Source organism: Tetranychus urticae, chromosome 1, assembly GCF_039701765.1.
Source record: "Tetranychus urticae isolate SD_2017Ah chromosome 1, NJAU_TeUrti_SD_1.0, whole genome shotgun sequence".
Lineage (NCBI taxonomy): Eukaryota > Metazoa > Arthropoda > Arachnida > Trombidiformes > Tetranychidae > Tetranychus > Tetranychus urticae.
In genome coordinates, this window is record NC_142958.1 from 4274514 (window position 1) to 4418692 (window position 144179).

The following is a 144179-nucleotide window of genomic DNA, read 5'->3' on the forward strand; positions in this document are numbered from 1 at the left end:
CAACTTTGACCTCAATTTTATCGAAAACTGGCGACTCAAACAAATTTTCAATAGCACTGACAGACTCAGTTTTTATGCCCCTAAAAACTCACAAAGTCCCAACTCTTAACGGTGAAATCAAAGTTTTTGGACATTGTCCTTTATCGCAGTTGAATAAGGTTTAGTAATGCAGCATAAGCGAAAATTTTAAAACAGTTGACAAAAGACAAGTTTAAGACAAAACTGTTGAAGAGAAGCGCTAACAAAGATTTGTGATTTAAATTAACCGTCATCAATTGAATATCTGAAAGTGCAATAAAATTCGTTGGATAGAATCAATTTTTTAACAGAACGATATTTCAGTCCTTAATTTCAAGATCGAGTTTGAAAAAAATGAAAATCAATAATTTTTCATCATTTGCAAATAGTTTTAAGTCAAAGCAACTATTGAAAAACAGTGTTGAATAATTAAGCTTACAAGCTGAGCCACGATCATGACTGATCGTAAATTTCTTTTAACTGAATACAATAAATCCAATCCACATCTAAAGACTAAAATTATTGATGAAAAACCATTGTCAATGAGAAAAAATAAAATAAAATTTGGTTCAACAGTTGAGGCAACATATTTTTTACCTAACTCTTTACTCGAAAAATGATTTTACTTATCCTTCTAATTTAACAATAAACCAGCAATCAACCTAAACCAAAAAAATTTTTCCCCCAAGTCAATGCTAAAAGATACGGATTCTGCATTTTTTCCCCTACCCTGTTTAAACGCTAATTTCTCAGGTACCTGAATTGCGATGAAGTTCAGACTATTTTTCGTGGATGTAGTTTAATCATGACTTTCAGGCTGTGAAAAAATTTTCTTTAGAATCCTTTTAGTTTGGCCACAATCTTTACGCAAAAATTTCATGTTTTGACTTTATATATGGTATAGATATAGATAGTTTCCATCTTATAAATCCATCATGTAACTAATGAACCATTTTCACAATTGATATTTAAACAGTGAGACGAATCTAATGTTGATAAAATTGAAAAGATATCAATATCGAAAGATCGATCGTAGTTGAAGAAATTGAAGGAAAAAAAAGTTTAGTTGAAAGTTGGAAGCTACAGTGACACAAAATGACGGAAACCACTGACATTAAACGCTTCTTTTTTGTCTATATGAAGGAAAATGTATCGAAGTTGATTGATCTACCAAACAGTTTTGTAATTGAAACAGCCGAAGCAATACACACGTTTGACAAAGTGTTTGGACTTTGGTTGAGCCGTCGAGGTGGGTTACAGCAAACCTTGGATAAGCCAATAAAAGTTAAATTTCATATTTATAATTGGTTCTACCGGTTTTTAATTACAATTTTGATCATTCGTTTGACTGTAGTCATCCTAGTTGACAACTATTATTGTGATTTATATTTGGCAAATCCTTTCAGTGGAAGCAAAGAGGCCAAGAAAAATGCCATGATGCTTTACTTGGCTCTTTTAACGATGCTTCTTTATTGTGTTCGTGAGTACACTTTACGGTTAGAAGAAACTGGTCGAATGAAAATAACAAGATTGCTTTACATCTGTGAGAGACGAGGTTTCAATGCTAAAGTGTTGAATGTCAACAATTATCGTTGTAAGCAGTTTCAAAAACGGTGTCATGCAATCCTGATTAGCATCTTTATGTTTATGATCGGTTTGAATATCATATCATTATTTAGCATTACATATTTACGAACCTCTCAGTTACCTGTATATCCAACTTTAATACACTTGATATTCCATATAATCTTCATGATTACAGAATTCATTACCTTTGCATTGCTGATAATTAATTGTATGTGCACAAGTGCTTACATTTTAATCTTTCTAACTTTTTACATTAAACGTTTCAATACTCAAATTGATTGGATACAAAAACTCAGTTCAAAAAGCTCCTTAAACAACTCAATTTTATCTGATTTAAATTATAGACTAATAGAAGTTTTAAACGACTTTGGTCAATGGAACGATGATACAAAGTATTTGTTTCAATACTGTATTATAGCTCCCTCTGCGTTTGCTAATTTCTGTTGTTTCGTCGGTTTTGTGTATGGCTTTGAACCCGATGGCTTAACAATGACCATGTCTATTATTGGTATCTTTGTACACATACTAGTGACCATTGGTTGCTATTTAGGATCAGAATTTCATTATGAGGTAAGTACAACGTTTGATGCAATCTTTTCACTGAAATTTTCTTTCCATCACAAGTCCACTAAGATGCGTAACCTTCTTTGCAACCTCTACTGCAAACTGACAGCAAATGCATCCACTGAAGTTAGACTGAAAGTAAGTGTTGTACCCATGCAGTTGGATTTAAATATAAAGTTATAATCTTCTCCCAAATTTTATTGAATAGTCGATGGAAATATTGGACAGACTTGCTAGTCGAGTCATTGGAGCTCACGCGGGAGATTTCGGTATATTTTATCGATCTACTTGCGTCATTGTAAGTATTAATTGCGATTGTCATTATTGTGATACACTCCACGATTAACAAAAGTTTTGCACATGAATCTCATGAATTTTTAACCAAACTAATTAAGCTGAGAAAATTATGACAAGTTCAAATATAGCAATGCAAAGAATCAATAATAAATATGGCTAAATAGTCCCTTTTCCTTGATTCTGTATTTTATCCATTGAAAATCAATGCTTAAAATGATTGTTGTGATCTTTTATTTACAGGTATTTTTGGAAAATGCGAGTTTCATAATGCTTTTGTCGTGTAATGCACGGTCATTCATTTGATCTTTTCTCATCTAAAACGAATAAAAAGCTTCTCTTGTAAATTCCTAAATTTCAGCTGAATTCTTAATAATGCAATCATAGTACGGGGAAGAAAATGTTATTTCATGTCAAAGTCATGATACGAGTTCACCTAGTGCAAGAAAAATAAGATTTAATAATTAAACATATGTATTTCTCTCAATTGAGCATGAAAACAATAAAAAAAATTAATCATGTGCACAATTGTTGTGAAAATTGAGACGAATCAAATGTTGACAATATTTTGACGATAATGCTTCAAATTTTATGCAGATCGATTTTTTGTAAAATTGAAAGATTGAATGCAAAAAAGATTTTATGCAGAAGTTAAAATCCAAAGTTGACACAATGGTGGAGAGGATACGCTTTTTTATTGTGAATATAGAGGAAAACCTATTTAGGCTGGTTGGTCGACGAAATAGCTCAGAAATTGTAACCGCTAAAGCCATAAATTTGTATGACAAACTGTTTGGTCTTTTCGTGAGCCGTCGAGGTGGACTACAGCAAACCTTGGATCAGCCAATCAAGATTAAATTTCATGCGATGAATTGGTTCACACGATTTCTTATCTTATTTTTCATTGTTCGTCTGTGTTTAGGCATCTTTGTTCGCAATGATTATGTTGGGTTATTAATGGCAAATCCTTTTAGCAACAAAGACGACAAGAAAAATGCCATTCTCTTGTTCATCCTTTTCCTAATTACTTACATTTATGGTATTCGTGAGTTCACTTTACGGCTAGAAGAAACTGGTCGAATTAAAATGATAAGAATGTTTTCGATGTTAGAGAAACAAGGTTTCAATACTAAAGCATTGAATATGAACTTTAATCGCTGTAAACAGTTTCAAAAATGGTGCCATTTAATCTTTGTCAACAACTTGATGAATATAATCTGTTTGAATAGCATGTCATTATTTTTAATAATATATTTACGAGCTTCACAGCGAACTTCATCGCTCTTTATGATCCATATAATTCACATGGTTATCGAATGGATAACAGTTTGCTTGCTTATTATCAATGTGATGTGTTCAACTAGCTACATTATAGTTATGGTAACTTTTTTCATTGGACAACTCAATACACTTACTGATTCCATAAAAAATCTCGCTCTTAATAGCTCATTAAGCAACTCAATTTCGTTCAAACTCAATTATCGACTAATAGAGCTTTTGAACCATATTGGTCAATGGAACGACGATTGGAAATATTTGTTTCAATATTGTATCTTAGCCGCCTCGTTTCTTGGTAATTTTACTTGTTTTGCTGGTTTTCTACATGGCTTTCAACCTGATGCTACAACAAGAACCATGACTGTCGTTGGTATTTTTGTACACATATTAATTTACATTGGTAGCTATTTAGGATCACTGATCCATTCTGAGGTGAGTTCAACTTTCGATAAATTTTTATCTTGTAAAATCTTTTACTGTATCTTAAGGCCATCAAGATTCGAAGATGCTATTGCAAACTGATGTCGACAACAAAAAATCATGAGATGCACTTTCGTTTAAAAGTAAGTGATGCATAAATTGATGCTTCCATGTTAGAACTAATCAAATGTTCCCTCCCAAATGTCTCCTTGATTCCCTGACTAGTCAATGGAAATCCTGGACCGACTTGATAGTCATTTAATTGGAGCTCACTTGGGTGATTTTGGTATTATTAAACAATCTACCTGCATCATTGTAAGTGCAAATTGCCTTCTCCGTGTGTGTGACGCTACTTTTATTATAGTAATGCTGTGATCAATAAGAGCCACTTTCTTACATTTAGTTGCTAATCAACTTAGAAATAATTGCGAAGTTTTCAGAGAGAATTTCTTGTGAAAATTTGAAAATTTATGATCCACTTCCAGAAAATTGCTACTGGAACTGTAGTATTAAACCTTTTCCTACTGGCAATTGGCAAGTGGCGATTCGACTATATAAAAGCATTCTCAATTAATTCATAATTTTATTATGTTTATTTGATTCGTAACGTATATAATAATTATGATCTTTTCTTTACAGTTATTATTAGAAAATGCAAGCTTCATCATGCTTCTATCATGCAATATACGTTCATTCATTTGATGAATTTACGATAAACTACTCATCTCTTCACTTTTAATTATCAGTTTTCACATCTGTTTATCTGTAAAGTTCAATCATCAAGTGTGAGAATCAATGATGATCGCATGAATTGGAAAAATTTTTAAATAAAGCCACTATTACAAAACAATATTGAATAATTCAGCTGATGATTGGTATTAAATCTTATGGAACTAGCATGAAACCAATAAGCACTCTGCAGCATTCAAAAAATTTGAATCTTCGACATCGAGACGAACCAAGTGTTGATAAAATTGAAAAAATAATGTGCATCAATTTCCATCTTGATGATTCCCAATAAAATGAGAAAATTGTATCATAAAGTTCAAGCGAAGATTAAAAGCATAAAAAAATATCAAACGTTTTTTAAATGTAATTGATAGCATATTACTTGATAAATAGTCATAATATTCTGAATCAAAATCTTTCTAGCTTAACGATTGATTAAACATTTTACTCAAGTTTTGCTAATTTTATGAAGTTCAAAATATTTTATCTTCTCAACTAGGAATGGAATCAGATTGGTCTCATGAAATGGCATGAGACATTTTTTGAAACACACATAATTTGCAGGCATTGATCCATCCAAAAAGAGAACTCCTGGAAGTTCGCTCAAGCTGAAATCTCTTTTAAATTTTTTTAAGCATATGCGAAATTGACTCACTTTTAGAGAATCGTTGCTTTTATTCAACTTGTTTCTATCAACCGTTCGAAGAAACTCTCCAAGTGAACATAAATGATAGCCTTACGATACTAAAGAACGACCTGTTAGTAAAGTCTTCATGTAGATTTGGCAAGTTGAGGATGTCGTAGAGAGACAAATAATGCAACATTTTGCCCCCTTGTCCATTTAAGGCCATAGCTTGGCAATTTTTGATGGGAATTGGTTTATTTTTGTACAACATATTTAAAAAAAAGCACATTCATTTCAATAAATGGCGCCTGTAAGTCTGGTCCATCTGTCTCAATTCGATGGATAAAAATTTGCCAAAACTTTACCAATCATACCTTATTAATTATCGAAGAACTCAAAGTGACTGTAAAAATAACTCATGAGGTCGTAAGATGCAGCGAAAGTGTTCTCATTCTCAGGCGTTATAAAAATTCTATGTTAATCCACATCTGATACGTTTATTCGATGCGAAATGTTCATGATTGTTATGTCTTTTACGATTGGAAAACGCATGCTTCCACCATGCAACATATGCTCATTATTTGATTCAGTCGACATTCTCGAAGCATAGAATAGGACATACTGCAAAAACTTTAACTTTTGAGTTAAGAGCAGTGACTTTAAGGGTATGTAGAGGCACAAAAATTGAGCCTATTAGTGCTATTGAAAATTTTCTCAGATCGACCGTTTTCGAGAAAATCGAGGTCAAATGAAACTTGGATCGCCTTTTGTACAGTTGTTTGGCCAGATTTTTTCCTGCAGCTCATTTTTCGTTGTCACAAATCACTGAACATTGGTAAAAATCTAAATCAACTTCTGTGTATGAGACTCGCCGTACAATTTCCTGTTACTGTAAATGTTTTTGAGAGATTTTGGCTGCAAAAAACTGTGATCTAATATCAGGAGTCAAGATCAAAATAGAGCCAGCGCAATCTGAAAATTACCTTTATTCCGCTCCGTTCTCTTTCTTTCTCAGTTGATTTCGAAGCTTACGACATTTCTTGAAATTTTATTGTAATTCTGAAAAGTTATACATTTGCTTATACATGTACTTTCTGACTCATGAAAATTATTATGAAAGTTAAAGTTTCTGGTTTACCTATAACAGGCGAAAATTGAATTGATGGTGGAATTTGTTTCATGGTGATCTATCATGACAACGATGAGAAAATTAAGAAAATCATGTGCAAAATTTTTGTGCAGAGTTGAGACGAATCAAATATCTATGATATTGACGCAATAAAGATCAATTTCAATTTATGGATTGAATGCGAAAGATTTTGATTAGAGGTTACGACAGTTGAATTTGACACAATGGCTGAAAGAGTTCGCTTTTTTACTGTGAATTTAAAGAAAAATCTATTATGGTTAATGGATCCAGAAAGCACTTCAGGAATCGGAACAATTAAAGTTATTCATTTGTATGACAAACTGTTTAGTCTTTTTGTGAGCCGTCGAGGCGGACTACAGCAAACCTTGGATCAGCCGATCAAGATTAAATTTCATGTGATAAATTGGCTGACACGATTCCTTATCTTATTTTTCATGGTTCGTTTGTGTCTAGTAATCTTAACTCACAACTATTATCTTGATTTAATCTTAGGAAATCCTTTTAGCAACAAGGATGGCAAGCAAACTGCCGTCCTACTTTACAGCTTTTTCATTTCTGCATACGTTTATGGTTTTCGTGAGTACGCTTTACGGCTAGAAGAAACTGGTCGATTAAAAATAATAAGAATAATTTTAATGTTGGAGGAACGGGGTTTCAATGCTGAAGAATTGAATATGAACTATCATCGTTGTAAACAGTTCCAAAAATGGTGTCATTATTTCTTTATTAACAACTTTATGAGTATTATATGTTCTTCTAATATGGTAATGCTTATTGACATATATTTACGAGGTTCACAAGCAACTCATCAGGTATCTCTCATCATGGTTCATATGATTTATGTGTTCGTTGAATGGATAACTCTTTTTTTATTGGCTATAAATGGAATTTGTTTAACTTCTTACGTTTACGTAATCTTTGCTTTTTTCATTAGACGTGTTGTATAACTAATGGCTCCAAGCCTGAAACACTAATGTCTCAGCTATTTTCCAAAGCCTCAGCTTTATAGCTCTAGAATCTCGATTCCTGACTCAACCCGGTTGAGTCAATTTACTCACAATTCAACTCGGTTGAACCTAAGTTCAGAACTTGAACCAATGTAGTTATCACAATATCACAAATTACGCGAATAGTCCAATGACTATTATAACAATGATTCACAATAGAATCTCCAACCAAGTTGGAACACTGAGTATTCCCGGAATACTCTTTACACGATGAGAAGGTTCCAGGAACCTAATGAAGCACTTTTGAAACACTTGATTAGTCAATTACACTATTTAATACTCGCAGTTCGATACTCGTTTTGAACACGAAGGTTGTTCATCATACCGTGAACTCGGTTCACGTTTCTCAATCTTTCGAGCTCCACTTGTAAAGCATCATTTGCCATCATCAAATCTATTATTTTGACGCCTTGATCTTCCACTTTACTTTGCAAATTTCGGGAAGACTCTGTAGCCTTTGCTTTCAATTCTTTTATGAATTCTTTACAGTTGTGATTCCGCTTAGGAACTTCACACAACTCGCATAAATCACAGCCATCGATGTGGTCCTTGTAATCACCATAACGAACAATCATACCACAAGCTGGAAATTTACACTTAACAAAAAGATTATCCATAAGAGCCTGGCTCTTCTTACCAGCAGGCGCTTCCAAAGGCAATGGAACTATGGCTCCAGGAGCAGTCATCAGTTCTTCCTCATTACACCTATAAGGACAGATAGGGCGATATGCCGCATCAGGATCACGAGACGCTCGAATATATTCTTCGATACATTTTCTGCAGAACAGTCCAGGGCAACCGGGTTGCGGCGACGTTCCATGTATCACAGGTTCCACACAAAGCTGAAGACAAATCCTACAACAATATTCATCAGATTCAGCTGAGTTGACCAATTGACTCTGATCGACAGCATACGGATTCACTTCTTCTGATTGTTGAACTGAAGCAGCTTCAGTCACAGGAGCACCAATCGGGACAGCTACACCTCCAGGTCCTATCATCGAATATGCACCAATTACTGTTCCTACCGGTCGTGGTTGTCCATTCGCATCAAAGAACTGCGATTCAAAGATGACTTCATCTTGAGGTCCTCTCGATCCACTAGCTACGTAGGGATTTGGGATGTATTGCACATCGTCATCAGAATCCATTCTTTTACCAAAGATGCTTGAACCCGGTTCAAGGAATCACCAAATAACACAAAAATATTAACACCAAAAAGATGTATTCTCAGAATACAAGAGTCAGGACTTTGCTTGAACTCAGTTCAAGATCTCAATCACAAGTCTTCTCAAAGACAATGTATTCTCGGAATACGATGAAATGTGTTCTCGGAACACGATGAGTTGAGTGTTTCGGAAACACTAACAATTAACAAAAATAAAAGAAATCACCAAAAACCAATATAAAACCCAATTAAAATGGAAGACTTAAAAGAATGAAGTTACTTCTAAAAAGAACTTTTCACATTACTTCCATTTCCTTGTAACGAGGGAAACAATACAAGGGTTACCAAGACACCCTTGACCAATTAATCGATTGGCTAAACAATATATCAAAAATTGATTTCTATTTACAAAAATGAATTAATGGAGCTTTTGCACTTAATTTAAACCCATTAATTCCATAATTTCATCATTTTCTTCATCTGCATGATTTTTCTCATTCCCGGAATGAGCCATATTTTCACCATGAAATGGTCTCAATCTCGAGACATGCACAATCTCCTTTTTAATCGGCCCTTTCAGGTTAATCAACTCGTAATTAACCGGGTTAATTCGCTTAACAATTCTGTATGGACCTCGAAATCTGTCCATAAATTTCTTGCTTTTGCCCTTTACCAATAAGGGTTGTTTCAGCAGCACCAACGAATGTAGAGGAAACTCGGTTTCCTTGTGCGACTTATCGTACAACTCTTTAGACTTTCCTTGAGACTTAGAAATATTTTCTTGAGCCATTTGCCTAGCTTTACTCAACGCTTCTTCTCGAGTCTGAACTTTATTCCACTCGATAGGCAATCCACTTCTCGATTCCCAAGGAAGCCGGGCTTCCACGCCATGCGCTAAATAGAATGGCGAAAACTTTGTAACTCTGTGCGGTGTTACATTATACGCAAAAACGACTTCTTGCAAAAACTTATCCCACTCATTAGGATTATTACCACAATAAATGCACAAACTTGTTCCAAGATAAGAGTTGAATCTTTCTGTCTGTCCATCACTTTGAGGATGGTACGCCGAGGTCGGCAAATGCTTGATGCCAAAACTTTTCAAGAAATTAGTAAATTCTTCAGACATCAGATTTGTCCCTCTATCCGTCAAAAGAGTTCCGGGAACTCCGAATCGTAGAATCCAATCATCATACAATGCACTGATAACTTTTTCACTTTCAGTTGAACTAACAGCAGAGGCTACTGCAAACTTTGTTAGCCTATCGTTGATTACAATGCAATATTTGAATTCATTCTTTGATCTCGGCAATTCCAATATATCCAAACTCAAATCAGAAAATGCATTTTTAGGAACTTTTATCGGTACCATTAAACCTTGACTTGTTGATGGGTAAGGTTTCCTCTTTTGGCACTTTGCACAACTCCTAATACAATCGCACAGATCTTGAGCCATACCAGGCCAGTATGCTCTACACTTCAATTTTTCGAGACATTTATTCATTCCAAGATGTCCCTCTTCATGAGCATCTTTTACTAAAGAAACTCTCATTTCTTTCGGGATAACAGGAACCAATTCCTTCCCTCTCTTGAAAAACAAAGTTTGATGTAAAACAACAAACTTTTTATTCAATCTGCTTCTAGCTCTTTTGCTCAACTCGGTTGAACACAGAAGATCCCGGATCTTCAAGCAATATTCATCTTTCTTTTGAAGATCTTTGAATCTCTCAACTGGTTCAATATAGCAAATCTTAAGCTTTTCATTTGAATTCAATCTTCCGGGAAGATTTATCTCTTCTTCCTCTTCTTCGTTAACTCTCAAAGGAAAACGAGAAATACAATCAGCATCACCATGCAACTTTCCACTTTTGTATTTCACAACGAAGTTGAATTCTTGCAATTTAATTGCCCATCTCATCAATCTCGGTGTCAATCTCTTTGACGATGTGAACCAACAAAGTCCACAATGATCAGTGACAACCAAAAATATTCTCCCAAATAAATAATGACGAAGCTTTTGCAAAGCCCAAACAATAGCTAAGCACTCTTTTTCAGTTACGCCATAATTTTTCTCTGCTGGATTCAGCGTTCGGGAAATATAACAAACAGGTTTCAGCTCTCCATTAGGCTGACTTTGATACATCACGGCACCAATGCCATAATCGCATGCATCAGTGTGTATCTCAATTTTTCCATCATTCTGGAAACATGCGAGAACAGGTTTGCAGGTAATAATTTTCTTGAGTCTCTCATAGACTTCTCTCTCTTTATTACTCCATACAAACTTCGCGTTCTTTCTCAGCATTAACATTAATGGTCTTGCTATTTCACTATATTTCGGAATAAACCTTCGAAAATAACTGCACAAACCAAGAAATTTCCTTATATCTTTGCACGAACAAGGTTCCGGGAACCTGAGAACAGTTTCAATGTTTGCTTGACTCGGGGAAATACCATTTCTCCCAACATGATATCCAAGATAATCTATGCTTTCACAATTGAACGAGCATTTCTCTTTTCGCAATTTAACGTTAAACTTTCTCAGTCGTTCCAATACTTTAACCAAATTAGAATCATGTTCTTCTTCTGACTTACCAAATATCAGAATATCATCAAAGTAGATATAACAGGAAATATAATTCAGCCCCGCGAGAACTCGGTTCATCGTCCGGACGGCTGTCGCAGGTGCGTTTTTCAATCCAAAAGGCATTCTAGTGAATTCAAACAAGCCTTGCGGGACCACAAATGCAGTTTTACATTGGTCCAGGGGGTTCATCTTGATGTGCCAATACATTGCTGCTACATCCAACGATGAAAACAAAACACATCCCTCCAACGAATCCAAAGCGTCTTCAACTTTCGGAATAGGATAGGGATCTAACGCCGTAATCTCATTTAATTTACGGTAGTCAACACAAAATCTTGTTTGACCATTCTTTTTGCCAACCAAAACGATAGGACTTGCCCAAGAACTTTCACTGGGTATGGCAATCCCATCTTTTAACATATCGGTCAAAAGTTTATCAACTGCAACTCTTTCAGCCATAGCAATTGGGTAATACTTTTGATAAATCGGTGGATGATCTCCAGTATCAATTGAATGTACTGCATCCGGGATGCATCCAACATCATTCGACTCTTTGCTGAATACATCTTCAAATTTGCTCAAATCAACAGTTGCGATTGAGAGTTCATTCATCTCTGCATTCGGAATGCTCTCGTCTCTCAATTTACTTTTATGCACAACTCTATTTGAAGCTGGATCGAATACAAATTCACTGTTAATTCGTCTCCTTGTTTTTATCACATCAGAATGTGGTTTACACAAGTTGATGACTTTCTTATCTCCAAACATTAGTGTTATGTGATGGCGGTTGCAAAAATCAGCGCCTAATAAAACGTCCATCGTTAATCTCTTCAAAACAATAAATCGAATTGGAATAATATGTTTATCAATAAACATTTTGCATTCAGTGTAACCATGCGGCATGCATGACCTTGTGTCTGCCATTGTCACCATACCGAAACTCCATGGCTTTAACTCCAATCCACACTGAATTCTGAATTCATCGCTCATTAATGATACTCTCGCACCGGTATCAATTAATGCATTTGTCCTTTCACCCTTAATCTCGACAAGTAAGGTCGGCAAGGACACTTCTCCAATGAAGTGATGTAAAGTTATCGGAGGACTATTCACATCATTAGAATGAATGGTTATCTCTCGAGAAATTGTTTCCCAATCATCCTTAAAAGACCTCAATACATCAACTTCTTCTTCTGGATTCTCAGAATCCTTTTCAACTGGTATTCTCGGAATACCTGATGTTCCCGGAACATCATCTCTTGATACTCCCGGAGTATCGGATGTTCTCTGAACATTCTCAACATTCGCTGTATTAACGACAGCGTTCCTTTGTCCTTTCAATTGCGATGCATTCGCCCTTGCTCTTGCAGCATCGTAGGTATCAGGACAATTTCGCTGGTAATGACCAGTCTTCATACAATTATAACAGGTTACATTTGTTGGATCACGTCTTCTGAAAAATGGCTTACGTTTCTCTTCAGGAGATTTCTTTTCAGACTGCGTTGGCGATTTCTGGTTTGATTTCGAATCAAACTTCTCAGTTTTCTTGGCTTTGGTAAATGAGACTAACTCAGGGTTCAGCCTCTCATTGACCGTATCATTAATATCAATGATTTCTTCGAGGGCTTCCAATGTCCTATTACCACGCAAGCCAGTTGCAATAATGTTTTTCATACCAGGTTCTAACCCTCTTAGTACACTATCGATGATCTCATCTTGTGACATATCAGGATCATAGTCCATACACAATGATAACATTTGAAAGTAATACAAAGATAATCTTTCATCCTTTTGTTGAACCCGGTTCATCATTCTCAAGAACGCCAAATGTCTATCTCCAGCTTTATGATAAGTTTTCAGAAATTGCTCTTTGAAGGTTGCCCATGTGAAACCTTTCTCAAAATATTTGGGGCCATACGAATGCCAATACCAAGTCGAAGCAGGACCTTTCATGCACGTACCAACTCCTCTAACTAATTCAGCTTCAGTCCAATAATTTAAAGCAGCAGCTTCTTCATAAGCTCTTAACCAGCTTCTAGCTTTTTCGTGTTCTCCATTGAACGGAGGCAAAGGTGCAGGCTTGATAATAGCGGGTCTTACTCTCTCACTTTCAGGGTTAGGTAGATTCTCAATAAAAGAATGAAATTGAATTCTTGACTTACGAGAATCGGATTCTCCCACTGTTGAGTTTGTTATATTGACCGTATTATCCATTAAATCTGCAACTGTCGGTTGTTCAGGAGTTAAGCCAGCTTCTTTTACTCTGATTCGATGAATTAAGGTTGCATGATCTCCCAAGGTCGTTCGAATTTCTTTTAAATCTTTAGACTGTTTATCAGCTGTAGCCGCGACTTGTTCTTTGAAATGTTTATAATCTTCAGTATGTTGCATAAACTTTTCGATCAGGAAATTCAATGATTCCTGGAGAGTTAGGGGTTTCTTTGGGTTATCGTCGCCAGCCATTGGGATCCACCAAGAGAGAATTCTCGGAATTCTAATTACGTTGGGTAATTCCGAATTACCAATCCACCAATTTCCCCCTCACTTAAATAAAGACACCAACAAATTAACAGGATAACTCGCTATTCACAAAAGAAAAACCAAAATCGAACATCATCTCCACCAAATGTTGTATAACTAATGGCTCCAAGCCTGAAACACTAATGTCTAAGCTATTTTCCAAAGCCTCAGCTTTATAGCTCTAGAATCTCGATTCCTGACTCAACCCGGTTGAGTCAATTTACTCACAATTCAACTCGGTTGAACCTAAGTTCAGAACTTGAACCAATGTAGTTATCACAATATCACAAATTACGCGAATAGTCCAATGACTATTATAACAATGATTCACAATAGAATCTCCAACCAAGTTGGAACACTGAGTATTCCCGGAATACTCTTTACACGATGAGAAGGTTCCAGGAACCTAATGAAGCACTTTTGACACACTTGATTAGTCAATTACACTATTTAATACTTAACCAAAGGTTCTCGTAAAGGCTTAGTGAATCACAATTAGTAGCAAGTATTTATACAATTTAGAAAGGATATTACAAAATAAGGAAATACTTTAGAATAAGGAAATACCAACTGTATTTCCATTGACAACAGTAAATGATGGCAACCGGGTTGCCATCCACACATTTGAGCGCGAACCTCAATTTATCCAACAGACGTTTCAACACATGCAATGATTCATTAGCGAAACTCAATTTAAGAAGCTCCATGAATGATTCAATTTTATCTAAACTAAATTATCAGCTGATAGAACTTTTAAACGATATTGGCCAATGGAATAACGATACAAAGTACTTGTTCCAATATTGTGTCATAACTAGCTCTTTTATTGGTAACTTTGCTTGTTTCGTTGGTTTTCTTTATGGCTTTTCACCTGACACCATAACAAGAACTGTGGCTATTTTTGGCATTTCGCAACACATGCTAGTTTTCATTTTGACCTATTTAGCCTCACTAATCCATTCTGAGGTGAGTTTATTTTTGTTATCAAATTGTTATCTTTCACGAGCTTTTGTTACTTTCTTTAGTCCATCAAGATTCGAAGATGCTATTGCAAGCTATTATTAAAAGGGAAACTTAATGAATTGAAATTTCAATTAAAAGTAAGTGCCACACGAATTGATATTTTCATGGAAAAACTAATCAAATGATTTCCTCACTAGTCAATAGAAATTTTGGATCGTCTTGACAGCAATTTCATTGGGGTTCACTTGGGTGATTTTGGTATTATTAAAAAATCTACTTGCATCATTGTAAGTGCGAATTGCCTTATCCTCAAGCAAGATGTCACGGCACTTTGCCCTATGTATTGATCGATGAGAGCACTTCTCTAAGTTATCAATCAACTCAGCAAAAGCATATAGCTGCGAATTATGTATAAATAACTCCCCAGAGTATGCAACTTTCGATTTTATTTCTGAATAAGCACACTCTGCTCATTATAAGCTTTCGATTGATATATGGTTCAATTGACTCTGAATTTGGGCTGAAAATCGCACATTTTGACTTTCCTCCTAAGAGCATTTCAAAAATTTTTGACTAAAAAGTCGAAAACATAAACAATAGTACTCATGAGATTCTAAGTGGGAAGCAAATATGTCGTTATTCAGTTAATATATTTGAAGTGCCATCAATTCATAAAAGCCATTCTCCATTAATCCGCGTCTCACACACTTTTTTGCTGTTCACTGGAATTCACTGTTGATGATGATTGTGGTCTTTTCTTTACAGTTACTATTGGAAAATGCAAGCTTCCTCATGCTTCTATCATGCAATGTACGCTCATTCAATTGATTCAGTTGACATACTCAAAGCACCAAAAATGGCTTCTTTCAAAACCGTATAATATTACATAGGTCCAATATATTTTCTGGCATCTTTTTACGTTTGCATGAGCATTGAAAAATTAAATGATGTTACAAAAATTTCAACTGACGCAAAACAAATCGCCTACCTCTTCTATGTCCGTTACCATTTATCGATTTGTGCTGAAAGATTTCGCCCATTGAAATGAATAGTTTTTTATCAAATACTTTTATTCGATCAATGTGTAAACAGACAATTACACAAACTAGATTAAAGTTATGGACTGGCTAGCATGAAACTAATATGATTTTTTAATCTAAATCAGAATAATCATTGTGATCTTTTCTTTGCAATTGAAATGCAAGTTTTATGCTTATATCATGCAATGTTAGTGCATTTATTTGACTCAGTTTGACTTGGAATAATCATTATTGATTATCATTATCCGATAATTGATAGCATATTACTTGTTAAATGATCAAATATTCTGAAATCTAGATCATTGATCAAATATTTTATTGGTTTAAATGAATTTTTACTCGATGACTCTATTCAAACATTTAATTTAAACATCAATTCAATTTGCTACATCAAGTAGAGATGCACAATACTTTCATGAAGTATTGATTGATATTGGTATTGGTCGACCGAGTATTGATTTATTGAAAGTATTGAAATATCAAAAATATTGTTTAAGTATTGGAAGTATTATTGTCGATCTATTATTAGTTTCTCAGAATATGAATGTAAAGTTCAAATAATACATTCAGATAGTGAATCTAACAAGGGAACTGTCAGAATTGTTAAGCACTGATTTTAGTAATTAATATCTCAAATTGTTGGTAATGATAAAGTTATAAAAAGTGAAGTTTATTTTTTCTGTCATCATAATAATTAAGCGCAAATCAACGAATTACCTTTTTGGCCCACTAAGCGTTATATATCAATGATCCCTTTGGGCCAACGCCTGTTTTCGGTTTCAACCCCGTTCTTTGTCCAGATATTTAAGCAACTTTATTTGAGTAGTTTTAAAAAGTCAATTTCGAATAAAAATTTTATTGTTTCAATTGGATTATTTCATCAAAAATCAAGGTAAGGCTAAATCCTATGTTTTGATTGTTTTTAAAAGTTTGCAATCGTTTTGAATATTATTTGCAGATGCATTTCTGTGCTTCAAATGTTATCCAATGCTTGACAAGACTATCCAGAGGTGAAGAGCCCGATGTTAATGGAGAAGAACTTGCTTTGGCGAAAACATTTCATTCAATTATGCTGGATGCTCAACTAAACAAAAACATTGAAATCCTCGATGAAGATGATTTGGAATTTGTTGAATCGGAGGAAGAAGAAGAATTTGTTATGACCAGTGACGAAGTGAGGGTTTACGATGGTTTTTCACTGGATTATATTACTTCAGTTTTAAATTGGATCGATTCAAGGAAAAATAGACCCTCAAATGAAACCATCATGAAAAGATATACCAGAATAAAAGCTCCAATCTACATTACACGCTTCCGAGAATATTATGCCCAAAATGGAACCAGGAATGAAAAGATGAAAAAAGTTACTTCAACAGTGTTTGACAAATTTAAGCAAGCTCGTGTAGCTGGTTTGGCTATCCATGATGTGACTATAAAGCTTTGGGCTATACAAGCATCAAGAGCTGTCAACTTGGAAGATTTTAGAGCAAGTGATAGTTGGATAGCTCGTTTTAAGCGTAATAACAAAATTGTTTCCCGACGAGTTACTAAATTTGTAACAAAAACCAATTTGTTAAACCATGAAGAAGTAGAAGCTAATGCTACAGCTGTTATTGTTGAATTGGGCGAATACAAAAGCCAGAATGGAATAAGTGATGACCAAGTGTATAATGCGGATCAATCAGGAATAGCCTACGAATTACATACGGCTCGAACCTTGTCCCACCAAGGAGAAAAGGACACCATCGGGTTAGTCCGAAATACAAATGCTAAAACTCACTCATACACTGTAATGCCTTTTGTTTCGATGAGTGGAAATATTGGTGAGAAAGCTTTGATTTGTCTGAAAGAAACAAATGGTGAATTTGGGCCTCAAGTTCAAGCTAGATTGTTCAAGCCGGATAATTTATATGTCACTTGTTCTGGATCAGGAAAAATGAACACAGCAATGATGCGGAAGTTCATTACTGAAGTCTATTCTCCATCAGTTGCTAACCATTCAGTTCTTGTAATCGACTCTTGGACTGGTCAAAAAAACGAAGATCTTTATAAAATTGACGGTAAAACAATCAAGACATTCACTATACCTGCTGGTGCAACTGGTTTTATGCAGCCACTCGACCTATACTGTTTCCGACAGTGGAAGACATTTATCAAAAAGTTTCAGGAGCGAGCATTGATGGATCAAAATCCAATCGTTTTACATGATAGAAATAATATCATCAGAATGAATTCTTTGGTTTTGAATCAGTTTCAATCTCCTCATTTTCGTAATATGTTTAAATACGCTTGGTCCAAGGGTGGATTTGATGTTCAAGTTGATGCTTTTCAAGGATTGAATGATATTTGCTTCGCATTCAATGATTACATTTGTGAAGCTTGCAAAGCAAGAATTACATTCGTAAAATGTTCATGGCCTGATTGCCGTAAATGTCTTTGTCAAAAATGTTTCTTTGAAGATTATCACTATCATAACGTTGCAGAACGTGAAGAAGGTGACTCCAGCCCAGAAAATATTGAATGGCAGTGAAAAAAAACTAATTTGAAAAATTTTGATACCTTAAAGCCAAGCCATCCATGATAAACTAATTACTCCAATTTCTCGTCTATCATTCAAATGACAGAAAAAATAAATTTCACTTTTTGTAACTTGATCACTGCCAACAATTTAAGATATTAATCAATAAAATCAATGCTTAACAATTCTGACAGTTCCCTTGTAAGAACTTTGATGCGTTAAATTCAAGTCAAAAGATTTAACTCAACCTTTCCTCATTGAAATCTTTTCAATTTAAGAAAAAATTCTGGGATTCTAATTGTACGATACTTGAGAAAGTGGAGATTTTTCAAGACAAAGGTTTAAATCAAGTCAAAAACTTGATTTAATTTGAATTTTCAACTAAAAAAAGTATCAAATTAGTATCGATACCATTTTTCAAAGTATCGATACGTATTGCTCAGTGAAATATCAATACTATTGCTCGTATCGATAGTATTAGTGCAACACTAACATCAAGTCAGTAAAACATTACTTCTTGTTAAATAACAAGGAACACAAAAAGAGACGCAAATGTTGCTTCCAGTGCAACTCACAAAACTGGACTAGCTATTGTTTATTTTTTATCATACTTACAAGAGTGAGAAAACGGTTATGAATGTCAATGTTTATTTAAAGGAAAATTTCCAAGAAATTATGAAAAGAGATGAAACAGAGAAAATGATCAAATTATCCTTGCAAAGTCAAAATTAATGATCATTGCATGGTTAAGTTAAAGTAAAGTTAAATGAGTTTAGCGTTGGTTCGAGTCAGAGACAATCTGTGTGGTTTTAATTGTTAAATTAAGGATCATGTTATGTTTTGGAAGACAGAAAGATGACTCTGATTTCATTGTTAATTGAGTCTTTTTTATGATGTTAGTATGTAGTTAGAAAGTGAATGAAATGCGCTTTCTAACAATGTCTTCATCGTATCTCTAGTTAGTTTGGTTGAGGAGGAATAAGTAGATCTTTGATTACTTATTTAATGATTGAAAAGATTGAGATTTTATATTTTAACCGTTTATAACATGAGAACGGATCAAGTTAAAGGAATGAACGATACACCATTAAAGAACTCTTCATTATTAATAGCTCTCACTAATTAGAACTCTCAGCAACGAAACATGAATCAAAGTTGCAATATGAGTAGTTCTGATTATGAACATGGTGTCTCAGAGTTCAGTTTTGGTGATGAAAAGTTAAATTTTGAAAAATTTTAGTAATCATGTCATATACTGAGGTAGTGACATGTTATTAATGAATGGTAAGTTAGATCTTGTTTATAATGAACTAACTGGTCTGTTTTAACCAACATATTCCACCCAAGTTGTGCTTATGTTATGAAGTTCAAACCACTTCTCAACTAGGGATAAAATTAGCGGAATCACCCTGTGCAGATAATCCAAAAGAGCAAATTGCGAGATAAATATTGATAGGATTGAGGAAAATCATTCTGCAAAAAATAAATCTCAGTTCAAGTCAAGAACCATAGGAAGCACTGAATAAGCAAAAACGGAAACACGCCTAATTACACTATCAATGAATTTCTGCGTCTAACAAAAAATCGTTCGCGTTTGGATTACGAAAAAAAGAGCACAGGCTCATCTACTTTATTGCGGTGAATTCAGAAAAATACTCTAAAAGGGGCTTTAACTATTTTCCAATGCAATCGTTAAGATATAACATATTTTTTCTGGGATGATGAAGCTTCACCACATTGTGCAGAGTCCCGTACAACACTATCTCCATGTGCATAAATTGGAAAACAGAAATCAGCCGTACCAACCTGAATTTAGACTGTTTTAGCATTTTTTCAGTCTTCAAAAGCTAAAGTTTATAGAGAACAATAACAAGCTACTAATTATCATCAATTGAACGAATGAATTACAAAGTAATGTAAGTTGTACCTTAGAGCATTCGACTCCGATTATTTTGAATATTTCATGAGCCGAACAAAGTCAGATAAGCTACTTAACATGGACATTTTCCTAGCAATCTAGTGAAGGGTAGATGCTTATCTGAACTGTTCGATGTATTGGTTTTCAATTCCTAAATTAGCTTTCATAAGCTCTAATTTATTCAATTTCTTTAACTTATTGTCACTTTTTTCAACTTTAATTATGCTTTTTCTATTGCTCTAGCAATCTTCAAATTTTACTATTTCTGATTTCTTTGTTTGTTTGCTTTAAAATTCCAGGTGAAGCTCTTATGAGCTCTAATACCTCAAATCTGACCACAATATGACCGCAAAATCTGGTCAAAACAAGTCTTAAATTTCAGCTCAAAATTAAGTGCACAAAAGAAAGAGTCTCCAGTTTTCCTTTCTTTTCTACATCTTATCTTGATTGTGACTGTTAATCCTTTTGCCTTAGCAAAGGCTACAGTTACAAATGGGGTAAAAGAGTTGTCTCGAGACAATACTGTCTAGAGTGACAAAGATGCCTAAAAAGTGGCGTCATAGCTTTCTTAGCTTTAATTATTAGATTTTGCCCAAAACACTAAAATAGACAAACAAAGACAGAGATTTCCTTTATCTTTCTAATTTTTCCCACCAAAATTAATCTCTTTGTGTTACATTTCATATAAAAAAGATATCTTTAGATATTTTCATTAGCTGTTTAAAATTTGCTCAAAGCAATCAGTTCAATTGCTGTTAAACTTAACCTTATTGTTCAAAGCTCTTTGAAGCTATTTCTTATTCTTGTAAAAGTTACAGTTTTCATATTCATAGATAAGTTAACCTCTATTTCTTTAACTAATTCAAGTCCAATTCAGCTCTCAAGAAGAATTCAAGTTTCCTTATTCTGTGAATCTAATACAAGATCTTAAACCTTCGCGGTACAAGGGTAAAGCTGCGAATAATCGTGTAACCATAGCTAAAGCTATCTAATTCATCTCTTTGAGATCTCTAACTTCCGTAGTGCAATTGCTGAACAATTGGTCTAACAGCGATTCGGTGTGAGTCCATGATGCGGACTTAAAACTTGTAGTGAAAGCAAGTTGTGCAGTCTTCTGGAAGTTCTGAACCTTTCCCGAGCATAACCCTCTCACTAGCATGACAACGATAAGAAAATTAATCATTTGCGCAATTTTGTACGAAATTGAGACGAATCAAATGTCTATGAAATTGGACCAATAAAGATCAATTTTTAAGATCAATTTAATATATGGATTTAATGAAAAGATTTTGTGTAGTGTGTGAGTGTGTTACTTAGAGGTTACGACAGTTAAATTTGACAAAATGGCTGAGAAAGTTCGCTTTTTTATTGAAAATATAAAGGAAAATCTATTATGGCTCATAGATCCAGAAAATATTTCAGAAATCGGAACAATTAAAGTTATTCATTTGTTTGAAAAATTGTTCAGTCTTTTTGTGAGTCGTCGAGGTGGACTACAGCAAACCTTGGAACAGCCAATCAAGATTAAATTTCATGTGATAAATTGGCTCACACGATTTCTCAGCTTATTCTTCATGGTTCGTTTGTGTCTCTTCATCTTTACCCACAATAGTTATCTTGATTTGTTCTTAGGAAATCCTTTTAGCAACAAGGATGGCAAGCAAAATGCTGTCCTACTGCACATCTTTTTCATGTGTGCATACGTTTATGGTTTGCGTGAGTACACTTTACGGCTAGAAGAAACTGGTCGACTAAAAATTATAAGAATAATTTTAATGTTGGAGGAACGGGGTTTCAATGCTGAAGAATTGAATATGAACTATCATCGTTGTAAACAGTTCCAAAAATGGTGTCATTATATCTTTACTTACAACTTTATGAGTATTATATGTTCTTCTAGTTTGGTTATATTAATTGACATATATTCACGATGTTCACAAGCCACTTATCAGTTATCTTTCATCATAGTTCAAGTGATACATGTGTTCGTTGAAGGAATAACTCTTTTTTTGATAGCTATAAATGGCATTTGTTCAACTACTTACGTTTTAGTAATCTTCATTTTTTTCATTAGACGCTTCAATACATTTAATGATTCATTAGCGAAACTCAATTTAAGAAGCTCTATGAATGATTCTATTTTAACTAAACTAAATTATCAGCTAACAGAACTTTTAAACAATATTGGCCAATGGAATAGCGATTTCAAGTACTTGTTTCAATATTGTGTTATAGCTAGCTCTTTTATCAGTAATTTTGCTTGTTTCGTTGGTTTTCTTTATGGCTTTTCACCGGGCGCTATGACAAGAACTGTGGCCATTTTTGGCATTTCGCATCACATGCTAGTTTTCATTGGGACCTATTTAGCCTCAACAATCCATTCTGAGGTGAGTTTAACTTTGTTATCAAATTGTTATCTTTCATGAACTTTCGTCACTTTCTTTAGTCCATCAAGATTCGAAGATGCTATTGCAAACTATTGTCAAAAGGGAAACTTAATGAAATGATATTTCAATTAAAAGTAAGTGCCACATAAATTGATATTTGGAAAAACTAATCAAATGATTTCCTCACTAGTCAATAGAAATTTTGGATCGTCTTGATAGCAATACAATTGGGATTCACTTGGGTGATTTCGGTATTGTTAAACGATCCAATTGTATCATTGTAAGTGTAAATCGCCTTATCTTCACGCAAAATGTTGCGGCGCTTTTAGCTATGTATTGATCGATGCGAGCACTTCTTTAAGTTATCAGTCAACTCAGCAAAAGCATATAGCTGCGAATTTTATATGAATAACTCCTCAGAAAATGCAAATTTCCATCTTATTTTTATATAGGAATACTTTAGATAAGCTTTCGATTGATAAATGGTTCAATTCTCGCCGAAAATCGGACATTTTGGCTATCCTCCTTTGCGGAGTTTGAAATAAATCAATTGCAAGAGAAATTTTAAAAATAAAATATTTGAAAAAAAGTCGAAAACATAAAAAATAGTACTCTGGAGGTTCTAAGTGTGAAGCAAATGTGTCGTTATTCAGTTAATATATTTGAAGTGCCATCAATTCATAAAAGCTATTCTCTATTAATCTGCGTCTCACACATTTATTTGCTTTTGAATTCACTGTTGATGATGATTATGATCTTTTCTTTACAGTTATTATTGGAAAATGCAAGCTTCCTCATGCTTTTATCATGCAATGTACGCTCATTCAATTGATTCAGTCGGCATGCTCAAATCACCAAAAATTGCTTCTTTCGATGTATTAATGTGTTATTACATTGGTCCAATATATTTTCTGGCATATTTGACGTTTGCATGAGAATTGAAAAATTAAATGATGTTTCGATAATTTAAATTATTACATTGATTCGACTACCTCTTCTATGTCCATCACCATTTATCGATTTGTGATTGAAATGAATAGTTTTGTATCAAATACTTCAATTTGATCAATCTGTAAACAGACAATTGTACAAACTAGATCAAAATAAAGAAATGGAGTGACTAGCATGAAACTAATATGATTTTTTAATTAAAATCAGAATAATTATTATCTTTTGCTTGCAATCGAAATGCAAATTTCATTATGCTTATATCATGCAATGTTCGTGCATTTGCTTTAGTTTGAGTTGGAATAAGGATTATTGATTATCATTACCCGATAATTGATAGCATATTACTTGTTAAATAATGAAATATTCTGAAATCTTTCCAGTTTAACGATTGATCAAATATTTTACCCAAGTTTTGCTCATGTTATAAAGTTCAAACTATTTTATCCTCTCAACTAGGCATGGAATTAGATTGGCGGAATGATGGAATGGAATCGAACCTTTCTTGAAAACAGATATCAATACTCGGAAAGGGAAGACTTTTTCTCAAGCCTAAATCCCTTTTTCACTGAAAACGCTATTGAAAGTTTTCTCAACCATATTTGAACTTGCTTAAAATTAATGAACATGGCTAATTGCTAACATTTAAAATTTAAAAATATTTTAATAGTAAAATATAATAATTGTCGGAAGAATAAGCTTGTAAATGGAAGCATTCTTGATAAATTTTGTAGTACAGCCTTAAGCCCGCTCATGTAAATCATGAAAACTGTTAATAAATTGGAAAAAAACATTAATTAGCCATGTTCATTAATTTAAAGCAAGTTAATTTCCAGAGACTTGATTGTCCACAGATGCCGCTCAACATTTTAGCTATTTAAGCTTCTTCTTAGGTCAAACAAGCTGCGGCTTAGCGTGAAAAAAGTGTGCTTGCAGACTTTCTTACAACCTTACCAGCAAGGTAAAATGAAGTCGTATTGTATTGTATGGTAATGTTTATTTCCCTTTAGGACAGAATTTGAATGATTTACATGATTGATCGTCGTCACAAATAGCTGAACATTGGTCCAAATCTAAATAAATTTCTGTGCATGAGACTTGCCATTCTGTTTCTGTATATTTTTTTGAGCTTTTGGTTGCGAAAAAACTGTGCTTCTATTGTGACTTGCCAGACACGCAAACATAGCAGGAGTCAAGATTAAAATCCGGTGCCGTTAATAAGAAGCTGTCGCAATCTGAAAATTTCCTTCCTTCCTCTCTGTTCTCTTTCATTCTCATTTGATTAGCTCATACTGACTACGCCATAAAAGCCACTATGAGAGTTAAAGTCTAGGTAGATAACTTTTATTACAGGGAAAATTGAATTGATAGCTGTATTTGTTTCTTGAAAATCTATCATGCAAACGATAAGAAAATTAAGAAAATCATGTGCAAAGTTTTTGTGCAAAATTGAGACGAATCAAATATCTATTATGATATTGACGTAATAAAGATCAATTTCAATTTATGGATTGAATACGAAAGATTTTGAGTAGAGGTTACGGCATTTGAATTTGACAAAATGGCTGGAAGAGTTCGCTTTAACACTGTGAATTTAAAGCAAAATCTATTATTGCTAATGGATCCAGAAAATACTTCAGGAATCGGAACAATTAAAGTTATTCATTTGTATGACAAACTGTTTAGTCTCTTCGTGAGTCGTCGAGGTGGACTACAGCAAACCTTGGATCAGCCAATCAAGACTAAATTTCATGTTATAAATTGGCTGACACGATTTCTTATCTTATTCTTATTGTTTCGTTTGTGTCTAGGCATCTTGACTAACAATTATTATCATGATTTATTCTTAGGAAACCCTTTTAGCAACAAGGATGGCAAGCAAACTGCCGTCCTAATGTACATATTTTTCATGTGTGCATTTGTTTATGGTTTTCGTGAGTACATTTTACGGCTAGAAGAAACTGGTCGATTAAAAATAATAAGAATACTTTTAATGGCGACAGAACGGGGTTTCAATGCTGAATTATTGAATATGAACTATCATCGTTGTAAACAGTTTCAAAAATGGTGTCATTATATTTTTATTAGCAGCTTTGTGACTATTGTCTGTTCTTCTAATATGGTAATATTTATTAGCATATATTTACGAGGTTCACAGGCAACTTATCAGGTATCTTTCATCATGGTTCATATGATTTATGTGTTCGTTGAATGGATAACTTTTTTGTTGATTGCTATAAGTGGCTTGTGTTTAACCTGTTACCTTTTAGTAATCTTCACATTTTTCATTAGACGTTTCAATACATTTAATGATTCGTTAGCGAAACTCGATTTAAGAAGCTCTATGAATGATTCAATTTTATCTAAACTAAATTATCAGCTAATAGAACTTTTAAACGATATTGGTCAATGGAATAACGATACAAAGTACTTGCTACAATATTGTATCATAGTCAGCTCTATTATTAGTAATTTTGCTTGTTACGTTGGATTTCTTTATGGCTTTTCACCTGGCACCATAACAAGAACTGTGACCACTTTTGGCCTTGTGCATCACATGCTAGTTTTCATTGTGGCCTATTTAACCTCACTAATCCATTCTGAGGTGAGTCCAACTTTTCATCAAACTGTTGTCTTATGCTAAATTTTGCTAAATCTTTAGTCCATCAAGAGTCAAAGATTCTATTGCAAACTATTGTCAAAAATGAAAGTTCATCGATTGAAATTTCAATTAAAAGTAAGTGCCATACAAATTGATACTCAGTATTTTCATGTAAAAAATAATCAAATGCTTGATTCTCTCAATAGTCAATGGAAATTTTGGATCGCCTTGACAGCAATTTAATTGGAATCCACTTCGGTAATTTCGGTATTATTAGACGATCTACTTGCATCATTGTAAGTACGAATCACCTTATCCTCACGCAAAATGTCACGGCGCGTAGTGATCGATGAGAGCACTTCTCTAAGTTATCTAAAAGAGAAATTTTAAGGGTACAGGGGTATAAGGGTTGAGTTAACAAAATAGGCCCAGAGTTAAGCTAATTATCAGGTGTAGCCATCTCGGTCATAATCGGTTTTCAGAGAAACTAGACAATAGAGAAATGGACAAAATTAAATTCGATCTTAAAGGTACTTTTATTTCTTGTTGGAGCCGACTATGAAAAAAATCTCGACTTTCGTTAACTTAAGTCTAATACCTACTGTATTTGACCATAAACAATAATTCTTATGAGTTTCCAAGTTGGAAGCAAATGTGTCGTTATTCAGCAAATATATTTGAAGGACCATGACTTTATAATAGCCATTCTCCATTAATCCGCGACTCACACACTTTTTTGCTTTTGAATTCACTGTAGAAGATGATTGCGATCTTTTCTTTGCAGATACTATTGGAAAATGCAAGCTTCCTCATGCTTCTATCTTGCAATGTACGCTCATTCAATTGATTCAGTTGGCATAATCAAAGCACCAAAAATTGCTTGCATAATATTACATGAGTCCAATATATAATACATGTATTTTCTGTTATCTTTTGACGTATGCATGAGCATTGAATAATTAAATGATGTTTCGATAATTTCAATTGGCGCAAATTAATTCGACTAACCTCTTCTATGTCCTTTACCATTTATCGATTTGTAATGAAAGATTTCGCACATTGAAATGAATAGTTTTGTATCAAATACTTCTATTTGATCGATTTGTAAACAGACAATTGTACAAACTAGATCAAATAAAGAAATGGACTGGCTAGCATGAAACTAATATGATTTTTTTAATATAAATCACAATAATCATTGTGATCTTTTCTTTGCAGTAAAAGCAAGTTTCATTATGCGTCTATCATGTAATGTTCGTGCATTTATTTGTTTCAGTTTGAGTTGGAATAATGATTATTGATTATCATTATCCGGACATTATAAACACTACCTTTTTCCTCGAATCGAATGACCCTTTCCCCTCTTCAACAGCTTGATTTGAGTAACAACATCGGTAACTTGAAAAGCAACAGGCTTGGTGGTAAATTCAAATTAAATCTATCAATCACAAAGAATATAAATTATAAACAAAATATATACCTTCATCAAAATTCATATTAAATGCTATGTGTCCAAAGTAACCTAGTACATAGTCATGTAAATCTAATGGCGATTTTTCTCGGCCTAATCTTTTCAGTCTTCTGTATCGGCATACATAAGACACGAAGTTCCTGTGTTATATTCCTTTACATCTTTCGCTTTGGAAGTGCTAAAACAAAGCTTCCCATCTTGACCATAGATAATAACATTGTTGAATAAAATAAAAAGAAACCAGAATGAGGTGTCAGTCAAAAGTAAACATTACTTGCAACAATACAACTTACGCTCCAAACAATGAGGATATTGAAGGCACTTTTCAATACTATCAGCAACAGTCAAAGCTTCGAGAAAAGTAACACCAACTTCATATCTAATAAACTAAAAGACTACTAAGTTGTATCAACAATTAACAATCAAACAATATTTAATTGATTCAATTTAAGACTTACTGCAGTTGATAATTGAACAATTGAACATCAGCTAAAGTATTATACATGTATGTTCATTGAAAAAATTTTTGGAAGTTTAATATATAAAAGTTATTAAAATCACGCACATTAAAATTTGACACTTTTCCGACTTTGACAATTTACCACTAAACACCCTGTTTTCAGAAATTTTTCAAAGTAGCTCCATATAAAACTTTGACATTTGTTCTATCGTATGGCATAAAAAAAGCCTCTCTAGCATCCGTAGTTGCTGAGTAATAAATGCGGTGATGAAGGGATAGTTCATCCGAACACCTAGAATTGCTAAGTTTTCTCAGTTCAACATGTAATGCATTATGTGGTATATCAAATCGATAATTGACAATCAATTGTATCAACTCAATAATGCATGAGACTGAGGTGATAATCGACAATTGATATAATTGACTGTGCTTGAATAAAATGAAGATTTCTTTTTTTGTAAGTTACTCAATCTAGCATGGAACAAATAATAAAATAAAATGATTAAATTGTCATTTCACCCTTGAGACGAGTTGAATGATGCGTAATGAAACAATATATCAATTTGAAGATGAATTTCATTTAGACTTGAATAATAGATCGAAAGCTAGCATTTACACAATGATGCGAAGCACCAATGATAAAAACTTTTTCAGTTTCAATATTAAGAAAAGTCTAACACGGCTGAAAGGATTGAAAAATGTTTCTGAAATCAAAACAGCTAAAGCTATACACTTGTATGACAAAATGTTTAGTCTTTTGGCGAGCCGTCGCGGTGGCCTACAACAAACCTTGGACCAGCCGATAAAGATCAAATTTCATATTCTAAATTGGCTGTTACGAATTCTTGTTTTAGTCTTAATGACCCGCTTGATCGTATTGATCGCTGTTGAGAAATATGATTGTGACTTATATTTGGCAAATCCTTTCAGTGGAAGCAAAGGCGCTAAGAAAAATGCTATGCTGCTGTTCATTCTTTTAGAATCTGTATACATTTATGGCCTTCGCGAATACACTTTACTTCTGGAAGAAACTGGCCGGATGAGAATAATAAGAATACTTTTCATGTTGGAAAAAAGGGGTTTTAATCCTGGCATGCTGAAGATGAACAATCATCGATCTAAACAGTTTCAAAAATATTGTTATTCAATTTTGATTAACATTTTGATCAATACAATTACCCTAACAATTGTCATGTTATTTATCATAATTTATTTACGAACTTTTCATCTAACTGTCCACTCGACTCTAATGCACTCAATGTTTCACATTATTTACATGTTCACTGAATTCATTACTTTTTTCGTGCTTATAATTAGTGCGATGTGTTCGGCTGCTTACCTTATGGTTATGATGAGTTTTTACATTGGACGTTTCAATACCATCACTGATACCATGCATCAACTCAATACTAACAATTCAGTAAGCTGCACAATCCTGTCTGAACTCAATTACAGACTGATAGATCTTCTCAACGATTTTGGTCAGTGGAACGACGATACAAAGTTTTTGTTTCAATATTGTGTTCTCTTCACATCTGCATATGCTGATTTTGATTTCTTCATTGGATTGCTCTACGGTCTTGAGCCTGATGGGTCAACCATGGCCGTGACTATCATTGCAATCTCTTCACACTTGCTTCTATTCATCTGTAGCTACTTTGCATCCCAATTCTATCATAAGGTAAGTTCAAACTTTGTTGTAATCATTTACACTAAAAATCTGTTGCTTCATCTCAAGTCCATCGAGATTCACAGATGCTATTGCATACTGATGTCAAAAACAAAACTTCATAAAGGACAAATTGGGTTGAAAGTAAGTCATGAACAAAAATAATTACATTTTTGTTTAAAAAATTAATAAAACTGATTGATATTGATTGGTATTAAATTAAATTGATTTTATCAACTAGTCAATGGAAATTTTGGATCGACTTGATAGCAAATCTATCGGAGTTCACATGGGTAACTTCGGGATTTTTCAACGATCTCTTAGCTTGACTGTAAGTACGAATAGTAAGCTTTACGTATTATTATGTACAATCTAAATATTTTGAGCGGAGTTTTTCATGCTATTTAGTTGATCGAAACAAAACCACCGATTTTTAAATGCCATTTTTGAATTGATTTGCAGACAGATTCTATAACTGGTCAATGTTGGCATCTAGAAGAAAAAGTTTTTTTTCTTATGTTTTGATCTGACTGTAAAAGCAAAACTTGACTCAAATTTCATATATTCGAAATGGTAGGAATTTTCGCATCCTAGAGAAAGTTAACGATTCCAATGTCAGAGAGGAATCGTGACCTAGGTTAATTTAAAAGTCTTCAAGCGTCAAAACCTAGGGCTTAAATGACAGAGATATAATGTTTGAATTTCAACAAAATATTTTTATTTTATTATCATGTTAAAACTCAATAATTATATTCACAAAAATAATTTATCCATTACAGTTGCTATTGGAAAATGCAAGCTTCATCATGCTTTTATCGTGCAATGTGCGTTTATTAATTTAGTTGAATTTGGACTACTTAAACTCGATCCTATTCTGCACCAACCACTTCTATTTTTAAATCTGTGTTTCTTAAATATAATAACAAGAAAAAGATTAATAAAGTAAATCATTATTATTAATATATTGCTTGGAATAAAGAATTCATTCTTATTAATTTTTTCGGGTGAGGTTGATGGAGATTGAAGCTGACATGTTTTTGGCCTTTTCATTCAAATATCATTACAATCAATTATGCAAACACGAGTTTATCCAAGAACCAAAGGGGTCATACAACCTTTTTAGATAACTTTGAATGAACTTAACCTTTTGCTATGTGATAATTCTCACAAGGGGGTACCCGAGGTCATCCGAACTGATTTCAATGATTAGTGTGTCATTAAATTCGTCTTATTGAAAAACAATATAGTTCGTCTTCTTTTGAGTAGCAAATGGACAGAAGGGTCGAAAAACGCCATTTATTGTCTATCGCTATGCATAGATCAATGTGAAAGCAATAATATGAAACCATTGCGATGAGCCTTTTTGTTTCTTTCATTTCATTTTGTATGCTCTTTAACATACTTTACATGTAAAAAATTGAATTTTAATTATGTTTTTTTCGTTAATCTTTAATTTGCTATCCGGGAGATTTCGAGACAATTAAATACTCATAAAACCTAATTGGTTTGTGATAAAATTATTAACTTTTATTCGGATGACCTCGGGTACTTCCCTCGTCAGTCTCATCGTCCTTACCACATCTGTATCGGATGTCAAGTTGAGAAGTTACAGACTTTCATTTTTATAATATACAACAAATACAATACGAAATAATAATTCAAAGTCTGTGTGATTGTGTCAATCGCAATTTTATCCTCACCATCACCAGAAATTTTCCGTTCCAATGGACTTTGCATACTCAAAGAAATGTAATATGAAATAATGAAACAAAGTATGGATTCTTTTATCAATGAGAATAGATGGAAATATAAATTTTATCCTCACCATCAGCATCCACATCATAATAATCATAATCTTCATCTTTTCTCCTTTCTTCATGTTCATCTTCTTCTATTCTCATCTTTTCATCGTTAAGTAATCCTTTAATATAAATAAATCTTGTGACCTTTTCACTTAACTCTACACTTTTCTTGTCTGTTAATTCATTGATCAGTAAAAGCTATTCCATCATGTCTTCATATCCTTTCTGATGAAACTCACAGACTCATCATCAGTTTCTTTGTCACTTACATTAGCTCATTCAAATGCGAACAGCAACTTGGAATATTGATTTTTCTATTTCAATATTAAATTCTCTTTACTCATTATTTGCCTTTCATAATTCATAACTAAACTTTACTCTTCAATTTACAATCAACTTGACTTGTGATAGTGAAACAGGTTATACTTGAACAATCCATTCACACACAGCTTCCCGATACTCAAGTATGATTGTCACTTCTTGGTCACATCAATAAATGGCTTTATCAATATAACACCTGAATTTACATAATTCATCAATTGATTTATTCATTTCCATTCCCATACTTTAATCATGGTTCAATGTGATTCAACATCAAAGTCTAACAAGTTTAACCAAACATAAAATATTCAATCAATAAAAATTTCATATTCCATGTAATTTCATTTCACTTCACACGATTCCCTGTAAAAGTTATCATCTAAAGAGGAAACACTCAAGTTGAATCATTTTCATTATCAATTCTATCTGCTGTCGCGAAACAAAAAATTTTTATGACTGACCAATTTACGAAGAAAAGGCACAAATTGCTCTTTTCTTGTCATACATTATCTATTATTTTCAGGGAATGAAAAATTTATTGAAACACTTTGCTCTTTTTGCTAACCTTTTTTGTCTTGAAAAGTTTTATGAAACAACTTTAAATATTAATATTATCACTTAAGGACATAATTTTTGTAACCCAAACAAATGATTTTTCATCAATATTTTATTCCAGTTTCATTTCGTCGTATCTCTCGTTTGATTCTAAGCGTGTCCAGAAGGATTTTATAGACTGATGGAATGTAAATTTTCACAAAAAAAGTATCCCATGTTTGTTGCTTGAATAAACTTTAAAGCATTTTCAGTTCTATTCAATTTTAAACTCTGATTTTAATCTTCACAAAATTCAATGAAATCTTTTTTAGTTTAAAATTTTCGTTAATTGCTTTGCAAAAATTGCATCAAAAAGCAAGTTGAAACTCTTTATAATTATTGTCTCAAGCCATTCACCCATTTAAAACACTTTGTTAATCATTATTTACTTGCGATTCAACCGTAAATTTACTTCATTAACATCACTAATTGACACTCATAACAAAACAAAAACAGCAAACTCGAATGAAAATGAAAATAAAGAACTTAATTTTCTCAAGAATGTTCATTGTTTCTAATGAATATTACCTCATTACCATAAATGATTTTATGCATAATGAATAGAAAACTGAATAGACTCAGTGAATAAGTAAACTTGAAAGAATTAGAATGCAAAATAATCTCAATTAATTATATTCAAATGTTTCACATTCACAATGATTACCTTTTAACCATCTTTTCTTCCCAATTATACTTTATCTTCCTTAACTTTCATCACATTAAAATAACCTCGCAATACTTTTTCAACATAAGCTCAACGACAATAAAAAGAGAAAGAAAAGAGTTTCATTCAAATATTTTTTTCTTTCAATTAAATTCTTACATAAACAAAGTAATCATGTTATCCCAACATTAAACCCTCTTTTTATTCCTATCACAATAACAACATTGGATACTAATTAAAGACCTTGCATTTGTTCACTTGCTCTACATAACCCAACCTACACTAAACTTTTCACCTTTTCATGGCTCATTGAGATTCTTCAAACTATTTCAATTTCATTTTACAGGAATAGAAACCAAAGAAACCAAAAAAGGTACTTTGAACTCCCAGGTGAGTTATTGAAATGAACAGCAGCATCAAATAAAAAGTTTAATGAATTGGTTTTACACTGAATTTGCAAATTTGTTGGAACATTAGTTGATTGATGAATTTATCGACAGATTCAATAACATGATATTTATCTCTTGTTTAGCATTATTATTGAAATTAATTGTCACTTAGTTGTGATTATTGAAAAACATGTTTACCAATTTACACTTTACTTTGAATAATCGGATTAACTATTTTTGTTTTCAATTAATTTAATCAAATGAATAGGTTTCGTTTGAATATCGCATTATGTAAATGTTGATTTCAGGTATAAAATCATTTCTTCCATGAAAAATTCTCATTCATAAATAAAGTGCTTTCATTTTTATTATTCTTATTCTAAATATTAATCCATTGGCTTGTTATGTTTATGAATTTTATTTGCTGATTCATATTAAAATATTCACTTTTCATTTGAATAAACTTGAAAAACTCAATTCAAGCCCCAATGCATGACAATCTAAATCCTCAAGAATAGAACAACGGAATGATGACATGAAAAATAAAAGTTCTGATTGATGGATTATTTGGTGTTGGAAAGGTAATAAATAGAGCATTAAACAATAAAATCAACAAGCAATAACAGTGATTGATATGTTTATGAATAAATAAGCACAAAATTATGATGAGCTTTGTCAAGCGATATTAACAGTGTTTGATCCCATGTTAAGAAAGAAAAAGTTTCTTCTTTTTTAAGTCATATATTTGACCTTTTCAGTCAAGAAACTTGATGCATCTTCATCTCACAAGTTGTCCATGTTCAAGCTGCGCCAAAAGTGATGTGCCAAGCAAACGCTCACAATAACGCTCACTAATTGCACCAAAAAATTTACTGAAGTACTTTTTATTTTAATGTTGTAAGAATATTAAAACCAAATGGTTGATTCGCCAATTTTCACTGAGAAAATGCTTAATCACTAAACTGGAAAACTCTGAGTCCTTTGTTCTTGGGAACGAACAACGAAATCTACGAAGAATGAGTTCTATCCACGAATGCATGGAACAAGTTTTTGCATATGCAGCAGTGTTGATGAATTTTCTTGTTAATTATTCGTTGAGTTTGAATTTTCGTGTTCAGTATTTGGGTGCAATATTGTATCAAACTCTTCATTAATAAGTCACTGAATGAATATTTATTAAAGAAAAAAAACATCTTTTTTTTACATTCAACTCTGCATGCATATCAAAGTACTTTGTATTGATAAACTAAATCCTTTTATGAAGCCTTGGTGATTTAACTGACTACACCTACTATTCACCACAAAAGAAAACAATAAAATGATGAAAATAATGAGCACCATAATGATCATTATTCAATGTTTCCATTCAATCTCTTTCACTCAACTCAGATTTTGTATACTTTAATCCAGATAAAATGATTACCCCAACCAAATAGCCATTACATTATGAGAGCACACAGTAAAACTCCTGTGAAGTAATTTCCAAATGATTTATGAACATTTCATTTGTTACCTAATAATCAATTTATAGCCAACATCTCATATTTAACCATTCATGGGTATTCATCTTCTCGCTCGCAACTTTATCTTGCCATACTTGAGGCCAATAAATTTTCATCAACCTTTCTAATCCAAAAGTTTCTCTTCATCAGCCCACATCATTAGAAGCAAAACAATAGCAATAGAAGCTCGTTTTTTGCTAAGAATTATTTTATTATTCATTGGAATTCTTTTCAATATATTAGATTGTATTGATTTTCCAACATAATGGGAGTAAGAATGCTGATAAAAAAGGTGGATTGATGAGAAAAAAAAGAGAGAATAACTGTTTTCATTCCATGATCATGAATAGATAATTATGAGCCACAATCTGACAGTTCAATCAAATGAACCTTTAAATGTTCATTAGCAAAACAATTTACTAATCATTTTACATTTTGTACACTTTCGCTTTATTCAAATCTTTTGTCGAATAGAAAAAAATGTTCAATTTAGCCAATTTTTCATTATCGATTATCTAATCAACTTGTGAAACAATAGTTAAATAACAATTAACAAACTCTAATGAGAATTAGTTTCTTTTTATTTACAACTTCGAGATAAATTATTCAATGAAACATTTGGCAAAATTCATTCTATCATATTCTGATGATATCATCAATAACATTTATGAATATCAACTTTCTTGTTTTACCCATTCCAGGTTTGAGATTTGCAATGCAAATGCTGAGAATTTTATCAATACGAAAAACTCTGAAATTGAAAATTACTGAGCAAACTGTGTGAAAATGAACAGAAATGATGAGATAGAAATAGCGAGAAATGGAAAAATTCAATTCCAGCAATTTTCTCTCATTAAATGCATAAATTATCGATTCAAGTTGAATTTCAGCCATTGATATCACTTCATTATCTCATATCACAATTTTAATCAGTTGTTTTCAAATTCAGCCGTCATTATCACTGGAATCATCTAAACAAAAAGAGTTGATGAAAATTGAAAATAAAATGAAAGAAAAGAAAAGTAATTTCCAAGGATTTCTCTTTATCTCGACCTTTTCTTTATCTTCTTTTGAATTTCAACTCAATTTCATTTTTTCTCTTTGATAAAACAAGAGATACTCATGGTGATTCCAATGAAAACACAAGAAAAGGGCACAAACTTGGAGTTTAAAATTTGCAACGTAAATAATACAAAAAATAAACTCTTCTCATAGAAAACTTTTTCCTCTTCACTAATACCTTGGTTGCTTCCCTGTAAGCTGGGAGTAAAATGTATCACTATCATGCGCAAAATTACCTTTTCAACAATTTTCCGTTTCAGTTTTTTCACTTCATTCAGAACATTTTCTCAGTCATTTTCTCTTTTCCCAAGTAAGTCTGGCTCAAGTCCTGATAAGTTAACCGATTCAACTGTTTACTGGGAGTGAAAATCGCTCATCACTTGATAAGTGCAAGTTTCTTGTTCTTCATCCTTTACTCTTCTTACCCAAGCATTGTAAGCGTAAAATTCAATAGTTTATCAGCCAAAAGAATGTTTTCATCCAATTATTATGGAGAAAAATTTAACCCAAATTTCCTGTTGATTTCATTTTGATGGATGATATTTCAATTGGATAAATTGTATCTTCGTTCACCTCAAATTGGATTACACGTAAAAATGTGTTAATTAACTATTCAACGATCAATTGTCAACACTTGGGAATGAAAAATTGCTTCACTTTACTTCATCAGATAGTTTCAAGTTTCATCATAAACCATCATCATTTTCATCACACAAATTTTCCAATAAAACATTGAAACATAAATTTAATAAAAATTTTTCTCTTTCCATGGATTAATTTGATTCAGTTGCTTCATATTAAACCTTTTGGATTGTTTCGTTATTGGAATTCATGAATCATCGAGTAAGTTAATCGCTACTTTTCATCACATAATCACTATTTGTTAAGCTTAAACTGAAATTTTGAACTTTACTTTTTAATGCTTTTACCAAAACTATGAACAAGCTTACAGTTTGTTTATTAATAATAAACAACTAGAAATTGAGTCAACATAATCCAACTGGTAATCATCGTTAGTGAAAAGCTTAATCCAGTCTTTTATTAAAAGCCATTGAACAAAACTAAATTCATTCTCAAAATTAATCTACAGTATAACAAAGTTTCAGTCTGTTCTGGTGGATTTAAATGTTTTCAAAATTTTCGTTTACCTTGTTGATGATTCACAAAAACACGAATCTTTATTCGTTTAATAGATTTTATATTTAACCTTTTCCATGTTATTTCCTTGTTTTTCAAACTTTTATCCATTAAAATGATTTCGACGAAAGTTGATCTCTCAAGAGTCTTTAGACTTGTTTATTCAATTCAATGTTTTTGTCTTTAACTGAGAAACAAATGATTCGCCATAAATGCATTGATTTTGTTCACCCAAAATAAACATGTAATATTTCAATAAAATAGTCCATTGAATAATTCATCTTTCATCTTATCAAATCTTTAAACTGCTGTAAAACTCTTTACTGATCATGTTCAACTCATTTCAATTTCTTGGTGTAAATGACGAAATGAAGAGAATGACAAACTTGGATTGCTTTTCATGCCAAACCATGTAATCTTATTCTTTTTCATTAGATAATAGAATTACTCTGAAAGTTGATAAACTCGCAGAAAAGGAAATGAATTGATAAGAGTTTTTTTGTGTAACCATGAAATGGGATGAGAGTAAAAATGGTTAAACCAAAGGATGATAATGATGAATGTAAGAATAGAGAAGCTGATGCTGTTAATCTGACGTTGAATTTGGGTTGGTTCGTTGTTGATCCATAAAATTAGTTGAAGTGAAAAGTTGCTCCTTATGGAGTTGAGTTAACCAAAACCATTGTAATAGGATTGAAAGTGCTACTAGAAGTGAGTTAACATGAAAAGATGAAACATTAATTGCCATTGTTTTTACTCAATCAAACCTGTTGCTCCAAATGAACATTTTATTTTCCTTTTACACCTGTCACTCCATATCCTTTAGTAGCTCATAATCTGTCTAGCCTTTAATCCAATCTTGATGTACGACTTTGGTTTTCGCACAAGGTAACGATATCGGTTGTGCAACACACTAGACTAATAAATTTTACGAATCTAGTTTCGAATGGGATTATTTCATTTTCATCTTTATAAATGAAATCCATTCGACAGCTTCAATAATAAATAGCTGTCTTCAGTCAATCAAAGAATTACTTTTGTTCAGTGTATTTCTAGATATTTATCAACGTTTCTCTCATTTTTCAGCTTGAATTATGGACTGGAGCATTTTTGTTCATTACAAAAACCTAAATTCCCCTTTTATTATTATTTTACAACAAGCAATCATTTATGTTTTATTAAAAAATATATTCTCGTCAGATAAAATGAAGAGTTCTAAAAGTGCGAAAGTTTTTATTTTTGTAAGTCCATTGATTAATTTTTCTGTTGATAGGTGAGTATATTCAAAACTTATTATGAAATGTTACATTAATCATTGTCATAATTTGTTTCACTTTCTCAATCAATGTCATTTTACTCTGTTTCAGTATTGTGTTGCGATTTTCATGATTTGTTTCATTTATAAAATCATTAATTGGGTTTTGTGAACCTAATTGTTTGGCATCATTCATTTTTTTCTTACTTGGCATTTGAAAAGTAACAGAAATTAATTCATAATGAAGACAATCAGAAAAGAACGAGTTGTTGAGATGATTAAAACTTGGCCTTTCCATCAGCTACATTGAAAAAAATGCAAAGTTCCTTTTTGGTTTGCTCGTTAAATTTTCACCAATATTCAGAGCAATTTTCAAACATTAAACGCAATGTAACGAGCTTTAATTAGTAGAAATCGAAAGAGAAAATGAAGATATTGAAATTTTTTCTCTGATTTTAAGATATATTTTGAACCAGTGGTCGTATGAAACGAAGAAATGACATGATTAAGCAAAGGAATATTGATATTCGTTGTTGAAACACTGAAATAACTCTTTATGTGCATAATGCAGTATTAAGCCTTAATCATCGTCTACGACCACACCAGACTGAAAACACCGGATCCCGTCCGATCTCCGAAGTTAAGCAGTTTCGGGCCGGGTTAGTACTTGGGAGGGAGACCACTTGGGAACCCCCGGTGTTGTAGACTTTTTGTTACATTTTGATATCAAAATACCGAAATTAACATAAACTAAATGGATATGGATAGACATTAAAAAACATTTAAGCTTCGAGTCATAATCCACATTGCATTATTAAATGTACAGCATATTTCTTGAATACGAAAATCTTTCAGATGACATTCATTGCAAACATAAAGATGAATGTTTGCTGTCTTCCATTCAGTTATAAGTTTTACAACTTCCATAATGTAGATTGATAAGAATAGATTTAAAAATTTCAAAAAAAACAAAATTTACAGTGAAGATTGTTTCTTAAACTTTTTGCATTCATGTACGCAATCTTAGAGTTTGAGACTTGCATATTTCCTCTTGATGTGAAGATTCAGATAATAAAATAATATAAACTACCTGAAAGATTTATAAATGTTTTAATAGAGAATAGACCGCTTAATGTCCTGAATGCTTATACCTATCCATATCCATTTAGTTTATGTTAATTTCGGTATTTTGATATCAAAATGAAACAAAAAGTCTACAACACCGGGGGTTCCCAAGTGGTCTCCCTCCCAAGTACTAACCCGGCCCGAAACTGCTTAACTTCGGAGATCGGACGGGATCCGGTGTTTTCAGTCTGGTGTGGTCGTAGACGATGAATATGGCTTAATACTGCATTATGAACATAAAGACTTATTTCGATAATCAATATCAATATTTTTTTTCTAATTTCTCATTCAAATTTTTAAGCTATTACATAATCAAGTGCTATTGATTGCAACAGCAATCTCATTAAAAAGACTCTTCAGTCAAAGTCACTAGAGTAGTCTACGTAATATGCATGAAGTCATCACTTGAATTATTTGATGGATTATGTGGGCTCCATTATAAAAAAGCTCATCTATTCTCACGTCCATACTTAGGTAACATTAGCTTTATAACCAAATAGTTATAAATCTTGCATTATAATGTCACATAATAATAGCAGTTAAATGTTAATAAATTTCACAATAAATTCTTCTATTTACTTTTCTCAATTCATTGTCAAAAATATGAATATTATCATGCAGTCAACATTCAATAATGACATTTCTACTTCAGCAAAGTTGAATCGAAGAACAAGAATTTGAGCAAGTTGAAATTAATTTCACAGTTTCATGGTATTACTTTTCCCATGTATAAATATATGAAAATCAGCTTCATTTCAGCTATTGTTATTATTTCCATTGAATGAACTCGAATTTATATGCTAATTATAGTTATTATCCATGAAATTGAAAAGATAGTTTGGAAACAATATAATTTTCATTTTTCGTGCAAATCCAGGCTATAAAATATATGTGAACACTGACAGTATCAATTAAATGTAAAATTATTACTCTTATAAATAAAGTTAATACCATGAATATAATTTTCCGTTAATCATGAATAAAAGAACTTTACATTTCTCATTCTTTTTTCTCTGTGCATTGACTAAGATCAACTTGAGCATTCCAGATATCATGACTACATCATGTATCATACCTCTATATCATTACAAACATGATGATATTTTGTGAACCATAAATGAAGATGAGTGCACAAACATTGTTGCTTTTACTGCAAATAAAAATCAAAATATATTATGATAAAAATAATCAAATCATTTCGTTATGATAACACTTGGAGTCAAGGGTGAGAATTTAACTTTTCTCATTTTCTTTATTATTATCATTAATATATAAGTGCAAATAGTAAATCATGAGCTGATGAGGGAAGAGTAGATCACTAGATGCAGCCAGACATCAACTTGAGGATAATAATAATGTTATCAAGTAATAAAGTTGAATATCTGTTGATGGTTAAAGTTATCTCAATAAAGTTTTGCTTCAAGTCAAAGAGTATCACCAATCGAAATAACAAAAAATCATTTCGTTTTGTGATTTTATTTATTACCAAAAAAATCAAATTTTCATCGGCATTTCATCTCATATTAACAGCATCAGGTAAAGAACTGAAAAAGTGGCTTAAACTTTACTTCTTATTGAAGCAATAATCAATCTCACTCTAGTTTCAATCCAATTCTCAGCATTGTCTTGTCATGTTGAACAAAAATCAAAACAATACAAGAAAATAATCAGATTGATTCAACTTCATTTTTCAATTTTTTTCTCATTTTCCATTTTCTAATATTTTTTCAATAAGATTCGAAAGGACTAAATGAATAAAATGTGACTGATAACAAGGCTTGCAATGAGATTGATTGTTTATCACCAGGCTCTTGAGATTCCGACATGATTACTGATTCAATGAGACAGAAAGAAAGTTGAACAGAAAGGGCTAAAAGTAGAAAGAAAGTGAAACGAAAAGGGAAAAGAAAATTATTATCATAAGTAAAGTAAATTGTCTGTCAGAATTATTGTCATGGTATAAAAATATTTCATCAGGATATTCTGTGAGAGAGAAAATGAAAAAAACAAAATAATAACAAAGATATTAGGAAGGAGAGACGAACAAGAAAAATCTCATCTTTTTGTTTTCTCCTGAAAAGAAAAGCCAAGGTACAAAATGATCTTGATGTGGAATGACAACGAAAAATATTTTCACCATGAAAGGTTCATGTTGCTTGATACAATATTTCATATAATCATGTGAACACTAAAAATTCATGCTGTCATTGTTATTTCATTTTCTCCTCTCAACATGTTTTACCTTTGAATAGCATCAAAATTTTAATGAATATCAGTGTTTCAAAATGAGAAAAGAAGAAGAAACAAGTTGAAACTTTTCAATCTTTCCTCGAGCTGAGACATTTTCCATGCTCATTATTTTCCTCATTCAATTGCAAGGTTGAAAAGGTGAAATAAGCATGAAATTGTACTCTTTAGATCATCATGAGGTTATCTATTAGCAATTCTGAAAACCTTTTTTGGACAGAAAGAAAAAAAGAAAAGTAAAAAGGAAAAAAAAAGAAAATGTTGAATTGAAAGTTAAAGATGAAACTTGGTTTACCTTTTATCCAATTTACTAGTCGACTGAAACATTCAATATTGAACTGTTTAACTGATTATCATTTCATGCTGTTTGACCTTCTTATTTACACATGAGCTTCATTGTCATGATAATCATTATTAACTAAATAAACAATTGCCTTTGTTTCCTTGCGTTTCTTGTTTTTACTTCTTTCTTTTTATTCTCACAGAGAATCATCATTTATATTAATTTCATTCATTATTTTCACCTTTAATTTTCTTTTCAGTTCTGGATTTTGTACAACAGCTTACCTGTGTACATATTATTATCTTAACCATTGATAAATAATGAGGCCAATTATTTACTCATGATTATATCACCAGTTTTGCCGTTTATAAAACAATTTATCTGCAAACAAATTTTCTTTTTATTCAACCTCAATTTATTCGTTTCAGGTGTACATGGTTAACTTGCAGCTATAAAAAGATTGAGTCATTTTGATATCAACTTTTCTTTTTACTCTATCCAATTGAGTTCTCAAATGTTAACATTGCAAGTCAAAACATTTGAATCTTGAATGACATTTAAACTAATATTTTATTTATCGCTATTGATATAAACTTTTTGACGAGAAAATTTCCTTTTCGATTTTTTCGATTCAATCAAACATGTTTCTGATTGGAGTTTTAGCTTTAACGGAAAAATTAATTGTCTTGAAATGTTTTGTTGTTTATCGTGAGTTTTACATAATTTAAAGAGGCAAGAACAGAAAAGTCAAGTTGAAAAATTGCATGTAAATTGAAAAATGAATAAATTAAAAGTTGAAAAGAGAACATCAAATGAGACAAGATTGTACTTTAGTGTTTGATTCATTCTCATTATTAATCTGGTTTTTCTGAATGGAATGTTAATTTTCTAGTTTGTACAGCCATGTGAATCGCTAAGTTTACATGAAAAGTATCTTTTCCTTCGAGTCTATCCCCAAGTTTCCATGTAAATTTACATGACAACATTTGCGTTTATTTGCATATTAATGGCTATTAAGTTTGGAGGAACATGAATTATGACAAAACTCAACAAAACTTTTAGTCAACCTAACAGTTTTATCGTGCTAATATTTAGCCGAGTTTAGTTGGTTTCGTTCGTAATTCTTTTTCTCTGTATAACAGTTGCATTATTTTATACTTTTTCCAAGTGAATAGAAAAATGATTCAACTGAAAGTTTTGGATTCAATAAAGGCAAAGTTATCATGATTTTAATAACGATAATCCATAAAGATAATGCCTTCAACATGCATCTTTATTATTACATTTTGTTATCCATATTAATCATGTTAAACTATTCTTGATTGTTGATTTTGTTTTTTATGCTCTATTTATTACCTTTTTAGCACCAGATAATCCATCAATCAGAACTTTTATATATCTTTTCATCATTTCAAGCAATATTATTCTTGATGCTTGAGATTGATGTGAGGAAAGCATGAACTTAGAAGTTTCAATTGAGTTATGTGAAGAATAAGAATAATAAAAATGAAAGCACTTTATCTATGAATGAGAATTTTTCATGAAATAAATGATTTTATACCTGAAATTATCATTTGCATAATGCGATATTCAATTGGAATATACTTTATTTTATTAAATTAATTGAAAACAAAAATATTTAATCCGATTATTCAAAGTAAAGTGTAAATTGATAAACATGTTTTTCAATAATCAAAACTAAGTGACAATTAATTTCAATAATAATGCTAAACAAGAGATAAATATCATGTTATTGAATCTGTCGATGAATTCATCAATCAACTAATGTTCCAACAAATTTGCAAATTCAGTGTAAAACCAATTCATTAAACTTTTTGTTTGATGCTGCTGTTCATTTCAATAACTCACCTGGGAGTTCAAAGTACCTTTTTTGGTTTCTTTTCCTGTAAAATGAAATTGAAATAGTTTGATGAATCTCAATGAGCCATGAAAAGGTGAAAAGTTTAGTGTAGGTTGGGTTATGTAGAGCAAGTGAACAAATGCAAGGTGTTTAATTAGTATCCAATGTTGTTATTGTGATAGGAATAAAAAACGGGTTTAATGTTGGGATAACATGATTACTTTGTTTATGTAAGAATTTAATTGAAAGAAAAAAATATTTGAATGAAACTCTTTTCTTTCTCTTTTTATTGTCGTTGAGCTTGTGTTGAAAAAGTATTGCGAGGTTATTTTAATGTGATGAAAGTTAAGGAAGATAAAGTATAATTGGGAAGAAAAGATGGTTAAAAGGTAATCATTGTGAATGTGAAACATTTGAATATAATTAATTGAGATTATTTTGCATTCTAATTCTTTCAAGTTTACTTATTCACTGAGTCTATTCAGTACTCTAATTCATCTGTCAACGCTAGAAATTCGTTCATTCAAGACATTTGATTGCAAAGTTTTCTATTCTCATTTTACTTGCTACGATTTAGTATTTGGACTTGCAAAAAATATTTATAATAATTGATTATTGAAATAAGTCTTCATGTTTCTATTGCAGTATTGAACCTTTCTTGTGTCTACGACCACACCAGACTGAAAACACCGGATCCCGTCCGATCTCCGAAGTTAAGCAGTTTCGGGCCGGGTTAGTACTTGGGAGGGAGACCACTTGGGAACCCCCGGTGTTGTAGACTTTTTGTCTCATTTTGATATCAAAATGCCGAAATTAATGTAAACTAAATAGATATGGATAGGCATTCTGAATATTTTTATTTTTTTCGTGCACGGTTAATGATATTCAGGCATTTAATCAAAGACAGCAACGCACTGAGAAGCATATTAAATAAATTTCTTATCACCGTTTCGTTTCAAATACAGTGCTTATTCGTTTTAATTGGTAAAGTTGATAGTTAAGAAGAGAATAAGTGAGACAGGCCAGAACGAGAAGTTTAGCTAATTCATTATTTTTATGATTTTCTCCAATTTATCCAAATAATATTTCTGTTTGACTCTACTAAAATGCATCTTCACTGATTAATGTTCTTAGTGAATTCGTAATTTCAACATTGAAGGAAGTTCGCCAACGCCAAAACGATAGTTAGCGATAGTGTCAAAAGTGAGGCTATGAAATTGGTGTTGATAAAAAAAAGTTTAGCGAAAGTGAAGCCAACATTATTCAATTGCATTCGATTGAAAAATATGTGAGTCTATTGAGACAGGAAAAGAGAAGACATAATGTATGCAGTTAAAAAATTCGGGCACATCTCATTCATTGGATTAGTAAATTTAGATCGAATTATAATGAAAAAAGTACTTTATCTAGATGATTCCCATCTAAGCACTTACCTCGAATTGCAGTTTAATCGAGTTTACATCATATGAAATTTCGTATAAATCTTCTAAACCATTGGCGGATAATTCACTTACAGCCACAAGTTTTATCGTCAAATAGCTCAAATTGATTGTATCCCAGATGAAGAAGCTGCCTGAGCGCCAATTATAACGATGTTTGTCTCCCAGAACTTCAACAAAATTCGCCATATTATACATAATGTACTGGAAATAATACCAAGAAATATAAAAGCAGAGAAACTTTTCTGCATGACGAGTCGCTCGAACCGCATGACTGTGCAATAAACGGCAATATCTCAATCTGTGCAACTTTGTAGAGTCCGGAGTGGATTTTGGGAAATCCTTTAGTTGAGAAGTGACAAGTTGAAAAGCAGCTTTCAAGCAAATACAAACATCAGAAATAATATTCAAGAAGAAAATGTGTGACATTTTTGTGAGGCAATCAGACAAATTCAACAAAAACATATTCACTTTGATTTCTCCCAAAAATAATTTATAACAAATTAAAACGGCATAAATTATTGCCGAAGACAAACAAAATAAAAGCTTGATTCGTCTTTCCTTGTTAATCTGGGCAACCGTTTTCTCATGCTTCTCTAGCTGTAATTTACTCATTTGCCTCAAGTAGTGAGTAAATGATGACCAATCCAAGGCAAATAATACGACTGCAATGTGAATAATTGCGTTTGAGTTATTGATAACCATACGTATGGTTCTGTATGTACCAGAATAAAAGCCAAGAGGTACATAATCTTCCTCTAGCTGCATAACACATCTGACCAGTCCAAATATTATAAGGCTTATCGCAATGAACCAACGAAAATGTGATGATAGGATGACTTTAAGTGGAACCAGAAAACCTTTAAATACGATGGATTCAACTACTTCAGTTTCCATTTTGCGTTCAAGTTGTTGTATCTCGATGTACTTTTCATCTGCCAAACTTTTGGTTTGCTTAGACTAATGTGAATAACTGAAATGGAAGCAAAACAACCTTCTTTGTAACACCACAAAGGAAACAAAAGTCAAAGAAATTATTAACTGACCGCACCTGAGTTCATCATTGTTACTAGAGGAGTTAATCAATCATGAAATTTACTTATATTTACCGATGTTTATTCATTCTATCAATACATATTATTCAGAAACCTCATATTGCTGTAGATAAAAAACTGCAGGCAAAAATTGAAATTGAAATGATTATTGATTGCGATGTTCTCATTTTTCCGGTCAACAAGTTCTCCCTTTGATGAATTTTCATCCACAATGTTCAAACTCTTTTTTACCCACCAAATAGAAATTCGAATGAAATTGGAGTAAAATATTTATGAAAATCATCTGTTTTGGTTACCAAAATTATGTCCTTAGGTGATAATAGTTGATATAGAAAGTTGTTTCATGACATTTTGCAAAAACAAAAAGGTTAGTAAAAAGAGCAAAATGTTTCTATAAATTTTTCATTTCCTGAAAAATGATATTGTATGAGAAGAAAAGTACAAATTGTTTTTTTCTTTTCCTAAATTGTTTCATAGGTCAGTCATGAAAATTGTTTGTTTCACGGCAGCAGATGGACATGATAACAAGAATGATTCAACTCGAGTGTTTCCTCTTTAGTTGAGAGTCAATAACTTTTACAGAGAATAGCGTGAACTGAAATGAAATAACATGGAATATTAAATGTTTATTGATCCAATATTTTATATTTGGTTAAACTTGTTGGACTTTGATGTTGAATCACATTGAATCATGATTAAAGTATGGGAATGTAAATGAATAAATCAATTGATGAATTATGTAAATTCAAGTCTTATATTGATAAAGCCATTCATTGATGTGACCAAAAAGTGACAATCATACTTGAATATCGGGAAGCTGTGTGTGTATGGATTGTTCAAGTATAACCTGTTTCACTATCACAAGTCAAGTTGATTGTAAATTGAAGAGTAAAGTTTAGTTATGAATTATGAAAGGCAAATAATGAGTAAAGAGAATTTAATATTGAAATAGAAAAATCAATATTCCAAGTTGCTGTTCGAATTTGAATGAGCTAATGTAAGTGACAAAGAAACTGATGATGAGTCTGTGAGTTTCATCAGTAAGGATAGGAAGACATGGTGGAATAGCTTTTACTGATCAATGAATTAACAGACAAGAAAAGTGTAGAGTTAAGTGAAAAGGTCACAAGATTTATTTATATTAAAGGATTACTTAACGATGAAACGATGAGAATAGAAGAAGAAGATGAAGAAAGAAGAAAAGATGAAGATTATGATTATTATGATGTGGAAGCTGATGGTGAGGATAAAATTTATATTTCCATCTATTCTTATTGATAAAAGAATCCATACTTTGTTTCATTATTTCATGTTACATTTCTTTGAGTATGCAAAGTCCATTGGAACGGAAAACACTTTTGACAGTTTTTATCAACAGAAAAAGATGAATCTGTTGGCTTTGCTGAGCAATAAATTCATTTATTTCTAATTATAATGAAACTATTGATTTACTATCAACTTATTGTTCTCATTGTAGCACAATATTATAGCTGATCTACAGCCCGATATTTATATTTCGTTTTTTATGGTTAATCTATTCATTAGATAATCAATTTTGTGTTTCATGAGAATTTCTTTCATTGCATGAATAAAATATTGGAATTGCTTCTTTGTGTCTGCTGTTGTTTCGCTCCAACCTTGTCTGTCTATTATTGCAAAAAAATAAGTAAAAAAGGTAATTTTTGTTATGTAAATCACCATGTTGATCACAAAATCATATCCTGATATGCTTTAATATTGTTTGACACAAAAGCTTGGAAAATTTGAATATTATTCATTCAGGTTGCTTCTTTTGTATGCTTACTGATGCAGCAATGGATTCTATCATTTTGTATCAATAATGTTTTGTAAAAGTTTTTTATCTGAAATTTCTAGACTTGGTTGAAAAACGCGAAATTTGATATCTCAATAAGACTGGATTTTGTTATTAAATTGAAAATTCCTTTTCGATGAAAACCTTCACGTAATTATTAATTGAATGAGACACTCGAAAGAGTTCATCAAAAAATCACGAAATAGTTTTACATTAGTTACCATTGAAAACACAATGCAACAGATTTCATTGTTTACCAAAATAAACGTGAAATTTGCAGTTGTAAATGAATAGTCATTCCAGCATCGACTTTATCAACTCAATACTAATAATGTCATGAATTTTCTATGAATTGAAACGTCATTCTGTTTAACTATCAGAATGCAGCTGAATTAGCTGTCCATTGTTTATTAAAGATTCAATTTCACTATTAATCGATATTTAAGTTTCAATTTTGTCATTACAGTCTTGTCGTTCAAACAGCTTAAAGCAACTCCTACAACTGCATGTGTGGAATGAGTTTGGTGAAACATTAATTCACTTCTATTACCATAAATATTAGTAAACTTTATAAAAAAATATCCGTAAGCATCTATTTTATGCTATTAATATTTGCATATTGTTACTGATACAGTGTAAATAGCGTATTGTTGAGGTAAAATTGTGTGATATCCGAGATTGAAATTGAGTTTAGTAAGAAAAGAAATGAATTTTTTCTTGTTTTTGGAAAAGTTCAGCGAGTTTAATGTCTATTATTTGATCCTTAATAAAATAATGGTAAATTAAATTCCAAAAACAAATGGAATGTCAAATTAAAACTGAAATGTTTTCCATTTTTTGCTTCAATTAGTTTAGATTTGTTAGCAGTTAAATTAAAAGGAATAACTGAAAATTTTAATTAACATGGCCAGAAATTTGAAGAAATTATGAAGATAACGATTATTCTGAAACTCAATTAACTTTACTTGAACCTGAAACTGCGAACAAAAGACAATTCCTGTTGTCGTAATTAGAAGTGAACAATGATTTTTGACAAATGAAATGAACTGAGCAATTAAACAATTTGAAAAGTGACCAAATTAAATGAAATTCTTGATTAGATTCCCAAGAAACTCAATCAGAATAATTACTTTATTGTAACTTTGATTTACTTGTTTATGTTCTGACAATCAACCGACTTCAACTTTTTCTCGCTGTAATTATTATCTCAGGAAATGGTGAATTGCTATTGGAAGCAACAAAATGATTTCAAGTTGAAACAGGAAACAGTCATTGATATTGTTCATTGGTTCATTTATGATGTTGTTACAAGTTATGACCAGAAAAAGACCAAAAGAACAGGGAAAAAGACAAAAAACTAAACACTCAGAGAAGGAAAATAACATTAGAATTTTTTTCGTTTCGAACCTCGATTATATTGTTTTGTTTTCTATCATTGTTGTTATTGTTATTGTTAGTCGAGATCAATATTATGGTGAAAATGGTAAGAGGAGAAGAAAAAAACTGAAAGAGCAAACATTTTCATCAATCATGATAATCATGGAAATGATGGGAAAGAATAAAGAAAAAGAAAAAAATCAGTTTGGAATGAAAATGAGGAGAAAATACATGATAAGAAGAAGCATGGATTGAGTTGAAGTTGAATGAGCATTAAGTTATTAACCATTTTGATAACAGCAATCATTTGTTTCACCTTAACATGTTGACATAAACACTGGTTGATATAACGGTTAGTTATTCAGCTCATGTCGATTCATGATCATCATGTTCAGGTTATGAGCAAAGTGTTGACACCAAGTCTAGTTGGCTCATCATTTTTCATGGCAAGATAAATTGATTAAAGTTTCTGCTGCAAGAAAATTCAATTTCAAAACATATCCAAAGATAATCATATAACATGAAAGATTTTATCACTTTTTCTGTAAACATTTCTATTGAGAAAACACTTGAAGTACAGGAAAAAAACAAAAGATATAGACCAAAAGCCATGAAGCATTTCATTGAATTCGCAGCATCACTTGAAAAAATGTTGAATGACTTTAATTTTGAATGATGAATATTTTCATGAGCAAAACACTTTTACAGAAAACAGCCTTTTATATCCATTGAAATCAGCATCAAATGTTGTATCTGGCAATGCCTTGAAAAGAATCCAATTTTGAAGAAGGATTCAATTTTCATTTGTGTGACAAAGTGATAAACCTTAGTCCATTCAAATGGTATTGAACATTTTGAAATTGGCTATCGATTTGACGAAATTGAAGAAGAAAGCCTTTTCTTCTCTTAAACAGATGTTTCCATCGACAATTTATTTTATATTTGCTAACATTTTATAATGTAAGTGGTCATGTTGCTGGACATTAATGGACAAATATTGCTCAAGCACAAATGAGTGAAAAACTCGCATCAAACAATCAACATTGTACGACTGTAGACATTGAATTTGAAGCAGAAAATCTCATGACATGAATTTGTTTATCTAAATGAGTTTTATCCTCGGTGAGATTTGGTGAATAATCAATTACAAACGAATTACAAAAAGCATAATTTCAACGAAAGTTGTGTTTTCCAATAAGCTTTACAAGTCAAAAAGTTGCTGCTAAAATGAATTGGAAATGAGCCAACAATCTGTTGAATAAATGTTTTTGGTTACAAAGTTTGCTAATTAGTGCATCCATTTGGATTATAATTGCAAATTCAGTTTGCTGTTAAATTGGATTTTGATTAAAACAATCCATTGAACCGAATGCTAATGGTTTGGCTAAATGCTTTTGGTCAACTTTCTGCAACGAGTTGTTCCTCTTTTCATTTAAAACTGATTGACGAAAAAAAATATTTTCGTATTTTCATTTGAATAAACACTAATTAAGGAATGATTAATTGCAATGAGCAAAGTTGACTTGTTGCTCGATTTGAGTAAAGAACCAAAAATGACTTTACCACTTATTATGCACCAAGTTGAGTCTAATTACGAATAAACTTTGACTTTTCTTCTGCTGGATCAATAAGAATGTTACAAAACACAAGTTGATTAAGAAACATTTCCAACAATTTTTTGACTGAAATCACTCGAGTCGACTGATTGAAACTTTTTTAGTTAATCATCAATTCCATGTAATTGATGCGATAAATGTCTTGTAACTAACATTGTAATTTACCTTTTTTTTCATTCTCGTTACTCAACAAGCACTTTTCTTTCAATGAACCAATTGATGTGATAATACATACAGTCAATACCTTAATTGGCCTTATTCAAGAGTCAAACTCAAAGGAATACTAATAGTTAAGACGAAGCCAACAGAGGTTGGAGCAAAGGAAAAAAATTTAATTTCAATTAATCTCTTTGCATTCATTCATTTCAAAAGCTAATTAGCTACTAAGAATTGATATGGTAACCTTAACTGATGAAATTGATTCTAATTTTGTTTCCAAAAATAAACTCAATTACGTCTATTCATTAAATTAAGAATCGTCTTTGAAAAGTTTTCAAAAAATTGTCATTTCTCTTTTCAATCAAACATTTTTACTCATCTTCAAATTAGCTCAAGACAGTTTCATTCCATACTGTAAATGGTTTCCAAGCAATGCTTTTAATAGTTACATTGTTGATATTCATTCCCAGACAGGGAGTGCAATAAGATATTTATGCTGGGAGGGAAACTTGAGTTTGAGAAAATACAACTTAATAGCAAAAGATATCACAAGGACAAGCAGACAAAAAATTGCACTCAAGCATATTTCATTGGCAGCAATTACATGATCAATTTTACGCACCTTCAAGCCAGAAATGCACCTAAAAGGGTTGAATTTGATAAACACTGAAAGTTTCTTCTTGTGCTGCAGTTTACCTTTGCTCTTTGTTTTATGTTGAGTTATGAACATTCACAAGTTTATACCAATTTCATTCAAGCTGCCAACTTGTTTAGGTTAACTTTTACCTGAACAAATATTAAAATATTGCTTCCTTTTGTAATCATAATCTACCTCTAAATCAGTAAAGATCAGAAAAGAAACAGATGGAAAAGGAAAAAATATGAATAAACCATTTTCGCCATTTCCATTTTTTCGTCTTTTAGTTGAACTTATTGTGTACGAACTTATTTTTCATTTCATTTTCCCATATTTTTCAATTTCAAAAACAATTGTCAATTGTTTCTTCTCTTGTTTTATTCATATCTTTGTTCGTTTACCATGTTTAAATGTAAACTCGAGATGTATAGATTTCATTCATGATTTCACTCTCAATTGATTCTTCTAACGCTAAACTCTGCTCTTCGTAGCTAATAATTTTCGGTAATTTTTCAGATCAAGATTTAATAATAGTGAAGCAAAGCGATTCATCTTTCTTCACCCATAATTCAGTTATGGCTAATGAATGGGTTTACAGGACAATCACTTTCAACACCTGTTTGGGGGTCACATTTCAAAAATATTTGGTAAACTATTCAAGGTAATTCAACACACAGCAAAAAAGAAAACAATAAAATGATGAACATAATGAGCACCATAATGATCATTATTCAATGTTTCATTCAATCTTTTTCACTCAACTTTTGTATACTTTAATCCAGATGAAATGATTACCAGAACCAAATAGCCAATACATTATGAGCTACTCCATTATGTGAAACTCCTGTCAAGTAATTTCCAAATGATTTATGAACACTTCATTTGTTAACTAATAATCAATTTACAGTGGACATCGCATATTTAACCATTCATCTTCTCACTCGAAATCAATTAATTTCCATCAACTTTTCTGATCAAAAAGTTTCATTGCTTCGTCAGCATACACTGTGATGCATAGCATTAAGGACACCGCGAATTTCGCGGAATCAATGAATTTAATCCAATTGAAGGGATTTTACTTATTGGTATATGTTTATTCACACATTTTAAGCCAGATTAGGCACTCAAAAGTCGGAAATTTTGCTAATTAGCCTCACTAATTGTTAATCTTCATATGTTGACCATATGGAGTTGATGCATGGTATTAAGGACACTTCATGTTTTGACTATAAATGGCCTTTTTTTCGAGCAATCTGACCATTCCAAGTTATCTATTCTTTGTAATAACATATTTTTCGAAGTTTTTGTTCAATTTTTGAAAGTTCATTGTTTTTAAATTAAGTTATATAATGGGTAGAGGTGCAGACATAAGTGATCGAGAAATTGGTCAAATTATGGCTTATCGTGACCAAGGTTTATCGATAAGAGTGATTGCTGATAAAATTGGAAGGTCGAAAAGTGCTGTTGAGAGAGTTATCAACCATCCGGACCAATACAATCAAAATAATCGAAGTGGACCTTCGTATAAATTGAGTGACCGTGATACTCGGCAAGCTTTGCGGCTATTATCTAATGATAAAATGTCATGTGCGGAGGTATCAAGAGTCATTGGTGTTGACTGTCATCGTTCAACAGTTTACAGAGCTGCAAAAAGAGCTGAACATATCGATTTCCGACAGCCAAACACCAAACCACCTTTGTCGCCTGAGCATAAGAAGGCAAGACTACAATTTGCAAAAGACCATATCGAATTTGGAGATAAATGGTTAAAGGTGATGTTCTCAGATGAGAAAAGGTTCAATTTGGATGGCCCTGATGGCTACAAATGTCATTGGAGAAACCTGAATACGCCTGAAGTGCAATTTTCTAAACGTCAGTTCGGTGGTGGCGGCGTTATGATATGGGCTGGAATCACTTACAACGGTACTACAGACATAGTTTTTTGCCCTAAAAATGTCAATTCAAGTGGATATATTGATATATTGGAGCAATTCATGGTTCCATCAATCTACGAAATGTGTGGCATCAACCCAATCTTCCAACAAGATAACGCTACAATTCATACCTCTAGAGCTACTAAAGATTGGATTTCGCAAAAAGGTATCGAATTATTGCAATGGCCATCAAGATCACCAGATCTAAACCCAATTGAAAATGTTTGGTCCATTTTAGCGAGAAGAATCTATGGAAAAGGTCGTCAATACAATGCAATCGACGAACTCAAGCAATCAATCGTCCGTGAGTGGCATCAGATTGATCAGTCAATGATTCAAAACAATATAATGTCAATGAAGGATCGTTTAGTTGAGGTCATAGCAAAAAACGGCGGTAGCACTCATTATTAGTCTTTAATTAACTAAAATTAATAACTGTCCTTAATGCCATGCAACAAAATTTTTCATGATAAATTTTGATTATTTAAATTAAATTAAAACTAACTAACCAATATGGTTAATACTTAGTAAAATAACTAATCATTGCTCAAAAAACATGAATTGATTGAAAAATAATAAAAAATCACGAATTATCGTGAAATAATTAAGATTCTCAAGTGTCCTTAATGCTATGCATCACAGTGTATGTCACTGTAGTCACAGAACAAGAAGAAGAATCCGTTTTTTAACCTTAAGATTCACTCTCGATAAGTTAATCTAATAAGCACACATTTACCATTTGATACATTGATGAATGTTCAACTTGTAACATTGTCTATCTCATCATATTGGAGTATAAAATTGCCACATTTGCTCATGAAGCAAATCAAGCTTGCAATCTTGACCATGAATGCTCGGAAATTCATTGTTTTCATAGACAAATTGAATTTGCTTGGAGCAACGAAAAGAGAAAAATTGATCAATTTGCTTTTGTTTAATCAAATTGATTGACTAAATCATTTCTCATGAAACTAATGAATCTTGTTACCGTTCGGAATTCAACCTTATTAGCTGATAATAGTCATTATATCTCATTTATCTTATCATTAATCTTATTTATTATTAAATGCTTGTAATCAAAGGAGCAAAAAGAGAAAGTTATTGAACTATTATTAATAACATCATCAATGAAAAAAAAACTGAAGGCAAGATCAAATGAATAGAAGAATATCACAATTCATGACTGATTATTGAACTGTCTATTAATAACATCACATCGATATCATCAAGAGATGAAAAAAAGAAAAAAAGAAAAAAAAACTTCTTTGATTATTCATTGATATTCCCATTTATTACAATAATCATTATCGTCATTGTTGGTGCAAAGTGAGTGGATGAAAATATTGAAATATATCAAGTTCAACTTGGAATCAAATTTTACTTTTTTTCATCTCAACAAAACCACTCAAAAAATGTTGAACAAAAATGAATAATTTTTCATAAATGTGATAATATTTCATGGTTAATATTGTACCTTTGAATGTAATATGACAAAAAAGACGCAAAAGTTTGCTGAATCAAATTTCTCAATAGAATTACAATTTCTCTCTTTTCTTCATATTCAATTTCGTTGCTTTTTCGAGACATTTTTCAACTGTTCGACTTGTGCCTTTTCTGTCAGAATTGAGATTGAGTTAGCATGAAATATTTAACTTTACCATTAAGATATCAAGTGAAAAGACATTGGAATGTTTTTTTTCGAGCCAAGAAGTAGCACACTTTTCCATTCATAATTCACTATTTTCATTTCAACTATTGAAAGTTATTCAAATTTTTACCAATTCTTTGACACTTTTCAGTGTTTACATGACTTGCTCTCAACCTTTTCTCATTTAATGGACACAAAATCAATTTGAAAACTTTACTTTTGCACCATTAATAAAAATAAGTTCAGATAATGGCTCAACTTAGTGAACCAAAATGTCGTCTTGTTGTTGTAAAATATGATGAGAAAATATTTTCAGTTTGAAAACATTTTACTTTGAAAATTATCTTGCAATCATAAATGTTGAACACAAGTAAAAAGCTCAACGTTTATCGATCTATTGCTAAATTTCTCATGATTGACTGAATTTTACTTTTTATCTTGAGAAATAGAAATGAATTGGTTTCACTGAATAGTTGGTTTCTGTGAGAGCAAGTTTCAAGTGTAATTTTGTTTACCAATTGCTGTCAAGTTTCACCTTCATTGAACTCATTTAATGGCGTCTTTCATTTCGTTTAAAGCCATTTTCTGACTCTTACTTTATATTATTAACAAGTAAACTGATCATTTATTTCCTATTGAGTACGATGTTCATTTGATTTGTGCTCTTGTCTCGCTAGCCTTTCGTTAAAAGTGCTTGTTCTGCTGCAAAACTTGCTATTTAATTAATGAAATGATCGCAAATAGCTTCAATTGATATTCAAAAAGACCAGGTAATCCAAAAGTTAATTTTTCCTTTAATGATTCTGACTTTGCGGCTGAAATGCACTCTCAACACCGCTTTCGTACTTGCCTTTTCTGGTCGAATTGAGATGCTCCTTTGATCCAAGCGCATCACAATCAGATAGAGCCAGAGGAAAATGTTGGCTCAATTACCGCCGTACATCCAGAATATATTAGACTAGAAGCCCATATGTAATAGCTAAGCGAATCAAACTTTTCAAGACGCACTTTCTGACCTCAGAATTCACAAAGGAAACTCTCAATCGTAACTAAAACTCAAAAAATCTAAGATTTAATTATGCGTCTCTCATAATTAGCTCATCTAATCAAAATGACTGGATTTTTATTAAACATTGATTTATGAGCTGAGTTTTTCGTTCGCAACTTTTTGACCAACCTAATATTAACCTGATGAATATTATATGAATAGATAATGTTCAAAAAAATGAGCAATTTTCAAATTACTCTGATTGAACGTCTCATTTTTCTTGTACTTTTAGTCAAATTATAGCGAGTTTGTTTTCAGGTTAATTTCGTTCATTTAAATTCTCATAAATTTTGATGAACGATCAATTTACAAGGTTTTGTGTTTGATAAACTCTAAAAATTAAGCCTAAAATGATTTTCTCCTGAGGTAACATCAATCATTTTCACACAATGCAGGAATAGATTGCTTTGCTAAACTTCAATTTTTCAATATTTAATCTTGTTCAACATCTTGTCCAGAAAAGAAAAAAGTTTCATGAGAAACGATACAATACGTTGCAGTCCAACGAATTTTATTTAAAGTTTTATCTGTAACACACTGGCAGTGGGGTACAATTTTCAGACCAAAGTCACATCAAAACCGTTTCTACCTTTTGACATTTCTTTAACTTGCTTTAGTTCAACAAAAACTTGCTCAATGAACACTTCAACCACAGATGGGTAAAAGCAAAAGTCTTTCACTAATGTTTGCATGTAAAGTAAATTTGATTACCAATTGGCTATAAACCAACATTGTTTGCCATTGTTAGTTACATTTTGATGAATAAGGATGAAATGAGATAGCAAAAGATCAAACATGAGGCTAAAGAGAAGTTTGAAGTTTAATCTTTCAATACAAAAGACTCAGTCAATAACAAGAATTTTACTGAATTTAGCCAAATGATCATCATTAAAGAATTTTTTTTCCACTCATTCATCACAATCTCACCAGGTAACCAAATAATGAGAAGACCCACATTTTCAAGCAGTTTCAAGAGTAAAAAGAGAATTGACGAAAAAAAATTCACTAAAAAAGCCAGCACAGCAAATTGTTGTTCAAATAGGAATAACTGTTTGCTCATGAAAAGAGCATTTCACTTGATTGTACCTGAAGGTTCATGAATTTGAGTTTATTCATTCTTCTCCAACAGAAAGTTACATCAGTATGAGATAAACATAAATATATCATATTTCAATTCTGTTTACCTTTTCTCTAATTAGAACAGATTAGTGTTTCAAGATGTTTATTTTTTTCATCTCAAGTATCATTGAGAGCGAAACAAAAAAGGAGAAATTTTTACACAAACATTCATTATGGTTAAAAGCTAGTGAATAAAAGTAAAGGAAGAAAGTTTATCAAAAGAATTGACTTTTTCACCATTTCTTGAAAACCTATTCACTATTCAATAATAGCCGATGATCATTTTGAGCTTGGAAAAAGATAAACAAATTAAGGATAAAAAATTATTCCAAATTTCACTAGCAACTAAAAACTAACTCCAAGTTTACTGGGAGTTTAGTTTATCCTCATCATGCGCAAAATTGCGTTACATTTACTTTTCCTTTTTTCCCACTCATTTGGTTTACTTTTTTGTTTCCTCTTTTACATCTTTTTATTGTCAGTGAAACTTGCCTAGTTTCAACACATTTCCTCCAATTTTTTCTTTTTGTTTCATGTGCTACCTGTTAATCTTACCTTAGTTTTTCCTGCTTATTTGTCAAGTGTATTACTTATCATTTAATAGACAAACAGTTTTCATTTTAAAAATCCTTTTCTTCTTCTTGTCTTGAAGCATTCAATTTGTACTCGACATTTTTTCCGCTTAAATCTTTTTCGTTTAATCTTGTGAAATGTTTCACCTTTACTTTTTTCACTATTGTTGTGTTTACTCAATTTCAGTTATTTGTTCAATCTACAGTAAACTTGTTTTCTAAATTTTTTTGTATCACATTTTGTTTCATTTTCAGAATCATGAGTCAAATCCATCGAAGTTAGACTGTTTTTTGACACATTGACCACCATCATTATCGGATTCACATTACATTTATCAAAGTTTCAATTTCGACGTTCAACAGTAAAGGATATCAACAGGAAAATAGTGAAATTTGAAATTGAGTGATTGTTCAACTCTTTCCAATGGATACATCAAAACTGTTGAATGATTCCATTTACATTCCACCAGATGGATTCAACAACATTGGCCTGATCCCTAGTTCATCAAATATTTCAGCCTTCATTGAGTTCCAAGGATTTGGTAAGCCAAGATAATTTGACAGGCCTTTACAAACCATTTTTCACCTGTAAAATGACCCATAACTAAAGAATCAATGACATGTTTCAATTATTTTACTTCTACTCAATTAAACTGTAAAAGTTCAACATCAGCGGAAATTGTTTAAACTTTTAAATGAATCACAAAAATGTTATCCAAGCAATCATGTTTCAGCAAATTCTTACATAGGTCCAATTTGTTAGGGTTATGAGTTAGTGAAAGAACCACAAGTGATAAACTTATCGAATGTGTACCGAAATAGAGGATGTATGGCCAAGGCTAATAGCTTTGGACCAAGTAATATTTCAGGTTTAGCGTACATTTCTCTAACAAAATTTTAAGAACTACAGACTTTTGATTAAGGTTAGAATAGAAAGAACTTTATTCAGATTGTATAAATAAAATTGAATTGAATTGAATCAAATTAAAGATTATCACAGACATTGAAGAGTTTGAATAGAATGAGGTTTGTAACAAAGGAATACTTGTTTCATAAAAAAGGAAACAACGGAGAAGGATTCTTTGTAGGTTGAGTACAACTATGTTGGGCAAAGAAATGTTGAGTACTGAAAGAAAAGGAAGTCGGAGAGAGTTTATATACAATATTGTGAAGGGTGAGATTAGTAATTAGGATCAGATGGATTGAACTATTGATTAATGCATATTCATTGGTCATTGATATGATTTGCAGGGAGAATGATTAACTTAGTGTGTCAATCCCTTACAAATTGAATTAATGCGTCAACAGACTCATGTTGGTGCTAGTTATCAAGTTTTCTTCATAATCGTACAAATATTCAATTAGCCTGAGAGAACGTAAAGAATTTTGAGTTTATTAAAACAAAGAAATTTTGATTTACTTTTTGATTCATTTCTATAGGTATTAAATGCTCACTATTATTATTTTCATTATTTTATTCGAATATTAATGACTTTAATTTTAAAAAAAAGATTAATATCAATTATATGCAAATGTAAGATTATTTTTTCTCATTATTTCGATAGAAGTTACTATTGGAATTTGTTGACATTTCAATGATTTAGTTCATTTTCAGAGCAATAACATGTAAGCCTTTTGTTTTTAAGTCAACCATGGGAATATAAATAGAGAATGAGATTATCAAAAATTTGCTTTGAATCATATTACAAAACTCATGGAATCTAAAATATAATAATATGAAATAATTTTTTTAGCATAAAAATAAGCTCAATTTTTCTATTGATTTTATGCCTGTTGTTGATGAAATTTGATTGTTTTGTCAGGCTTTTGTTTGATTGAGTAAAAAGGATTCAGGAGAAAGTTGATCTCTCAAGAGTCTTTAGACTTGTTTATTCAATTCAATGTTTTTGTCTTTTACTGAGAAACAAATGATTCGCCATAAATGCATTGGTTTTGTTCACTCAAAATAAACATGTAATATTTCAATAAAATAGTCAATTGAATAATTCATCTTTCATCTTATCAACTCTTTAAACTGTTGTAAAACTCTTTACTGATCATGTTCAACTCATTTCAATTTCTTGGTGTAAATGACGAAATGAAGAGAATGACAAACTTGGATTGCTTTTCATGCCAAACTATGTAATCTTATTCTTTTTCATTAGATAATAGAATTACTCTGAAAGTTGATAAACTCGGAGAAAAGGAAATGAATTGATAAGAGTTTTTTTGTGTAACCATGAAATGAGATGAGAATAAAAATGGTTAAACCAAGGATGATAATGATGAATAGAGAAGCTGATGCTGTTAATCTGACGTTGAATTTGGGTTTGTTCGTTGTTGATCCATAAAATTAGTTGAAGTGAAAAGTTGCTCCTTATGGAGTTGAGTTAACCAAAACCATTGTAATAGGATTGAAAGTACTACTAGAAGTGAGTTAACATGAAAAGATGAAACATTTATTGCCATTGTTTTTACTCAATCAAACCTGTTGCTCCAAATGAACATTTTATTTTCCTTTTACACCTGTCACTCCATATCCTTTAGTAGCTCATAATCTGTCCAGCCTTTAATCCAACCGTGATGTACGACTTTGGTTTTCGCACAAGGTAATGATATCGGTTGTGTAACACTCTAGACTAATAAATTTTACGAATCGAGTTTCGAATGGGATTATTTCATTTTCATCTTTATAAATGAAATCCAGTGAACTTTTTCAATCAAAATCACTATTAACTCAATCTTGTTGCTGACAAAAACTTTTTTCCCTGTATTCACATCCTTACCTGTCTTTTTATTTCAAAATCGGAATTGAGACAAAAAGCTGTTAGTCATTAAAGAAATGTTATTATTAACGTGACCCGCAAACCAAAATTAAACAATGGAATCATTTTATAATTTTATTGAGATGTTAGTACTTACGTAGATTTCGTTCATTTTATTTTGCATGATAATAAAGAATGCGGTATAAAATTGAGTTTCAGTTTGCTATTTGATCATGAAACAAGTTAGATAGTCAAAAAAAGTTGAATTCTCTAGCAACAATCTCGCTTCTTTATCAATTATTACTTGTAGATTTAACCATTGATGCTTTGATTGCTTTGACGTGCGAATTAGACAGGTATCCTGTGACTTCAAGAATTGCACATTCAAAATTAATTAGACATGCTGGGCTAAATCAATGTTATAGGATTCGCTCATCTTAGTAATAGAGTTGAAACTTATTCGCGTTTGAAAAAGATGTATTACTAATTAAATCAACTTGACTTAAAATAACTCGTCAGATGGCGCTATCTTTCTTGATGACTTACCTTAATAGATTTCAAAATAGATTGTTTTAAGTCAAAACAAAAAAGTCTACAACACCGGGGGTTCCCAAGTGGTCTGCCTCCCAAGTACTAACCCGGCCCGAAACTGCTTAACTTCGGAGATCGGTGTTTTCAGTCTGGTATGGTCGTAAACGATGAAAATGGCTTAAAACTGAGATATAAACATAAAAACTTATTTCAATATTCAAGTATTGATAATAATATTATTTTTCTAATTGCTCATTCAAGTTTTCAAGGTACTGTAAGGGCTAAGATAACAAGACTCTTGGAACATCTTATTGACACTATTCTCCGAGCAGAGTGTCTCGATGATTTCAATCTTCTTCAATCGATCAAATTCAACAGAAATTGATTTTTTATCTTATTTCTAGTGTTTTTTATTAATATTTCACGAAAGAAAGTTTGATTGAGTTGAAAAGAAGTTCATCTTCTTCTCTTCAGAGTTCCACTGAACGACTGGACTGAACTTTTTTATTCTAAATCTCCAATACATGACTTATACATTGCTCCCTCATATGGAATATCATAAAATCAATAAGAATATTCATAGATTTGGAAAGGGTCGTCAAAGATGTAAAGATTTAATACCTTCTATCATTAATAAGGTATTATGCCTTGCTATGTCCGAGTTCTAATTTTAGTCTGTTCACAGTCTTATCACTGATATGAGACATTTCAGAACCGGTATCTAGTATTGCATCGCATTCTGACTTGTTTACTCTTATACGCTGATAAATAAGGTTTTTTTTAAATAAGTGTTATGCTGCTGGCAACGTCTTCACTTTGAACGAGTTCATTGTCTGAATGATTGTCAGTGTGACTGTCACTGTGCCTCTGTTTCGATATATTAATCATAAACACCTAAAATGTATTTTCATCAATCCTAAGACATAACTCTTGGATTTCATATATAAATTTGATAGAAGGCTGAAGTTGTTGGCTCGAATAGGACCTGTAATCAGCAGGACATAGGTCAGCGATCATGACGGCTTTTTTTCAGTGTAAATGTTGAATTTCACTTGATTTGAACTAAAAGTTGAGGTGTACCATCTTCTTGCTGTGCCATCTAGGTAAGCAGGAAGAATTTGATAATATTGTCTTGGCTCCATCCTAAAGCCTCAGGCGTATATTCGAAGTTGGTGTATTAATCAATGATATTAACTTGTTCTTCATCTCCAGTAAAAAAGGATATTGTAACAGGCATGGTTGGGTTAAGATACAGGACTCGTGGTTTTAGACATATTTTGCGCTCCAATATTAGGGGTGGTCCTAGCATAAGGATTGAAAAAACTAAGCAAGCTTAGAAAGAATGCCACCTTAACCCTCGCTAAAATCAGAACTGTAGAGTACGGAGTTTGGACGGTCAGATATTGACATTGACGAGGAAATGCGATAAATTCTTCGCTCAATATTTTGTTCGCATATTGGAAATTGGAAATCTTTTGAATGGGATTCTATCAAAGTCAACACAGGCACATGAATGATGACAAGGAGAATAAAGAATTTTAGGAGATTGAGCTGCACAAACTGCACAAAATTTATTTCAATAGCATATTTTCAATTATTTAGCAGAGGTCAGCTTGAAGAAAGCTTTTTGTGCGCAAAAATAGGTAGAACTACGCTTCGACTTTCAGTAGCTGAACGACAGAAAGCGCATTGAACAAATCTTTTGTATGCACGCTCAAAGAACCCATTCTCAACCAACCAATTTTTAAATTTTTGAGAGATTGGTGCAGCTTTACATGAGAATTATCGATTGACTGTTATTTGTAATAATAGGTAAAAGTTTTTTAGGATTCAAAACTGTGAGAATTGATTGTGGATATTGATCACTGCGTTTCTCTATTCTGGTAACTCTTAGAATTGCAGGACAAGACAAATCAAGTTCAGTGTTTGGCCTTGGTGTTCCATACCATTTAGCTAAAGTCTTGTCATCCCAGAAAAATTTAGTCAGACTCATGTCACGCATTTTGATAAAGAGACAATCAGGATTAAAGTTGGCATGTATTCTTGCAACATCGTTGGCAACGCAGTCTTCTGCGACTTGTAGACCACAAGAAAAACATGCTATAACTTTGGCTTCAGGTATAAAAGGTGTAAATGTTAAATACGCGGTTTTGAATCGCTAATAACTTTTTTGTCCTTTGTCCGATTTCAAAATTTTTTTCGATTGTATGTAGTCAAATAGTTAAAATTTGTTCATTATAGTTCGAAAAATTATATGATTACGTTTAGGGCGAGAAATTACGCCCCGAAATCGAAAAGGTTGATTTTAGCCGAAAACCTCTACAAAAATAGTCAAACTTTCAAAATTTCATGCAAATTTTTAACGGAGCAACAAAAAATGGAGCAAGAAATTATCTATCGGATGATGTCCACTTTGTAGTTATACGACTCTGACTTCAAAAAATATCGGATCTTGAAGTTAGGCAAAACGCGCATTGAACATTGGCATTTTATTTTGGATTGGTCTAAATTGCTAATCATGGTATTTACGCCAGAAAAATCTAATTATTCGTTATTTTCAGGATTAGAATTGACTGAATTTTTAATTTTCCTATCTTGAATCCTGTCATAAAAAATTTCTAAATTCGACTATTTTCGAAGCGAAAATCAACTTTTTCGACTTTGGGGCGAAATTTCTCACCCTAAACGTAATCATATAAATTCACGAACTATTATGAACAAAATTTTAACTATTTGACTACATACAATCGAAAAAAATTTCGAAATCGGACAAAGCACAAAAAAGTTATTAGCGATTCAAAACCGCGTATTTGACATTTACACCCTGTATAATAAAACCCAGAAGATATCGCGATTTGAAAAAGTTGATAAACCTTTTCATAGTTCAAATCTGTCTGTGTTAGAAATGATTGAGAATTAAGATCACTGTCTCTCTATTCTGGTGACTCGTTAAGTTGTAGGACAAGACTTTAATTGTGCAATTGTTTTAAGAAGTCTAATTCAGATCTATTTAGTTAGCCTCATTGTTTGAAATTATTAATTTTTATCGTATCATTGTATTCAAAATTATCATTGAAATTAGTCTAGTTTGGTTAATCTTATTGTTTGAATCATTGATTTTGATTGTGTAATTATGTTTTCATTTTCAAGTTTGCTGTGACAATTTTGTTTAAGTGAGTTATCTTGTGTATTTCTACTACTACTGAAGTCACGAAATTCCCAGTGAAAATCAATGTCAATTGACCGCAGAAAGCTATTAGGGGCGATCTTAATAATATTTCCCATTATAACTAGCCAGCTGTTCAGTATGATGTAACACTTCGTTTTTCATGCAAAACAAATGTCAAAGCATGTTTTTACAATAATGATGTAATACACCGGTTAAATTTTTATTTACGAAGAAAATGAATAAGACAGAAAAAATGGATTTTTTCATTTATGATTATTATTTTCGTCGATTAATGCGAATATATGTTCAGACACTTCAAATAAATTGTGATTGATTCATTTTGCCAAGTGAATTCGTGTTGCTATTTTGTGCGATTTTTATGAGATGTTTTCAACGGTAGAGAAAATTTGCCAAAGCCAAAACAATAGTTAGCGATAGTGTCAAAAGTGAGGCTATGAAATTGGTGTTGATGAAAAAAAGTTTAGCGAAAGTGAAGCCAACATTATTCAATTGCATTCGATTGAAAAATATGTGTGTCTATTGCAACAAGGAAAAAGAAGGAAAATGTAACCAATTAAAAAAGGCCCAATCCTCTCATTCGAATTAAAATGAAAAGGTTACTGAATATCTTGATAATTCTTATGTAAGAACTTACCTGGAATTGCAGTTTAATCGAGTTTACATCATATGAAATTTCGTATAAATCTTCTAAACCATTGGCGGACAATTCACTTACAGCCACAAGTTTTATCGTCAAGTAGCTCAAATTGATCGTATCCACGATGAAGAAACTGGCTGAGCGCCAATTATAGCGATATGTATCTCCAAGAACTTCAACAAAATTCAACATATTATACATAACGTACTGAAAATAATACCAAGAAATATAAATGCAGAGAAACTTTTCTGCATGTCGAGTCACTCGATCTTTATGACTGTGCAATAAACGGCAATATCTCAATCTGTTCAACTTTGTAGAGTCTGGAGTGGATCTTGGGAAATCCTTAAGTTGAGAAGTGACAAGTTGAAAAGCAGCTTTCAAGCAAATAAAAACATCAGAAATAATATTAAAGAAGAAAATGTCGGACATTTTTGTGAGTGAATCAAACAAATTCAAGAATAACGGAAAGATTGTGGCTTCTTCAGAGAACAACGTTGAAAAAATTAAAAATAAATAAATTATTGCCGAAGACAAGCAAAATAAAACTTTGGTTCGTCTTTCACTTCTAATCTGAGAAACCATTTTCTCATGATTTTCAAGCTGTAAAGTACTCATTCGGTCAATATAATCTTTAAATGATGACCGATCCAAGGTAAAAACGGCGACTAGAATGTGGCTAATTGGAATTAAGTTATCGACGATCAAGCGCACACCGTTAAATATGCCTGCTATAGACTGAAAATTAAGAAAATGTAAATCTTCAAATAACTGAATAATGCATCTGAGCAGTCCAAATATTGTAAGGCTAATGCCAATGAATTAACGAAAATAGGGCGATAAAATTACTTCGTGTGGAACCAGAAAACCTTTGAATATGAAGGATTCAACTACTTCCATTTTGCAAGCGCTTAAGTTGTAGCTTAATGCACTTTTCATCTGGAAAAATTGTGATTTGATTTGACTACTGCGAGTAACTGAAATGAAAGTACGTCAAGCAAAACTATCTTTTGAAGTTTCCATTTTAAACACCACAAAGGTTGTAAAAGGTAAAGAAATTAATTACTGACCGCACCTAGGTTCATCATTGCTGCGAGAAAAGTTAATCAATCATGAAATTTACTTATATTTACAGTCTTTTCAAAACCATTGTATTGCTATCGATCAAAAACTTATAAAGGCAAAAGGTACAATTGAAATTATTATTGATTGTTATGTTCTAATTTTTCCGGTCAACAAGTTCTGCCTTTTATTAAATTCCATCCCCAGTGTTCAAACTCTTTTTGACTCATCAATAATGAAAATTCTGTCTTGATTACTAAAATTATGTTCCTAAGTGATAATATGATATTGTCATTGTTATCAATAGTCGATTTGCAGCATTTCGTAAAGACCAAAAACGGCTAAAGAAAACAAAGAGAGGAAAGACTTCTAAAACAGTTCCTACTTCCTACTATTCTGTCTTGTATTCAAATGTCCAGTCAAAATATTTATTGCTAAAATGTAATACATTCATGAAACAATTGCTATTATAAACTATGAGCTTATTGAATTTGAAAGTTACAGTGGTCATTTAAGGGTGAATCCTCGAAAATTGTTATTTTGAATGTTTTAAAAGTTTTAACTGTTTCTTGAAACTTTTTTGTTTTCCTTTTGAATCAGGTAAAAATGACACGAGTTATGCTGATAGACTAGACTTGATGAAAAAATTGGAAGAGATTAAGGTTAACCGAGTCATTGACCAAGATGCCTTAATATGGTTAATGTTGAGCTATATTCTGTTGATTGCTGTTGGCTCCATTGGTAATGGGCTTGTTTGTATTGCAGTTATACGTAAACCTTCAATGAGAACACCTCGAAATCTATTCATCATTAACCTTGCCATTTCTGATCTAACACTTTGCCTCATCACGATGCCTTTTTCTTTCATTGAAATTGCTGCCAAATTTTGGTCTCTGGGTAAGTACATTGTTGCAGATTCTTATTGAACCTGTCTTCAGCAAACCTAAAACAATATAAAAATAGCATAAGATCAAAGAAAGCTGCACTTATTAATTCAACTTTGAAGAGAACCTTGAATGTTTTCCTTTTTCCGAAATCAAATCAAATTACTGGGTGTCCCAAAAGTCACTTAACATTTGAATTTGCTATAACTTTTGAACGACTGCAGATACAGGGACCGTTCATACATAAAAATGAATGTTTAAAAAGGGGATTTAAGAAAATTGGGACACGGTGTAAATTTAGCGAAATCTGCAAGCTTTCTCAAGAATCTCATCAAACCATTTCTTGTGCCAAAGTTACACACGCGTAAATACTTTTGAATATCACTTGTAATAATTGAACTAAATCTTTTCGTAATTATTTATTGAGGCCAAGAAATTGCGTTAGTGATTATTTTCATAATAACATAGCTGAAAATTTAAGTTGAAAGTTGTCATGCATCGTCTTAAGTATCACAAATAGATCTTGATCAGACCATCTATTAATAGATCAGATTTCAATGAATTGTATAATAAAAATCAGATGCAAAGCTATAATATTTTCATGTGCAAATGCTTTGTTAACGTAATTCAAAACTCGCAAACATCTGGCAATAACTTTTGTTTAATGTCACAAAAGAGTCTAACAGAAGAAAGTCTGGTAGAAAGAATGGTTTCACTTATTAAAGTTTAACAACTTTTTGTTCTCTTCTCGCCACAGGATTATTTACCTGTAAGCTGATTGCAGGGTTGGAGGCAACTTCCATATTTGTGTCGACAATGTCCATTACCGCAATTGCATTGGATCGTTATTTTGTAATAATCAAACCAACTCCAGAAACGCCAAAAATAACTGGTATTCTTTACGGCCTTTTATCCATTTGGATCATTGCTCTTATCCTTTCAATTCCTCTTTTCTGGTCCCGAACAACATATAGAATTGAAGTTCCCGAAATATTGTCTTCCGGTAAGAATGCTCATGAACGCACTCACTCTACTACATGCCGATTCAACGTCTACACTTGTAACTCATTTTGAAGTCAACTTTTGTAAATGTTGAGATGAAGCATAAAAACTCAACTTTTTGTAAACTAACATTACTCAAACTTACTCAAAGATTTTCTTTTTCTTTCCATGTGCTGCCACTTTTCCATCGGATTCGCTAATCAGCCGATCATTCGAAGGAGACACTTGAATATTGTTATGAAGAATGGCCACTGAATAGAGGAAGAGCCATTTACTCTGTATTTACGATAGTCCTTCAATACTTTGTTCCAACCATTTTGGTGACTCTGATTTACATGAAGATTTACAAAAGACTGAAAAACCGCATGTCTCAGAAGCGAACTGCCATTAAATTAGATGAACGAATAAAGGCTGAAGAAAGGCGAACCAAGAGAACCAATTATCTGTTAATATCAGTCAGCTTGATATTTGGTATAAGCTGGCTGCCGCTCAATATACTCAACATTATTTCTGACGTTTACTATCCTTTTCAAGATACATCAACTTTTCGAATCGTTTTTGCCTGCTGTCACATGGTGGGAATGAGCTCTGCCTGTTTCAATCCACTTCTCTATGGATGGCTCAATGACAATTTTCAAAAAGAGTTTAAAGAAATTTTTGCTCTTATTACTGGAAAACTGAGCTCTTGCTGTTCAGTTAAGGGTTCAATAATCTCAGGGAGAACATCAATTTCCTTGGAAGGTAGGATTGAGACTACAGTAGTTTATGGTGAATCACACGATAAAGAGTCTAACCATTTACAACACATGCATCATAAGAGTAGCGACACTGACCATAATACCGGCAATTGTAATACAAATAGTGACACCTCAAATGGTAATGGTAGTGCTGCTAAAAAATCTTTGGTCGTTAAACAAGTGTAAAACAATTCCATGTAAAATTACTAAACAATTTGCTCATTTAAAGAGAAAAATGTACTTTCATTAAAAGATGACGTTCAATGAATGGCGAACAAGATTCAATCAATTCTTTTTTCGTACTCACAGAAACCTCAATGTCCTGTGTATTCAATGATATTGTATTATATATTGATAGGGGAGAAAATTTTTGGTTATTCAGACGATAAAGAAACTTCATAGCATAAGCAACAGACTGGTACCTATAGCCAACTTTTCAAAATGTTTTGAAATAATCTTTATTCAGTCGTTGTGATAACAAAGTTCTAACAATTAGTTGTAAGAATATTTTGTTGATTTGACTCAAAAAATTGCATAATGATTAACAATAATCGCTTTTTCAAGCAAAAATGAGTTCTGAATCATGTCAAGTCAAGGGAATATTCACAAAATGGCTACAACATAAGCGAAGGACGAGCGAAAAATTTTTTCAGTCGTTAAGGTAGGCAAAGTTCTCATAATATTTTGATGATTTCACTTGTTTTATGGTGTCAATAATCGAATAATGATTACCAATAATCGATTCTTCCAAGCCAAATGAATCAGATAAATGCGCGTATATTGCATGATAGAAGCATAATGAAGCAAGCATTTTCCAATAGCAACTGAAAATAAAAGATCATAATAACCATTATGAATATTTAGCATAAAATCAGTTCATTTATTCATTCGAACTTGGTTTTAGCAAATATCTATTAACAACTCGATCGAATCTGAACATTTGATACAAAACTACTTTTAGTATTTATTTAATGCACAAATCTTCCAAAATAAATCACTAAACGGACATGAAAGTGGTTGTTGACTTAAAAGTGCAACAACAGAGATTATCGAAACTCACTTTCAATGTTTGTGTAAAACTTGATCAAATTGAGTCATCAATATTTACATTTCAACTTACATTGATGCAAGTAGATCGTTTGAATATACCAAAATCGCCAATATGCGCACCGATATATTTACTATCAAGTCTGTCCAATATTTCAATCGCCTAATCAATAAAATGAAATTTAAAACCATTATGTTAAATGAAACTGGATGAAATCATCAAAGTAATCATTTTGTTTCATAGTAACATTTGAATGATTAAAATAATTATTCGCAGCAATAATCACTAATTTTTATCCACTCACACTAGTCAGGGTTAAGTTAACAAAAAAGGTCCAGAGTTAAGTTAACTTTAAAGTGTCGCCATCTCGAGCATTTACAGTTTTATGAGACACTAAACAATGCAATCTATGAAAAATTGAATTCGATCTTAAAGGTACTTTGATTTTTTTTGTATGACGACTATGAAAAAGTCTCCAATTTTCTTAACTTAACCCTGACCACTAGTGTACTTACTTTTAGTTTAACTTCATGTTTATGGTATTTAGTTTTTGACATTAGTTGGCAATAATATGTGTAGACCTTGATAGACTTGAGAAAGATTGTCAGTATAAATGATTTGATCGCAAGTTGAACTTACCTCTTGGAAGAAGAAAGCGCCCAAATAGCAGTAAATGAATATTAAAATGTGTGATAGAAAGCCGCTAATAGCCATTATCCTTGTTGTGACATCAGGCTCGAACTCAAAAATGAAACCAAAAAAAATGGCAAAGTTGCCAAAAGCAGAGACAGAGAAGATTGCATATTGAAACAGATATTTCGATTCATCATTAAATTGACTAAAATCATTCAGAAAATCTATCATTTTATCATTCATTTGAGATAATATTGAACAGCTTAATGGTCTATTCATAATGAGTTTCTTGCAATAATCAGTTAGTGTATTGGAACGCCCAATAAAAAAAATTATCAAAAGTATAATGTAAACTAATTGACACAATGCACTGTTTATCAGCGCAAATAAAGCAATGAATTCAAAAGGCATGAAAATAACATCGAACTTATAATGCTGTAAAGTTAAACACTCTTGTGGCTGAGAAGCACGCAGATAAATGATACCGAATAATATGATGAATGTACACAAGATTGTTATTCTTATGCCATTGACTGCTACGAAATGAAACCATTTGTGAAATTGTTTAAACCGGAGTTGATTCATCTTGAATGATTCTGCATTAAAACTGTTGCTTTCCAATTCGAGCAGCACTCTGATTCTTTTTATTCGACCAGTTTCTTCAAGTCGTAAAATGTACTCACGAAGAACAAAATAAATAACACTTAAAAAAATTATGAACAATAGCATAGTATTCTTCTTGGCACCTTTACTTCCATTGAGAGGGTTTGCCAAATACAAGTTAGAATAATAATTGTCAAAAAAAATGAATAGCATTAAACGTACAATCAATATTACAATAAGGAATCGAATGAACCAATTTTGAAAGTGAGCTTTCAGTTTAATCGAGATATTCAAGGTTTGTCGCAGTCCATTTCGACGACTTACCACTGCACGAAATAGTTTGTCCCACAAATGAATAGCTTTAGTCGTACTAATTTTAGATTCATTTTGAAGACCGACTAGTTTCAGAAGATTTTTTTTTATTTTATCGACAAAATAGCTTTGCATCAGGGCAAAAATTGCAGCTCTCAGATATATAAAAAAATTTACCATATCGAATTCGTCAAGTTTGCAAGTAATTGATATCTAAGAAACTTTAAATATTGCTATGTTATAAATGTCAACACTTGATTCGTCTCAAAGACAACATTTTGATCGGGTAAATGATAAAATTTAATATCCAAGCCAACATTATCTTTTTATTGATTTTATTGATGATTTTATGAAACTCAAATGTAAGACTGATAGAGTTGAATTAGCAAAAAAATACTTTGTATTTTAATACAAATCAGACAGAAATTCACTGACGCTGAAATTGCAAAATTAATAGACTATTCTGATTTGACCGTCAGAAGATGGAATTTCGATAGGAAATCTTTAACTTTTGTAAAAATGCGTATGAGCAGCTAACAAAAAACACTTTTTATCTACTTGACGAGAGCTTCCAAATGAGCTATAGAACAACAAAATCGGTTGGTACCGATTCGTGAAGTTCCCTTGTTAGAAAGATATATTCACAAAAAGTTCCGCATCTTAACTCAAAATGCTAAAAAAGTGAATATTTCTGGAGACCCTCCTTTAAGATCATTTAAGTTCAATGAAACTGGACATAGTTGGCTATCCGCCAATCATGAGCCATCATGAATAGTTTTGCTAAACCTTGCTCAAAGTGCCCTGTTTGATAAAATTGAAAGCGTTGAAAACAAATTTGGTCATAAGTAATAAAAATAAGTTATTCAAATCTAATACTGTAATATTGTTTGTGATGCTGTTTTGATTATTGACTCTCAGGACAAAATTGATGGCACTCTCTCCGATAATTGATTTTCATAAGTGTTTGGAGCCATTCCACTGTGATATTTGTTACCAATAAGCTCATAGAATCAACAATAATGGTTCCACGAGCAAACTGATCAAATAAATGATAAATAAATGAATAATTATCGGTTAATGGTAATAAATAATTGATTATTCCAAGCCAACCTGAGTCAAATAAATGCACGGACATTGCATGTTAAGAGCATAATGAAGCAATTATTCTCCAATAGCAACTGCAAAAAAAAGATCTTAATAATGATTAAAGCTATAAATTTTTGATAAAGCAAAGTATATTATTAACATGCAAGTCGGCTCAACTCTTCACTTTGAGCTAGTTTCAGCAATTTTCTGTTTATAAATTTATCAAATTGCATCAATTTATAAAAAATATTTATTAATTGTGCAAAATCTTGCATAAAAAAATCCCTTAATTGAGATGAAAGAGATAGTTGTATTAAAGTGCGCCAGAGAAATCATTGTAACGTCATTTAATGTTTTCTTCATTTTAAGAGTGTTGAATTTCATAAGAATCCAGATTTGCTAAGCTGCTATGCATTGCAAAATTTCATGATATTTGCTATGGTAAAATTTCCTGAATCTTGTAGATACCTGTATAATACTTTCAACAAGTTTGATTCTAACTAACATTGATGCAAGTAGATCGCTTAAATAAATCGCCAAAATTGTCAATGAGAGCTTCGATGAATTTACTATCGAGTCTGTTCAGTATTTCGATCATCTGGTCAATAAGATAAAATTTTAAGGCTAATTTGAGCTGCGTTCATAAAATCATCTTTATCCACTACTTGCTTTTAGCTTAATTTCAAGTTTGCTGGCATATATTAGTTATTATAATAGTTTTTGACATAAGTTTGTGCCATTTGTGCGCCTTGATAGACTTGAGGTAAACGTAAAGAATAGTTTTAAGTATAAATTGTCTAATCTAAAGTTGAAAATACCTCCTGATAGAAAAAAGAGCACAAAAACAACTAGCGAATACTCCAAAGGGCGAAAAAATGCCAACAATAGTCATAATCCTTGTTATGACGTTAGGTTCAAAATCAAAAATGAAACCAAAAAACAGGCAAAGTTGCCAAAAGCAGAGACAGAGAAGATCGCATATTGAAATATAATAAATATTTCGATTCATCAAATCGACTGAAATTGTTTAAAAATATATTAATTTATAATTCGGTTGAGATAACTTTGAGCAGTTTAATGATCCATGAAATATAACAAGTTTCTTGCAATAATCAGTTAATGTATTGAAACGTGCAGTAAAAATTCTACTGAAAGCATAATATAAATAAATACGACCAACGAACTGTTTGCTAGTACAAATAAAGCAATAGCTTCAAGAGATATAATTAAATGAGCCGTGTAATGCTGACAGGTTGAACACTCATTTGGCTGACAGCGCAGACAAACAATACCAAATAATGAGATGATGGTTGACGATGATTGTTACCAGGATTACAACCCTCAAGCCATTGACTTATATACTAGGTCAGACGATCGCTCGCCGAAATCGGAGCGTTAGAATAGATTGAATCTATCGTATTTTTATTGCAATGTTTCGTAAAATTTACTCGCTAAAAGAAACATTTGGCAATTTGATAGATTCAAATGTTAACCGCTAAATATTGACCAGGTCCTAGTTGGAACTCAGACTACTCACGATCTGTTTCAACTTACAACGGAAGCTTCTCTGTTTTGATAATTTATGCCAGAATTTACGAAGTCAAATGAATTCATTTTCTTCCTCTAACTTCTTTCGTCATCATTTAAAGCATCTATATTTCGAACTTCAATCTTTCTACCAATGAGGCCTTTGAAACTATTCACTTTAAATCCTCTTCAATATTTGACTGAATCATAACCTATGATCATCTGATGCGAAAAAGTGGGCAACGATCAATGCACCATTCATTTAACATGGTTCGTTGAAGCACATTTAATATGAGTTTTTCAGTATTTGCCCGTGTTTTCAGCCATATCAGTTCAAATATAAGTACCATAATGATGATCTTTTGTGAGTATGATGAAAAAGCATCAAAAATTTATAAATGACCTTCAAATGACCTCTCAAGGTCAAAGGTCGAATTCCCAAAAAATGACCTCTGATGGCCTTGAAAGTCTTTTCAGCACATCTGCACAAATTGTTCGACGTATGTTTTTAGTTTCAAGTGATTCAGGCAAGTGGTTTAGGTGATATGGCCGCTGACAGAAACCAAAAAGACGATTTTCAAAATGGCTAAGCTGAGTTAAAATCTTCACTTCGCTTTGCTACGCTCCGATAAAAATGCATCTTTTCATGGAAGTTTCTAAATTGAAAATGGCCCATCTTAAATGATTCTACATTGAAACCGTTACTTTCTAAGAGCAGCACTTTGATTTTTTTATTCGAATAGTTTCTTCAAGTCGTAAAATGTACTCACGAAGAACAAAATAAATAGCACTTAAAAAAATTATGGACAATAGCATAGTATTCTTCTTGGCACCTTTACTTCCATTGAAAGGACTAGCCAAATACAAGTCAGTATAATAATTGTCAACACGAACAATTAAAATTACAATTAGGAATCGAAAAAAGCAATTTTGCAAGTGAGTTTTTAGTTTAATTGGCAGATCAAAAGTTTGTCGCAGTCCATTTCGACGACTTATTACTACTAGAGACAGTTCGTCCTATAAATGTACAGCTTTAGTCGTGCTCATTTTAGAGTCATTTCGTTGACCGATCAGTTTCAGCATCAATCTGCTGAAAAACTTTATGCATTTTGATAGCATAAAGTTTTTTTGGGATGGTAACGATTACAGCACTCAACATGAAAGAAAATTTTTTCGCATGAAATTTGCCAACGCTGCAATTGATACCAAACTTGGATTCTAGGAATTATAAGAATTGTCAACACGCGATTCGTTTCAAAGTTAACATCGTAATTGTATAAAATTAAATATTTAAACCAACAATATCTTCCTATTGATTCAATTTATGACTGTGAAAGAAAACTTAACACTTTACACTTAACAGAAAAATCAATCGTTATCAATATTATTTATTTTAGAGTTTATCTAAATTATGTAATTATTTTTGGCCTGAAATTTTCGAGTGATACCAACTCGAGGTCAGTCTACAGGGTTGGTGTAACGGTCGGAAATCAAAAAACTGTAATAACTTGAATAAATGTTGCCGTGAACCGACGTAGATGACGCAACAGAGTTTTGAGCGTTTTCACGACTGAAAGAAGGACTAAACGGCTATCACCGATAATTGACGTTCACTGACAGCAAAATTCGACATTTCCTTGGCCTATTGCCAGGAATAATTAAAAAAATCAGGTATTGAGGCCTGGAAAAAAATTCCAACATCCAAATCATGTACGCTTTACTGTCAAACTTTACCAGTCATACCTTAGTTCATCCAAACAACTAGCATTTCACATCTACAAAACTTTGATTTTTTGAATTTATTGGAAAAAACAGGGGTAAATTATCGCGCAGATATTCACGTACAGTCAAGTTATTCTTGAATGATGAGTAGATTGATATTACAGATAAATTAATGCCGATAACCAATGATGGAGTTTTTCAAGATATGTCCGATTCATCTACAGTATATGTAACGGCTTTCATGAAATACTTTTTGACGAAATCATTTGAGTTCATATCTGATTAATCTTTAGTTCTCTCCATGAAAAATAAATTCAATCCTTTTCGAATACTAAGAACAGTTGGTTCAGATTGCACTGTTAATTGTTTGGGATGAAGATGGTTCAACTTGGGACTCAGGACATCGAAGAGGATTGAGCGATAGGGATTTGCAAATTAATATAAAATATTCATATTCTGATTCAGATAATTCCTGATCTTATGAAAAAAATACAATAACTCTGTATAAGAATACTACACCCATATAGCAATGGTATTAATATATAAGGGTCTTGATTTGATTAATCCTATATGTATAACGTAGTGTATTATTGCAATGTAAGAAGTTATCATGAGAATAAGATTTGCTTTTAAATCAATCATCGATTTCGCAAATTGCTCAGCCTGTTCAGCATTGAATTTTACGACAGTATTGGTGATACTCTTCCAAATGGACATTTTCTTCAGTGTTTTCAGGTCATTTGTACGTAAAACAAAGCTTTTTGCTGCATCATGGTTAATAAGAGTTTTTAAAATTCTGCGTCAAAATTAACACACGAATTGAAAACCACTAAAATTTCACACGATATTTCTATGGCTCTACTTGAAAATACGCTGTCAATAATCACATAATGATTATCAATATTCTTTCGAAGCCAAAGTGACGTAAGTCAAATTAATGTACGTATATTGCATGATAGAAGCATTATGAAGCAAGCGTTTTCCATTAACAACTGCAAGGAAAGATGATTATAATCAATACGATTGTTGAATTTTTATTTAAATAAGCATATTAGTATCATGCAATTCAGTTTCTTTTTTTACTTTCGGCTAGTTTTCAATGTTTGTGTAAAACTTGATCAAATTGAGTCATCAATATTTACATTTCAACTTACATTGATGCAAGTACAGGGCATTTCAGCTAATTTTCCTGTTGTATCCAAATATCCAGTAAAAAATATCTATCCTCTAGGTCACTCAGGAGCAAAGATATAGCCAATTTATAACCGGAAAATTAGCTGAAATGCCCTGTAGATCGTTTAATTATACCAAAATCGCCAATGTGAGCTCCGATAAGTTTACTATCAAGTCTGTCCAATATTTCCATCGTCTGATCAATAGAATAAAATTTGAGATCATTGAAATTCAATAAATTTGATGGAAGTGAATGATCAGCATGAGTAGGATTTTTTGTTGCAGAGTAACATTGACTACAAATGCTGAGATAATCAAGTGCGAAACATTGCGGATAGAATGTTCGGTTGCAGTCTCTAATTTGAATATCGTGCTCTCGTTTTTCGAACGATTTACTCATTGTCCATAATTATGGTCCGAGAAATTTTGATTATCTATTGACGATGGTGAGCAAACTTGGATTGAATTAGAGTCTAAGGTCCATGTTAAAGCCCAAATCAAAATAACAAAATTAAATTCTTCTGCACCAAACCATTCAGTACACTTTTGTATGCTAACGTTATGTTATGCTATGTTATACAATGTATTAAAATGCTTTTCCAAAATTGATTTGGAATGTGAATTTAGTGACTGCAGAAAATATTTTATGAGAATTTTTCGCACCGATTGCAGCAGACTTCAAAGTCAGCCAATTTGACCTAAAAGATCTTAACTAGTTAAAGATTAAAAAGTGAAGATTTTGTGAGATCATACTTTGAGTACACTGGTAGCTGCAATTAACGCAACAAATTGGTCAATTTTAGCATAATCACCATCTATTGGGTCATGCAATTATCTTCTAGGTTGAGCATAATTTACATATTAATGTCTCTAAAACAATAAAATACTTAAGATGGCGACACCAAAAATTGTATTAACTGAAACCCCAATTTTCTCGTTAAGTGCAGCTGAATTCAGTTGCATTCACTACTTACTTTCAGTTTAACTTCATGCTTATGATCTTTGGTTTTTGACATGAGACTGCAATAATATTTGTGAAGTTTTTCACAATAATCAGTTAGTGTATTGGAACGTCCAATAAAAAAAATTACTAAAAGCAAAATGTAGATAAATGAACACATAGCATTGTTTGTCAGCACAAAATAAGCAATGAATTCAAAATGCATGAAAATTAAATCAAACGTGTAATGTCGTAGAGTTGAAAACTCTTGTTGCCGAGAAATATGCAGGTAAATAATGCCAAAAAACAAGATGATTGTTATGAACATTACGATTCTCATGCCATTGAGCAATACAAAATAAATCCATTTGTGAAATTGTTTTAATCGAAGATGATTCATCCTTGATGATGCTCCACTGTTTCTTTCTATTAGTTTGAGTATTATTCTAATTATTTTCAGTCGACCAGTTTCTTCAATTCTTAAAAGGTACTGATGAAAAACAAAATAAGTAACACTTACAAAAAATAATATTAGTAAAATGGTTTTTTTCTTGCCACTATTGCTTCCGTTGATAGGGTTGACCAAATACAAGTCGGTATAATAATTGTCAACACAAATGAATACAAACAAACGAACGATCAAGATTGCAATGAGAAATCGAATAAATCAAATTCGAAAGTGAGCTTTCATTTTTATCGGCTGATCCAATGTTTGTCGCAGCCCATTTCGACGACTCACGACAACTTGAAATAGTTTGTCATACAAATGAATAGCTTTAACTCTTTCAGCTTTAAAATCATTCTGTAGGCCGATCAACTTCAGCGCATTTTTGCTTATTTTGTTGACAGAGAAGCTTCGCATTTCGGCACAAGTTGCAGCTCTGAACCTAAAATAAAAATTTCTTCAATAAATTCACCAAGCCTGAAAGTAATTGATATTTTTCATAATATAATACTGAATACTGGAATTATAATAATTTTCAAGACTTGATTCGTCTCAAAGACAAAATCTTAATTGTGTAAATAATCAAATACAATATCAAAACCAACTACGTATTACTAGTATATCTTCCTATTGATTTTATTGATGATTCGAAAAGAAAACATAGCAGTTATCACTCACGAGGTCACCCGATTTCAATGATTAGTGTGTCATTGAATTTTCTAACTAACAAACAATATAGTTCGTCGTCTTTTGAGTAGCAAATGAACATAGGGTTTGAACGCGCAAATTATTGTCGATCGCTATGCATATATAAATGTGAAAGCAATAATATATACAACTCATTGAGATGAGTTCGACTCATTTTATTTCGTATGCACAGCACGATACTTTACACGTAAAAAATTGAATTATATAATAATTCTGTTTTCATCGTTAATCTTTAATTTGCTACCGAAAAATTTTGAGAGAATTAAACACTCATGAAGCCTTATTGGGTTATGGACAAAATATTAATCTTTACTAGGATGACCACGGCTACATTGTGTGTCCGTGAAGATCAGTTTGTTCGTCGTTAACCATTAGTTAGACGGGACGTCTACTCGGTCCTTTTCATTCCTGATTTGCTCTACGTCGGGAATCAAAGGTGAGTAGAATTCTTTTGCAAGCATGCTGAGTTTCATGAATCCCTATGCTAGGCCTACTCTTAATATTGGTGCGCCACATAAGATAAGTAGTTATAACATTAGTAACATTGCGTAACAATAGCGTAATAAAGTCAATCAGATTTCAACAATTTAATCCGAACAATTTGCATCATTTTATTCTAAATTTAAATGCAAAAATTCCTGATCAGTAATTTGAATACAAATCTTATTTACATGATGAAGTTGTGCATGAAAATGTACAATTGTCATCAATCTCAAGTTTGCGGATTAGTATGCAAGGATAGACCAATTGCATTAAAATCATCCTTTGACATCGACCAAAGTTAATTCAATTCAGTTCCAGTTTTCCATCATCATCATTAAATACAACAATTTAGACTCAAAAATACAGTCGTGCATTTAAAATTATGAAGGTTATCACAAAATGAGTGTTAGAGAGGAATAAATCGTAGTCAATTTGATTGTGATACCTTTCGCAATCTAGAAGCTAATCGAAGTAAATCTCAATACTGAATCAAGTTAATCAGGAGCTAATCTCAATTTTTGACTCATAGTAAGAGGCAATCTTAATCCAAAGTATGTTGAAGTCGTCCGCAATCCTATCAATCACAATTTTGAATGAAACTCATTCGGATTAAATTAACAAAAAGTTAAACTTGCATTATTAATACTCATGGAGTTGATTTGATGCATATTCAATGATTAATTGATTCCTTTGAAATGATCAAGTAATCGATGAGAGATCAATAATTGCCGTATCTTCATTACTACTGACTGTAAATTATCTTTATCATTGACGCCATTATCTCGCCACTGTATTGATGATGTTGTGTTTAGTTCAGGTTTTGATCATTTTTAAATGATTTTATGACTATGGTTCAATAAGATTCTCTTTAATTGGATTTATGGTTTGTCTGTTTCCAGAAAAGGCCTCAAAAGGTTTCAATTTCATCAGTCGGAATGTACCGGTATTTAGTCGGTAAAAAAATCTATTATTGCAGCATTTCTCGATGACTTTAGACAAGTTCCCATAATGTTTAGTTGGCTTCTCGAAATGTTTAGACAAAATTTTAAGCCGGTCGTAAAACCAGTTACTCTTCTCAGAATGTTTCGACAGTTCTCATATTGTTTAGTCAAGTTCTCAGAGCATTTAGAAAAACGGGTTTCTCAATCCGAATTGAAAAGGAAGAAGCAATCAGAGTTGGATTAGAAATATAAGTTTTTTAGTTTTTCAATTAAAATGTCCGACAATAGTACCAACAGAGGTTCCTATTAATAAAATTATTGATTATCATCGACCAAAAATTGTGAATGCCATATCAAACGGTTTGAGAACTCTTTTTGTCTAAATGCTCTGAGAACTTGACTAAACAATATGAGAACTGTCGAAACATTCTGAGAAGAGTAACTGGTTTTACGACCGGCTTAAAATTTTGTCTAAACATTTCGAGAAGCCGACTAAACATTATGGGAACTTGTCTAAAGTCATCGAGAAATGCTGTAGTAATACAAAAATAATCGATAATATAAAAATAATATAGAAAGGTTTAATAAATAAATAAATATAGAGACTTCATAGCATAAGCAACAGACTGGTACCTATATCGAGCTTTTCAAAACGTGTTGTCAAAATCTTTATTTAGTCGTTGAGATAGAAAAGTTTCAAGAATATTTTGATTATTTGGCTAAAAATAATCACATAATGGTTATGATCAATCGCGTTTATTTAAGCCAAACTGAGATCTGAATCATGTCTAGTTGAGGGAATATTTACAAAATGGTTATAACTTTATAACATAAGCAATGAATGAACGAAAATTTTGATCAAGTGTTAAACCAGAATAGTTTCTTAGAATATTTTGATGATTCCACAAAAATCATTAAAAATATTTAAATCGCTATAACATGCATAGATTACGCATATTATTGATTTTCTTATTAACTTTGGAATAATCATCAACTCATTCTCATTTTCAACTTTCTCATTGTAAAATGGTAAGATTAAACATGATATTTGAATTTAACAAGCCAATTACCTTTAAACTGATGAACAATGTCAGCTGTACAAACAATTAACATTTTTTTAAATTGTAAGTTGTGAATTAGCATTGTGACTAATTTTGAACTAATCAAAATTTATGGTGAAGCGAGTATTTTGTTACATTTTTGTTTTTATATGTAGATGGAATGACTATTATAACAAATATCCTGACTGATAACCCTGACTGAACGAATAGTTAATAATTTGACTGATTTGAGGTTCAATAATAATTTGTTTTGTGACTAATTGTTCTCTGGATAACATTTTGATTCATATATAAACGATGCTTTTATGGATTGTTGAAAATAATATACAAGTATATAACCTATTTATTTGCAACAAATATAACGAATATAATAATGATCAACGCGACATATAGTCAATATGTCGGTTGAATATATTCCAAACTAATTCTTGTGCTTGTCTTATTGCAATCTAATAATAAAAACATTCTAATACATTCATCTGATAACGCTCGTGTAGTTTTACCAAATTATTCTTGTTCTTAGTTTGATTTGCCATTGTTGATTATATGATAAATTTGATACATTTATGTTTGTACAAGCGTGTGAAGATGATACATTTTATTTATTCTAATAGGCATTTGATCAGATATACAATGGTATAAATATACGAAATTTGAATGAAACGTAATCAGTTAATGCCTGTAATCAACAGTACATCATTTCACAGTTTGTGCCTCTCTAGTTACGCCTTTAATACAGTAAAATGGATTTAAATCCAATATCCTCAATAAAAGTCCTACTCTCATTGGCTATAGCCAAGTTTGTTCGAAGTGACGATGAAAACTCATCTATTGAGGATAATGTTTTTGCGCGACATATCTTCGACCAATATGTGGCGAAAACGGAAATGAGATTAGAAATCAAGGAAGAGATTGGATGAATGTACGATGACGACTACGACAGTGATGTTGGAGATGAAGAAATCGAGGAAAGTGGTCAACCTCAGCCAATCGAAGATGAAGATGACAGTGATGACCAAGCGGAAGGCGCAAACAGCGGAGAATTACCAGAACGAATGGAACAAAGTGACACTTCACCAAAAAGTTCACCAAGACATCGCTTTCTAGCAGATTTATCGATTTCTGCTTCAACAATAGGGAAAATCAACGATTATATTGCCTCTGGTTATTCTTATTCCCAAGCAGCTCGGTGTTTCCTAAGACCCATTCATAAAATCAGGAAACTTGTTGAACTCACCGATAAAGGTGGTTCAACTACTTCAAAACTTCGACAAATCAATGATTATTGTAAAATAAAATTCTATTAATTCCGCTCTAATGGAGCGATAAATCATTATTAGAAAATTCAGGCTTGGGCTAGGGACAAAGCTGTTGCTTTAAATTATCCAAATTTCAAAGCTTCTTTGAGTTTCATCTCGCGATTTAAAAGAAGCAACAGAATCGTCGGCAGAAAAATGACGCGTTTTGTGACGAGAAGTGAGATTGAAGGCGAAGATGCTATTCTCGAAACAGCTAGGCAATTCGTGAACAGTGTTACTAGTCTTGAACAATCAGCTGAAATAGATGAAGATTTAGTATTCAATACAGACCAATCGAAGGTGGAATATGAGATGGTCTCGAATCGGAGTCTATCAAATGAAGGAGAAAAAATAACAATGGCACGAGTCCAAAGTTTGTCAGCCATGACTCACTCATACACTATTCAACTATTGGTAACAAAGTCTGGTTTGGTTAGCCCTAAAATCTATATTTGCTTCCAGGAGCCTAACGGAAGATTCGGGCCAAGAGTGGAGCAATCTGTCGATGCAGCAATGAGGATCTATTCATCAGTATATGCTGATGCGAGAGAGCGGTAAAATGGAGAGAAAAAATCTCATCAACTTTGCTAGATTTGTTCTAAATCCAACTCTTGGAGAAACTAATATTCTTTTACAGGATTTTGGACAACGGAATTAGAGTATTTTCGTTGACAATTGCCCTGGCAAAACAATTCAAATCATGACAATACCATCAAAAACGACAAAATATATTCAGCCACTTGATGTCTACTCTTTTAGACAAATGAAAATTTTACTGCGAAGGATAACTGATTGCGCTAGGGTAGCTCTCCAACAACCTCAGCTGGAAGTAAAACTTCGATCCAGAGATTTCATCATAAAGATTATCGCGATCACTCACAACCAGCTATCTGCACCAGTATTCAAACCAATGATAAAATACGCTTGGCAAAAATCAGGATATGAAATGGAAGATGAGATCGAAGGATTTGAGAATGTTAATCAAATCTGCTTTGCCAATTTTGATGAAACCTGTGAAGCTCCTGATTGCGAAGCAATCAATTTTATTTTTTGTGCTCACTGTTCATTTCCGTTTTGTTTCACCCATTTTATTTTAAATCCTCATTATCATCAAAGAACTGAATGAGTTGGAATAATAAATCAAAATGCTAATGAATTGTGATTTATTGAATAAATTTCAAAGTTAATGAGAAAATAAATAATATGCGTAATCTATGCATTATATAGCGATTTAAATATTTTTAATGATTTTTACAGGTCAAAATAAATAAAAATTAAAAAAAAATTGTGGAAAACTTTCAATTTTTCATCAGGAAACGGTTTTTAACCTCAATTTTCTCGTGACCCGAAAGTTTCCTATTCAAAGCCGACAAACCCTTATTCTAGTTTTTTATGCTCTATCGAATGAACATAGTCCCGATCGGAAATTATTGAGACACCGGAGACACTTCCCTTGTGAGTCAAATAAATGCACGTATATTGCATGATAGAAGCATAATGAAGCAAGCATTTTCCAATAGCAACTGCAAAGAGAAGATCATAGTTATGAATATTTAAATAAGGCGTCAGTATCTTGAGATCAGTTCATTTTTTATTCGAACTTGGTTTTAGCAAATACCTATTAACAACTCGATCTAATTTGAACATTTTATACAAAACTACTTGTAGTATTCATTGAATGCACAAATCTCCCAAAATAAATCACTAAATCAACACGAAAGTGGTTGTTGACTCAAAAGTGTGACAAAAGAGATTATCCAAACTTTTCCTTAATTTTAAAAATGTTGAATTTTCATGATGATTCTGATTTACTAGACTGAGTGTCATGATTTTGATATGGTAAGACCCTCAATCTTGCAGATACTTTTATGAAGTTGCTTACTTACATTTATGCAAGTAACTGGTTTGAATATACCAAAATCGCCAATGTGCGCACCGATAAATTTACTATCAAGTCTGTCCAATATTTCCATCGCCTGATCAATAAATGAAATTTAAAACCAATTATGTTAAATGAAACTGGAAAAAGTTGAGTATTCATTTTGTTTCAGAATAAAGTTTGAATGATTAGAATAATTTTTATATCAATGATCCCTCATTTTCATCCATTACTTACTTTTAGTTTAACTTCCTGTTTATGGTTTTTGGTTTTTGACATTAGTTGGCAATAATATTTGTAGACCTTGATAGACTTGAGAAAGATTTTCAGCATAAATGCTCGCAAATCGCAAATTGAACTTACCTCTTGATAGAAGAAACCGCCTAAATAGCAGGAAATGAATATTGCCGTATGTGACACAATGCCACCAATAGTCAAGATTCTTGTTATAGCGTCAGGTTCAAAATCAAAAATAAAACCAAAAAAACAGGCAAAGTTGCCAAAAGCAGAGACAGAGAAGATAGCATATTGAAACAGATATTTCGTTTCATTATTAAATTGACTAAAATCATTCAAAAAACCTATCATTTCATAATTCATTTGAGAAAATTTTGAGCACCTTAATGTTCTATTCATAATGAGTTTCTTGCAATAATCAGTTAGTGTATTGGAACGTCCAATAAAAAAAACTACTAAAAGTATAATATAAATAAATGAAAACATAGCACTGTTTGCCAGTACAAATAAAGCAATGAATTCAAAAGGCATGAAAATAACATCGAACGCATAATGCTGTAAAGTTAAACCCTCTTGTGGCTGAGAAGTACGCAGATAAATGATACCGAATATTATGATGATTGTAAACAGGGTTATTATTCTTATGCCATTCACTGCTACGAAATGTAACCATTTGTGAAATTGTTTACATCGAAGATGATTCATCTTTAATGATGCTGCATTGAAACCGGTTCTTTCTAATTTGATCATCATTCTAATTATTTTCATTCGACCCGTTTCTTCAAGTCGTAACATGTACTCACGAAGAACAAAATAAATAGCACTTAAAAAAATTACGGTCAATAGCATAGTATTCTTCTTGGCACCTTTAATTCCATTGAAAGGATTAGCCAAATATAAGTCAGAATAATAATTGTCATAAAAGATGAATAGATTTAAACGTACAATCAAGATTACAATAAAGAATCGAAAGAACCAATTTCGAAAGTGAGCTTCCAATTTAATCGAGATATTCAAGGTTTGTCGCAGTCCATTTCGACGACTTACCACTGCACGAAATAGTTTGTCCCACAAATGAATAGCTTTAGTCGTACTAATTTTAGATTCATTTTGTAGACCGATTAGTTTCGACAGATTTTTATTTATTTTATCGACAGAACAGCTTTGCATCATGGCAAAAATTGCAGCCTCAACATAACAGAAAATTTTAGCTGAAAGTCTGAAAGCTATTGATTTTAAATGAATTTCAAATATTGTCATATAATAATTATCAACACTTGATTCGTCTCAAAAACAACATCTTGATTGTGTAAATGATAAATTTAATATTGAAACCAACTATTATATATCTTTCTATTGATTTTATTGATGGTCGTATAAAACTTGGATGTAAATATCGAGTTAAAATCAGATCAATATTTACAAAAATATCGATATTTCGAATAGAAATCAGTACTGTCAGTAAAAAATACCATTTCTCTATAATCGAAAAGTGTTAACTACGAAAAGCATCATCGATCAAATGAATCGTTGATCAACCTTGATTATCTTGCAACGCTAATTATAGTAACTATTACACACTATTAATATACACAAAGTAACGGTAATACGCAATCTAACACAATATCAATCTGCAGTATATCTGTTAAAAAATCAAGTGAGGTAAAGTACTTCATTCCCTGAAGACTATCTAAATAATCTATTAATAGATATGTATCAAAATATTTTGATAATTCAATTATCGGTTATTCCAAGCCAAACTGAGTCAAATAAATGCACGGGCATTGCATGATAGAAGCATAATGAAGCTTGCATTTTCCAATAGCAACTGCAAAGAAAAGATCAAAGTAATGATTAAAAACGTTGAATTTTGATTAAGATAAGCATAAGAGTAACATGCGAGTCAGTTCAGTTTTTTACTTTAAGCGGGTTTCAGCAATTTTCTGTTGAATCGTTTGATACACTGCTGGCAATAAGTTTGAAGACGGTAGTTTTTTTGAATAATTTTTCTGTGAAATGATTGCTTGTTTACTGGTTAGTATCAATTGAAAGTCGATGCAAAATTACGTATTTTAAGTTAAAAAAATTAGGGAAAAAAATAAATTAGATAAGAAAATTTGAGAAAATTAGTTTTGCGCATGGCAAAAATTATGAGGACAGAAATTAAAAACAATTAATAATCGATTTGCGATCCATTAGCCTTGTATATTAATAAAACTATTCATTTTATGTGCGAAAGCTTTCACTAAAAATAACTTGATTGAATGAGAAACATTAAAGTAATAGTTGCATCAAAGTGCGCCAGTATCGAAACATCATTTCATGTTTTTCTTTATTTTAATAACATTGAATTGTATAAAAATTCTGATTTGCGTAACCGACGAGGGCTTCAAAGTGTTATATTATTATTTTTATATTGTAATATTCCCTCAATCTTGTAGCTACTCCAATGAAATCTACATTTCAACTTACATTGATGCAAGTAGATCGTTTAATAATACCAAAATCGCCAATGTGACCTCCGATGAATTCACTATCAAGTCTGTCCAGAATTTCCATAGTCTGGTCAGTAGAAGGAAATTAAAGACCATTTATGTTCAATAAAAGTGGATAGAGTTGAATAATCATCATGAGCATTATTTTTGTTTGTAAGTAAACGTTTGACTTTGTGTAGTTTTCATGCAATCAACAATATACCGAGTGTGGCATAAGTCAGGTACAGCATATTTTCGCGAATAACTTTTGAACCGATAAAGATATGTCAAAACGGTTTTTTTTCATTGTAATCAGTGCTTCTTCGGTTGTTATTAGACTATATGCTCAAAGTGCCAACCTTTACTAGCTATCGTTCTGACACGAAAAATGCAAAAAATTGCCGCAAAATGAAAAATTCGAGAATCGAAGTTTTTCTTCCTACGCCTTTATGGATTCGTTGCAAGGGTGTTATGAACCTTCGTGGCACTTGGCCAGTTCCGTTTAGTGGCTTTGATGTCTTCTTTGTAGATAACCTGTGCGGAAGTATTTCTAGACAAATTTTCATGATAACTAGAAACTATTAATATAGTGCTGGACAAAAATTTTCGTACACTAGTTTTTTTTTATTTTTAGTGAATATTATTGCTTTATTTAACCTTGTGGCCGTAATTATCTAATAATTAGGAGTTGATTTAAGTTGATCATCAAAAAAAAGTTTGATAAGTGCTCAAGTTACGATTTTACTCATTTCTGTCGCAAATTTGCTGGCCATAATTTTTCGTACATTGGACTTTTTGACGATTATCTTTATAACTGTACCACGTAAGTAATTTTTCAAGATATATTACCAACATACTAACATTCTGATACTTTTACATCGATACAGTATGCACTCAAAAGAGTTGATATCTTTAGTTCGTACAGAGTACGAAGAAACCAAGAATCTGAGAGGAACTGCGAGGAAATTCAAATTAACACCGAGCACAGTCCAATATATGATTGCAAATAATTATGAAAAGTCAAAGAAAGATGTTGGTCGTCCAAAAATACTAGGAGCAAGGGATGTGAACAAAATCAAACGAGAAGTTAACAGGCTGAAAGGTAAAGGTGAAAAGGTAAATGCCACAAAAGTGAAGTCAAATTGTAACTTAGGATGCTCAAACAGGACAGTCAGAAGGTCATTGTCATCGTTAGGTTTGAGATACAAAAAGAAACCAAAAAGGATACAGCTCAAACAACAGCATAAAGATGATAGAGTCTCAATGGCCAAGAAGTGGCTTTCTGATTGTTTCGACTGGAAGAGGACGATTTTCACTGATGAAAAGAAATTTAATCTTGACGGACCAGATTCCTGGATGAGTTGGATGAGTGAAGATGATGATTCAGATAGAGAAATGCGTCAGATGGGCGGTGGCTCAGTCATGGTTTGGGCAATGTTGTTGCCGAATGGAATTGTTCATGTTTTCCGAATGATTGGTAGGATCAATGGTCAATACTACACTGACTTTCTTGAAACTAATGCTCTGCCTATCTGGCGAAAACATTTTGGAAGAAGGCGATACTATTTTCAACAGGATAACGCAAGCATACATACCTGTAAACATTCAATGGACTGGCTGTCTTCGCATGTACCCGCTTTATTGAGTTGGCGATCTAAGTCACCTGACTTGAAACCAGTCGAAAATGTTTGGAAGATGCTTGTTGACATAGTTTATGATCGTCCTCCTTACCAAAACACCGATGATTTGTGGGAAGGCATCAAAGATGCAACAAAAAAGCTCAATCAAGAAAAAAATGAAACCACATCTTCTTTAGTTTCAGGAATGAACTCAAGACTTGTCAAAGTGATTGAACTAAAGGGGGAAATCATAAATTCCACCAAAATTTCCAATCAGAAATCAAAAAGATAGTGATATGTCTATTGTACGAAAAATATTGTCCAATAATCTTTCACGATATTTTGTTACTTTGTTTATATTTTTTTGTTGAGTTTTTTGTCAAAATTTTTTTGTTATTTTTTTCAAATTTTATACCTCAAGAAACCATTTGTTCAAGTCAAAAAGTCATTTAGCATTATATTAAATTCAAATTAGTTAAATTTAGAGGTGTACGAAAAATTTTGTCCAGCACCATACTACAAAACTCAACCGACGGCTCCAGAAAAATACCTAAAAAATTTGGTGGCGATAACTATCACAGTTACTGAGAAAAGGCGAAAAATATGCTGTACCTGACTTATGCCACACCCGGTACTTTTTATCGGCACTTACTTTTAGTTTAACTTCATATTTTTGGAATTTAGTTTTTAACATGAGACTGCAATAATATTTGTGAATCTCGATAGACTTGAAGTAAAGATAAAGATTTTCAGTGTAAATGATCCAATCGAAAGTTGAACTTACCTCTTGGTAGAAGAAAGCGCCCAAATAGCAGCAAATGAATATTAAAATGTGTGATAGAAAGCCGCAAATAGCCATTATCCTTGTTGTGGCATCAGGCTCGAACTCAAAAATGCAACCAAAAAAACAGGCAAAGTTGCCAAAAGCAGAGACAGAGAAGATCGTATATTGAAATAAATACTTGAATTCATCATCAAATTGACTAAAATCGTTCAAAAATTCTATTAGTTTGTAATTCAATTGAGATAATTTTGAGCAATTTACTGATCTATTTATATGAAGTTTTTCACAATAATCAGTTAGTGTATTGGAACGTCCAATAAAAAAAACTACTAAAAGCATAATATAAATGTATGTAGCCACCGCATTGTTTGCCATCACAAATAAAGCAATAAGTTCAAGAGTTATGAAAATTATATCAAACGTGTAATGCTGTAAGGTTGAATACTCTTGTGGCCGAGAAGTATGCAGATAAATGATAGCAAATAATATGATCATTGTTGTCAAGAATATAATTCGCATGCCATTGACTAATACAAAATGAGTCCATTTGTGAAATAGTTTGAATTGAAGTTTATTCATCTTGAATGATTCTGCATTGAAACTTTTGCTTTCCAGTTCGAGTAGCACTCTGATTCTTTTCATGCGACCAGTTTCTTCAAGTCGTAAAATATATTCACGAAGAACTAAACAAATAGCGGTTAAAAAAACCATGAAAATCAGCATGATACTTTTCTTGGCCCCTTTGCTTCCACTGAGAAGATTGGCCAAATACAAGTCAGTATAATAATTGTCAACACAGATGAATACAATCAAACGAACAATCAAGATTGCAATGAGAAATCGTATAAACCAATTTTGAATATGAACTTTCAGTTTAATTGGCATATCCAAGGTTTGTCGCAGCCCATTTCGACGACTCACGACAACTTGAAATAGTTTGTCATACAAATGAATAACTTTAATTGTTTCACTTTTAAAATCATTTCGTAGGCCGATCTGCCTTAACAGATTTTTATTCATTTTATCTATTGAAAAGGTACGCATCGCGGCAACAATTGCACCTCTCATCATAACTTTGCTATTTTCAAAAAATTGCTATTAATACGTTGCCTTCGTGGAGATTGCAAGTATTTGATATTTATCAAACTATAATAGTAATATTGTAATATATTATAATAATTGTCAACACTCGATTCGTCTCAAAGTCAACTAATTAATTATGTAAATGATAGAATGCTAAATATTCGAACCATCTTTTATTGATTGTATTTATAATGGTAAACTGCTAAGTTACTATTCAGTGAAGATTAGGTCAATATTTACAGTGATCACTAGAGGTGTTCCGATATGAACGATTGAAAAGGATCGATATTCAGAGAGTAAAATAGATAGATTAATTTTTAGGAGATCAATCATATCGATTCATCTTCTGCTTTATATCACGAGCTTGACTAAGATTGTATTTTTATAAAAAATGGTAAAGAGAAAGATAAATATCATAAAGATCTTCATTTGTAATTCGCAACTACACTAACACCAGCACCCAATTCGATCAATAAATGCATAGGGGCTGTTTTTTAAAGATTTAGGGATAGTATATCCGAACACCTAGTACAAGGTGTTAGAAAACGTACGTATTACACATCTACAAAACTTTGATTTTGTAGTAAGGTATTGAATTTATTAAAAAAACAGGGGTTAATTGTTGAGCTGAGAATGCGTATGGTCAAGTTATCCTTGAATGATGAATAGATCAATTTATTAGATAAATTAACGCCGAAGCCACCAATGATGGTGTTTTTCAAGATATGTCATAGGCCAAGCTTGTTGATTGTAGTAAACATAAAATGAAGGGAAATGTCTGATTTTATTTTGTTTGTAATCATCATTCCAAGATTCTATTCCATACAGTCTTGCTTTATTCAGATATGAAGTCGAAAATACATCTGACCCAAGAGTTGAGTTGCGCTTTTGTTTCATGTTCCCTGCCCTTGTGCCTTTCAATCTGAGAAACTTGATTCCCAAGAAACCAGTCAATTGAGGAATTGAATATACTATTGAAAAACCAAGCCAAGTCCCAAGAATACTTCCAATGGCAATGATGACATCAAGTTTTGTCAATCTGGATTCAAGCTCCACAATATAAATAGGATCGGAAACTTGTTCAACCGTGACTTCAGTATAATTACTCATAATGGGTAAAGGAGTACGACTTGAAGGAATGTAAACAACTGAAAGACAATTGGGTTGCTTGGTTATTTTACTACAATGGTCAACAATGTCAGATACCAATTGTAGAAAAGATGAATTTGCTCGGTTGTGTTCATATACAGGTACACCAAAATGTGCATCTAGTGGACTACCAATCAAATTTTCAGGCAGAGGAGAGCCGATTTGCTTCATACTTAAATCGATTTCACAGGCATCTGCCATTTCAGTGTTGGTAAGGAAACCTTTCTCAGTGTAATTTACGCAATTGGTTTTGTAAGGTGCTGGCAATAGACGAGTTTCAATTGAAGAGAAGAAAAATGTGTGTCTTTTTGTGTTTTTGTAAGCCGCTTGAGCTTCCCATTTAACTTGTTGGCCTCTTGGAAGTGTCCCAACGGCCGTTAGACCTATCCAGTAGTAATTTATCGTATTGAAGAAGGGTTGGTGAAGTGATAGAGTGAAAATTTGACGATTGTTCAGCCTTTTATATTGTTCAATAAGTCCATACAGATGAGACTGTTTTGATTGAACATCTGAACAGCTAAATGAATAACAATAGGCTTGTTCAATGAAGAATTCCTTGAATGGGCAACTTTCTTCAATTATGTCCAATTCATCTACTCTATATGTAACTGCTTTCATGAAAACACTTTTTGAGGAAATCATTTGAGTCCAAATCTGGTTAATCTTTAGTCTCTCCATGAAAAATAAAAGCAAATCATTCTCCGAATACTCGCCACGAATAGATTTAACAATATCAGCAGTAATACTTGTTCCGCGCGGAAACCCAATATCCTGAAGTAAGAAGGGATAATTTGAAAACAGCTTGGTATAGTTGATCATATCGATGATGGCAAAACATATAGAGACATCAGGAAGCAAAGTTGCTTCAGGTACACCAACAAAGGCTTTAGTTAAATACTCATAGGCAAAGAAACGCTGGAAAAGATCAAGCATTTGAATGGCTGCTCCAATGAAACAAATAACAAAAATTAACTCTTTATCATACAGCTTGAACCGTTGGATGATATTGAAACACATTGGTCAACAAGCTATGTTCACCAATAGTCACTGGACTCAAATTGCATAATGAAAAGACAGTAACAGTTCAATTGCCTGAATGTGAAATTTCTGGTTGCACAACTATTCAGGACCGTAACATGTTGCACTACTTTTATCGATTCTGAAAACTGATGTTTTTCAAATTATAAGTTCCAACTTCATCAAAATATTCATCGATTATCAATATTTCTTTGACCACCCAAGAGAAATAATTGAAGTTTCGATGATGTTACATTGTTTTACTGTAACACACAAATTATTGACTTACTTTGGAGTGATTCATTACCAGGATCGAATTTTTATGCATTTCGCGTTTCTTTGCCATCAACTTGTTTTTGCAACTATCAATAATGATTTAAAGATTTGTTTAATTAATGAAAAATAAATGGGAAATTTAATACGAAATCTTTGAAAGAAAAATGAAACAGTAGACAGTTTGAAATATGAATATCGAAAATAGTAAACAAAATTGAAAAAGTACAGAAAGCATATTTACTTTGAATGGATTCAAGTTCATAATGATAAATTAAATTGATTTCTTGAGCTTTTCATTGGCTGGTTAATGATATGTAATGGTTCTGCTGTTACAAATTTGTCTTACTTTAGACGCCCATCAAATATGGGAGATTAACAAATTTTTTGACAAAACAGTGCCGCATGAAATCAAATTCTTTGACGATATAATCGTTGTCACGGGATATATGAGGTAGATCCACTGCCATCTGTTTACCGTTTGCGTTGCAATACAAGCGGATTGTACGATCATGTTTTTCAGCCAGCTGTTGGACAAAGTTGAGGGATTTTCGAGTTATCCCATCCGATCCTCTAAAATCCAGCAACTCCAAATTAGGCATTAGCTCAACCAACTCCTCAACATGGTGATCAAAGATTCGGAAATTTTCGCGCAAAGCCAAGTGTTTTAGGTTGGGATATCGCATTAATAAAGTCCTCAATGAGTTCCATTCTTGTTCACATCCAGATTTCTGTAAAAATCAAATAAAACTAATTATTTCAGCAGCCGTAATTTTTGGCAAATTAAATGCTTTTAACGAGGTATCTACTCACATAGATGAGAACAAGATCACGCATATTGTAATTAACAGTTGATCGGGATACGATATGTTTGTTTGATTTTATCCACAAATAGGCACTTTCCAATGCAGGGCAAAAGTTCATAAATTCAAATCCATAATATTCATCGCATCCATCCTCTGAAGTAAGGCCCAGTTCCAGGATTTTAAGCTTCTCAAGCTTAGGTCCATTATACATACCCTCTGACCGACCTAATATAATAATCAATAAAATACAATTTTGAATGAATAGAGAAAATGTGACAAATAGAAATTATCAAAACAAAATGGAACTTACCATCATCATTGTAAATATTGAGTCTCTTTAGATTGGGGAAATATTTAGCATCATAACGGAAAGCATCCAGTCGGTGGCCCATCAGATGAAGTTGCTTTATTTTACGGCCAGGTCCATATCTAAGTAAACATGGGCTTAGATAATCAGTGGCAAGCATCTCGAGGTTTTTGCAGCGATCGATCACTTCTCCAGAGAAAAGCCAGCTTATATTTATTAAACCCTTCAATTTTCGAGCATCGGCCAAAAATTTACAAAGCGTCTTCTTTTTCAATTTCAACTGAAGTGGTTCGCAAATGCTGAAAACCTTTTATCATGGATAAAATGGATATTATTAGAATAATCGAATAGTTGAAAATATTTTCATTTTAAGTGACTAACCTTGACGTTTGGGAACAAACTAGCCAAATCAGTTTCTTTCAGTTCATTATTTTTGTAAAAATAAATTGTATCCAATGAAAGCTTTGGTTTGATACCAAAAAAGTTATTGAAGTCTGGAGAGAAGGGAGAAAAAGAAGAATTGTCAATACAGTTTAGAATATTTAAATGTTTCAAAAACTCACCAAAATAGTATAAATATTTGACATGGACGAGTCGGTGATGGTAAATGAGCTGCTTCCATCTCAAATTAACTGAAACAAAACAAGAAAACAGATTATTAGATTCATAAATTTTAAAATACCAATCACTTCAACCAATTCAATCAGCTGTTTCGAATCCAGCTCCAGATTTAAATGAGAATTACATTTTAGAATCTACAAAATTCTAATGAACGAAGACGATTAATAAACGATGCACTCAATAAACATAGAACTTTGTCGCTAATAGAAACTGGTAACCAATCACTGGTCACTGGTTTGTTGAGCAAGATAGACTAATTATGGTTACTGTAATCGATGACTAAAACCGTGAGCTTAGAGTCAAGATGTCTAGAGCTGCGTGCTTTTAAACACTGGCACTTTTGTAGTCCTCTTGGTGATTCCATTACAGCGTTCTTTTGAAGTTGACAAACAATTATTCCCTTTCAAAGGCGTTGAAATTTTTAACCACAAAGTAACTGGTTCCACGTAACTGGGAAGAAGCAATCGCCGTTACTGCTGAGAGACTAGCAAGAAAGCTCGTGGAGAGGGAAAACCTTCGCTCTAAACATTCCCGCGGGCCAAGTCCACTCATTGCACCAATTTACTCATCACCTGTATGCTAACCAAACTAGTGAGCAGCTTCGAAGCAACAGCCATCTACTGTTGAAAGTTCAATTTAGACTGAGCAGCCTTGCATAAAGATTCAATTCACGATTTAAAACAAACACAGAAATTAAGAGTTCAACTAACTCAATCTGTTTCTAACAATAATTACTCGGAAAGAGATAGAAATTTTCTTGCTGGCAGATTAACAAATTCAATTTGAAATTGATTCAGCAACAATTGTAGAGTTTGATTTCGAGACAAATTAATTAACCAACAGTTGATGGTTGCAACAAGATCCTGAATTTAAACTAGCTACTCATGTTAATTAGAATCAGATTTCCCAAAGAAATTAAATTTCAAAATTAAAAAGCAAATTAATCATGGACGCTTGTTAATTACTAATTTAGAGTCAAAGGTATTGAAAATGGTTAATATATGAGAGAAAAATAAATATAAATTTACTTACTTGAATAACAATTGAGAACATCATCCAACTCGTGAAGATTTTGAAAGATTAATATCAAACAATCGTCAGGTAACTTGTCAATTGACATGATTGAAGTTAGACTTGGTCTTGTAGAACAAAAAAACTAAATGAAAAAAACAGTAAATTAAATGAAAAAAGAAAGTTGAAAATTTAAATTGAATAAAGACACTTGGATAAACAAGGAAACAGAATTGAAGAGAAGAAATTAAAGTGGAGAAAAAAAAGAGCAGAAAAAAGGACAAAATTAGTGACGATGAGTGAATTTTAAATGCCAAGGCAAAGGTTGGATATTTTGTGTTTAGCAGACCAACAGATTGGAATGTAACCTCAACAGCATAAACAAGTTCCCAGGGTGAAAATGATATATCGATGTGAAAATTTTAAAAATATGTTTAATAATAGCATTAACTGATTGGCTGTCCAATGCCTTGGCAAGTTTGTGGGTCTAGTTTTTCAACATCTATCATACCTTTCCTTTTATCAAACAATACCGAGTTTGCAAGTTAACGTTTTTCTTCAACCGGGCTACTCAATTTTCAGTTTACATGATTTATGTTTAGATTTGAATTCTATTTTAAGCAAATTTCTTACAATTTATTTACCATTATCGACTTCTCCATGTCAAATATTTGAACTACGGGCGATTCAGCTAATAAGAACGATGTTAAACACAAACAACTTTGCAACCAGGAGAGTTGTCAACTCATGTATCGAGACTCTAGTTTCAGGTCATTAAAGGTCACTCTATTCATTGACCTCTAATTGACATTTGAAGGTCATTTTCTGAGATTGGAAATTTGTTGTTACTGTTGGTACCGTATCCATATTCGCTTCCGCTCGAAAGTTGAAGGAATTTTTTTGTCTAAACGTTGACTTATCTGGATTGTGAAGAAGCTCTGCTATTTTTGCAACAGTACAGAGTGTAAATAAAGTTCGTGTAGGTAGGAGGGTTTAAGCGATGGAATAATTTTCTCAAGCGAGAAATGAAAACAATTTGAAATTGATCTCTACGCAGAGGAAAATATTTTTTGCCTCCTTCACGAACTTTAGTTACACCCAATAGATTTTGAAGATTTGTTGCGCCATCTGGCGATGAAAATTTTCGATTTCAAAATATGACCTACAAATGTTGATTAGAGGTCAAAGATTAAAGTTAACTTTAATAACCTTGATACTTAAACAGCGAAAATGATTGTCTTCCAATTCGAAGTACGATTTGCTAAGCATTTTGACTGTAAACTCTACTTACTTCTTTGGGATCGGCTTTTGCCACCACATCCACTAGTGTTTCACGATATTAAAAAGGTATTGTTAATTGTAAAGAATCGGTATCAATCATAGAGGTATCGAGTATTATCGACAAAGTATCGATACTTTTAATCAGGGAAACACTAACATCCACCACTTTTCTGCTCCACTTTTAGAGTGGCTTTTTTCCACCACATTTTCAATATCTTTTTCAATCACTTGTTTCACCATATTGTTTACCCCCAAATCAAACATATCTACTATTCATCAACATCATTTTTATCATACCCGAAAAGTGGTGAATAATTTGGTGGATTTGTGTGGTGGAAAATCTTATGAAAAAATTGCCTTAGTTGCCCGTATTATAGTCCTGGGCTTAAAAGTGCATGATTCTCATCTTGTAGTTCATAGCTGCTCGTTCGTGGAGCCCATGGGCTAATATTGAGATGCTAACTTTTGCACATTTGTCCGCTTTTAAGGATCATTTCTCCACAGTTATGCCTAACAAAATGTAAACAATTTAGTTCGTCGTCTTTTGAGTAGCAAAAACGGTAGGAGGTTCGAAAAGCGCCATTTATTGTCTATCGCTATGCATAGATCAATGTGAAACCAATCACATTAATAATATAAACCCATTGCGATTTTTATTGACTTTACTTTGCCTCGAAATTTTTTTTGCAATGAATCAAATAAAAATTCAATAAAACCGTGTCATTAATTTACTACTACTACAACTACTGTAGCTTAATTATTAGGTGCATTTAAATTTCACAGCAACGTATCGTTAGATCTATCATAGTCCGTCTGCCGAAACAGATGAATCCGTATTTTATACAATGAAAAACTATCCATCAATTATTATTGGTCAAGTGCCATTTGGATGGATAAATGGCGGGCACAAACAATATGGTCATTGTCATTTACATATTTGCTCTACACCATTCAGTCTGTCCTCAATGATGCTTCATTTCTACCCGAATCAATGGACAATTTTTTATTGATTCCAGAAAACATGAGTTTTACCTCAGTAATGGGCAGTGAAAACTGCGCTTTTATAAACCTTTATACAGATAGATCAGTAAAATCAAAGTATCCAGGAATATTGACCAGTTTGCAAGTAATTGAACTCAATGTTTATATTCTAGTTCTGACTGGTGCTGAAGAATGATGAGTGTAGGTGCTGCCATTATCTAAATATTGAGACTCAAAGTTTTAAATCTAATGACCCCAATCAATCAAACTGTCGATAAGTTGAAAAAAAGTAGACTGCATTAGTCAAGCTTTGCTTATTAATTCTGCCATATGTTATCATTGATATGCTGAGTTTTATGTGGCAATCTTATCGTAATCGTAAGTAGGAATCGGAACTAAAACTTTTCATTCGATTTCGTGAACTGACGTTGAAGGCATTTTTTAGCACTAATCGCCGTTATTTATGTCACTACAGACAAAAAACCAGAACCCTTGCATCGCAAGTCCAACTTTCGAGATAATTATAAATAGCCTTAAGTCAACTCACTGTTTTTTTCACTCGTGACCTATAAAAATTATAAAATAATATCATAATGGCTGAAATACGAAAATAAAAAGAGAGCATTGCCTTAATTAAACAATTTTATTTTTTCGAGACTTAAGCATAGCAAATACAGGTTTGCCCAGCAGAATTAGTGTAGCGATTAGCATATGATGAAGCTGCTGAACCTGAACCAGATGATCCTGAACCTGATGAACCAGATCCTTGTCCTGATAAACCTGAGCCAGATGATCCTGAACCTGAAGCTGCTGCTGCTCCTGATGAAGCTGCTGCTGATGATCCTGAACCTGATCCTGATGATGCTGAGTTAGGTGAGTTACTGGTTGATGTTGTTGTTGTTGTTGTTTTTGTTGGTCCTGATGATGAATCTGAAGCTGATGCTGCTGATGCTGCTGCTGCTGAACTTGAAGCTGCTGATGATGAGTCTGATCCAGTATTTGATGCTGGTGCAGGTGCAGATGATGAGTCTGAAGCTGCTGCTGCTGAACTTGATGCTGCTGATCCTGAAGCTGCTGATCCTGATGAACCTGAACCAGATGATCCTGAACCTGATGAACCAGATCCTTGTCCTGATGAACCTGAGCCAGATGATCCTGAACCTGAAGCTGCTGCTGCTCCTGATGAAGCTGCTGCTGATGATCCTGAACCTGATCCTGATGATGCTGAGTTAGGTGAGTTACTGGTTGATGTTGTTGTTGTTGTTGTTTTTGTTGGTCCTGATGATGAATCTGAAGCTGATGCTGCTGATGCTGCTGCTGCTGAACTTGAAGCTGCTGATGATGAGTCTGATCCAGTATTTGATGCTGGTGCAGGTGCAGATGATGAGTCTGAAGCTGCTGCTGCTGAACTTGATGCTGCTGATCCTGAAGCTGCTGATCCTGATGAACCTGAACCAGATGATCCTGAACCTGATGAACCAGATCCTTGTCCTGATGAACCTGAGCCAGATGATCCTGAACCTGAAGCTGCTGCTGCTCCTGATGAAGCTGCTGCTGATGATCCTGAACCTGATCCTGATGATGCTGAGTTAGGTGAGTTACTGGTTGATGTTGTTGTTGTTGTTGTTTTTGTTGGTCCTGATGATGAATCTGAAGCTGATGCTGCTGATGCTGCTGCTGCTGAACTTGAAGCTGCTGATGATGAGTCTGATCCAGTATTTGATGCTGGTGCAGGTGCAGATGATGAGTCTGAAGCTGCTGCTGCTGAACTTGATGCTGCTGATCCTGAAGCTGCTGATCCTGATGAACCTGAACCAGATGATCCTGAACCTGATGAACCAGATCCTTGTCCTGATGAACCTGAGCCAGATGATCCTGAACCTGAAGCTGCTGCTGCTCCTGATGAAGCTGCTGCTGATGATCCTGAACCTGATCCTGATGATGCTGAGTTAGGTGAGTTACTGGTTGATGTTGTTGTTGTTGTTTTTTTTGTTGGTCCTGATGATGAATCTGAAGCTGATGCTGCTGATGCTGCTGATGCTGCTGCTGCTGAACTTGAAGCTGCTGATGATGAGTCTGATCCAGTATTTGATGCTGGTGCAGGTGCAGATGATGAGTCTGAAGCTGCTGCTGCTGAACTTGATGCTGCTGATCCTGAAGCTGCTGATCCTGATGAACCTGAACCAGATGATCCTGAACCTGATGAACCAGATCCTTGTCCTGATGAACCTGAGCCAGATGATCCTGAACCTGAAGCTGCTGCTGCTCCTGATGAAGCTGCTGCTGATGATCCTGAACCTGATCCTGATGATGCTGAGTTAGGTGAGTTACTGGTTGATGTTGTTGTTGTTGTTTTTTTTGTTGGTCCTGATGATGAATCTGAAGCTGCTGCTGCTGAACTTGATGCTGCTGATCCTGAAGCTGCTGATCCTGATGAACCTGAACCAGATGATCCTGAACCTGATGAACCAGATCCTTGTCCTGATGAACCTGAGCCAGATGATCCTGAACCTGAAGCTGCTGCTGCTCCTGATGAAGCTGCTGCTGATGATCCTGAACCTGATCCTGATGATGCTGAGTTAGGTGAGTTACTGGTTGATGTTGTTGTTGTTGTTGTTTTTGTTGGTCCTGATGATGAATCTGAAGCTGATGCTGCTGATGCTGCTGCTGCTGAACTTGAAGCTGCTGATGATGAGTCTGATCCAGTATTTGATGCTGGTGCAGGTGCAGATGATGAGTCTGAAGCTGCTGCTGCTGAACTTGATGCTGCTGATCCTGAAGCTGCTGATCCTGATGAACCTGAACCAGATGATCCTGAACCTGATGAACCAGATCCTTGTCCTGATGAACCTGAGCCAGATGATCCTGAACCTGAAGCTGCTGCTGCTCCTGATGAAGCTGCTGCTGATGATCCTGAACCTGATCCTGATGATGCTGAGTTAGGTGAGTTACTGGTTGATGTTGTTGTTGTTGTTGTTTTTTTTGTTTTTGTTGGTCCTGATGATGAATCTGAAGCTGATGCTGCTGATGCTGCTGCTGCTGAACTTGAAGCTGCTGATGATGAGTCTGATCCAGTATTTGATGCTGGTGCAGGTGCAGATGATGAGTCTGAAGCTGCTGCTGCTGAACTTGATGCTGCTGATCCTGAAGCTGCTGATCCTGATGAACCTGAACCAGATGATCCTGAACCTGATGAACCAGATCCTTGTCCTGATGAACCTGAGCCAGATGATCCTGAACCTGAAGCTGCTGCTGCTCCTGATGAAGCTGCTGCTGATGATCCTGAACCTGATCCTGATGATGCTGAGTTAGGTGAGTTACTGGTTGATGTTGTTGTTGTTGTTGTTTTTTTTGTTTTTGTTGGTCCTGATGATGAATCTGAAGCTGATGCTGCTGATGCTGCTGCTGCTGAACTTGAAGCTGCTGATGATGAGTCTGATCCAGTATTTGATGCTGGTGCAGGTGCAGATGATGAGTCTGAAGCTGCTGCTGCTGAACTTGATGCTGCTGATCCTGAAGCTGCTGATCCTGATGAACCTGAACCAGATGATCTTGAACCTGATGAACCAGATCCTTGTCCTGATGAACCTGAGCCAGATGATCCTGAACCTGAAGCTGCTGCTGCTCCTGATGAAGCTGCTGCTGATGATCCTGAACCTGATCCTGATGATGCTGAGTTAGGTGAGTTACTGGTTGATGTTGTTGTTGTTGTTGTTTTTGTTGGTCCTGATGATGAATCTGAAGCTGATGCTGCTGATGCTGCTGCTGCTGAACTTGAAGCTGCTGATGATGAGTCTGATCCAGTATTTGATGCTGGTGCAGGTGCAGATGATGAGTCTGAAGCTGCTGCTGCTGAACTTGATGCTGCTGATCCTGAAGCTGCTGATCCTGATGAACCTGAACCAGATGATCCTGAACCTGATGAACCAGATCCTTGTCCTGATGAACCTGAGCCAGATGATCCTGAACCTGAAGCTGCTGCTGCTCCTGATGAAGCTGCTGCTGATGATCCTGAACCTGATCCTGATGATGCTGAGTTAGGTGAGTTACTGGTTGATGTTGTTGTTGTTGTTGTTTTTGTTGGTCCTGATGATGAATCTGAAGCTGATGCTGCTGATGCTGCTGCTGCTGAACTTGAAGCTGCTGATGATGAGTCTGATCCAGTATTTGATGCTGGTGCAGGTGCAGATGATGAGTCTGAAGCTGCTGCTGCTGAACTTGATGCTGCTGATCCTGAAGCTGCTGATCCTGATGAACCTGAACCAGATGATCCTGAACCTGATGAACCAGATCCTTGTCCTGATGAACCTGAGCCAGATGATCCTGAACCTGAAGCTGCTGCTGCTCCTGATGAAGCTGCTGCTGATGATCCTGAACCTGATCCTGATGATGCTGAGTTAGGTGAGTTACTGGTTGATGTTGTTGTTGTTGTTGTTTTTGTTGGTCCTGATGATGAATCTGAAGCTGATGCTGCTGATGCTGCTGCTGCTGAACTTGAAGCTGCTGATGATGAGTCTGATCCAGTATTTGATGCTGGTGCAGGTGCAGATGATGAGTCTGAAGCTGCTGCTGCTGAACTTGATGCTGCTGATCCTGAAGCTGCTGATCCTGATGAACCTGAACCAGATGATCCTGAACCTGATGAACCAGATCCTTGTCCTGATGAACCTGAGCCAGATGATCCTGAACCTGAAGCTGCTGCTGCTCCTGATGAAGCTGCTGCTGATGATCCTGATGGCGGTGAGTTAGGTGAATGTCCATGCGACCCTGAGTTACCGGTTGTTGGTTTGTGGCCTGTTGATGAGTCTGAAGCTGCTGTCGCTGTTGCTGCAGATGAAGCCGATCCTGAGTTAGTTTTCTTGTGGCTACCAAAAAGATCTATTGGCATTTTCATTGCGATGTTTATGGGATTCCATCTCGACAAGCTGTTTGCATCAGCAACGTTAAACGCTGTTATTGCTACGATGCACAAAGTTAATAATTTTATATTCATGTTGTGTTGGTTTTTGTTGATACTTCTTCAACTGATATCTTTAACGTTTTTTCTGAGGCTTTTTATACCAAGTCGTTTATGCTGATTTTGTTTTTCATGCTCCATCTGTTAAAATTTTAACTGTTTTAACAATTATTTACCCAGATTTAAGTCTCTCTGAATTGTAAACGTTGATAAATCTTTTGTTGGTTTAATGAATTAGACTAACTAGAGGTTAACTTTATCTAATATCCAAGGATATTAGAACCATGCATCTAGTAGATAGGATTGAAACTTTGATGAATAAATTGTTAGGATGTTTACAGAATAAAAATTAACATAGCTTTCTAGCAAGACGAAAGTCAATAAAAAGAACGTTGATACTTTGATAAACTCTTATTTTGCATATTTTTCTCTGTATCTATTATTATAATGTGCTTACAAATCCGCTTTAATCCATGAGTTCCTGTTTTTTCATATCATTTTTACTCGTTTGTGACTATGTTCTGCGCAATTTATGATATTGTTTGAAATTAAAATTGAATCAATTTTTATTGAGATATTATAAAACCATTCCAGTTTTAGTGCTTTGGAATTAGCATAAAAACCTACGCACCTGCGATAGATCATACAACATAAAGGTTTTATTCATTATTCAGGGTGAAATCGTCAATGTCATTTCGGTATGTAATGAGGTTTCTTCACAATGTTTTGTTCCACCTTCTTTTGAATGTCAGGTAGGTAGTTGTTTCAGTGTGTTTATGATCGCGCTGTTAAACGTCTAATTTAGTATTTAATTGTTTTCAAATGAGGTGTTTAATAGCAACAGAAATGTATGCACGTGGCTTGAAAGAAAAGCAAACATGTCTATGAGATGCTAATGATGAAAAACACCAAAATCAATTTAACCATACAACGAGGTAAAGGTGGCAAAGAAACGCATTTGACTATTTGCTAATAGTCTGAACCAGAAATGGCTCTTTCAAGCCAGTAGTGCTTTGATCTGCCAAAACTTTGAATATTTTTCCCTTCAACTTCTTATCAAACCACAAAATTCATTTATCACAATATTACCATATATAAGCTGGCCAAGCTCCGTGACTTTATCACTCGATTTACTACTGCATTTACTTGCTTATAACGCCTACAGAATGATTGTCCCCTTCAACAGCTCGTATCTCATCTAGATAGATCAACATCAAGATTTCTCATCAGATGCTACTGAATTACAGAGATATCAAATCTATATTAACAATTCATTAGTTAATCACGAATCTATTTTAGGCGTATTTTGCTACTCTATCAACAAAATTAACATAACGATGAGTAATTACAACTTGATTCATTTTTTCATCTTCCATCCAATGGAAAATATTTTAAATTCAATTTCAAGATGCGGACTCTTCAAATATTACTTGTGTTGCTCGAAATCCTTGATTATGCCCAATCAGGTAAGGTCAAATTATATACAAATCTATCCATAAAATCGTTTGAATAAAGTCACTTAAGTTAATCCATTCCCACTGGTGCAAATTATTTTCATTCAACAGCCTTTCCATGGCAAAATAATCTTTGCCAGTTGTCATGGCCATTTAATTTCACTTGTGTTTGTTTCTAATACCCAAAATTCATGAGAAATAAACTAATTCATTCTTAAAAATCAATTTCAGCTTCTTTTGATGATGTCGCACTGCAAATTGACCCTGGAAATTGGCTGATAGAGGCGACTTTGTATGATCAAGTAAGCATTTAAACATATAATATTCTTTCCGAGATTCAAAAATCATAGAAAATGGGGTTTTCCTGACCATGTTCATGACTTCGTTATGAGTAAAATGTACTTTAGAATAAGATAAAAGTCAAGCTATCAAATGTTCAAGTTAATGCTAACAAAATATGTTGTAAGTAAACAGAAAAGCGAATGAAGAACATTATTTTCGATTCTAAAACAACTATTTATGTAACAAAACAAGAGTAAAATTTACTTTATCCGATTCTATTTCCAATCGTGTAGTCAAATGATGAAAGGTATTCAATGAGAGAAATGATATATTCCAATTATTCAATTTCTGGAAAGCTTGCAATCACTTCTGATGCTGGTTCATTCGATATTTTTTATCATGATCGGCTACAAGAGTATCGTCTCGTTATTCATGGTAAGCAATCTCTTCAATCAATGTATCAATAAAATATGCCGTATAAGTCACATATGCATTATAATGCTTGATGGAACAGCATTTCGTTGCTTTGGACTTTTGTGAAAAAAATTGAGCTCGACAATTTGTCTATCTTTCAACAGATAATCGTTGTGACACTTTCACCTACAAAAGCAAATGGGATTCAAACTTGTCTGGCATCACAAATCCATTGCTCAATCGGATTCTTCTTGTTGGGCCGTCACTTATTCATAGACTGAACTGGGGAGGACATAGATGGGTAACCGATATTCCGATCATTTTATTCAGCTCATATGTTTAACTTTGTTTAAATGTATTTACTAACAGATAAGTGATTCTGATGTCCAGATAAGAGGAACAACAATGCATAGTGACTATGCAAATATGAACGGAAACAAGTTGCGGGTTACTCGTTACTTCAAAAGTGAATAACAATTTGGTTTACTTTTTGTGGTTTCATTAACCTTTTGATCTTTGTTACAGGTAAAGAAGCAATTCAACCTGATAGGATCGTTTTTTATGGCACTGATGTAACTGAATTTTCATCCAAAAAGCAGAGTTTCATCATGGATTTCACTTCGGTTACTAAGCTGGAAAATGAAGTATCTGGCCTTGTTACTGTGAGTTTCATTACTTTCTTCGCTCAATTTTCGATGCTTAAAATACAATATATATTTGATTCACAGGTCACTCCAGGAATCGGGTGTCGCTTTTATCTTGAATCGTCTAGTCCCATTCCAAATGTTCCTAGTAACCAGTTGCATTATCTTTTAGATGAAAATGTGAAAGGACCGAGACCTTCGTCAAAGAGAGAGGAGGTTAATCTGATTAAGGTCAACTCAATTCGAAATTAACACATTGTATTCATTCATTAGGTTTATGCCGATATCGAAGCCCAACTTTTGTATCGTAAAATGACGAGTCAAGGAAAAGAAGAAGAAACCATTTATGATTTTTCATTGGGAATTTCATATAAACTACTGGACAAAGGATATTGTACAATTGATCCAATGGCATCATCTGATCCAGGTGTTGAAGTAACATACATGAAAAGCTCAATGAGCCTTAATTTACTCTTGAATGAAATACCGAACGATAAATTTAAATTCTTAGGAATCAAGGCTATTGTACGTACCATTCCCATTGTGATTATCAAATGCTTTCTATTAATACTTGATAGTCTTTCGATGATTGCAGGAAGAACAGAATGGCCATGGAAAGTATTACGTTTATGAAGCTGTCGAATACAATAAAACAACTAAAAGTGGAACCTATGACAAAGTTGTGACGACAAATTATTATATATTTGCTGTGAGTGCCATTATACTTTTCATGATATACTCAACCTGTTAATAGATGCACAGGGCTATTCAGCTAGTAAGAACAACAAGAAGGGTTGCCGGCTCAGGAATCGAGTATAGAGTATTGCGTTCAACATGGTTTTTATTAGCTGAATAGCCTTGTATCATTTACCAGGTAGTATGGACACTGTTCAGTGTATGCATAAACTTTAGATGTTTAAACATCTCAAGAAGTGTTAATTAACACTTCTTGTAACTATTGATACTCGAGTGTAGACAGACTTAACTTCACTAATCCAATTTTCAATTTATCCAGACTATTGATCTTGGTCATTATTACACGCTTCGTTCAAGTGTGATCAATGCTTACAAAAAGAGTGATTTGGTAAGTTGTTGAGTGGACAAATGATATCATTCACTGAGCTCTCTAACCAAATTGTTACATTTACAGGACTCTTACAATTTAATTGAGACAACGCAACGAAACTATTATGATCATGGAGTTAAAATTTCAGGGGAAATGTATGGATCAATATTCAATATTGGCAGTTGCTATGATTCAAAATTAAAAGAAACTTTTGCCTTGAATTTTAAATGCAGAAGCTCCAAAGGTAATACTGGGTTATTCAAAAGTCACGCAAGACTTTTTTCGCTTATAACAGCGCCGTCCGTGCAAATTTCGTCCCCATATTTTTTCAATGGCCTTTTGACATCAGTACAATATGTTTCGAACGGTTTTTAAAATTTCGATTTTTCTATGAAAATTTCAGGTTCAAGACTCTTTTTAGTTTAAGCTCACCATGCAAACTATCGAAATTATCATAGAAAAATCGAAATTCCAAAAGCTATTCGAAACATATTGTACTGATGTCAAAAGGCCATTGAAAAAATATGGGGACGAAATTTGCACGGACGGCGCTGTTATAAGCGAAAAAAGTCTTGCGTGAATTTTGAATAACCCAGTACTCTTGTTATCCATGTTAACAATTGAATTCAATTTTACAGTTGTTTATTTGCATTCCTTTTAGAATCATGTGATTTTTTTGGTAAAGAAATGCCTTACTCGTATAATGATAGACTGAAAGAGTCAATAGTCAACACTGGCACCATTTCAGCTTCACGAATAGTAAACATTGATGTTTTTTTCAATCAAAATGAAACAACTGCGTATGTTACGTTCAATAATTTGCCTCCATTAAAAAGTAAGTATTGATTTATTTTCATAGATTTATTGCTGATTAATCTGTTTCTCATTGAATAATTCTAGATGTTTTTCGTAATGAATCCATTTCTGTTGCTAAAAAGGTTCTGAAAAAGTCATTAGAGGTATCAGTTGGAAGCTCAGATGAATGTCTTCACTTGTATACCAAAAGGGCCACGACTTTTGAGTAAGTATTGCATGTGATTGAATGAACTATATTGTACCTCATGAATTTTCCCATCAATTAGAGGAGTCGCATTTTGTGAAAACAAAATTTGCGCTTCAATCGATAAAATAAATGACCTGGTCGAGGATAAAGTGGATGGTTATGATTGCGAGATTTTTTATGTTCCATTGAAGAACTTGAATCGCTACGACCGAGAATTGAGTTCCGATGCAATACAAAGTGGTCTGATCAGTAGAGGCCTGAGCTTCAGTCTATACAATGGTGCGTCACTTGCTCAGTATACAATTGCCTCAATCACAAAGGTATCAAATGAGATTGAGAAACTGTTCAGTCCACTTTATACTGGTTATAAATTGCCTGGAACCAATATCAAGGTACAGTTGGTCAGAGAAGCTAAAAATTTGGGTGATTGCTATCATGCTTGTGCCAAGTCTGATGGATGTCAAACATTCTCAGTTTGTCCATATCCTGGTGAATTTGATTGCCTTGTTTCAACCTTTGACTCTGCAACGCTTTCAACAGATTTACTCTCACCAGATGAATCATGTACAGTTTACAGAAGAGATTTAGTCCACAACTATAATCCGATATTCAACAGGAGATACAAAGATTCAGGTTCAATTGTAGCTGATACTCATCTCGATAATTGTGCACTTCTCTGTCATCAATCAAGTGAATGTTATTCGTTTCAATTCTGTCAGGGACAGTGTTCATTCGCTGGAATCTACACTGACTCAGCTACAGAATATCATCAGAACTGTAGCGTATATATTCGTGAGTAGTCTTTACGTCATCAATGAGTCTGTTTAGACTATTAATCTATTTGTGATTAACTTTACCATTCTCTTGTATAGCCAAAGTATCTGATAAATTCATATATACTGGTCATAAGATTGTCTCTGAAACTCATCACACTGAATTAAACCTGACAATGGACCAATGTGCAGCACTTTGTGACGCTTGGAAAGCCGGTAATGAACCATGTCTATCATTCAACTATTGTCCAGAGGGAAAAACGGAAAGTGTATGCAGTCTTTCAAAATCTTCGGCGAAAAATCCATCAACACGATCTGTTGTGTCTGAAAAATGTACCAATTACGAATATAAAGATGCTGAGAAATTGGATTCCAACCCGAAAATGGATCAGGTGAAGGGTACAAGTGGAGAAGCAGCTCTTGGTATCATAACACTGTTCATGATGGTTGGTCTTGTTGCTGGAATCACGACTCCAATTGCTTATAGAAAGATAAAAACGTTTAAGATCCTAGATACATCATTCAAAATAGATCATTCATTGGATGAGGAGTGATTAATTAAAGAAAAATTAGGTTTCACTCCAATAAAATGAACAGCTTCAACACTTACAAGATTTTCTGATACAATATCAATTGATTAGTAAAAATGTACAATAAACACAAAATACGAGTCCTTAGCTGGCTGATCCAGTGAATCACTAAATAAACAAGACTGACTGACAACTGTGAGTCGACTGGTTGTTAAGTTAAACCTAAAATTAGCCTTCTTTTTGTATTGTATTTTTCATTGAAATTTTTTTGTTTTATTTTTTACCCACCACAATTATACAATCAAAGTTCTACTTCCAATTGCCAATTTTAAAGATTAAAAGTTTTTACTACTTTACGGTGTTTATATGTTCAAGTTTTCATGAGCATATTGTTTGGTTATCAATCTGCGCCGATTATCCAGTAAGTGAAATGTAAAATTGACTGAGTCGGTAGAGTCGGCTAGCTGCTAGTTGGGAACGAAATTCAAACACTAATTCAGAGCAAAAAGTGAAGATTTTAAAATCCTTCTTGGATAATTTATAAAATAATTTTCCATTCATGAAGTGACATAATTTAATGGATAATGTTAATCAACCAATTACCTGATGACTGTTTACTCTCGATTTTCCTGTTTGTAGGTGATTTAGACGATACAATCAACTGTTATAAAGGTAAGTTGCTTTTGTTTAAATGCATCATTAAACTGGCCTTAAAAATATAATTATAAACTATTAAGAAGAGGCTACCGACTAGAAATATGAGTTCAGCCAGATAAATCAAACTGATTTGAAATCAAATAATTTAATTTGATGGCTTTAACAAACAAAATAAAGTAACATGGACAACCAAATTTGAAGTTGAAGTTTGATGGTGTAGTAAGGCTTATGAATCGCTAATAATGTCAACCCAATTAGATCATCTCACGTCTTCATATTTACTAATTTTGGTCAAATTTACTCAAACTTTGAGTCTCAAAGAGCTTTCCTTCAATTTAATTTTAAATCTAAATAGGATTAATAAACCCAAATCAGCTGTTAAAAGTCTTGTAACCAATGGAGATAGACTTGCTGCTGGAGTGTGCGCCAAATTTGAATTGAATCATCAGATTTTATTAATAGTTTCTTATATCATTTTATATAATACTTTTGATTTGTCGCTTAGTGTCATTAAGATTGTTTTAATTATATACTAAATTTTTCAGTGTGTGACAGATGGAAGCGGTTAATATCCTATCGGCTGAGTAAAGTCAATTTTCTTGAAGGTAAGTTACCTTATAAAGATATCGATACACTTTGTTTTAATCCAATATTATTATTTTTTTCATCTATTTCAACTTCAGGAGCCTCATCTTCAAGCACAGACAAACATGATTGTCGTATGGATAAAATTTATTTCCATAAAACCGATAAGTTACCAGATATTGATTTATCCCAATTGTTACCTTCACTTAAGGTAAGTAGATTGTCATAATAAACAAGTCAAATACAATGGAAAATTTTCCCATTTTTATTGTAAAGGTTGTTGATCTAGACACACCGTTGTGCAAGAAGTTGGGTCGAGATGAAATAATCAAATTACTGGCAACAGCTGAGTCAATTAAAGGAGCAAATTTTGAACCCAGGAATATGATGCGCCACATGACTCACGATAGCCTAGAAAATTTGGAAATGTTAGCAACATGTGATTTGGATTCTTATTATATTATTGTGCCCGATAATGGAGTCAAGATAAAGCAGCTTGTTCTTAAAGAATATTATGCATTTGATTTTGCTCATCATGCGAGGCACTTTCCGAATCTGAAAAGACTTCGGATTGAGAATTGTGATGGTAATCAGAAATCTACATATTTTTTACATTTTAAACTAATTTACTTTCTTTCATGTGAAGGTTTACCTGATGGATTCTATGAAGGGCCAATTTTGAAAAATCTGGAGATTCTTGAGCTTGGATTATCGTCTTATTATGGTACTGATGAGTATATTGGATTTCGCTTTATGGATTCGTGTCCAGCATTGAGAAGTGCATTCCATTTCATTTCTGAAAATCGTTTTTTTGTTGACATTTCAGTCAAAAACTTCAACATGCAAGATTTAGTTATTCATTATGTAGGTACATTTCAATTTTTCAATGTTATTTCCATAGCAAAAACTAACATTATTATCTTTTTCTTTTTGGTTAGAGCTACGACCAGAATTGGGTTTCCTTAAAGAGGCTGTTGACTAAGTATCCCAATTTAAAGCACCTTGCTTTGAAAAATAATTGCAAGATACAAGATGAACATGTAAAGGAAATGGTGGCCATGTTACCAAAGTTGTGTTTACTTGATTTAAGGGGATCACCCAGAGTCACAAAATATGCTGCTGATTTTGTGGATCAATATTGCCAAAGACACGGCCGAACTATCAAGTTTTATCATTATTTAAAGGATGATCGAATCTATTCAGACTGGCCACAATTATCAACAAAAGTAGAAAGAATAAGTCGAGGATTTGACTTCATGAAACATTGTTTTCTAAAGCAATTTGGTCAAATTCCAGTGTTTATGGTTCCTTACGATTAGAGATATCAATACATTTGATAAACTTCACTATATCAACAGCAATAGACTAAGGAATCACTCAAAATTTTTTAGAAACAGATTCATTGCCTTTTCTTTATGAACATTTTTAGCATCTGATAATTTAAAATCTGTTATCATCAATAGTAACTTTTTCATTTGACAATGAAAGGTTCTGCGGCTAGTAATGACGCAAAATTGTCTTGATTGAATTATTTATTGATATTTTTTATATAAAAAGACAAAAGCAAGATCGATGACTTGATAAAGATCAGTGATCAAGGATCATAAAGAGGACAAAATAATGCTGAAATCAACAATTTAAACCGTTCAAATTATTGATAAAAAATGCCCTTAATGCGATTTTTTGAAAATTTGTTCAATCAATTCAAAAGTTTGTGTTCTTCATCCTTGTATCCGGATGTAGAACCGGACAATTACATCCAATAAAACCTTTATTATCTAATTCGGCTCATTCATATTGATATGATTTGAGCTTTAAAGAGTGAATTTCATTTCTGTATCTTATGTTTGGTTCATCAGTAAATGAAAAGTTACTTTTCTAATTTATTCATGAAATTGGTTGATAATGAATGTAATGTATTTCTAGTGGTGTTAAAAGACCTCGATAACAAGGAATGAAACTCTAATATACTTCTATCGAATCTGATTTAAATAATTAATCAACATTATATTGAGATTCTGGTTCAGGTTACATGAAGACAACTTTCAAAGGTAAAGCAAACAAATGCTGATGGTGAAGGGGTGAGATAGAGAAAGAGAAAAGAAAGGAAAAAAGAAATGGTCAGATTGGCCAAAATGATGAGAAGAATGGCTTGATTAAACGGACTTGAATCACAAGAGATGATTCAGTTGAGTTACCACTTACATGACTTTTTATTTTCATGAGATGCTCATTCAGTTTTCCCATTCAACTCTTCTAATTCACCTTTTCCCAGTCAACCTGACTCCAGAACACACACAATCATTTACATTAACAACCATTACCATTGAAGGGCTGTTCAAGGCATCATCATGTTGAAGGTAAACAGTTGATTGTTAACCTGTTTTACCTGTTAATGTAACTAACTTTGACCATCAATTATGTATCACCATTAGCCAGAAAGGTAAAGCTTGAATCCCATCTTAACCTTAACATTACAATGGTGATGATAGTCTGGATAATTAACACTTTTTTGAAACCAATTTTTTACCTTTTACTTCTCATTACACTTCAATTTGTCAGTTCATATTCAATGAAAAAGTGAAATCTTTTTCTTCTTCTCGCAATCAATTGATTTTAAATTGGCTTTTCCCTTGAATCATTTAATCGATAATTAAGTCAATTTAAAGTGTTTCAATTTTGTCAAAATCGATAGCCTTTAAATAAATAGATTTATTCAATTGAACTTTTCTTCATCTGACTGCATTAAGGTTATATCATCGTTATGATTAAACAATGAAAATGAAAATCCAAGTCTGTATTTGAAGAGAAAGAAAAATTGATTAAATTGTAAAAAACTCTTTAGCTTTTCTCATTTCTTTTTTTCTCAATATTAAATCATTCCATTGAATCACTCCCAAGCATCTAATCTAACATTTATCGAGGATAAAGATAACTTGTATAACAGTTTCAACTCATCAATACTATTAGACAATCATCAAACTTGAATTGATCGCTCAGTTTACATAGACTTTTGTTTTTCTTTCCTTGCTTTTCATTTTCATCCCAAAATCTTATTTTTCCTTCCCTTCTCTTTTGATGAGAAAATTATGTTTCTTGTTGACTCTTTTTTTCCCTCCCTGTGCCTTCAAATATCCTAAATAATGATGACAATCACCATCACTAGCATCATCATCATCATTATTGAAAATTGATTGGAAAAAACCTTTGAGTGAAAAGATCAAGTTGAAAAAGGTTAAACTCTGTCTTGTTTCATCTTGCTCTTTTTTTACCCGATGGTTAAAGAAGCCAAAATGAAATGATGATTGGATTACATGAGAGATAAAAGAAGCGGAAAAGGAATGAAAATGATATTCAAAAATGATATATACAATGAACATTTTCATCACCTTATCAAGGGATAAAATGAACGAGTTTGAGGAGAGGAAAGCAAAAAGTTTAAGAGAATCAAGAAAGAAGAAGAAGACGAAAAGAAGAAGAGAAAAAAATGAGGGAAAAAAAGAGGTTTAACTTTACATTCGATTCGACTGTTATTTTATTATGGTAAAGCATTTCTTGACTCATTGAATTTTACCTGGTTTAACCCTCTCATGAATGTAAAATCAAAGTCAAAATCCGAGTAAATCATGCATCTAACAGGGTAAAAGCATGATAAACAGGAGAGCAGAAAGGTTAAAAAATTCAATACTCTAATGTCTGCAAGTGAAAACAAAAGTAATAGTTATTATAATAGGAAGATGATATGTGTGTAAAAATGGATTGGAAAAAATGGATCTTCTCATTGGTAGTATTATCATTTGCTCAAACATAATTTCAATTTCACCGACTTACCCTTGCACACTCTTGATAAACTTACTTACTGACTCACTTGATGAGATATTCATCTGAACCATAACTAAACCATAAATCATATCTAATCTGATTGCTTCAATTGAGATTGAACAGCTAAAGGTTGAGATTGTAAATGCTGAATAACAAACCAACAGCAGCAGCAGCAGCACAAAAAATAGCAAAATATACAAATGCAACTTTACTTTCAATCCCAAGTTAATCACAAAAATGTTACATCCAAATGTACTAATATTAATTGAAGTATATATTTATTACAAGTTTGTCATTTTATTCCCTTTAATCAGTTTCCCTAATCAACTAATTTATTTAGCCATTGACCTGGCAATAAACGGCACAAACCAGACAAAATAATGATTGACTAAACAGTAAAGTGTTCACTCGCTTCACTTGCAATTGTTGTTTTATTGGGACAAAAACTTATTCTTGGAATCTAATTGAGTGATAAAAATAAAGCAATAACAAAATAAACAAAATTTAAACTTTTTTTTCGCTCTTCTTTTCTTCTTCCCTTTCTGTTCCTTTTGATATCAAAAATTTAAACATTCAATCAAATTGAAAGCATTTTTCGATTGAATCTTTTTTTCATTCCTTCTCATCATTTCAAACTTTTCCTTTACTTTGATTTGTTTCGGTTCATATTTTTTTCCTCCCTGTAATTTTGGCTTTTCTCAATTTGTTATCATTTTGACTGATGAAGACTGAAAACTTTTGCAAACAATTGCAATTCAATATTCAATATTATTTGTGAAATACAATCAAATTGATTCGATTTAACCTTTTCATCAATGAATCAATATGCAATTAGTTGAATTAGCAAATTAAAATTTTCAAGTTTCACATGAAATGGTTCATTGGAAAACATTCAATTTCAAGCTTTTTCTTTACTAACTGTAATTTTAAAATTCAATCTGAATTAAGATACAGTTGTATTGATTGTACAGACGAGCAAGTGAGAGGTGAGACGAGCAAAATATCGATATTGAATTGAACATGATTCCAGGTGAATTGTTTTTTTCGTTTAGTTTTTCTTCTCAATTTTTGATACTTTTCCAAATGCTTTTTGGTCATGGTTAAATAGTTCATTTGAATGTTTATTCGAGTGAATTAAATGAACACTGACATTTCTATCAACTTTTTATCTAATTATCTTAATCACGAAGAATAAGGTTGTGGAAAATTCAGTTTGTTAATGGTAATCATGATACATCTTAGACCTTTTTTGTTCATTCTAATTTTTTTGGCTTCACTTTCATTAATTAAAAGTCATTCAATCTTTTCAGCTCTTTTTTGCTTCTTTATCTCTGCTCATAGGAGATGAATTAAGCATTGAAATATTATTAACAGCAATGATAATGTTGATTAAAATTCATGTGATGGCATGCTCCAGGTTTAAGAACGGAAATGTTTTTTCTGCTTCTACCACTGAACTCCTTCATTTGCATCTTCAGATCAAGTGTTCTTTTGCATGTTGCTGTACCAATTGCAATTGTTCAAATTACAGAATCTCTCTGTTTATTCAATGATTCGTGACTCAATTTGTTCCATTTTTTTCCTTTAGCCTTCCGGATGATTTTTATCCTTGCGGTTTCCAGAGCTTCAATTATCTGCCGATCAAAATTTTTTGATAGAAAAATCTGTAGCAAAAAGTCAAGCATTCATTTACAAAAAGATGTGCGCCATGGAAATCGACCGATTCCTCAATAAAATATTCATAGAGAGTGTTTGCCAAGAAAAATTTCCCGCCGTTCCGAAAATTTGCTATTTTCTAACTTTTTCAATTCTAAATCAAATTCGTTAATTCAGATATTGCAAACAGTTCAAGTTATCGCAACGGAGCTTACCGTATTACCGTTGCTCTACCACTAAAGTGTTGCCTTCTATTTTCCTATGGTTCAGAAACGTGTTTTAAATATTACTTTTCTGTTATCATGGTTTACTGTTCATGCGGTTCATAGCCAATATGCACCATGATAATCATCGAAGAAATCAATGAGACAAAACCCTGTTTATTTTTTTATATCTGTTTTCTTTATCGATCATCTTTTGATCCATTATGTGGCCAAACAGCTTATACATTGCTACAAATAATTTAATCTAATTTACAGAATCGAAAGTATTTCAAAGTTTGAAAAGTGTAGGAGCGAAAAGCATTAGATATAAAGAATCAATCTCTCAAGCAAACAAAGCTAGAAACAAACACTCTCAATGCATCCATTTTTTGCCACAAAAGTTATTTTTCCTCGTAACTTTCCTTCTATCATTGTTTCATTATTTGATCAAAAACAGACAAACGAACAAACAAACAGATATAATAATTCATCAATTTTTACCCATCAAACAGACAAACTTTCAGATAAAATAAAAAAGCAAGAAAAAAAGTAAAAAGGTGTAAAGGTAAAAGTAATAACATCATTCAATGCTAAACTCAAATTATTGGCGCAGATGCTTACAAGTACTCAACGCAACTCTATGAGTGTATTGCATGCAATCTTAACTTTTGTGAATCTTGAATTTCATCATTTCAATTAGTATTTTTAGATTTATCATGCAGGCGATTATGAGCTTTGAAATTTTGTTCAATTTAATTCAATTCAACAAGCTCATGATTTGTTGCCTATTACTACTTGCTTAGTTTTGCATCCAATTGATAGATCTTTTTTATGGAAAAAAATAGTTTCAATGAAAAATATAATCACAATAATACTCTGTGATGTCAGATAATCTCACGATAATTTGTCAAACTCTTGATCAAATCGGTTCCTTCGACAAAATCTTCATCATTATAAGCTGTTCTTCATCCTCAATATCATCATTATACCATGATTGATATCATCATTGAGTTATATTTTGATTATTTGCAAAAGCAGTGAAATCAAGCGCCTGTTCATCACAACTGTCTTCCAAAATTTCACTCCATTCACATGTATGAACAGAATCCGATAGAAAAAGCAATCGATTCAATCAAAATTTCTTCCAATTACACATTCGCCAAAAAGAGACAATCAAGCAGAAAAACTTAGCACCAGTTCATCTACAAAACTTGACACACGAATCTCGACAAGTTTTCAATCGGCGATCATTTAACCACAATGCTTTGGATGAAAAGGACTCCTAAACTATTTCACTGGACACAATAAAAGGAAAACGAAAAAACACATTTTCTCTGTAAAACTAAATTTTGTACCAAAATTATGAGCAATTTTGAATGATAATTAAAATTAATAAAATAAAAGCAAAACTTGATCTCTCGAAGGATTTTCATTGATGTAAACTCTTTTTTTCAACAACTCATAATATTGAGCATTGAATGAATCTTTTTTCATAACCTAACAATTCGACCAAAAAGCAGCATCAACAGTCAAAGTGTATAAAATCGCAATGTTTACTTTTAATAAGCTGTACAATTGAAGAGTGAAATGGTTATGAAGAAAAAGGTTTACATTATAATGGTTGTTGAATGCATAAAGGAAATGTACCAAGTTTAATTGTCTGTGTACATTTGTTGTACATTTTGATTCACTCGGGATCTTTATTGAAAAATGTTTCCCCTGTGAAGGCAAAACATAAGCCAAAATGAATTTAGACCATGAAACAAAGGGAAAGTTAGGTGAACGGAAAGAACACAAAGAACACAAACACAATGAAACTAATTTGCTCATGAAGCGATTCACAAAGTGCAATACTCTTGGATAAGTTTACCTATGAAAACTTTAAAATAACACTAATAATGATCACAACTGAAAAGATGCAATATAACGTTACAACTCAATCAAAGCCTATTGAAATGCTCATCAACAAAATGTTTCTTGTTTTTCACTTTCAGCTCATTCATGGGGATTCTTAATTGGACAAGGATCACCTCTTGTTGAGTAAATTCATGCAAAGCAAATGATGAACAAAGAAGTAAACTTTATTAATATCATCATCATCATTATTATTATTACGAGTGGAAAAGGTAAAAATGAAGTCAATTTTTTCTTTCTTTTCGTTTTCTTTCAACTTTATCATTGTGAATAAACAAGGCAAACAACCTTTTTATTGCATTGAAACTGAAAAATGAGAGTTCATCAATTACAGATTCATCTTGTTATATTATTTTTACCTTTTTAACTCTTTATTCCAAGTTCATTTTCAATCGAAGAATCTGTTTTATTTTATTCTCTGCTCTCTCTCTCTCTTCAATTTGCCTTTAACTTCAACTTGCTTATTGTTGCTGAAAATAAAATATTATTCAATATAAAACTCTTTATTTCTCCTCATTTGGATTTTGCTCTTGCAATTACTAAACTTGAAACTTTTCATTCAACTAATAGAACCAATTTAAGATGGAGAAAAATTAGTTTCAAGCAAAACTGTGCAAAATTGAAATGCTACTTCATTGTAGGTTGAAATTCCCAATCCTTTACTTTCAGCATTACACTTGGTTTAAACACGAAACTTTAGATTGCTTCTAGATTGGCCTTTGAGTGGACAAAATTACTGTTAAATATTGACTGATGAAATTGCTCAAAGTAGACTTTAAACAATTTTAAACTCGAAAGAGGTTCACTGAGTTTGATCAGCATTTACTGTGAATTAAATGTAAACTTTGAAGAAACTTGCTTTGAATACTAAAGTATAAATACAAAATTGTTCATTATCAAGCTTTGTTTTCTATTGTTGGGACATGAATATTCAAAGGAGATAAAATAAGAGAAAATCTAATGAGAACTAATGTTGAAACAGAAGAGAAAAAAAACTCAAACAAACTTTTCTCTTTTCTAATTCACCATGAAAATCATGTTACACAATAAATCTCATCAATATCAATTGTTTAGTTTCTTTTGCCTTCTTGCTCTGTGTCAACCGTATTCTCACTCTCATTTCAACTAACAGTTAGACCTTTGAAGGACCATGCACTGGTGAAATTATAATTGAGACAAAGATTTTACCTTGAGGCTTGAAAAAAGCAATAAGAGCAACAAGGAAAGGGAAAAGAGTCGAGAAAAGTTTATAATCAAATTGCTGTTGGTTCTTTCATGTTATCATTAGACGGAATGCAAATGATTCTGTGTGAGCTGAATAAGTCGCTTTAAAAGTGTCTTTCAGTCGCTATTATTGTCATTATAAACTCGCTTTCCTCACTTCATTTTTAAGTTTAAATCAAAACGCTATGCAACAATATATTGATTTTGAGAGCTGAATAAAACAATAAAATCATTCAATGGCTCATTGAAACTCATTTTGCAAAACTCATTTCTAAATTTATGCCATCTTAGCTGATCATGAGGAGATATCGAGTCTTTATTCTTATTTTGATGCTAAGCTTAATTGCAAAATGCTAAACTTGCATTGAAAACTTATTCAATTTAGAGCCACATTAACTTTAAGTTGACTTGAAAGATGAAGACTTTATTATTTACTTTCAGGATTGAGAAGTCATCTAAAATATTTGATTCTTGAAAAATTGTTACCGAAATTTTGTTCTCTAGCTTTTCATCTTTGCTCAACTTACTTTGAAAGTAAACCTTTACAAAAGCCAGCAATTTTTCCATAAAACAGTCATAATTTTTCATGATGGATTCGATGTATCTTATTCGAATGTCCTGAGCATTTTCAAGAAAATCTCTAAATCACGAGCTCTTTCTATCTTGTTTCTTCTCGCTCGTATTCAAAGTCTGTCATTTATCTCTGTTTCTGTTCTGTAACATGATAGATTACAACTTAAAATCTTGAAAATCGATTTGGTTAAAGTTAACTTTGATACAATTCAATCTCTCAAGTTTTTCATGATGCTTTTCATATTCAAATTGTATTGCGCTTTATTTTGCAAGAAAACGAAATAAATTCAAAGAATAACATTGTTTCAAATGCTATTCAAGTTTATTCTCAATTTTTTTCGCTGAAAATTTCAATGCCAAAGTAGAAATTTGATGTGAAAAGTTTATTCCATATTGAATAATGAGTGAATGATATTAAAAGTGATGATAAATGTATCATTTACAATTGAATTGCAAAGTTGAATTCATTTGATTCTCCTATGAATGTTCATTTATAGAAACTTGAAATAACCATGAACAGGGCATGCTTTCGATTCAGGCTCCCTCTGAGTAAATTGTTTAGCTTCTTGTTGGGTCAGGAAAAAGTTTTCACTGCAATGTTTGTAAAGGTTTGACAAGAAAAAAACAAATAAAAAACTATTCATTCATTTGAAGGTGCTAATTAGTTTCGACCAAACTGTTCGCCAAAGTGCAATGGATTATCCAATCAACTGTTGAACACTTGAAAGACATCAACAATAAAATCGTGAATAGTTTGATGAGACCAAATTCAGATTCAAGTTTTACACTTCAAATCATCTAAACTTATTTACTCAACAAATATGTTTCTCGTGGAAAGTGATGTTCAGTCAATGAGCTGATACCAATTCCAATTGGAAAATGGATATTGTTCATCTTCAATCTTAACCATGGCTTTTATCACTCCTATAAATTCATACACTCTAATCTTTACAGTTTTAATGCTCATTCAAGGTAAATTCATTTCTCAAAATTCAGTATTATTCTTGCAAGAGTAGCCTTAAAAGTTGAAGAAAGCAATTTGATGCACAAGTTTGCTGCAAAGTTACTTTTGCAAGTTTTCCAAAACTTTTAAATCGTTTTTCTCGAGCTGTTGACAAAAGTATTTCAATAAAGTTTTTTTATTCTTTTCTTCCATCTCTTTTTCTCATTTTGTTCACAATTGTGGTGTTTGATGCACATTCAAGTTTTCGAGACTGTTTTAATAACAGAATTCAAAGTGCCCGAAGTTGTCAACCATGGTTCTGATGTTGAACTTTTGTGTAAATATGACCTGCAAGAGGATGAAGTTTTGTACACAATAAAATGGTACAAAGAAGAGACTGAGTTTTACCGTTATGAACCAAGAGAATGGCGACAAGTTTCATACTTTAAAGTACCTGGAATAAACATTGACGTAAGTTTCAACCTCATCTAATAACCCTTCAAAGAGTGCAAACTTTAACCATTATCCAATTGCAAACTATTAATCAATGACAATTAATAAACGATTACAAATATAAGAAAGTTTCCAACTGAACCATTTGCTATCCTAAATCTTCAAAACAAACCAAAACATCTTCAATAATGAATAAGTCAAAAGTTTGCAAAAGAAAAGCTATTCGCTTTGATACAGTTTCTCTAGTCTTGCTGATCATTTTGCAAAAGTTGCTCGTCTTTCTGTGTTGACCATTTGCATTGCGTCCAAACTAAACAATCTCTCCCTCTCTTTAAACCGACTTAAATCTCGTTATTATACATTTTCATCGTCATTATTATCAAAGCATTTGCTCTAATTGGATTCAATGATGTTTCAATCTGATTTCATCGGCTATTTTCAATTTGACTCGACAAATGAACACTTTTACCTCTCACTTAGTCACTCATTTTATTATACACAAGAAACTAATGCGATCATGGCTGATCGCAAGTTTCTTTTAACCACCCATGCTAACTGTCTTTTCACGGTAATGTCCACCACCCAATCTAACACATTCGCCAAATCAACTAAATCAAACACCACTTTTTGTCCACCACTTTCATTAACCACTTTAGAGTGGCTTTTTTGCATTACATTTACAAACACTTTTTCTTATAAGATTATCCACCACCCAAATCCACCAAATTTTTGACCACTTTTTGAGATATGATGACGATTAATAGTGGACATGCTAGATGGTGTAAAAGTGGTGAAGATGGTGGTGGACAAATTTGTTGAGAAAAGTCTTTTTGTTGATGTTGTTTTAGTTGATTTGGTGGATGTGTTGGATTGAGTGGTAGACATTATGGTGAAAAAAGCCTTTCTTTACTCTTTACTCAAATGACAAATTTTTACATAAAATCCTGGTCCAACAATGAAACATCAACCCGAATAACAAAAAAGTTTTTCCCCCTCTCTCAATGTTATTGGATACGGATTCTACATTTTTTCCCCCATTCTCTATTTTCATGAATTTCTCAGAGGTCATGAGATTCTGAGGTTAGGTTTTCTATTTTTCGTCGTTGTAGTTAAATCAGGGCTTTCAGACTGTGTAATTTTTTTTCTTGGAACCCGCTCCGTTTAGCCACAATCTTGACGCAAAAATTTGATACTTTGACTTTATATATTGTATAGATTTGGCTCATTATTTGGTCAATGTAAATATTATATCATAGTGAACACTCTTCACTCTCTGTTTTATTGTGTGTTTAAAACAAACATCGAAATTAATAGCCCAAGGGCTCTCTCTTTATAAATGTCCATTTTCTTCGAATAAAGGTTAATGCATAAAAGTTATTCTCATTGTTATCACCAGTCACTTGGGTGACCAAAGGAAATTTGAGATGAGCAAAGGAAGGTAAATAAAATAATAACCGTAAAAAGAATGCTAATAATCATAATAATAAAGTAACTTCTATTTGAATATAAAAAAGCGACTTTCAAACCAATATTAGACCAGTTAATAATGATCAATAGTGAAAACTTTGAAGCAACTATTATTTCCGCAATTTACAGTCTATTCAGTCATCGTTTTTCATTTTGATCCTTCAAATTAGTTGCCTTTTGTCAAATTGTAAACGTTAATTGAAGAATCAAAAGTTAGCTTCATTATTAACATTAAACTATTGTTTTGCTACATGTTACATTTCATCACAAAACATTTCCTTCTTTCATGATATTTTGTGACAAATTTTTCAATTTCAGGACAAACCTGTTAATACAACGTCAACATTGAACAATTAAAACACTAAATTCATCTTTTATTGCTAAACAATTGAAGGAAAAGCAAAATTTCATCCAAAGTTTCAACTCAAAGTACAAAAATAAAGTCAAAATTGAACATTTTGTTGCAAAGGTTTAGAGTAAAGATTCATTTGTTGCTATTTGACTTTCAATTTTTTAATTAATAGAGTTTTACTTTCTGTTTCCAACATTCAAAACTGGAAAGAAGTGACAATATTTAAAAGATTTGCAGACTTTTTGCTCTGAAGAAACACAAGTTTGATCTCATTAAAGTCAATAGCAAGTACTTGTGATATTCATAAATATCTTAAGCTATTCAAAGTGGTGGTTCTGGTTGAAGTAAAGTCTGTCATGAAGAGAGATTCTGCAGTCAAATAATAGAAATAAATGTTGAACAGGAAAGCAAACTAAAGGTGAAAATGGTCACTTTTTGGTGCCTCTTTTTGTGTCCATGAAAAATTACTTGAGGGATTTTATTGAAAAGTAAAGATCACCTAATAGAGCATTTAACAAGAGCAACATTAGCAAACACTGTAAATAGAGTAAACATTAGCAAGAGAAATTTTTGTATAGTTTTGTCTTCAATGAAATGAAACTTGTAATAAATCTGAAATTATCATCATCCAAAGTTGAGGATAACAAAGCAAACATTTAGCTTTTAGCTTGAAACATTTTCATGCCAATAGGCCCACCAATTGGTATGATAATACAATAAGAAGAGAAGGAAAAAGTTTGAAGACAATTAAATAAGCTGAGACGAGATAAAAGCCAAATTGTCACAGTTTTACCTTTCACAAGTTTATCCAAGTTAATAATTCAAGAATCACTTGAAGTAATCAGCAATCTTTTCCTTTACCACATGTAATTCAGTTGATTACAAAGATCTGTAACTAGAAGTGTATCCATATCTGCTTATGAATAAACTCTAACTATCACTTTGCTTGTTTCACTCCCAATAACAGTTGCTGGGAGTATATCAAAAAATATATGTATTCACATATAAATAGTTACTCCAAGTCTAACTTGAAATAACAACAAAAACCAAATGATAACAAGTTTCAATGTTGCCTGATAGACTGTAATCAGTTACAACTGATAATTAGATTTGTAGCTCAACTTTTTTTTCACATTACAAGTAGCGGTAATAATAATGAAGTCATGATGAAATAGAGATGAGAGAAACAGATTCTCTGCTTTATCATTTTTTTCCTCTTCAAATATTTTTTGCCATTTTTGCCTCTTCTTTTTTTTGTCATCATCATCCTATTATCGCTGTTTCAAGCCAACATGATCATTTCTTGATGAGACGTCGCTCATCATCACTGCTAATTTACGAAGACGAAACTTTGTACATTTATACTTTTCTTTTCTCGTCAATTTTCGTTTCCACATGGCCTGACCTATCAACCTAATTGAATGTGAAATTCAATTTATGCAAACACCATGTTTCTTTCAACAATTATGACGATCATGAATAATGATTACAAATTGGAAAATCTTTTTTCTCTCTTTCTTGGTTCTTTTGTTTTTGCAAGGTGAACCCGGGATCAATGTTGAAATTTAATTTTATCAAAAATTCCCTATGAATTATGAACTTTTGATAAACTTTTTGCAACTTAAGAGTTTCGAGTTTCTTTACCGTTTCTATGGAAATTTTCAAAACTTTTCTTTTGTGAGAGAAAAATTTGAGTTATTTTTCCATTCCATTTGTTATTGTGTTCAATTAGGACGAAATTTTGTCGTTACTTTTCTTGATTGGAAAAATTTCAACAATTTATTGGGCAAAAATTTCGTGTCCAACAATAGTGAAAATCAGTTGAAAGAAAACATTTTTTTCAGGGATTTTTTTATTGATAATATTGTCGAATGTCGATATTATATTGAAAAATTTTCACTCTGATTAGTTTATCGAATGTGAAAATGCTCTAACTTCTCATTCAATTTACTCTTCAACATGATAAGATGATAAAGGTTTATTATTGAATGTAAAACATTGTTGAATCGTTGATAACTCTTAACCAAAAACTCATGTTGCTATTATTATTGTCATTCATTCCATGACTTTATTGATATGAAAAGAGAAATACTTTTGTCTTGAAGTTCTTTTTCTTTCTTTTTCGCATTCTATTTGACACAAAATTCACTTTACTCGAACCAATTCAACGTTTTTTCCCTTCTTTCTTTCTCTTCTTATCATTCATTTCATTCTTTACTCCCAGTGCAAATGGTAATAATAATATCAAATGATAATAATAAAATGATTTTCTTTGCTCAAACCAAAATTTCTTCAATCATTCATCTTGAATTTACATAACAAATACATTACACACTGGTTTACCTTTGCAAGATCATCTATCGAGCTGATAATAGATTGTGTCTGTAAAAGACAGAGAAGATTGTTGGAAATAAAATTGAGCCAATAATTACCAGAACCTTGATCAAAGCTTGAACATGAGTCAAATGATTGATTTTATATACTTTGTTTATTCCTCTTCAATCTTGACTACATATGAATGTGCAATAAGTCTGAACAAAGTTCAATCTTTCAGAATCACTAGTTTTCAATATTTAATCATTTCAATCTGGTAACTTTTGTTACGAATCATTGATACGATTTTTAATCTTTGTGTTTTCAATTTTACAGATTTTATTAATCTATCATTGATATGGACTTAAAAACGAAGCAATCCTTTTGAAGTCGATTTCGAGCAATTCATCGACAAGTCGAGCCTTTCTATTGTTTTTTCGTTTTATTTTTGCTCTCTGAGTACTAGAGTCTAAAGCAACCTAGAATGAGAGTTGCTTAGGTCAACTTTAACTATGCAGTTGAACTTGATGTAAGCAAATTTTCTTAAGATATTTTGCACGATTCTACGAATTATTGATATAGTTCGTCATCTTCGCATTTTCAATTTTTAACAGAATCTTTTCCTGGTTCATGATTAATTCTAGCTAAATAAAAAAAGTCATTTTGAGATTGATTTTCACAGTTAAATTAGCAAAGTACGAACTTTTCAATTTTTTGTAATTTTTGTTTTTACGCCCAACTGTTAGTCTAATGGCTAAGTTGAAAGCAACCTAGAACTGTAACTGCTTAGGTCAACTTTGACTAGGCAGTTAGACCTGTAGTAAGCAACTTCGCGTAAAGTATTTTGCAAGATTTTGTAGGATTTTATTGCAGGGACTTAATGGTAAATTTCGGAATATTTTTCTATTTATATTTTGTTTGAAATGAAATGTCGAAATTCCAGACAATCGACTTGTCATGGGTTCAGAAAGATACAAAAAAATGAAATAATCAAAATCACTCTTGATTGGGTGCAAAAAGATCACTTTGAGATTGAGATTTTCATGCTCAGTCAAGCGGTATGATTACACTTGTGCATCGGATAAGATTAAATACACTTTGAATAAGATGATGATGATGATGCTCAAGAGGCTTTTGGTGAAAGCTAACCACATCGATCATCTTGTTAACTTTTATTTCACCACTTTTTTCCACCTCTTTTTTACTCTATCCTCTATTCCAGAATAAATATTTGATACGATTAACCAGATATAATGAATAGACTAAAAAAGTTTGTCTCTTCTGTCAAGACCACTTTGCTTCATCAAATATTAATTGACATTCCAATATTGTCCATTCAAACAGATTTGTCTTCTATCACTTCACGATCCAATCAACAAATTGGTAAACTGTTAAATCTGAAAAGTTATCAAAACTCGATTCAACATTTTGCCTTATTGCAACTGTTAACCTCCCTTAAGTGCTGGGAGTGAAAAGTGAAAAATAATTTTTCACCTTTTTTCTCAGTTTCCTTATTCATTTGAAAGAAAAAGAAAAAAAATTCGATAATTGAGACAAAACTAATTCTAATTAAATGTAATTCAATTTGTTGTTTCCATATTAACTTTTCACATGGACTTTTTTTATTCTGCTTTCATGCTTTCTTGATTGTGTTTGACTGTTGTCTTTTTGTGTATAAAAATAAAATTGAACCTAAATTAATCTAATTGTGATGAAAACAGAAGAAAACGAGACAAGAGAATAGTTTTGTTTCATTGATTTTTTCAACAAGAAAAAAACTTTCAATATTATCATTATTATTCATCTCATTAAAAATCTTTAACTCTAATGAGTACAACCCTGACTTTGTTGAAGTGAACTAAAGAGAGAAATTTTTTGTTCTCTTTCAATTCACATCAAAGTTCATCTGGAATCAACTTTTAATGAGAAGGACAGGAAAGGTGAAAAATTGAAATGAACCCTTTTGTTTGAGCTTAAGAAGTCAATTTGAGGTTCATCATTCATTATATTGTCCTATGAAGATGATAGGTTGAAAAGAAGAGCAAAGTTTACCTTGAAATTGATGAAAGGTTGAGAGTGAAAGTTGACGAATCGAGTTGAATCAGATAAGAAACTGAGATGAATACAAAAAGTGAAAAAAAAGTGAAACATTTTCATTGCAAGATGAGTTCGATAAGATGACAAAAAGAGTAACTCATGAAAAGCAATAATGATACAAGTTGATTAACTTTGAATTCATCATTTTTTTCCTTTCATTGTCAAGCTCAATATTTTCAAAACTTTTTTCATTCTCTTTCGCTTTCTTTTGGAGAAAAAAGTTTCAAACTTTTCTCAATCCTTGCTAATCATCAACTCAATCAGTCAACATTCAAGTCATTTTCTAGTTTAAGGCTTTATCAATTAGAATCGGCAAAATTGTTTGGACAATTGAATGATTATTGAAATTCAAGAATTCACTCCCAGTGAGAAAGGGAATGATAATTTGAAACTTTGAGTCAATTGTGCAAAATAATTTGCTTATACACTTTACTTGTTGGCTCTTGCGATCATCAATATTTTAATTGATTATTTTGACGTTTTCTCATTATTTTCATTATCATTTACTTCAAGGTTCAATCAATCACTGAAAATTGAGCTGTTCAATGTGTTTGGGTTATAATGAAAGGTTGCAATTTCAATTATCTTTTACACTCATCTTCAATATTATCATCTATCATATTTATCATTACAGTAACTTTTTTTCAATCGATTCACAATTGGCATTTCCAATTTACTGATTAACTGATTAAACCAGTCAACAAGGTTGATCAATGTTGGAAGAAGCTTGGGAAAAATGAAGAAAACAAAAATTTCATCTCAACATATCTGTTAACTGTCAATGACTTTCAATCTTTTGTTGGGCCACTTTTTTTCCTTGGACATGTACAAACACACAAAACTTTATTCTTCCCCTGCAATATGTATATAAAGTAAACTGGCAAAAGAACCAACAATAAGACTAAAAAATAAAGAGTGAAGAGTGAAACATATTTAGAAGGTATTTATCATGGACAAACAAAAGTGTTCAATTATTTTCTCATAAAAGTGTCACTCAGGAGTGAGAAGGAAAATTATCAATAAATGAGTTAATCAATTGTTAAATATCATCAGCCAGCACAGAAAAGGACGTCAACATTTGCTTATTACAAGGGAAGAGACAAGTTTATCCAATAACTCCAAGACAAGACTAGAGCAAGCATCAAAGTAAACGAATGAAGCAAATCGTTTGGAATTGGAATAATTTTTGAAATGCAAAACTAGAATTACCTTTGACTGCAAAGACTCTACTAATCTTTACATTTTTAATTCATTTTACTCATGATTTTGCAGAAGGAACGATCAAATTATACTCGAATTATCCTTCTCAAGGTAAACAATGAAACTAGCGGAAACTTTGTCTGTGAAGTTTCAGTTGATATAACATTTACCACTGCAATGAGAGAGCAATTGATGTTCATCAAAAGTAAGTTCATTTTTCGATTAAAGTTTGACTTTTTTTTATTTGATTTCACTTCTTTTGTCAAACAAAAAGTGTTCATCTTTTACCATTAAATTGTTATGATTGAAAATTTGGAAACCAACAGAAGCAAGTTGAACATTTTGAAAGCAAATGAAAAAGAGAAATGATAAATTATTCAAAGTTAAATGCAACAATCAATAAAAATTAACGGTAAACAATAGACTCTATTCAACTTTTAGTTTGCTCAAATTCAACTCACAACTTTACCCTGACAAGAAACGGAAAGATGGTGAAATAGGAAGAAGAGGAAAAGATGCTTTCATTCAATATTTACTTTTCAGTGGTTTAATAGTTAACTAATGTTAACAATTGAGACTGAATTGAGCGCAAATTTAGCTAATTATAACATTAAACATTGTTCAGTTATCAAATTAATTTTCATGGACAATAAATTGTTTACTCAATGAATTGAGAAACGACAGAAAAAATAAACATGAAAACACAAAGCAAAAAGTGACAAAACTTTAAACATTAATTTATTCAACATTTAATTCCGTTTTTTTGTTTTCTCTTTACTTCTTTGTCTCTCCAATTACAGGTAGTTCATTAGGACAATTGTTTCACTGGCCTCTACTCATGGTTATATTAACATTGATCAATCTAATTATACAAAATTGTTACCAATTAACTTTTAATTAAAAAAGAATAAAAAGAAAAAAGAAAAATGAAGAAAAATTTAATTTCAATTTTTACTCGTCAACCAAGAGAATGGCGTAAAAGAGCAACAAAAAAATCGAGCAACTTTTCAATAACATGGAAAACTGTGACTTGGAAAAAAAGCAATGAATGAAACAAATTAAATGAGCAAATTATCTAATTAGATGGGTTAATCGTGTTCATTGAGTTTGATGAACACGAATAAATACATTTGAATATTAAGATTAACTTGAAGATGGGATAAGGTATTGCCATTTGAATAAATTAATGGAAATGACTTTTTATTACAATTGTTCAACTTTATGGTGTAGGTTAAAGGATATTGAATCTGTTAATGCAAATATAATGAAATATTTATCAGTTAATAATAATAATGGCATTACTGTTATTAATAAACAGTAACTGGCAAGGAAAATGTTATCAACTAATCGAATAATAAATCAAATTAATGCTAATTGAACATGTTTAACAGTTGCAGTTTATTAGCACAATTAGCAAGGGAAAAGGAAACATTAACTTTGATTTAAACATTTCTTTTCACCTTTTGTAATATTATTGTTGCCGTTTTCAGCTTTTGTTTTTTCCCTCAAAATTGAAATACAAAATTGATTCAGTAAATATTGAAATCTCTTGGATAATCAGCGTCAAGTTTGTTTACTCAACTCATTGATAATTGTTGTTCACGGTGGCAATGATGACAGGAGTGGGATTTGGACTCACCTTGCGGCAAAGTGATGACAGTGAGCATTTGACAGGTTGAATGGTGAACACTGGTAGCAACAAAATTGCACTCGAGTTGCCTCCCAGTAAAGCATATTGTTTCAATATTTGATAATCATTGTTTACAGAATCAACCTTTATCTATATTTGGCTTTTCATAATATTCAAAAGTTTGGAAAATTCAATTTTCCATTTTGTTGGCCTTTTCTTGTTTTCACCATTTGTGTACATATGAATACATGAATGAATTGATGGACAAATTTGATAAATTGTTCATTGTTTTTGGTGTCATTTTGTCCAGATACAACTGTGTGATAATTTATCAACATAATGGTCAACATTGGTAAAACTTTTTTTTCTCTTCTTCTCTCCATGAATTTCTTTTTCCATTTTCACGGTAATTTCAGTGCCATTCGAGGATTGCATTTTGGCTTAATAAATTGTTATTGATTCTTTCGCGTTCATCATTCCAACTTTTGAAACAACTTTCTTCTTCTTCTAAAAATGAAAAGTTTGCTTTTCAAAACTTTTGTTTCACAAGAAAATGCTAAACGGAAATTTAAACCATTTGCTTACACATCATCATTATCATTATATGGATATTGCCATGTTTTTGTATTACCTTTTGCATTACATAAATCACCTTGACCCATCATGAGAATCACATAGGATTCTCATGTTGCTGAATCTTACATGAACTTTTTTTTCCTTCTTTTTATCTTATTCATCTTCTTTTACACAACTTTTGTACTCAACTTTTATCCAACTCATCGCATAGATGATAATCAATCTTGTTTGACATTCACTCTGTTTTTACCTGTCCATTTGGTTATCAGTTAATATTAACATGTCTTTGATTTATATTCAACTGTTGAAGTTGTCACATTTTCTTGTATTGAATAATTGAATGGAAAAATGGATTTAATTGAAACCATCATCAATTTATTGGGTTAATTTGAAAGTTGCTTTTGCTGGTTACATTTATATCTTTTTGCTAATCTTTAGAATCCAATTGTTCCGAATGTCGCCTTTCAAGTAAACTATAGTATCCAAAGTTGAACGTGATCAGCTTTTATTTTGTAAGTGCATTAAATTTAGGTTTACATTCATTGTTGGTTTACCTTTTACTCTGTTTCTTGACCCTCTTTCAGGGTTTTGTTTACATTTGAACAAGTTAAATGTTACATGATGTTTGTTGATTATTAAATTATCTCATTTTATTGGGATGGATAGACTTTCGATGATTCAATGATTAAAGGTTAATGTCAACAGCGCGATAAAACTGCAATTCAATTGTGTCAATTTTATTTGTTAACAATATAAAATTGCCATTCGACAAAAGCTTTCGACTTGCCTTGTAATTTGACTTTTTTGTTTTTTCTTCATCTGGATCTTCTGCTGACAAGGACCCTTGTATTTTTAAATTGTTTAGCTTTGACTTGGATGAATATGCTCAATTTAAATAAAGCATTTGACAGATCAGAAAGTTTTGCATAATAATTCAATTCGAAGTAAATCTATTTCTTAAATTATTTTTAGCAAATGAAATAATCGCAATCAATTTCAGTTTCAATTGTTTTCACGCAAGTAAACTTAAACAAGTGCAGTCAGGTTAACTTGAAACTTCATTTTTACTCGACATATAATGTTGATACAAAAGATAATCAGACCAGAGGAGTATAGTTGGTCAACTTTTCAAGCTTTACACTTAGAACTCAAGTCACTTCGAATCCATGAAAAATGTTCGTTTGTTGAGATGAAGATCTGAGGGACATCTAGTGTCATCGAATTCAACTGAGCTGTTCTATTCTTGGAAAAAGGTGATATTTTGAATTTAAGTTTTTGCCTTTGTCGATAGTCTTACTGAGTACTAGTCAACATAGCACTGTTAATCATCTGATCAAAAAGTGTTAATCATTTTCATCTCGCGTCTAAATTAATCAACTGTTGAATTCCCACTATTCGAGAGAGTTTATGTGGAAGTCCATAGAAAAGGTCAATATTGAGTTTGAGCTGAACATTACAATCATTCTCGTTTGTTTAGAACCAACTTTCATATGAACACAACCAACATTCAAAAGAGTAAAACCGGCTGACTGTAAAGACACAGAGCTTTCAAAACAACAAAACCAGCGTTCAAATGACCAAAACCTACTTTCATAAGACAAAAACTCTCGAGTTAAAGAGTTAATTTATTCAGAGTATGCAAAGAGGATTATCACTAATTTTTCCAATGAACTTCCATTGAAGATGGTAAATCACAATTAACAAGTCAAAATTTATCAAAATGTTAGCTTATATTCCAAGATTCCTCAGAAAAGAAGCAATTAACAATTAGAGAAACAGTCTACACCATGAATAAAGATGCTTCTTTAACTCGAGAGTTTTTGTCTTATGAAAATGAGTTTTGGTCATTTGAACGCGGTTTTGTTGTTATGAAAACTCTTTGACTTTACAGTCAGCCGTTTTACTCTTTTGAATTCTGGTTTTGTTCATATGAAAGTTGGTTCTAAACAAACGAGAATGATTGTATTAAATGAAGGAGAACAATGATTTGAGTAATTTATTTAATCTAATTGATACATCAGTTAATCATTTATACAAATCAAGCAGTCTGGGAATCACAATAAGTTTTAGTGTGTTTGGAAATTTAGTCGTACATTGTCGTGTATTTAATCTAATTCAACGAATCTTTGAGTCATACATTGGATAAACATTTGTCAATCGCTTTCCCGACAAAACTGTCTTTACGTCGGTGACAAAGTACCATCTATTGTACGCTGGATAATGTGAAAACGGTTTATTCAACTTCAATGGTCTATTGCGTTTAGATTCCCGAAGCAATTCAATGATATAAACTAAACACGAAAGGATCAAAAGAAACGCAAGCAGATGAATCAAATCTTGAATTGTAATGAATGCAATGGGATGATACAAGACTGGATAACTTTTAATTTGCTTATAACTTTCGCATTGAGCATTTGTTTTATAAAATGTAATTCTTTTCGCAGCCACTTTACTGAATGCTCTGTCAAACGCATTAAAACAATAGCCCATCTCAAGACACGAATAGGCTGCTCGTTGAAGGAATCGTTTTTTATGCTTCTCAATATGCTTATAATAAGCCATAAAATGTAAAGTATCAAAATAATGGCGATTCACATCATTAACATAAAAGTTTGTACTTTTCTTGACGTTAGTCATTAAATTGCAAAATACTTTGGTCGAAGTTTTGAGAGTACGTGATGAATCAAAAGCAACGATTCTCTCGTCAGATAAATGATCATAGAGGTAATTAACAGGTTTATCAGCTCCAATCAGATGAAAACGCTGAGCTAAAAATGAGTCTTCCTTGCTCTTAAGAGCGCAGTACAAATTATCGACCGCAACCACGCGTTGAGTTGACTTTTTAAGATCATCCAAGTCGTTTATGGGTGGAGCTCGAGATGCTATTGAATAATTGGTCGCAAAGGAAGAGGATAATAACTTAGAGACGCAAAAGATGGCCAAATAACAAGTGGCCAAGATTATGAATCCAAATCGTCCATTGATTAGCTGACTTGTTGTACCCTTGAAAGGCCAAGGCAAACTTTTCTCACGAACTGAATAAATAAGTGCTCCAATGACGAACAAGAGGCCAACTAGAATATAAACATTGAGTTCAATTACTTGAAAACTGGTCAATATTCCTGGATACTTTGATTTAACCGATTTATCCGTGTAAAGGTTTAAAAAAGCGCAGTTTTCATTGCCCATTACTGAGGTAAAACTCATGTTTTCTGGAATCAATAAATAATCGTCCATTGATTCGGGTGGAAATGAAGCATCATTGAGACCAGATTGAATTGATTGGAGGAATGGTGTAGAGCAAATTGGTGAATGACAATGACCATGTTGTTCGTGTCCACCATTTATCCATTCAAATGGTACTTCACCAATAATAATTGATGCATAGTTTTTCATTGTATCAAATACGGCTTCATCTATTCCGGCAGATGAGCTATGATGGATCAATCTAAAGGATACGTTGGAGTTAAAATCCAATGACATTGCTGGGCATCTGAGTTTTAATAGAAGAAAATGTTGGGTTGTTAAAGTTAACACAATCTCAATGAAAAATTTTCATTGATTGAATAGCTTTTTATCGACAGAACTTTCAGGAGAGCCAAGAATAATGTCTAATTGGTCTATATCTCATAAATAAATGATTTACTCCTCATTTCTCAATGTAACAAAAAACAATTCTGAACTGATTTAGTATTTAGTATTGAATAATAATAATTAATGATGTGGAGTTTAAATGCACCTGTTAATTAAGCTAGTAAGTTAATGACACACAGTTTTATCGAATTTTTATTTGATTCATTGAAAATATTTTAAAGGTCAATTATCGTTGATTAGAGTCTCACTGATCCTGTTTCTGATGAAGAGATCAGCACATCGACAGTGTTAGCAAACAGCTAAAAGTAATGTTTTGCTGTCTTCCCAAGCAGTCAGAAATTAAGGTTTTCTTTGGATTTTCTCAGGTTTGATTCAAAGAAATTTGATTTCTTGCTGAAATTTCATGTCTAAACTGAGTATTAATCAGTTTTCATTTAGATATATTGATTTGTAGAGAAAAAATTAGTTTTTCTTCGGATACTTCTATTTTAGCACAAAATTGAAGGATCACTCATTCAAATTGTCCATAGTGATTCATTTTTAACACAAGACAAGACAATAAATGATAACGTTAGCATGGATACTTTCAAGTGATGCCAGTTGACCATTAAGCACATACATGTATGTTTAGTGTTGAGTCTCATGTTACAAACAATGAGTGTTTTTATATTTAATGGATCTCAATCGTCGGCCTCACCTGATGCTTCTTATTATTCGTTTTGATAAATAGGGAAAATGAATTCAGTAAATTTAAAGTTCTTAGCTGATAATAAGAAGCTTCAGGTGAGAAGTATCCCAAGTTCCTCAAATTATTCAATGAGAAACAAATTAATCACAATAAATCTTTGAAAATAAATCAATACTTACTTTTCAATGGAGCCAATTCATTAAACGTAACATACGCAGTTGTTTCATTTTGATTGAAAAAACATCAATGTTTACTATTCGTGAAGCTGAAATGGTGCCAGTGTTGACTATTGACTCTTTCAGTCTATCATTATATGAGTAAGGCATTTTTTAACCAAAAAAAATCACATGATCCTAAAGGGTGTAACGGATAAAAACTACTTTTATCTCGCAAATTTTATCCAGGAAGACGAAGATGACACTGATAAAAATGTGTTTTGACCTTAGGAAATAATTTTCGACGTTTCTTTTCTCTTTCTTCAGATTTTTATCATTAACATGGATAACAAGAGTATTACCTTTGGAGCTTCTGCATTTAAAATTCAAGGCAAAAGTTTCTTTCAATTTTGAATCATAGCAATTGCCAATATTGAATATTGATCCATATATTTCCCCTGAAATTTTAACTCCATAGTCATAATAGTTTCGTTGCGTTGTCTCAATCAAATCGTAAGAGTCCTGTAAATGTAAAAATTTGGTTAGAGAGCTCAGTGAATGATATCATTTGTTCACTCAACAACTTACCAAATCACTCTTTTTGTAAGCATTGATCACACTTGAACGAAGCGTGTAATAATGACCAAGATCAATAGTCTGGATAAATTTAAAATTGGGTTAGTGAAGTGTAGTCTGTCCACACTCGAGTATCAATAGTTAAAAGTGTTGAAAGTGGATACACTGGACAGTGTCCATACTACCTGGTAAATGATACAAGGCTATTCAGCTAATGAAAACTAAGTTATATGGGTTCACCACCTTTGCCTCGTTGTATGGGTGAATTGATTTTGGTGTTTTTTTCATCATTAGCAACTCATAGACAATGTTTGCTTTTCTTTCAAGCCACGTGCATACATTCCTTTTGCTATTTAACACCTTATTAGAAAACAGTTGAAAATGAATTAGACGTTTAACAGTGTGATCATTGATACACTGAAACAACTACCTACCTGACATTTAAAAGAAGGTGGAACAAAACATTGTGAAGAAACCTCATTACATACCGAAATGACATTGACGATTTCACCCTGAATAATGAATAAAACCTTTATGTTGTATGATCTATCGCAGGTGCGTAGGTTTTTATGTTAGTTCCAAAGCATTAAAACTGGACTAAACTTTTAAACTGTCTCAATGAAAATGGTCTCAATTTTAATTTCATAAAATATAAATTACTCGGAACACAGTCACAAAACGAGTGTAAGTGCTACGAGAAAAAAACTCGTGAATTTAAGCGGTTTTGTAAATTAAGCAAATTATAATAATAGATACAGAGACAAATACGTAAAATGAGTGTTTATCAAAGTATTTTCGTTCTTTTTTGTTGACTTTCGTCCTTCGTAATGCTATTTTATTTGTTAATTTTTATTTTGTTGAAAGAGCTGACAATTTATTCATAAAAATCTGGATAAATAATTGGATCAATTATTTGGCAAAAACAGTGAATGATTTGCACAGTTGGAGCATAACAAACAAAATAGCCATATCCTACATGGTATAAAAAGCGGCGAAAAAACGATAAAGATATCAGTTGAAAAAGTATCAACAAAAACCAACACAACATGAATATAAAATTATTAACTTTGTGCATCGTAGCAATAACAGCGTTTAACGTTGTTGATGCAAACAGCTTATCGCGATGGAATCCCATAAACATCGCTATGAAAATGCCAATGGATCTTTTTGGTAGCCAAAAGAAAACTAACTCAGGATCAGCTTCATCTGCAGCAGCAGCAACAGCAGCTTCAGACTCATCAAAAGACCATAAACCATCAACCGGTAACTCTGGGTCGCATGGACACTTTAACTCACCATCTTCAGGATCATCAGCAGCAGCTTCATCAGGAGCAGCAGCAGCTTCAGGTTCAGGATCATCTGGCTCAGGTTCATCAGGACAAGGATCTGGTTCATCAGGTTCAGGATCATCTGGTTCAGGTTCATCAGGATCAGCAGCTTCAGGATCAGCAGCATCAAGTTCAGCAGCAGCAGCTTCAGACTCATCATCTGCACCTGCACCAGCATCAAACACTGGATCAGGATCATCATCAGCAGCTTCAAGTTCAGCAGCAGCAGCATCAGCAGCATCAGCTTCAGATTCATCATCAGGACCAACAACAACTACAACAACATCAACCAGTAACTCACCTAACTCAGCATCATCAGGATCAGGTTCAGGATCATCAGCAGCAGCTTCATCAGGAGCAGCAGCAGCTTCAGGTTCAGGATCATCTGGCTCTGGTTCATCAGGACAAGGATCTGGTTCATCAGGTTCAGGATCATCTGGCTCAGGTTCATCAGGAACAGGATCTGGTTCATCAGGTTCAGGATCATCTGGTTCAGGTTCATCAAGATCAGCAGCTTCAGGATCAGCAGCATCAAGTTCAGCAGCAGCAGCTTCAGACTCATCATCTGCACCTGCACCAGCATCAAACACTGGATCAGGATCATCAGCAGCAGCTTCAAGTTCAGCAGCAGCATCAGTTTCAGATTCATCATCAGGACCAACAACAACTACAACAACATCAACCAGTAACTCACCTAACTCAGCATCATCAGGATCAGGTTCAGGATCATCAGCAGCAGCTTCATCAGGAGCAGCAGCAGCTTCAGGTTCAGGATCATCTGGCTCAGGTTCATCAGGACAAGGATCTGGTTCATCAGGTTCAGGATCATCTGGTTCAGGTTCATCAGGATCAGCAGCTTCAGGATCAGCAGCATCAAGTTCAGCAGCAGCAGCTTCAGACTCATCATCTGCACCTGCACCAGCATCAAACACTGGATCAGGATCATCATCAGCAGCTTCAAGTTCAGCAGCAGCAGCATCAGCAGCATCAGCTTCAGATTCATCATCAGGACCAACAACAACTACAACAACATCAACCAGTAACTCACCTAACTCAGCATCATCAGGATCAGGTTCAGGATCATCAGCAGCAGCTTCATCAGGAGCAGCAGCAGCTTCAGGTTCAGGATCATCTGGCTCTGGTTCATCAGGACAAGGATCTGGTTCATCAGGTTCAGGATCATCTGGTTCAGGTTCATCAGGATCAGCAGCTTCAGGATCAGCAGCAGCAGCTTCAGACTCATCATCTGCACCTGCACCAGCATCAAACACTGGATCAGGATCATCATCAGCAGCTTCAAGTTCAGCAGCAGCAGCATCAGCAGCATCAGCTTCAGATTCATCATCAGGACCAACAACAACTACAACAACATCAACCAGTAACTCACCTAACTCAGCATCATCAGGATCAGGTTCAGGATCATCAGCAGCAGCTTCATCAGGAGCAGCAGCAGCTTCAGGTTCAGGATCATCTGGCTCTGGTTCATCAGGACAAGGATCTGGTTCATCAGGTTCAGGATCATCTGGTTCAGGTTCATCAGGATCAGCAGCTTCAGGATCAGCAGCATCAAGTTCAGCAGCAGCAGCTTCAGACTCATCATCTGCACCTGCACCAGCATCAAACACTGGATCAGGATCATCATCAGCAGCTTCAAGTTCAGCAGCAGCAGCATCAGCAGCATCAGCTTCAGATTCATCATCAGGACCAACAACAACTACAACAACATCAACCAGTAACTCACCTAACTCAGCATCATCAGGATAAGGTTCAGGATCATCAGCAGCAGCTTCATCAGGAGCAGCAGCAGCTTCAGGTTCAGGATCATCTGGCTCAGGTTCATCAGGACAAGGATCTGGTTCATCAGGTTCAGGATCATCTGGTTCAGGTTCATCAGGATCAGCAGCTTCAGGATCAGCAGCATCAAGTTCAGCAGCAGCAGCTTCAGACTCATCATCTGCACCTGCACCAGCATCAAACACTGGATCAGGATCATCATCAGCAGCTTCAAGTTCAGCAGCAGCAGCATCAGCAGCATCAGCTTCAGATTCATCATCAGGACCAACAACAACTACAACAACATCAACCAGTAACTCACCTAACTCAGCATCATCAGGATCAGGTTCAGGATCATCAGCAGCAGCTTCATCAGGAGCAGCAGCAGCTTCAGGTTCAGGATCATCTGGCTCAGGTTCATCAGGAACAGGATCTGGTTCATCAGGTTCAGGATCATCTGGTTCAGGTTCATCAGGATCAGCAGCTTCAGGATCAGCAGCATCAAGTTCAGCAGCAGCAGCTTCAGACTCATCATCTGCACCTGCACCAGCATCAAACACTGGATCAGGATCATCATCAGCAGCTTCAAGTTCAGCAGCAGCAGCATCAGCAGCATCAGCTTCAGATTCATCATCAGGACCAACAACAACTACAACAACATCAACCAGTAACTCACCTAACTCAGCATCATCAGGATCAGGTTCAGGATCATCAGCAGCAGCTTCATCAGGAGCAGCAGCAGCTTCAGGTTCAGGATCATCTGGCTCAGGTTCATCAGGACAAGGATCTGGTTCATCAGGTTCAGGATCATCTGGTTCAGGTTCATCAGGATCAGCAGCTTCAGGATCAGCAGCATCAAGTTCAGCAGCAGCAGCTTCAGACTCATCATCTGCACCTGCACCAGCATCAAACACTGGATCAGGATCATCATCAGCAGCTTCAAGTTCAGCAGCAGCAGCATCAGCAGCATCAGCTTCAGATTCATCATCAGGACCAACAACAACTACAACAACATCAACCAGTAACTCACCTAACTCAGCATCATCAGGATCAGGTTCAGGATCATCAGCAGCAGCTTCATCAGGAGCAGCAGCAGCTTCAGGTTCAAGATCATCTGGCTCTGGTTCATCAGGACAAGGATCTGGTTCATCAGGTTCAGGATCATCTGGTTCAGGTTCATCAGGATCAGCAGCTTCAGGATCAGCAGCATCAAGTTCAGCAGCAGCAGCTTCAGACTCATCATCTGCACCTACACCAGCATCAAACACTGGATCAGGATCATCATCAGCAGCTTCAAGTTCAGCAGCAGCAGCATCAGCAGCATCAGCTTCAGATTCATCATCAGGACCAACAACAACTACAACAACATCAACCAGTAACTCACCTAACTCAGCATCATCAGGATCAGGTTCAGGATCATCAGCAGCAGCTTCATCAGGAGCAGCAGCAGCTTCAGGTTCAGGATCATCTGGCTCAGGTTCATCAGGACAAGGATCTGGTTCATCAGGTTCAGGATCATCTGGTTCAGGTTCATCAGGATCAGCAGCTTCAGGATCAGCAGCATCAAGTTCAGCAGCAGCAGCTTCAGACTCATCATCTGCACCTGCACCAGCATCAAACACTGGATCAGGATCATCATCAGCAGCTTCAAGTTCAGCAGCAGCAGCATCAGCAGCATCAGCTTCAGATTCATCATCAGGACCAACAACAACTACAACAACATCAACCAGTAACTCACCTAACTCAGCATCATCAGGATCAGGTTCAGGATCATCAGCAGCAGCTTCATCAGGAGCAGCAGCAGCTTCAGGTTCAAGATCATCTGGCTCTGGTTCATCAGGACAAGGATCTGGTTCATCAGGTTCAGGATCATCTGGTTCAGGTTCATCAGGATCAGCAGCTTCAGGATCAGCAGCAGCAAGTTCAGCAGCAGCAGCTTCAGACTCATCATCTGCACCTGCACCAGCATCAAACACTGGATCAGGATCATCATCAGCAGCTTCAAGTTCAGCAGCAGCAGCATCAGCAGCATCAGCTTCAGATTCATCATCAGGACCAACAACAATTACAACAACATCAACCAGTAACTCACCTAACTCAGCATCATCAGGATCAGGTTCAGGATCATCAGCAGCAGCTTCATCAGGAGCAGCAGCAGCTTCAGGTTCAAGATCATCTGGCTCTGGTTCATCAGGACAAGGATCTGGTTCATCAGGTTCAGGATCATCTGGTTCAGGTTCATCAGGATCAGCAGCTTCAGGATCAGCAGCATCAAGTTCAGCAGCAGCAGCTTCAGACTCATCATCTGCACCTGCACCAGCATCAAACACTGGATCAGGATCATCATCAGCAGCTTCAAGTTCAGCAGCAGCAGCATCAGCAGCATCAGCTTCAGATTCATCATCAGGACCAACAACAACTACAACAACATCAACCAGTAACTCACCTAACTCAGCATCATCAGTATCAGGTTCAGGATCATCAGCAGCAGCTTCATCAGGAGCAGCAGCAGCTTCAGGTTCAGGATCATCTGGCTCTGGTTCATCAGGACAAGGATCTGGTTCATCAGGTTCAGGATCATCTGGTTCAGGTTCATCAGGATCAGCAGCTTCAGGATCAGCAGCATCAAGTTCAGCAGCAGCAGCTTCAGACTCATCATCTGCACCTGCACCAGCATCAAACACTGGATCAGGATCATCATCAGCAGCTTCAAGTTCAGCAGCAGCAGCATCAGCAGCATCAGCTTCAGATTCATCATCAGGACCAACAACAACTACAACAACATCAACCAGTAACTCACCTAACTCAGCATCATCAGGATCAGGTTCAGGATCATCAGCAGCAGCTTCATCAGGAGCAGCAGCAGCTTCAGGTTCAAGATCATCTGGCTCTGGTTCATCAGGACAAGGATCTGGTTCATCAGGTTCAGGATCATCTGGTTCAGGTTCATCAGGATCAGCAGCTTCAAGTTCAGCAGCAGCAGCATCAGCAGCAGCATCAGCTTCAGATTCATCATCAGGACCAACAACAACTACAACAACATCAACCAGTAACTCACCTAACTCAGCATCATCAGGATCAGGTTCAGGATCATCAGCAGCAGCTTCATCAGGAGCAGCAGCAGCTTCAGGTTCAGGATCATCTGGCTCTGGTTCATCAGGACAAGGATCTGGTTCATCAGGTTCAGGATCATCTGGTTCAGGTTCATCAGGATCAGCAGCTTCAGGATCAGCAGCATCAAGTTCAGCAGCAGCAGCTTCAGACTCATCATCTGCACCTGCACCAGCATCAAACACTGGATCAGGATCATCATCAGCAGCTTCAAGTTCAGCAGCAGCAGCATCAGCAGCATCAGCTTCAGATTCATCATCAGGACCAACAACAACTACAACAACATCAACCAGTAACTCACCTAACTCAGCATCATCAGGATCAGGTTCAGGATCATCAGCAGCAGCTTCAGGATCAGCAGCATCAAGTTCAGCAGCAGCAGCTTCAGACTCATCATCTGCACCTGCACCAGCATCAAACACTGGATCAGGATCATCATCAGCAGGTTCAAGTTCAGCAGCAGCAGCATCAGCAGCATCAGCTTCAGATTCATCATCAGGACCAACAACAACTACAACAACATCAACCAGTAACTCACCTAACTCAGCATCATCAGGATCAGGTTCAGGATCATCAGCAGCAGCTTCATCAGGAGCAGCAGCAGCTTCAGGTTCAGGATCATCTGGCTCTGGTTCATCAGGACAAGGATCTGGTTCATCAGGTTCAGGATCATCTGGTTCAGGTTCATCAGGATCAGCAGCTTCAGGATCAGCAGCATCAAGTTCAGCAGCAGCAGCTTCAGACTCATCATCTGCACCTGCACCAGCATCAAACACTGGATCAGGATCATCATCAGCAGCTTCAAGTTCAGCAGCAGCAGCATCAGCAGCATCAGCTTCAGATTCATCATCAGGACCAACAACAACTACAACAACATCAACCAGTAACTCACCTAACTCAGCATCATCAGGATCAGGTTCAGGTTCATCAGGATCAGCAGCTTCAGGATCAGCAGCATCAAGTTCAGCAGCAGCAGCTTCAGACTCATCATCTGCACCTGCACCAGCATCAAACACTGGATCAGGATCATCATCAGCAGCTTCAAGTTCAGCAGCAGCAGCATCAGCAGCATCAGCTTCAGATTCATCATCAGGACCAACAACAACTACAACAACATCAACCAGTAACTCACCTAACTCAGCATCATCAGGATCAGGTTCAGGATCATCAGCAGCAGCTTCATCAGGAGCAGCAGCAGCTTCAGGTTCAGGATCATCTGGCTCTGGTTCATCAGGACAAGGATCTGGTTCATCAGGTTCAGGATCATCTGGTTC

General features: G+C 33.1%; 10 protein-coding genes, 3 long non-coding RNA genes, 3 other non-coding genes and 1 pseudogene across 16 annotated transcripts in view; 8 read left to right on the plus strand and 9 right to left on the minus strand.

The window, feature by feature from the left end:
• Positions 1-21054: 21054 nt before the first annotated feature.
• On the plus strand, positions 21055-23891 carry LOC112538889 (uncharacterized). Its single transcript, XR_016198054.1, has 3 exons — positions 21055-22773; positions 22833-23053; positions 23543-23891. It is a non-coding gene; the product is annotated as an uncharacterized LOC112538889 (long non-coding RNA).
• A 12648-nt stretch (positions 23892-36539) lies between these two features.
• Positions 36540-69658, plus strand: LOC107370747 (neuropeptide F receptor). The gene is made up of 5 exons (XM_015938713.3): positions 36540-37100; positions 58838-59124; positions 67368-67664; positions 68409-68654; positions 68858-69658. The coding sequence occupies exons 2-5, from the start codon at positions 59007-59009 to the stop codon at positions 69574-69576; spliced, it is 1380 nt and encodes a 459-aa protein (XP_015794199.2). The 5' UTR covers positions 36540-37100; positions 58838-59006; the 3' UTR covers positions 69577-69658.
• LOC112539851 (5S ribosomal RNA) lies at positions 39239-39357 on the plus strand. Its single transcript, XR_003083824.1, has one exon. It is a non-coding gene; the product is annotated as a 5S ribosomal RNA (ribosomal RNA).
• LOC112539843 (5S ribosomal RNA) lies at positions 39861-39979 on the minus strand. The gene has a single exon (XR_003083817.1). It is a non-coding gene; the product is annotated as a 5S ribosomal RNA (ribosomal RNA).
• On the plus strand, positions 44828-44946 carry LOC112539844 (5S ribosomal RNA). Its single transcript, XR_003083818.1, has one exon. It is a non-coding gene; the product is annotated as a 5S ribosomal RNA (ribosomal RNA).
• On the minus strand, positions 61937-62044 carry LOC112539846 (5S ribosomal RNA; annotated as a pseudogene).
• LOC112539212 (uncharacterized) lies at positions 65249-65927 on the minus strand. The gene is made up of 2 exons (XR_016198471.1): positions 65703-65927; positions 65249-65584 (listed from the first exon to the last, which is right to left on the minus strand). It is a non-coding gene; the product is annotated as an uncharacterized LOC112539212 (long non-coding RNA).
• A 171-nt stretch (positions 69659-69829) lies between the features above and the next one.
• On the minus strand, positions 69830-71024 carry LOC112539211 (uncharacterized). The gene is made up of 3 exons (XR_003082888.2): positions 70954-71024; positions 70511-70600; positions 69830-70214 (listed from the first exon to the last, which is right to left on the minus strand). It is a non-coding gene; the product is annotated as an uncharacterized LOC112539211 (long non-coding RNA).
• A 13513-nt stretch (positions 71025-84537) lies between these two features.
• LOC112539327 (uncharacterized) lies at positions 84538-85900 on the minus strand. Its single transcript, XM_089270270.1, has 4 exons — positions 85613-85900; positions 85487-85561; positions 85257-85346; positions 84538-84893 (listed from the first exon to the last, which is right to left on the minus strand). Exons 1-4 carry the CDS (start codon positions 85883-85885, stop codon positions 84831-84833), a joined length of 501 nt encoding a protein of 166 aa, XP_089126396.1. The 5' UTR covers positions 85886-85900; the 3' UTR covers positions 84538-84830.
• Positions 85901-91618: 5718 nt separating this feature from the next.
• On the minus strand, positions 91619-94188 carry LOC107360162 (uncharacterized). The gene is made up of 3 exons (XM_015926784.3): positions 94130-94188; positions 93902-93974; positions 91619-93536 (listed from the first exon to the last, which is right to left on the minus strand). Exon 3 carries the CDS (start codon positions 93526-93528, stop codon positions 92134-92136), a length of 1395 nt encoding a protein of 464 aa, XP_015782270.1. The 5' UTR covers positions 93529-93536; positions 93902-93974; positions 94130-94188; the 3' UTR covers positions 91619-92133.
• Positions 94009-97940, minus strand: LOC107370084 (uncharacterized). The gene is made up of 7 exons (XM_025161285.2): positions 97922-97940; positions 96652-96775; positions 95562-95630; positions 95380-95492; positions 95002-95305; positions 94699-94916; positions 94009-94616 (listed from the first exon to the last, which is right to left on the minus strand). The coding sequence occupies exons 2-7, from the start codon at positions 96737-96739 to the stop codon at positions 94236-94238; spliced, it is 1173 nt and encodes a 390-aa protein (XP_025017053.1). The 5' UTR covers positions 96740-96775; positions 97922-97940; the 3' UTR covers positions 94009-94235.
• A 1576-nt stretch (positions 97941-99516) lies between these two features.
• Positions 99517-103900, minus strand: LOC149094417 (uncharacterized). Its single transcript, XM_089266388.1, has 2 exons — positions 102451-103900; positions 99517-102420 (listed from the first exon to the last, which is right to left on the minus strand). Exons 1-2 carry the CDS (start codon positions 103883-103885, stop codon positions 99551-99553), a joined length of 4305 nt encoding a protein of 1434 aa, XP_089122514.1. The 5' UTR covers positions 103886-103900; the 3' UTR covers positions 99517-99550.
• Positions 103901-105163: 1263 nt separating this feature from the next.
• Positions 105164-110371, plus strand: LOC149094418 (uncharacterized). Its single transcript, XM_089266389.1, has 15 exons — positions 105164-105315; positions 105535-105605; positions 105879-106020; positions 106164-106300; positions 106369-106465; positions 106525-106661; positions 106728-106859; positions 106917-107168; positions 107239-107352; positions 107659-107727; positions 107794-107953; positions 108371-108544; positions 108610-108730; positions 108792-109504; positions 109585-110371. Exons 1-15 carry the CDS (start codon positions 105258-105260, stop codon positions 110037-110039), a joined length of 2832 nt encoding a protein of 943 aa, XP_089122515.1. The 5' UTR covers positions 105164-105257; the 3' UTR covers positions 110040-110371.
• A 1-nt stretch (position 110372) lies between these two features.
• LOC107369432 (uncharacterized) lies at positions 110373-113039 on the plus strand. Its single transcript, XM_015937382.3, has 6 exons — positions 110373-110687; positions 111218-111277; positions 111356-111468; positions 111534-111843; positions 111904-112121; positions 112196-113039. Exons 1-6 carry the CDS (start codon positions 110600-110602, stop codon positions 112574-112576), a joined length of 1170 nt encoding a protein of 389 aa, XP_015792868.1. The 5' UTR covers positions 110373-110599; the 3' UTR covers positions 112577-113039.
• An 8193-nt stretch (positions 113040-121232) lies between these two features.
• LOC107360472 (uncharacterized) lies at positions 121233-130412 on the plus strand. Its single transcript, XM_015927141.3, has 4 exons — positions 121233-121621; positions 121855-122063; positions 129547-129679; positions 130275-130412. Exons 1-4 carry the CDS (start codon positions 121558-121560, stop codon positions 130373-130375), a joined length of 507 nt encoding a protein of 168 aa, XP_015782627.1. The 5' UTR covers positions 121233-121557; the 3' UTR covers positions 130376-130412.
• A 3292-nt stretch (positions 130413-133704) lies between these two features.
• LOC149094419 (uncharacterized) lies at positions 133705-136971 on the minus strand. The gene is made up of 3 exons (XM_089266439.1): positions 136706-136971; positions 136142-136639; positions 133705-135173 (listed from the first exon to the last, which is right to left on the minus strand). Exon 3 carries the CDS (start codon positions 135161-135163, stop codon positions 133796-133798), a length of 1368 nt encoding a protein of 455 aa, XP_089122565.1. The 5' UTR covers positions 135164-135173; positions 136142-136639; positions 136706-136971; the 3' UTR covers positions 133705-133795.
• A 721-nt stretch (positions 136972-137692) lies between these two features.
• Positions 137693-144179, plus strand: part of LOC149094420 (uncharacterized) — a 19598-nt gene continuing 13111 nt past the window's right edge. The window contains exons 1-2 of the mRNA XM_089266298.1: positions 137693-139432; positions 139787-144179. The exon at positions 139787-144179 is cut by the window's right edge and continues 7886 nt beyond it. Coding sequence (XP_089122424.1) covers positions 137740-139432; positions 139787-144179 — 6086 coding nt within the window. The 5' untranslated portion in view covers positions 137693-137739. The remainder of the gene's footprint in view (positions 139433-139786) is intronic.

Coding starts and splice junctions, on each gene's coding strand:
- LOC107360162 (XM_015926784.3), bottom strand. CDS start 93,528: ATGCTTGATCTTTTCCAGCGTTTCTTTGCCTATGAGTATTTAACTAAA.
- LOC107370084 (XM_025161285.2), bottom strand. CDS start 96,739: ATGTCAATTGACAAGTTACCTGACGATTGTTTGATATTAATCTTTCAA. Junction 95,631..96,651: donor TGTTCTCAATTGTTATTCAA/GTAAGTAAATTT, acceptor GTTTTGTTTCAG/TTAATTTGAGATGGAAGCAG. Junction 94,617..94,698: donor GTGATCTTGTTCTCATCTAT/GTGAGTAGATAC, acceptor TGATTTTTACAG/AAATCTGGATGTGAACAAGA.
- LOC107370747 (XM_015938713.3), top strand. CDS start 59,007: ATGGATACATCAAAACTGTTGAATGATTCCATTTACATTCCACCAGAT. Junction 59,125..67,367: donor CATTGAGTTCCAAGGATTTG/GTAAGCCAAGAT, acceptor CTTTTGAATCAG/GTAAAAATGACACGAGTTAT. Junction 67,665..68,408: donor TGCCAAATTTTGGTCTCTGG/GTAAGTACATTG, acceptor TTCTCGCCACAG/GATTATTTACCTGTAAGCTG.
- LOC149094418 (XM_089266389.1), top strand. CDS start 105,258: ATGCGGACTCTTCAAATATTACTTGTGTTGCTCGAAATCCTTGATTAT. Junction 108,545..108,609: donor TAATTTGCCTCCATTAAAAA/GTAAGTATTGAT, acceptor GAATAATTCTAG/ATGTTTTTCGTAATGAATCC. Junction 109,505..109,584: donor GAACTGTAGCGTATATATTC/GTGAGTAGTCTT, acceptor TCTCTTGTATAG/CCAAAGTATCTGATAAATTC.
- LOC149094417 (XM_089266388.1), bottom strand. CDS start 103,885: ATGAATATAAAATTATTAACTTTGTGCATCGTAGCAATAACAGCGTTT. Junction 102,421..102,450: donor ACAAGGATCTGGTTCATCAG/GTTCAAGATCAT, acceptor CAGGTTCATCAG/GATCAGCAGCTTCAGGATCA.
- LOC107369432 (XM_015937382.3), top strand. CDS start 110,600: ATGTTAATCAACCAATTACCTGATGACTGTTTACTCTCGATTTTCCTG. Junction 111,469..111,533: donor AATTGTTACCTTCACTTAAG/GTAAGTAGATTG, acceptor TTTATTGTAAAG/GTTGTTGATCTAGACACACC. Junction 111,844..111,903: donor TCGGATTGAGAATTGTGATG/GTAATCAGAAAT, acceptor TTTCATGTGAAG/GTTTACCTGATGGATTCTAT.
- LOC107360472 (XM_015927141.3), top strand. CDS start 121,558: ATGGCTTTTATCACTCCTATAAATTCATACACTCTAATCTTTACAGTT. Junction 121,622..121,854: donor AGTTTTAATGCTCATTCAAG/GTAAATTCATTT, acceptor TGCACATTCAAG/TTTTCGAGACTGTTTTAATA. Junction 122,064..129,546: donor TACCTGGAATAAACATTGAC/GTAAGTTTCAAC, acceptor ATGATTTTGCAG/AAGGAACGATCAAATTATAC.
- LOC149094419 (XM_089266439.1), bottom strand. CDS start 135,163: ATGTCATTGGATTTTAACTCCAACGTATCCTTTAGATTGATCCATCAT.
- LOC112539327 (XM_089270270.1), bottom strand. CDS start 85,885: ATGAATAGAACATTAAGGTGCTCAAAATTTTCTCAAATGAATTATGAA. Junction 85,347..85,486: donor AACAGGAAGTTAAACTAAAA/GTAAGTAATGGA, acceptor TTTATTGATCAG/GCGATGGAAATATTGGACAG. Junction 84,894..85,256: donor AACCAGTTACTTGCATAAAT/GTAAGTAAGCAA, acceptor TTCTCTTTGCAG/TTGCTATTGGAAAATGCTTG.